Here is a 137587-nt window from a genome sequence, read left to right on the forward strand (position 1 = left end):
AAACGCAAGAGTTGGCCAACTTTTTGGAGTTGGCAAACACATGTTGGCCTACAAAAATTTGTCTTGTGAAGGCCCCTTTAGACAAACAAAGGAATTCCAAGAAAAGACACGTGGAAGCGACTCTTTAGCCTGCGTAGCTGGCGGTTTTTATGGGTAGCCGGGCACGAGAGCCAAAACGAGTGGCGAAGCCGCGGGGAAATGGGGCGAGGGCAACGAGAAACCGCCTGCCTGGATTCGGGGCATTTTTGAGTAGTCCGTACGCTGGCGTACGGACCATTTTCATTGGATGAGATTCTACAAACGTCAATCAAATGTTTTATTAATCTCCCATGGGAAAGTTCTGTTTATACGGCTCTGAGGATTTTATCGCGAAAAGCAAAATGACAGAAGAAGCATTATTTAAGCTTTATCGAACCTTAATATTCGACGACAAACCCTCATTCTTGCAGCATTGAAAGAAGACAGCGAACTTCATCGAGCAGAATATTTGATCCGAAACGTGGGTATAAATTTCGAAAAAAGAGCGCGTATTCTGAGAGGATACGGAGAGCTCTATCATTTCGAAAGAATCGGCACCTGAAGAGATCAATCCACAAGATTTGGATCGAAACCGCGGTCTTGCCTGACCATAGCCTAAAATGCCACAGAATCAAAGAACAGCCAAAGGACTCGTAGCAGCCCCTGGCCATAGCAACACAGAAGAATTGCCTAATAATTCTATAGCGTAATCAAAGCGGCACAGGAGGAATATACTAAGCTCCCCCGCCCGCAACACAAACCTCACAGTTACAGAGCGGAGCGGAGCGATAACAAAAACACAGCCATGACTACAGCGGCCTTTAGCCCTCAATTTACGCATTGCATAGCTTTCAAAGAAGCTACTTTACTAGAGAAAGGATCAAGAGAAAAACAACCGTGACAATTAAGAAACGCAACATCTTGCCACGAAAGCAAATAGCCGGGCCCGGCAATACAAAGGATGATTACTACACGGTTAAAATCCTATCCCTACAATTATAAAATGAGAGGCTATACTGTCACCGCTGGCAAGAGCACAATCTACAGTTATCATTGACACTTGTTGTAGAACTGGAAAGCTTTTCGCCCCTTGACAGGCTTTTTTCGGAATGTCGGTCTTTGCCGGCATCGAAAAAGACACATCGAATTTCCAGGATATGTTTTGATAGCCAGCCGAGAAGGTTTCATTTTACCATCTGCCATCTGATTGGTTGGGTTAATTGGATATCGACAGGCTGTCAAATATGTAAATTTTGGGGGCGGCAAACGAAAATGACTGGAATCCGGGCAGGCGGTTCCTCGCGGCAAAGCCGCTCGTTGACGCGGCTTCGCCGCGACTGTCGCGGTTCTCTCCCCATTTCACCCGCAGCTGCACCACTCGTTTTGGCCCGGCTTTCCCGCCCACCAAAACCGCCAGCTACGCAGGCTAGCGACTCTTGATCGGACTGCGATCGTATAATTACTTCTCAACATGATACTTTTTCTCATCTAAAACACTACCGGTAAAACACTTACCGTTATATCACACGAAGAATTGATTCGGACGAACAGAGGAGTCCTCTGGCCTTCAAATAACGCATCCACGGGCTGATTCTCAACTACATCGGGGAGGAGGCATCTACGTCGCTCGCTCATGTTTTCGATGTAACTCACATGAGCTTCTCTACATATTAGCGAAGCACAGGGAAAGTCTTTCAAAGTATAGCCCCCGGGGAGGGTACCTGGGTTAAGTTTTGCTGGGTATGTGCCGTTGGCCTCTCAGAGCCCTTGCCCCATTATAGTCTATTTTGTGGCCAGTTATAGACCCCATCTTAGTCACTTTTTGGGAAAATGTAATTTTGGCGATCCCAACGAAGTCACTTTCTATTTATGCATTTACTTTCAAGAACGGAATGTAATGCGAGGTGATTGTTACATTTAATAAACAACAACTTTCTGAACTTTTTAACCGAGACCATTTTGAATCCCTACTTAATAGAATTTTCTCACCCCAAAAATCCGAAAATGTGCGACCCCATTCTAGTAACTCTATTGAAAATGCGACCCCATTCTAGTCAATCCAGTCGTGAAAATGCGACCCCATCCAGCGGCACATCCCCATTAGCCTCTTATAAGGAAGTAACCCCCCCGGGGTATAGCCGAACTTCTCTTTGGATACGCAGTGAATAAAAACTGACTCCGCTTTCTTGAAAGCCGAAGCCATGACACCGTGAGCGGCTTGCCAACACGACATGGCGGATAGCGGCGGGAAGACACTGATGATGCAACGATTCACATAGCCTGTTCCAGGCTCCTAGAGAGACGCGCGAAGGAGAGGGCGAGGGGACGAAAACGACGGGGGTGGGGCCTTTTTGAAGCGTTTTCAGCGAGTTAGCGCCGGTGGTGGATCACCACCACCGGCTTCAAAAAGGCCTCAAACGCAGGGAAACAACAAAGAGTACAACACGGATACAAGGTAAGGCAGTTTTATTCACAGAACATTAAATTTTAGGTATTTAAATCAAACCCGTAAATTTCCCATACAAACCTTTGTAAATCGAATCTTTGTAACACAACACCCCTCGAAGGCAAGAGTCACGTTCGCGTTCGCGTACGTGTCATTTATTCCACTTATTTCGCGCTTGGGCTGCCTGTGCTGAAATGCAGTTCTCGATTCTTACAGGCAGCCGCTCTTAATGTATCAGTCAATTCCAAGCGCGATCATCCCCCCCCCCGGGCAACCCCCGGGCATTTGACCCCTGTTCGGCTCCACATAGTGGGGCATTTGACGCGAATAGAAAGCCGACCCATCGGGCATTTGACGCGTCGAAAAAATGCTGGTCAGCGGTCGCATAAATTGTCGGAATGCTTTATTCACAGCCAGAATTTACTCGTATATTTTGCGTCAAACAGTTTTTAATGTAGTAAGCCATTTAATACTACCATAGAGAAGCGTTCCAACAAATATATCTGAGCTTGTTTTTGGCATGGCGGGGTTACATATTGCCCTTCGCTTCTCATTTTCAGTGGTATGTCCAAGTTCCCTCAAGCTTCGTTCTCCCTTTGCTCTCGACTTGTTGGCATGTCTAGGTTTCATAACATAGTGATTTTTATCATTGTTCATGTTATCACACGTATTAGCAAACTTCATGTACATATTTTAATATAAAAGAAAAGCGAGTATCGGTACATATATCGTTAAACTCTCTGTTACTTGAGTTTCATATGTGATGTTATGCATTATCTTTAACAATAAATTGTTTTTAAATTTATTAATGTATGAATTTCGTTGATTTTTATATAAACAGAGCTAGCGAATACAAAAAAAAAAAACCCAACACGATGACTTTTCAGCCCCAACCAGTGGGGCATTTTGACCTAGAAATCGGCCCATATAGAGGGGACTTTGATCAGGCATTTTTAAAAAAGTCAAATGCCCGGGGGTTTGCCCGGGGGGGGGATGATCGCTTTTGGAATTGACCCAGACATAACAACCAAAGCAAGGATAGGGATGCACCAATCATCATCAACTGATGGTGCTACTTATATTGATAGACAGTCAGTTGACACCATCGCCTGATGAGGACCAGCAGGATTGAAGACCAGCAGGATAACGGTCGAAACATCGCGATCAACACCTGTGCTACACAATCACGAAGGAAACCATTAATTTTGAGCTATCAACAATTTATTTGTACCATTCAGTTTTTACCGGCCATTTCCGTACTAATTTTATGCCTATGATATAGGTAATGGGTCTTCCAAAAATAACTTTAAAGCTTAAAAAACAAATTGGATGACCGACATTAAAGCGATATTTGGGCCAGAAAGAGGACGATCGACACTATTGCTATAAATAAATTAAATAAAACTGAGAACAACAAGATAAAATATATAATTAAAAAGCCTATGGTTACTTGGTCTACCAATCCTCAACATGTTGCAGAAAATGTCAGTCACATGGAGGGTTTTTTTTAATTGGACCCCATCCCCCAGTCCGTGTAAATCCAATGTAGCCTCATATGTTCCTTTGAAAAATCTGGATTTTGACATACCCCCCCCCCCCCCCCCTCGCCCTTCAGAATGTCCATTGAAATTGCTGGGAGCAGTTGAGGAGATGGATATTTTCAGTAGCCGCACATTACTTACCATGTCACTAAAAATTGAGATAATTCATGTAAACGATGCAACCTAAACAAACTAAATCAGAACCCTACATCAATCATTGTGCTACTATAAAGTACTACAGTCAAACCTGTATTAAGCGGTCACCCTCGGGGAATGGCTAAGTGACCGCTAAATACAGGTTGACCGCTTAACACAGGTTGCCCAGAATACATATCAAACACAATAAAAACGACATTTTATATAACATTTGATAACTTAGTGTACAGTTTAGGCACCAAAGCGCTCAAAAAATCACTTACTTGGTTAAGAAAGGTCGGCAATAAAATGGTATGGCAAAGGAGATCATGGTATAGAAACGGACTAACAAAACGTTAATGCCACGATTGTGCAGCTCATTAGAAACTTGATTACCTGGCTCGCTATTTGTTACCATATTTAAGTGGTTTACTTTTACAAAGTGACCGTTTAAAACAGGTCAAGACAATAGAAACAGCTCGTTGGGACCTAGTTTAGGGTGACCACGACCGCTTAATAGAGGTGACCGTTTAATAGAGGTCAGGATTACAGTAATTAAGTGAAATAATTTTCGGGACTTTGACAACTGACCGCTTAATATGGTGCCGCTTAACACAGGTTCGACTGTACAATGAAAAACACTCACAAAATAAAAGCCATAGTACAATAATAATTATTTTATTGTTGCTGTCTTAATGTTATCACCGGGCTCAATAAGATTAAAACGTTTAATGAACAGATTTAAAGTACATTAATCTAAGCCCAAATCTGGCGTAAACTTTTTCGGTCTAATCGGCTTTCAGACAAGTCTGGCAGGAAGTCACTGTTTTTTTTTTGTTTTGTTATTTTATTTTTTCTTAAAAACACCTGTTTTAAAAGTCAGCGTGCAACATTGCTATAAAAATGATGGAAATAAAATGTTGCAATATTAATTCTTCTTGTGCTACTTGTTCATTTTTATTTATTCATTTATTTATTCATATATTTATTTATTTAATTCACGCTCTATGATCAATGCTCGTTTAAATTTGTCTTCTCCCAATTTTTGCTGCTCTACCAACATAAAGCTCAAACATGTCTAACGTGACACGCTGCAAGCAAACCCCGCGGCGTTGACCCAGGTAGACGAACCAAACTACTTAAAAAAAAAAACAAAAAAAAAAAAAAAAACGGGACAGTTGGTCACCCTCTCTTTGAATAAGATTTCCCACCTGGCCTGGCCAACGTGGACGTTCTCGCGTTGCAGGAAACAATTCTTTAAAATGACAATTGAGGGAAAAAAATTCACATACCTAAAAAAATACGCAGAAGTAGAAATCCACCGTGATAGATTTTAACAATGAAAACCACACAAGGAAAGCCAATCTAAATACAACCGATAATGAGCTTTCAGTGTAATTTAATTAACAACAATTAGATTGTATATTAGGTTGTACATGTTATAGAATAATTTTAGTATCTCTAGCATTTTAAAGCTTTTTTCCCCCTTAGTATATACAGTTATTGTACGTCATTTAGCCAATGGTTACCATGTACATGCTAATAAAGTACAGTATCTATCTATCTTCATATAAGCTTAACGCCAATCCGGAATCTCTTCTATTCAAGCAATTTTTAGCGATCAGTTTGTACTGAAAATTTTCTGGCGCGTTTCAAAGCTATTTCTTTTCCTCTAATTGCCGAGTTTACATTTTGTTGAATGCATAACCATACAAGAAAAAGTGTCTTCTACGAAAAAGCAAGGGAGCTGATATTTTGAGTCCGCATTGAGAACAAAATCCTTCCACTGGCGACGAGATCTTTCAACAAAAAAATCTTACGTCGCCTGTAAGTTTCACCTGTATCTGCCTTTAAACGGTCGATGTTTAAAAGGCTCCTTTGAGATTACCCAACGAGACAAATACCTTGAATCTCGGTGATGGGATGTCAACTAACGGCAGAAAGCATTTCCAGACAACACACCCGTGCATTTAGATTGTGCAATAACTCGTTTTTGGTCCGGGACCAAACCTGACGAAAGCACAAGCTGGTTTTGGAGAGGAGCCGAGATCTGTTACAGCACAAAAATCTTTCACAAGAACTTGGTTCCAACGTAGACTTTATTTAATACGATATCAAATAATATTTTACAATACAACTCTATTTAAGACTACCACTAAGAAACTTGAAGACAGCACAGGACTAGACGCGGTATTACAGCATAACTTAAAAAACTATTCCAGGATTCTACTGGACAAAACGACAGCTACACTCTGCAAAATTAATGACTTTCAAAGCTAAACAGGTAGAAAATTGCTTAAAAAGGAATAGTAGTGACTGAAAATTACAATTCAACGCTATTAATCTGTGATTTCAATAAAACAATTTACCGCTTAGCTATTACATGAGGTAACAGTCATGGTTTACTAATCTGAAATAATGAATCAGTCATTTTCAGCAGTGCCCCTCCCCAAACTAGCAAATGCCCCACTGCGGGGAAAAACAAGCTGTTCAAATGTCCCACGGTACAGATAAAAGATAGATTTATTTCTTAGGTTCTGGGTACACAAAAAGCTAATTCAGGGCAAACTAACTCTCGTTCGAGTCTTTCTTCTCTGTATTGCTCCAGTGACTGTTCGTTCTGTGGATTTCGTCCTCCTCAGAGAAAGTTAATCACAAATTTATCGCGTCTTAGCCGATAAACTTGTCATTGAAAAAAGTGACAGGGCTCTGAAGTGAAACTTCCCCGGGATAGACTAATGACCGGTTCCAGGGACTGACAATGAGGAAAATTACCACACTGGTGCCGAGGGAAGGGTGGGGAGGGGGGGAAGTGGGCACCGCTGCAATTGACTGATGCGTAACTTCTACGTTGGCTTTTTTATTTTCTCCGCGAAATTGTTTTTTGTTGTTGTTGTTGTTGTTGTTGTTTTTAATTATCATTTTCTTCCTTCACAATTACACGAATTTTAGTTTAGTTTGTTAAATTATTGACTAAAGTAGCCATATCATAAGCAAACATAAACTACCTTGTACAGGTGTAAAAACTTTAAAACTTAACAATAAATAAGGACTGGACATTTGATGCCACTTCCTTCTTAATAGACCCACGACAACTGTTCGAGAAATATATTATAAAATACAGTTGAATCTCTACCCCCGCAGGACACTCTCACTTGGCTTTATTGTTTCTTGACGATGGCTTCAACGTTTCTAAAGTTGCCTTTAAATTTATGCCTAGTCAAACAGTATTGACTGGATTCATTTGAGAAGTGCTTTCCTGAGGTGTCTCTTTTCTCACATTTTTACAAATCGAAAATGAAAATTAGTTTTTGCTTTGGCAATCTCTTGAAGTTGACCATTATGACATTGCACTTAAATCAATTCTGAGTCAAACTTAAAGCAATTCTGAGTCAAACACAGCATTTGGAAACTCCAACTTTAAGAACGGGCCTACTCTGTTCTCAATGGTGATCACTGACAGGAGTCGATTCAACTGCATTTTCATACTTGGTTTGAATAAACAAAGTTACCTAGAAAACACGACTCAAAGTACCACACACATTCTGATTTGGAAATAACTACAATAACCTTAAAACACCTAAATCAGACGATACAAGGATCGACAAGGAAGATAAACGCAATAAAAAGCTTTATAAAAATAAGACATCTTAACAGATTTTATAAAATATACACTAGCTGAAGGAAGGGAGAAGAATTTTTTTAAACTTTGCTTACTTTCAATTTCAATTTATACTATGTTCTCTTATCAATTATTTGTACCAGTTTCCTTGAATACGGTCCTAGATAATAATCTTGTTGTCAATAATTCTATATTAAATTTTCGTTTACTCTTCATCGACATCTACATTTTGTTCTTATAAATTGCAAAAATTTTGATGTTCAAATTGTATTGTATTATTATTATTATTATTATTATTATTATTATTATTATTATTATTATTATTATTATACAGTTTTTTCTTTGCACTTTGACTATACTAATGACTATAAATGAGCAAAACCCAAATTCTTTACTAACAGTATTTGCTACAAACAATTTATTATTCTGCCTTCAATATTAATTAAAGGTCACATTGCTTCTAAAAGTTTAAACCGGGTTGTGATACATAAAAATTAATAATAATAATAATAATAATAATAATAATAATAATAATTATTATTATTATTATTATTACAGTTAACTGTATTTCTAAATTTAATCTTGTTATACACAAATCTCTCAAAATCAACCACTGAAGACGCTAACTAAATGAGGCAAAGCCTAGTTTAGGATCATAGGCATCAACTCCAGACCTGCTTCTTATTTCTGCGCAAAATCTTTCAGCCACACCTGGTGTCTCAAGGTATAGCTCAGGGATGGGACTTGGAGAACCACGTCATTTTCGTTCCCTTTCTCTATCACAGCCTTGATCACCTCGGTGAGCATGTCCAAAAGATGGTTTTGGTTGCGGAATCTTTGGATCACCTCAACCAACACCTAAGGAAAGACCAGAACCAAAAGATTCAGCCATAAGAGTTACTATGCGCAATTGAATAAACGTGATGGAATATTTTAAGCCTGGTGAATAAATGAGAATGGCATTAAACTAGGTTCATGGGACAAACATCCTGCATACTGCTAGGATTGGAACCTAGCTAGTTTAATGGCCTTAGCTCCCACAATTCCCTGTAGCTCAGTAGTATCTAGAGCATCCAAACTAGTAATCGGAAGGTCTTAGGTTCGACTCAGCACTCAGATTTTTTTCGCAGTATGCCTGTGTCACTCACTGAATAATACATTGTTCTCAAGAGTTACTATATTAACAACAACTGTGGTAACACCATACACTTTGCCCTGGAGAAACTCAAATTTGCAAGTATAACCAATTTTGCCCTAGGAAAAGCTTGAAACAACAGGAGAGCAATAGAATTTCCATGAACAGTTATCCCAGTGGTAAGTGAAAGAAGGAAGAAATTGAAATCCCAAAGTGGTTGAACAATAGATTTTCATGAGCACATGAGTTGTTGGCAGATCTAAAATGTAATGTGTGACATTGTACCTACAAAACACAATGGCCATGTATAATAGAACTAAATTAGCAGTAAACAAAAAGATTATCCTCCTTAACTCTGATAAGTTTTGGTCAAACGAGCCATTGCTTTTTGTACACCAAAAAATAGTGGTTTAATAAAACCAAAAAATGCACAAATTCTGTTCACAACCTTTATCGACATTGCTTTCCCTCAAAACAAAAGAATGAAAACTGCCCTTCCATCACTTTGCCACCACTTGCTTGATTGATTTCAACAGCCCTGGGCAAAATTTCATCACTGTGGATTTTTCACCTGGGGAAAGTAGGACCCAAGTTGAACTCGCTTAAGGTAAATCTCGTAAAGTTGCCCTGGATAAAAATGTTTTTCCTTTAGGGTGAAGTGTTTAGTGCGACCACAGCTAATACAAACAGTACAAGGAATTAAAATGTGATCCATTTGTTGTTTTAGGGTACATGTATCAACCATTTGTTTTTAGCCAAACACTGTATGATATACATGTACAGTATAGAGGTGGAAAATTAAATAATATTTTGTTTTATGTAAAGTTATTCCTATGGGTTCAAAACTGACTCTCTCTGAAATCAATTCCTGACAGAGTGGTACTGAGAAGTTTCCTTGAAGGTATAGTTAAAATTTTTGAGGCTCTTGTCATTGGCTTTTGAAGAGTTATTTCTGAAAAGCCTTCTTATTTTCACGTTTTCAGTTTTTAGTTCAAAGTTTAAGTTGTACCAATGGAAGATTCAGCACGCACAAAACACGGCAGCGCGTATAATTTTCAGACTGCCAAAGTTCTGCTGTATCACTCCGTCACTTTTTAGTCTGCACTGGCTGCCTGTGCGACACTGAATTGACTTTAAGATCTGCCTCTTGACCTTCAAAGCAATTCATGGGTCTGCACCCAGCTACCTTAGTAGGGAGTTAGTAGTGGTCAAAGAGAATCGCTACCGCTTAAGATCTTCAAATCAACTTCTGCTGTGTATGCCGAAAGGAATCACAAAAAAGACCCAAGGTGACAGGGCATTCGCAGTCCCAGCTCATCCTGGAACTCCCTCCCAGAGGAGCTGCGAAGCAAGAGGGATAGTGACGTTTTTAAACGTCACCTTAAAGCGCATTTTTTTACCAAGGCATTTATAACTCCTTAGTCGGGTTAAACTAATCTTAGCTTGCTTTTGCTTTTGTTTTGCTCTTACTGTTTTAAAACAATTGTATTTGTAATGCATGTATTATATTAGTCTTTATTATTATTATTATTATTATTGATATTATTAAATATTATCTCATTCTTATTTCAGATTTATTCATATTGTAATGCACATTTGATCAAATTATTTGTTAATCCACGCAATAGAAGTATTAAATTATTATTATCATTATTATTATTATTATTATTATTATTATTATTATTATTATGTGTGACGAGGTGCTGGAAATAAAGGGGTAAAATCTTCATGTTAACTAATTTACCTGTCACAGGATGTCAACAACTGACAGACATAAGCTTGTGCGATTTGGTTTTTAATAATGCTCAGGCTCAAAGTGAAAAGTATCACAAAAATCCTAATGAGATAATTATACCATATTTATTCAAATAATAGAGAGACGGGTTGGAGGTTTGAGCATTCAAAAGAGGTGAAGGGAGGCCATGGGGGCAATTATTCAAGGGAAGTGACTATTTCAAATATTTTCATCAAACGGTTGCGAAAAATCAAGGGGTTGCTATTGAGGGGTTGTTTGAATAAATACATGGTTACTAAGATAACTGTATACAGTTACTAGCCACAATAACAAGCACCACAATATATAAACATGTTTATGCTTGTGTTAAGATGTCATATTACTATTTACACCCATCTTAGATCAGTGTTGTTACCCTCGCTATAAAATAATTATGCAGAATGTTACAGGATTGATAGGAAGAGTAGGTGGTGGGGGGGGGGGGGGGGAGGGAATAAACATTCACAATGCTTTTTAAAATATCCAAAGAAAAGCCACCAAACTTTGAGAAGAAATCACTTTAGTTAAAATTTATCTGCCAGTGGGGAGATGATTTGGCAATACCAACAATAAGCTTTTCTCACATTTAAGCAAGGAATGGATCACAAAGTACATGTAACAAGAAGGTCCAGCAAGATTTTGAATGAACAAACAAACAAATGACAGAGACTCAGTGACTGGAAAATTTATCCATTTAAACGATAAACATCTTCAGAATTCATATAACTCACTTGAATAAATAATGACCCATACTCTTGAAACCTGTAAGACTGGTAACCTGGGGCTGCTGAGAAAGCCAACAGGAAATCTGTTTCCTGTGGGCAGGTACTTCTGGGAAGGGTGGAGTCACCTAAGATGCATTTGTCAGTGCAAGCACCTCTTCGGTACGTGGAGGAGGACTGTGACTCTTCCAAAGATCCTCTACACGCATTTATAAAAAACAACTTTGGTTTCCCTTCTAGGGTAGGGCAATTCAGAGCTTTAAACTCTGTTATTATGTCTTCGACACCAATGGTTCTCAGATGAACGCCAAAAATCTTGTCGAGGTTATCACCGTGAGACATTAAGATCATTACAAATGCTGCAAAGTGGCTGTGATCGATCTTCGCATACTCCACCGCCACATTTCGCATTTGATCCCACTTGAGATCATTTTTGACCTCCACTTCAAATTGAAGTTCCTTAAACAGCTTTACCAGCTCTCTCTCATCGTGTTCTGCACCTACACGATTGTAACTCTTGTCCTGAAAGTTCACGTTATTTATTATAACGCACTTTCCACGTGGACCTCTGTCCATGTCGTATCTTCCAAGTAGTTCAGGGGCTCCTGTGAAGTAAAATAATATTAATATTATTGATATGACTCTAGACATCTGAAACAGAGGTTGCACAATCTGCGAGCCAGCGAGACATGCGTCAGGCAGACGTGCGAGGCGCACAGGTTAGCCTGAAAAACACTTTGGTTAGCCTAAAAAGCACTCCGGTTAGCCAAAAAAGCACTCACGTTAGCTTAAATAGCTCCCTGGTTAGCTTAACAGTTAGCATTTATGTTTGGGGTTGTTCATGCCTCGCATGTCTGCTTCGCATGCCTCGCTGGCTCGCATATTGTATACACTCAAACAGAGAGGGCCTTGTTAGGGACAGGCAGAAATCACAGTTGAATGTATTGAGCAACCTGTGTTGCATGAAAGCCGCAGGATTTTATAATTGATGTCATTAACATTCCACAAGAGTGTTGCATAGGCACTTGTGCTAACTTGACTAGTATTCTTGGGAGCAAGCATTAGCAAGTGGTTCAAATGTTCTTTTGCAAACATGAATAGGCTTTTAGTTTCTCTCCCGCAATATATAGGCTTATTCTACTTTGCGAAACGAAACGAAACAAAATATATGCTGCAATACGTGACAATCTGCATGAATCCTTTATAACAAATTTTTTGGCAAAATTACTATTTTGCGAAACGGCTCTTAAATTACCTTCTAAAATATCAATAGTCTCTTTTGCCATTAATCTCGCCATCTTGAAGATGAAGAAGTTCCTTTTGCAGTAAAACATATTATGATAATTGTTAATAATTATTTATTGTTAGTATGCATTTTGTGTCGGGTTCCCATCCTAAAGCTCGTGTCTGTTATCGTTAATATCACTTCAAAATTGACCTTTATTTCCTATAAATTTATTTACTAAATATGCATTCACTACATATACCACTAAAACATAAAAATTGTACAAGATTTTTAACTGACGTAATTAAAATGCGTAGCCCCTTGAATCAGCATCCCCTCTAAAATAAACAGCTAGCGTGATTGTATTTAGAACCATTTTGTCATTATTGCCCATATATTTATCTAAGCATTCTTTGTTTACATGCAGGCAGAAAGTAAAATACTTTTCTATCATTAGTGCTTTCATCAATGAACCATACTTATGCCGTGTTTTCACGATAGGGGCAAACTTGGGTTTTCTTTTTTTACTGAAATGAAGTATTTCAAGTTAACATTATGGAGGCAAGATCAGAAGAAACCCAGCCCAAGGTTTGTCAGAACGTGACTGTCCATCACGCCTAGTGCAGGTAGCGCTCTGCCGTTCGCTCAAAAAGTAAAAGGGAAACAATTTTTAGCCAAGCGAACAGCCGAATTGATAACCACAGTTAGGTATGGTAACATTACTAAACCAAACCGTGGTTGCCGGTAACTGTAGTAATTCGTTCTTGTGAAAACACAGCATTAATCGTTACAATTACAGTCAAGCTTGTATTCACTTTTAGAAATTAATTTCGACCTAGTTATATGCACTGGTACGACTGTGGCTAGCAACCCGTTAAAACATACGATAGGAATTTTTGTATTATTTCTTGTAAATAAAACAAAAGAAATGAACAAGAGAAAGATAATAAAAACCACCTCCCTCTGAGTGATCAAGCTGACACCTTGAATAGAACTTGCGCGTATGCTAGCTAAACTTTGAAATATTATTGGCCAACATTTTTTTGTTGAATATTGTGATGTTTAGCCCTTCGTTCACCGAACTGCATCTTATAACAAATGTCGGTAAACAATACTATATTATAATGACTGTATCCAGAGTCAGAGTATGTGAAAATAATTTTTTGATACATCGGGTTTTCATCAACGTTTTCCCTAGTTAATGACTTGTTCTGTGTTTCCTACTAGTTTTCCGCAATACAGGGGCGGATCTAGGAGGATGAGTTAAAAACAAACGGTAGTAATCGACATCCCCGAGACATAAACACACCATTTAATTGTTGCTATGCGGTGTAATATCATAATGATCAATTTTCAACAATCACAATCGGAGAACATATAGTGCCGGATCCGCTCACTTTTGGTAAAGTAGGCATGTGGTATAGGCGACATCAATTGGAAAATGTTAACCAGGATACCAAGGTTGATATTTTAGTCACATAGAATTCAAATGGCCATTTTCAAGCCGTTTCGCAAAAAAATTAGAAATAGTTTTTTGCAAAATGAGCTCCTTTATCGCTAGGACAATGTTTAACAGCAAAAGGAAAATGTATAACACTGACTAGTAAGGTAATAGTCGACTCCCAATAACTCGAGCCTTCAAGGGAAATTGAAAATTACTACTCTGCCAAATGTATATATTAAATAAATATATGGGCAATAATGACAAAATGGTTCTAAATACAATCACGCGAGCTGTTTATTTTAGAGGGGATGCTTATCCAAGGGGCTACGCATTTTAATTAAGTCAGTTAAAAATCATGTACAATATTTATGTTTTAGAGGTAATGTAGTGAATGCATATTTAGTAAATAAATTTATAGGAAATAAAGGTCAATTTTGAAGTGATATTAACGATAACGGACGCGAGCTTATAGGATGGGAACCCGGCACAAAATGCATACTAACAATTAACAATTATCATAATATATTTTACTGCAAAAGGAACTTCTTCGTCTTCAAGATGCCGAGATTAATGGCAAAAGAGACTATTGATATTTTACAAGGTAATTTAGAAGCGGCGTTTCGCAAAATAGCAATTTTGCCAAAAATTACTATTTTGTGAAATGAGCTAATCGTTATTGCAAGGACAAGGTTTAAGAGATTATGAGCTAATCGTTATCGCAAGGACAAGGTTTAAGAGCGAAAAAAAAAAAGATGGAAAATGTATAATAGACAACTTAGGTTGATATCTTAAACGCATAGTTGGTTAACTTGTGTTTAAAAGGTAATTTAGAAGCCGTTTCACAAAATGGTAATTTTTAGCAAAATTACTATTTTGCGAAACGAGCTTCTTTGTCGCCAGGACAAGGTTTAAGAGCAAAAAGAGAAATGTAAAATGCATAACAGACAACTTAGGTTGATATTTTAAGCGCATAGATGGTTAACTTGGGTTTAAAAGGTAATTTAGAAGCCGTTTCGCAAAATAGTACTATTGTAAAACTACTATTTTGCGAAATGGCGTTAATTGTCATCAAATAAGCTTGCAATTAGGCAATTAGGCATTCATGCCGATTGTCACGCATTGCAGCATATTTTGTTTCATTTCGTTTTGTTTCGCATTAAATAGAATAAGCCCAATATATATGCAGTTCTGGATTTGTGTATTGTATTATTCATTTTCTTGCATGGGATGTAGTTCACTGTATTCTCATATAGTGTTGATTGTAATGGTTTAACTGAATGTGCGTATTTTAAATAAACTGCCAAGCTGGTCCCAACATGAGTATCAGTGTCTGTAAACTGAACAAGAATATTAAAAACTGAGAGACAAAAACTTAATTAAGGGCACTGTTGCAAAAAGTGGAGGTATTGTGGTAAACTATAGAGTAGAGGTTAGCATTACAGTCAACCCAAGCACTGGAGTAACTGGCCTCACATGTCATGTAAAGAGGTGTTTGGGATTTTAAGCCATTTTTCAATGCATTTAGACGAATTGCAAAGTAACCTAGCATACCATAGATTGTATGTGCATGCAGGTATATTATTATTATTAGTTTCACAATAATAACAATAATCGAATACTTACACAGGATAAATATTTAACACAGTATAAACAAGGACTGAAACGATTTGATTGATATCATAAGCAGCTGCAGAAAACATCCAGGCTTTAATAGGAAGTCCCACAAGATGAAAATTCTCACCTTTAACGTTTCAATATCGTAATGTCAATTAAGTTCTATCAAGAAGTATTACCCTGGTTCAATGCATCAGAAAATACACGAATAAATGTGTCGATTGAAAGATTCCTATTTCAAAATTACACACTCTCTCTCACTGTGCACTGAAGCCTACGCCGCCAACTTGATTTGTTGCTTCTTTTCACAAAGAAATATTTATATGCTTGCAAAATGACACCCTAGCTGTTTGCAGTTTTTAACTAAACTAAAATTGCAATGGAAAAGTGAGAATTTAATATAACTTTTGTCTATATATACCGGTATATGCTACAAAGACCTCCTCTTTAGCTTTTTAACTTCCCTCTACATTTTTTTCTTTCATTTAGTATATTTTGCTATTTATTTATTTCTTATAATTTACATGTAATCATCTATCTTTTGGCTTCTTTTCCTCTATTAATTAAAGTTTTACAACATAATTGTAAAACACAGTTAATGGAGTGTGATCGACGTGCTTGAGCTCTCAGTTCTTACTGTGTCAGCAGTAATAGCATAATACGTAACCCAAATTGGACATGGATGAACTTTTACTCTCCTTGTACAATAATTATTCTTCTAGCATGTTGCAATACTGTCTGTTACATTTATATCCTTCATTTTGTATGGCTACAAGGTATTCATGTCTCGTTTAGCACTACATGAATCTCTTGTGTTCGATTAAGTACTTTACTTGCCATTGGCTTAGTCCAAGACATATGTCTAACTATAGAAGGTCTAGTAAAAGTCCGAGTATCACTCTCTTGCTGTATTACCTACTGTAAGGTCTACCTTTAGTGTCTCTATTTTGTAATTCCCACTCTTCCCTCCCTTTGGAGGTTTTGTTGTTGTTTTCCAATAAATTTGGGTTCACCTTTCAGGTTCAGGTTCGGTTAAGTCTCACAGCGACTTCCCCAAGCTTTGTGTTTTTTAGGCTTAATTTTTAGCTCTATAACCTTGAAGCGTGTTATACGCTTTTACCCAGCGTGTGCCAGTAGAGTCGGCTCATAGCGCTACTGAATAATTAGGCTTGAGCTGGTTTTAAAAAATGCCAAATACTCTTTGCACTATGCTGGCCGGAGGTTTCAGTTGGTAGTGCCGTGGGGAGTTAGGCTATTAGATTGTTTAAGTTTTGGACCTGCCTACAACTTGTCTGATCCAGCGCTGGTCATTAATACAGTTAATAGTGCTGGGGAGATAAGTAAGGCTTTATGGTCACGCTATGGGAGTTGTCTGTCACGCCGATCACGGAGCGGTGTTCCGCCTTTATGCCAAACATCACGTTGTTATTATTTTACTGTTGAGATCTCTAGTTAACTTCATGGTGATTATTAGGAAATGCAACATTTACTAAATGTATGTGTAATAATTTGTAAGCACTGTATAATAATTATTATTAGTAAAGTGACAAATTGTAAGTATTGTGAGCACTGTAAGTATTATTAGTATTGTAAGTATAGCATGTGTGCAGTTTTTATAGTAAGTATTGTAACTTTTTAGTATTGTAAGCAGTGTATAGTATTGTAAATATTGTATTGTGTGTTTAAGGTTAACAAAAATCTTTAAAAAAAATCTTAATGTTCATTACTCTACGCTTCTTCAAATAATCCATCAAAGTGGCAAGAAATGAGGGAACTACATTCAACCTCTAGTGGGTCTATTCCCAATCAAGGTTACACAAGAGATCAGGTCTAGGATATTATAATAATCATGATACAACAGTCCTTTGGTATTCAATTAAATTGTGTTGCCATTTGAAATTTACACACTGGCAACCAACCATTTGAAGAGCTTTATGAATTAAGGGAAAGTTGTTTCATGACTTAATTAACATCCTAGTTGAGCTCTGGTGGGTCATAGTTACCAAGAATAAAAACTATCAGAATGTTAACATGTAGATCCCTCATTTATCCCCAGGGTTCATACATTATTTGGTGCCATGGACATTCCAGACTGATATCACAGTCTAAGGCCTTGCAACAAAGAAACCCTCAATTAATTTGCTCAGGCCAGCATTAGCAACTGAAGGTCTTTACAATAGCGGAAAAATCCAAAATTTGTTGGATGTAAGATCAGAAGCAACTGCGCAGTTGGTTGGTTTTTTAATTATCCCGGATGTCCATGCCTGTGACGACGTCACTTAAAAGTGCACGTGGAAAGAGACAGAGTGCCAGAGTTCTATTGTTTACATTATTCTTTGCCTGTAGCTCTAGGCAGATCATTCACAGTATTCTTCACCTGTTGAGGCAATGAATTTGACCGTTGAGTCAAACCTCTGCCTGTTGAGGTGAATAATTCGACCTTTGAGTCATATTATTCTTTGGGGACTATAACTTTTCTGCCTTGAAATTGGATCTACATGTATTTTGGCACACTTAGACTACACTGTAAATACAATGTACCATGCGAGAAACTTATAGCTCTGTATTTAAGTTTTTGAACAAAAAACTAAAAAAGGAAATAATTAGCTTGAGCATACTTTTCTACAAGCTTATAAAAGAGAAACTGCTTCTTGACTGATTTCTTTTGACTCCCTCCAGTAATACTTTGCTTACATGTAATTTGGCTTAATTAAATAAACATAACCACAGTTTTTCTCTGTAAATGTTTTTCTATGGCAAATCACACAGAATGCCGTCAAATGTCAATGTTAACGTTGTCAAAGTAGCTAGTGATTCATTGTGAAACAAAGTTGCTGTGAATGTTATGCATACTGCATGACACTGTTGTTGCACAAAACAGCCATTAACACAATAAAATGTTTCTTACTGATTAAGACACCTTCACAGACACCCTGGCCACTGGCTGTCGACTCTTCCACCTTGATAAGAATAACATCTCCAACATCCTCTTCAGATGACGGCGCACGTACTGGCAAAGGTACCATGTCAATTGTGCACCGCTTGTGCTCTCTGCAATTTAGTTTTAAATTGCATTCTTCATCTAACTGTGTCCTGAACACAATCCTTTCATCGCAAGTATAGGCTGATTTGATGCCAACCAGGGCAATTTCAGGAGCTGTGCAGCCATCTCGCTGCTTAACTCTACCATGATCCAAAACCACTGCATTGGGGAATGCTCCACTGATACCACGGTATGCTACTCCTCCATAAATATGTTTATAATGCAGCTGGGATAACACTTTATTCATTTCCTTGGAACAAAGAAAGAAGCTGTCAAACCAAGAGAAGCAAGCATAAGGACAATAAAAAAATTATGACAAAGCTACTGAACCATCTAAACTTTTCAAAGAAGGTCCCAGTAACTAGACACTACGTCAATCTTACTGGTAAGCAGACTTAGCCAAAGTCAACCTTAGTCAGCCTAAGTAATAGCTTAGTCATTCAGATGGAAAAAAAATCTTCTTATGCCAACCTGTTAGGTGATATTATGATTACTGATAAAAAATATTTGTGTTTTGTTTTTCTGTCACACACGTCTTGGTTTCTAATTGCGAACAAGACTGCTCTCTAACCAATTTTCTTTGATTTGCCTCAAGACACAGAAATTCTGTAGAAAATGAGACCAAGAGGTTTTTAAGATCATTGTTATTATGTGCAGTGACACTTTTGCCAAATTTGCAAAAGCTAGTTAGTGAAATGACACTGATAAAAATGTGATAGAAAAGCCTTGACAAATAAGTGAAACTATGGGCGCAACAAAAGAGCTCAACTAACATGAACTAATGTTGTTTATTAAAAACTGCATCATTGTATAATGCAATTCCAGGGATTTGATTGGCTTAGCAGCCATGGTATATGAGCCATTATACCATGCCGGAGGAATAGCGGCCATTAAATTGTCTTCTGTGGTTTTCTGAAAGCAAAATCAACAAGATCTAGCAATATTTCTTTATTGTTTTTAATAAAACAATTATTCCACTTGCCCTTGTTGGATATAAGATGATTATAGCCAACTGCGCCTCGTTGGCTATCTATCATCTCATATCCAACGTGCGCTTGTGGAATAATTGTTAAATATGAAGAGAAATCCCTGGAAGTCACAGTGGAGAATCATATACAGTGGTTCTCCATGAGCTGATACATGTTTGCTCTAAAAGCGCAAAAACCCATGCAGGGTCTTGACCCTGATAAACTTCCTGTGGTTTTGATGGATTTTGTGTATCATAGGCTTATCGTGTTCCCTAAGCAAGCGTTAAGTCGCATTTGCAAGAGACTTAAGAATGACTTAGTCCCTTTGAGTTTGCCATTAATTAAATTTCCTAAGTCAGAAATCATGCATTTTGGACTACGCAGTTCACACATATAATTTTTACTAAGTTGACTTAAGAGATTGCTAAGACAGACTTAGTGGTCTAGTATGAACCCACATATCATCCTAAAGAAATGTCAGGGAAAGCTTGATTGCTTTATCTTTGAAATGCTGTGGATCCGCAAGAAGAAACCGAGTCTAAACACCCAGTCAGACTCCATCCTCATAAAATTATTTGTCTAACCCAGTGAATGGACACAACTCTCACTTTATAACACCTCACTGAATGAACATAATTTATTCTATTTCACACCTTTACTTTCTGTATAAATTATCTTTTTGGTCACTATGTTTACTTGCTAATGGTGCCAAGATGACACGTTGTTCCGTTTTTTCGCTTATTTTTAGAGTTAAAGTTAGAGATAACAAATAACTAGCAAATCCCATCTTACAACTTTTTGGCAAAATTTCATCCAAGGTGGTCAAGGGGTTTTCTACTTGGAACTCATATCAAATGCACCGGCAAGTTGTGGAAATCAACCGTTTTTTCAAGTGACAGCTGGCAAAGTTTATGCTATTGTGAGTTAATATTCACTCGGTTACAGAAATATTAACATGTTTCTGAGATAAATACTATTTCAGGGTTGGTACTCTCTTGGGCTTTTAAAATTCCATAACTTTCCATGACCTTTTCAAGTATTTCCATGACAGAGCATTTGCAGTTTATTTCTACTGATTGAAAATCTGTTTCTTGGTCCCTTTTTTTAACTCCTGAAAGCGCGCATACGCAATGAACGAGTTATAGCGCGATAGCTGACTGTGCGCTTGGTTGGTCATTCGGTTCTGTCGTTAACTTTCGGGCGTGCGCAGTCAATGAGTTTTAAATTCAATTAGTGGAAAAAACACGCGAACATTTTTTGTTCACGGCGCATCATGTAATTTGACGATCATTTAGTGCAAGAATGGAGATTTTTCGTTAAATCTGAGCAAAGTTACATGTTTTTTCAGTTTTTTCAGAAAGGTCGGGGTCGTCAACTCAATTAGTGAAAAAAAAAAAGTGAAAATTTTTTTCACGACGCATCAGAATTCTCTAATCCATTCTGTAGAGAATAATTTAACAATCATTTTAGTGTAAGAATGGAGATTTTTCCCTGAATCTGAGCAAAGTTATAGGTTTTTCATTTTTTTCCACGAAATGCGGTGTCTTTCAAGAATTGAAAATAATTTAATTTCCAAATAATTGAATTAAAAATAATTTAATTCAAAAGTAATTGTCGGCATGGACTTTGAATAAACAAAACGCTTTTTAGAGCTTTTACCTTTAGCACTGGGTGGCCTTATTTATTGTTGGCCTCACCGATTTTTTAACCTATCCTCCCTTCGCGATTGAACTAACTGAATCGTTTAATTCAGAAAGAATGCGTGCGAAAGCGGAAAGTGCCATGTCACGCATCAGTGACGTCGTAAACAAAATTATGCAAATTTCTGGTGAAATCAACACTTTAAGATGTTGTCAGCTTTCATAGAGGTTTCAAAGGGAAAAAATGTTTCATTTTCGCAATTTCCAACTGGTAATTTATGGGAAAGCAAAAAGGACACGGTCGATAACTAATTCTTATTTAGCAAGAGCTTGTCATATTTCATTATTTTTACTTGAGGATTGCGTGGACTAAACTCCAAAGGAAAAATTTCAGGCATTTATGTCGGGCATGAAATGTAATGCGATACTTTGTTGAACAGATTTCCCTTTGTGAGATCGGCTTGAAAAACACAAATCTACCTGGAAGTTAAAAAAGTATGCCCTACAGTAATTTTGTAATTTTAATTCCCAAAAAAACTTCACTTGCCCATCGGGCAAGGGATGGTCAGAATCCACTAGCCCGATCGAAAAATCCAGTGGCCCCCGACTATCGGACACGAATTTCCATGACGTAGCTGCACATGGTATGGAGGGGGAATTGGGACAAAAATGCAATTGAATCGAGTTTCATGCCATTGGACCATTAACGCCATGCCACCGAATCATACATCATTCTATCGGACAATATGCTTCATGTCATTGGATCGGACTTCATTTTATTGGATCATACATCATTCTGTCGGATTATACACTTCATGTCATTGGATCGGACTTCATTTCATTGGATCATACGTCATCAATCTATTGGATTATACACTTCATGTCATTGGATCGGACTTCATGTCATTGGATCAGAAACGTCATTCCATCGGGCCAGCGGCTTATCGAAAAAAGTTTGTTTCCCAGAGTGCTTTTCCAGATACGTAACAGCAAATATGGCGGCTCACCTGCAGGGTCAACATCGAACAGCACAAGAACTTATAGAAAGCAACATAAAAACCGTACTTCTTGATGTTATGAATCAACTGGCTTGCAATGCAGATCTTGATTATGGCTTGTATAAGGTGGAGTGGTTATGCTCGCTGGTTTTGAGGCTTGGGGGAACGTTTGAAGCAGCTCTCCTTCCAAAGTTATGTCAAGCCCATAATCTCATTTCACTTATGATTAGGATAATAATAGAAATGACAGGCCTGCACGGCTCACTGCGTTATGTGGTGTACATTTCTATGAACGCTGCGTTTATATTTTTGCCCTAACGAGCATGTCCTTAAGAGATTGTCTTTTGTGGACAAATTACCTCAGCCAGTATTTCCAAATTGTCGCGAAAGGTACAAGCTCGAGAGATTTTGATCGTAATTTCCAAAGTGTCGATACCAAAAATTCGGAAATTTTGCCGCAATCGGCCGCGGCCCTAAAATCCACTTGAGACGAACAATAATTTATTGTTACCACGAATAAGACAGGAAAGCAAACACATCCAGTGAATTGAGGTATGACCGAACAAAAAAGGCAAGAAGCAAACCATCAGAAATCGACGAGCAAGAAAACACGCCAAATTTCTACTTAGAGATTTATTAAACTCACCATCTTCACTGTTGTATTATTGCAAAACCGCATTTCTGGGCGTCTCCTGCCGTGTTTGAACGAAATTACCGATCCCATACGGAGATTCTTTTTTCTTAACTTATGATTACACCAAATGTATAACCCTTGGTCGTCGTGTAGCCGGAACGGCTTCCCAATCACTTGTAATGATTCTCCCCTGTGTAAATCGCCTATTACTTCCAAGCAATAAACGACTGAGGTATGACCTTTGTCGTTGGCTTTTCCGATCGCAATTATGACCGCACGTTCGTTTCCAGAGGAATAAAACGTACTACTCGGAGAAGACGAAACCATCGACATGTTTGCTGTCTCGAGACATGTAGATCGAAAAATGGCGGGAAAATCCATATTTGCATTTTACCTGCGTAATAAACTCACTTGGGATGTTGGGAGAACACGAGAAAAGCTTGTAAATCACTCGCCTGCGGCTCGTGATTTACAAGCTTTTCTCGCTTTCTCCCACCTCCCAAGTGGGTTTATGAAGCCAGGAAACCCATAGAAAATGCGGTCTATTGCTTTTATAAAATAAACATAAGAAAAACAACGAGGTTCAGGCGAAAATATGGTTTTTGATACGATGATCAACTGATGTCTTCTCTTTATATTCATCATGTGACGCCTGATGACCAATCACAGCAGCAAAATGGTCTCCCTTTCCATCTTCGCCGAAGACAAAAGTGCTTTAGACTTCGTTTGCCCTCAAAGCCATGAGGACACAGGGGCTGGGAAAGTGAAATTATTACACTTTTTTTTTTTCGGAGAGTTTCGAAATCAGTCCAGCGCGATAGCCGGTTTGTGCTTAGTGTGTTGACTGTTTTGTTCGCCGTCTTTTGTCACAATCTCGTCAAGTTCTTGCATTTCCATCTCAGCAAATCTTCTCTTCTTGTCGTCGGTCCTGGTAAGACGCCTTGCGCGTTTTCTTCGCTAGACGACCCCTGTTCATCAAGTGAAACTGGCAAACCAAACTTAAAGTTGGGAAGCTCCTCCATATCCGCCATTTTCTCGACAACAAAAGCGTTTCAGTTTCTCCTTGGTAGTTTTCTCGGTTTTCTCTATGAGTTTACCACAGACTTGCATGTAATGCTACTTCTAATAAGCTTACTACTACTAATACCGAAGTATTTTTGCGCAGTTTATGACTATGCGGGAAAAGCAGATCTTATCAAAGCCTATTGAAATCCAAAAAGATAACTGGGGGTAACCACGCATTTTTAAGAGGTAATTAAGAAACAATTCTAAAAAGTGCTAAAATACAAAGCAATGTATGGCATTTCTTTTTTCATCAAATTGAAGCTTTATTATCTCTGAGAAATGTGTGGTTACCCCACAGGTAGCCCAAGCTCGAAATACAGTCGACTCCCGATAACCCTAATATAATTGGTTCGAGTTATCGCCAGGTTAGAGTTAGCGAGGATTCGAGTTATCAGGAGTCGACTGTATGAGCGCTAGTTACGCAACGGTTGAAAACTATAAGGATTTGTATGGGAGAAAAACGGTTGATTTTAGAGGCTAAAAATATGAACGAATTTTTAAATAAAAATCACCCACCTTACTTCTCTTGTGTATTTCTTGCCTCCTATGTGGTTTTTGGGGCGATTTAGCGCGATTCCAGTGAGATTAGTTCCAGCGCTCTCTCTATATATCTATATATATAGAGAGAGAGCGATGGAACTAAAACCAAGACCACCTCTCATTAAGCGACCACTTTTAGAGATGATTGTTTAAAATTTTCAATTGTTTTTAACCTCCCGTAGGCGACCACTTGACACACAATCTGCTGTATCTCTCACGGGCAGAAATTGAAAAATGTGTCACTGTAACATATTGGCCACATTGTTACAGCGGACGCCGTAAATCTCACAATCAGAGCCACCGGAAGTGTCTCCTGAGTCAGTGCACGTTTTAAGGGTTAACTAAACTGACACGTGCGGCGTCTTAGAGAATAAGGTACGTTGAACTGTCCTGCAGTTTATTGTTATCACCAAACTTATCGACGCACAAGTGTGGGATTGTTCTGCAACCTACAGGCCTGTTGGTGTTTTTAATGCTTGTAACCACGTACATTGCAGGTTTTACAAGAGTTGTTAACTTTTTGTTTATGTTCTGTTCCATAAAAAATTTAGACAGCGCCACCTGCAGTAATAAAAGAGTCAGTTTCTTTCACAAGAATTGTCTCAATCGCTGTATTAGGTAATTTGTGAGATGCAAGCAATAATCACCATAGACCCTAAGATTTTTGTCCAGAAGAATTTTGGACCAGTCTTAATATACTTGCAGCTAAGAAATCTGAAAAGTTATTACTATGGGTTTTGATAAGCACTTGCAAAAGGGTTAGGTCTCCGCAATTACCATATGTACATTACCCTAAATTTAGACCACCTGTGGTCTGCCCTCTAGTAAGCGACCACATATCCTTGACATTATGGGTGGTCGCTTACGGGAGGTTCGAATGTAATAAACTTTGTTGGGTACTGGACATAGCAGACCATTCTGCTGATTAATAAAAAAAAAAATTCAAAATAATTGTCTGAAAAGGAACCGCAGTCAGTATGTGACATGTTAAATTATTTACTAGAGTATCTATACCATTTGTTTATAAACATAAACTATCGAATATAAGTGCAAAAAAATTAAAAAGTTACAACAAATGAGGACTGGACATTTGATATCACTTTGCTCTAATTCCCTAAGACTTTTTGGTAAACATACTACTGGTAAGCTGCAATTGAATCTCTGTCACTGTTGGACCACTCACAGAAGCAATCATCTACATGTTCATCTCATCTTTATTCAGTCAGTAATATCTGGCTTAAGCAATCCCGTTTTAGAAAATGTATTTGAATTGATAAGTGTTGACTGGGTTCACTTGAAAAGTACAGTCCTTTGCTGTTTTCTTTGTTTGTTTTTTGTTGTTGTTTTTTCTTCCAAAAGTGTGATTTTACGATTTTTTTAATAGGACAATTTCTATAGGCACCACTCTGATGCTCCATTTGAATCAATTCTTAGACAAACACCGCACTTGGAATCTCTTGTATCCAAGAACCCCCAAAAAGAGACCTCCTTACTGATATCATTGGTGATCGATCACAATCACAAGAGAGTCAACTATAACTTTTGATTGTTTCAACGCAAAAAACACTAATTATAATTTCTTAAGTCACTTACATTATATGGTACTTATACAAGTGACAATACGATACTTGGACTACTTACAATTGGGTACTTACACTGCTTACCATACAATACTTACAAAGGCAGCGTATAATACAACACTGTAATTATCTACTATTATTAATTATTATGGTGCAAAAGTATAGGTGGTTTGCAACCAATCCCTAGAGGTCCAAAAGACAACAGAACCTTTTGTTTTGTCATCCAACATGGCCACCATGCCATTGTCTTTTCAGATCTCCAGGGATAGGTTTGCAAACCATCTATAGGTAGAATGGGCATCTACAGATTACAAATGCATGTGACAAATACGGTTCAAAATTCATACTATACAAACAAGTGGGTTAATCAAGTGCACTGATTCAACCATAACTCCAATTCCGTGTTCGATTTACTGATAAAAAGTTACATGGGGAGCTGTAACAAATGCAATCTAACTGGGAATTACTAATGGCTGCCAATGGCAACCTCTACATGCATAAACAGCTTTCATAAAAAATAAAAATAAGTGAGATAAACAAATTTCAACTTTGTTTCCCTTCAACATTATTCAATATCTCTTAAGGGACCGTTCATTTTTTATAGCATGGGGGGGCTGGTGTAGTAATATGATAGTGCATGATTATGCAATACATGATACGTATCACATGATTACTGTAAGCAGAAAGCACATGGTATAATACAGTGAGTTAAACGGATGTCTGTGTCTTCACTCGTGTCTTCAATTATATAAAGAACCCTTCGGTTACTACATTGGCGACGAGGATCCCACAAAGAAGAAAGGAGTAGAAGAACATCAGCCAATGGCTCCACCAGAAGAAACCGATAATCCTGGTCCGAGCACAAATCCGCAACAAAACATCACAGTCGTGAATCGTCAATTAAACATCCGTCCGTTCACCATCTCAAATGATGCTAACGACACAGCCGTGCGAAGGGCGAAATGGAAAAAGGATATAGAGAGACAATTCAGGTTCTTCGGATTAACAGATCCAGAAGTTAAGAAAGATGGCTTAATTATCTATGGTGGATCGCAGATTGCCGATTTAGAAGATTCCCTCCCGGATCTACCCGCACAACACGAGGGCGAAGATGTCTACTCGCGCTTTATTCGGAAACTAGATAAGAATTTCCTACCAAGAAAAAACAAGGACTATGCACGATTCCAGTTTGGAAACCTTTCTCAGCAGATCGATGAGAGCATGGCGAAATATTACGCTAGACTACGAGAGATAGCAAAGAAATGCGAATTCACCGACGAAGATGATGCAATCCGAGACCATCTTATCAAGACGATGACAAACAGCCGCTTACGAGTAAAAACAATTCGCCATAACTGGACGTTGTCCCAGATCTTGGATGAAGCCGCCATAGAAGAAGAGTCCACTACTCAAGCAAACGAAATCGACCAGAAACTCCAGGACACAACGGAATCACACAAAGTTAAACAAGTCAAAAGTTACAAGCGTGACAACAATGGTATGTGTCCCCGCTGTGGTTCAAAACATGGAAAAGGAAATTGCCCAGCATACGGAGCTAAATGCTACAAATGTGGTAAACGTAACCACTACACCAAAATGTGCCGTAACACGGATCAAAGATACCGCTCAGATGATAAACAAGGTGGCAGATCGGGTCGCCGAAATGACAAGAAAGAAGATTTTCAGCACGCGCCGCGACAGCCAAGACCGCCGACAGATCATCAACACCGCCGAAGACGAGTTCGACACGTTGAACAAGATGCACAAGATGCACGCGACATTTCAGAAAGCGAAGACTCTTTCGATGAGGACATCGCCAGACTCGTACAGCACATGCACGTACACCGTACAGCACAGGACACCATCGAGAAAAACAAATGCGAGATTTGGATCAATGGAACCAAAATAGAAGTTGAACCGGATACAGGCGCCGATGCAAACGTCATGGACGAACACCAGTTCAATGAATTGCTACGAGTAACGCCGGAGGTTAAATTACGCAACACGAAGATCAAGCTGAAAACACTCACCGAAGATCTACCAGTTATTGGAGAATGCGACGTCACCTTAGAAAACAAAACGCGAAAAACACAAGCGACAATCGCCGTTATTCAAGGAACAATCGATTCCCTACCGTTACTCGGAAGACAAACATTGGAAGAGCTGGGAATGATCCAATTTGACGCGACAGGAGGACTGAAAGAACCAAATCGAGAAGAATTACAGAAGATCCACAAGATCCAAACCGGAAATGAAGATCTTAACAAGATTCTCTTTCAGCACGAAGAGAGATTTAGAGGCATTGGCAAAGCAAGAAGAGATGGACAAGACATTGAAATCCATTTACCACTTAAAGAAGATGCGAAACCGATCGCACAAAAGCCCCGCCGAGTACCATACCACCTGATGGAACCTCTACGTCACCGAATGGAAGAATTTGTCGAGAGAGACATCATGGAAAAGGTGCCAGAACATGACTCCATCACATGGTGCTCACCACTGGTTGTCCAACCGAAACCGAAAAAACCCAACGACATCCGTGTCAGCCTTGACTTAAGAGTACTGAATAAGTCCATGGAGCGCACAAGACAAGTACAAGCGCCTATCACAGAGGACTTCATCACCACTTTCAAAGATTGCAAAGTCTTCAGTAAACTTGACATGAACCACGGATACCACCAGTTCTCACTAGACGAAGAATCAAGAAAACTCATGACATTCTCAAGTCCATGGGGTAACTATCGTTACAAGCGACTCGCGTTTGGAGGTGTCAACAGCCAAGATTTATTTGATGCTGAAATGAGCAAGATTATCTCGGGAATACCAAGAGTCCTTAACAACCGAGACGATATCATGATTGGCGGAACCAACTGGGATGACCACAATGCCAACTTAGCAGCTTTACTTCAACGACTGAAGCTCCACAACCTTACCCTACGTAAGGAGAAGTGTGAATTTGGAAAATCAACCATCGACTTTCATGGGCACCTGTTCACTGCCGAAGGATTGAAGCCCAGTCCCAGTAAAGTCAAAGCTGTCAGCGAATGCAACCCACCGAAATCTAAAGAAGAGCTTGTGTCATTCTTGCAAATGATGGCCTATCTATCACGTTACATCAGCAACTTTTCCAGCCGCTGCGAACCGTTGAGAAGACTCACAAAGAAGGAACACAGTTTTGAATGGACCGAAGCTCAGCAAACTGCTTTCGAAGATCTGAAGACTGCAATTACTTCAGCACCAGTTCTCATCCCATACAAGCCAGGTCGAGAAACCATGGTCATATGCGATGGCAGCCCAACTGGCCTTGGAGGTGGCTTGTTCCAAAAGACTGAACATGGTTACCAACCAGTCCACTTTGTTAGCAGATCATTAACAGACACCGAGAAACGGTACTCTCAAATAGAACGAGAAGCACTGGCTGCAGAGTTTACCACCACCAGGCTACACATGTATCTACTTGGAGCACAGCACTTTCAGTTAGCAACTGACCACAAACCGCTCCTCCCACTCTTCAATAATCCAACTGCAAAGCTACCACCAAGAATAGAGCGAATAGTGATGAAGATGCAGAACCTAGACTTCACTGCAGTACATATACCGGGGAAATCCAATATGACTGACTACCTTTCCCGACACCCATTACCAGAGGTCCAGCAAACAAAACATGAAGGCTACGTCAAAGCAGTCATTGACGCAGACCACGCGATAGTCATGGACACTATCCGATCAGCAAGTAAAGAAGACAAAGTGCTGCAGAAGTTGAAGATAGCACTTGAAACAGGGAAATGGAATAGAAACGATCCAGACCTGATACCATACTACGACGTAAGAGCAGACATTTACGAATCCGAAGGAGTCCTGCTGAGGCTCAACAGGATTATCCCACCAGAATCACTGCGAGACAAGATTGTCAGCATTGCTCACAAACAGGGACACTTAGGCATTTCAAAAACAAAAGAACTTCTCAGACGGAAGTATTGGTTTCCCAGCATGAACAAACGCATCGACGATATTGTTAGCACATGCTTCAGCTGCCAAGTGACCACCAACACTCAGCACACTGAACCCGCCAAGATGACGGAACTGCCAGAACGACCGTGGAACACCGTCGAGGCAGACTTCTGTGGCCCATTTCCTAATGGCGAATATGTACTCGTTGTAACCGACCAGTACTCAAGATACCCAGAAGCAGAGTTCATCAGCTCAACATCTATCAAACCAGTCCGAAGAAAACTGAAGAAGATGTTCGCCACACATGGGGTACCACAGACAGTGCAAACCGATAATGGACCGCCATTTAACTCAAAAGAGTTCCAGACACTTGCAACAGAAATGGGATTCAGTCACAAGAAGATCACACCCAAACATCCGAAAGCTCAAGGCCAAGTCGAAGGTTTTAACAAGCTCGTAAACAAGATAGCGACAATCGCAAAACAGGAAGGGATAGATGTACGCGAAGCAACCTACGACATGCTCCAAACATACAGGGATACACCACACCCAGCAACCAGGAAGACACCCTATGAGCTAATGATGAACAGAGAGATCCGGACGAAACTTGAACACTTCCCATCATCCATACCAACACAGGATCAAGAAGTCAGAGTCAACGACCGAAACTACAAAGAACGAATCAAGCAATACCACGACAAGCGATACCGAGCGACGGAACTGCACCTAGACATCGGGCAAGCAGTCATCGTAAAGCGAGACAAGAAACGAAAAGCTGAGACGCCGTACGAACCGCACATATATGTCGTGACCCAGGTGAAGGGATCAACCATCATCGCCAAGAGGTTAACTGATGGCAAAAGTATTTGCCGAGACAAATCAAAATTCAGACGCCTCAAAAGCAATACCAGCAACACCGATTCCAACGAAAGGGAAACAGGAACGCAACCTCAAACACAGATACCACCTGCATATCTCCCACAACCACCAGCAATAGCAGCACAGAGGGTGGATGCAGCTAGCAACGATGCAGAACATAACCAGGCCGCACCGGAACCACTCAGGCGATCCAACAGAAGGCCTAGATCAGTCTTCGAAGGACACTTAAGAGATTTTGAACAATGACAATTAGAATTTGAGAAACACGTGAGAGAATAGCTAAGAATTAGGACACCGATCGGACATTGGACATAAACTGTTACTGTTATGTAATCGCACGAATCATTTATGATTATATTTTAGTAATAAGAGATCTTGGTCGATTATTTTTACATTCACGATTTGTACAGGAATGTACTGAAAAGGGAGGAATGTAGTAATATGATAGTGCATGATTATGCAATACATGATACGTATCACATGATTACTGTAAGCAGAAAGCACATGGTATAATACAGTGAGTTAAACGGATGTCTGTGTCTTCACTCGTGTCTTCAATTATATAAAGAACCCTTCGGTTACTACAGCTGGTGGGATTTGGTTAATTGCCACTACGAAACTGTATGACCCCCCCCCCCCCTAGCATGCAATTTTTTTCCACATGGCCCCCCCCAAGCAGAAAGTATTTTTTTCTGATGACCCCCCCCCCCCCCCTCCCGCCCAACCAGAAACAAATCATACTCCTAACTTGAACAAAACGCTTAAGTTTGTTTATATCAAAAATAAACGCAATTGTTACTATGATTTCTTTACGGTATTATTAAAGTTACCGTTCTCTGCTTAGGTAAAGATTTCTCTTGTTTAAGAAAACGTTTTATAGATAGCGGCACGTTTACGGCAACGGCAAACTCTAAATTTCCATTTAGAATCTCAAAGGAACTATAAAAATTAATCAAGCAAATGGTTAACGTGAAATTACTCCTCTTCGAGTAGAAACAATTAACACACGTACAGATCTGACTAACAAAATACGGATCGAAGCATACCAATCAACGATTACGAGTCATATTAAACAGAGAAAAACAGCGGACACACAGATATCAGGCACGTAGGTAAGAGTTAGATAGGGGTGTTCGTTGAACACCAAATCTTGCCGAGCGCTGGAGGCGCTCTTACTAGGGGGGTCCGGGGGCATGCTCTCCTGGAAATTTTTGAAAATCTAGGTTCCCAGAAACCTCATTTCCTGCATTTTGAGACCCATTTTAGGCAAATCACAAATTTGTTTAACAGCAGCTTTTTACAACAACAGGCATACTACTGAGTCTAGTGATACTCCTGGGTTCAAATAATTTACTAATCAACAGTCTTTATAAAAGTGAGTACTATTAAACAGAACATTAAACAATCTATTGATATAGTTTTGAGTACAACCACTTTGTAGAAAGCTACTCCCCCACGGATGATTCGATAGTGAGACTGTTACGTTTTTATATTAATTTGAACTTGTACAAACATAGGTGTCTACTTCAGTTTATATTCATTATTGCTTTTCCAACAGGTATGCTTCATTTCCTCAGTTGTTGTTAATATAAAATGCAGATTTCGACCTCAGTATGTAAAACAAATTAAAAGTGGTTAGGAAAATCGTATTAAATACTATTCAATTTCTTCATCTGTCTCTGTGTTGAGCCACTTTTAATTTTCCCCTACTAGCCAATTATTGCTGGTGACCCCCTCTCTTTCACTCAAATTTTTTTGGTAGCCCCCCCCCTTAAGTACCATTTTTTTTCTCGTGGCCCCCCCCCCCCCCAAATCCCACCAGCCCCCCCATGCTCATAAAAAATGAACGGTCCCTAACAAACAACTGTTTCAGTTGCCAATTGAATGCCCCCATACGTAATGTCCTTGTTGATAATTTCTAAAATATCTCTTCATAGTGGATTTACTATGTATATACACATTTTATCCTTAAAAATTGTAAAATTTTGAACACTCAAACTATACTGTATATATTCCACAGACCATAAGAAAGGGACCTCTGATAATAACATTAGTATGATTACTTATATAATAAATATACTTTAAGTATTGTTTGACAATACTGTTGCAAAATTTCCATATTTCAATCTCATTATCAGATGCAATTCAATATGTTTTAAAATAACTTTAAACATGCAAACTTAAATACTGTTACTTGTAATCATCCACTTTTGAAGCAGGTGGCAATTCCTTGATGGATAGTGTAATGTTTGAGAGAGTTGCCATTTGAAGGGGTGCCTGGAAAAAGCCTTAAGTGACTTCTGATAAATTGCTAGATTCTCCTTCCAAATTTCCTTGTATTCGCTTTTGAAACAAAGGGAGAATTTGATCTTACATCAAAAGTCACTTACGGCCTTATTTCGCACACCCCTTCATTTTTTTAATTGATCAAAAACATTTAGTAGGACATAACATCCCAAAATTGATGACCTTTACAGTGCGATGCGCCTTACCGAAGCCACTCAACAAACCTTTTTTACAAGTTAGCCGATCAGAATACGCGGATTTGATTAACAGTCACGCCTCCCTGCAAAGTCCAACAGGCAAGTCATGACCCAACAACGAATTATTGAAAACATGTTTTGTATTTAAATTTATGAACAAGGAGGAAGATATCCTGATTGGCAAACTTGTAAAAAAAAAGTTTGTTGGGTGGCCACGATAAGGTGCATCGCGCTGTAACATTTTCACTTTATCTATGAATGAAAAACTACTGGTATTCAATTATATTAAAAATTAATTGTCATGTCAAGATAACAATGTTCTGCAGTGTTATTCAACTAACAGAAGCTAGTTATTGGTAATAAGAGTTTACCACATTTTGGATTTTGTCAGAAATTGGCCAGCCATCGTTTAATGACCAACTATTATTTGCATTAAGGTTGTTAAATAAAACAAGGCATGTACACTGACAAACTTGCTTATTCACCTAGTGTGTATCTTAAATCAAGCAGAGGATTGATGACATCTGCACCAATTAAAAGATCAGTGTTAGGTGCTGTAGCACCAACGAGGGCATTTAATTTAAATATTTGTCCCCGCACATTAATTTCAATTTCAACTGTACCACAATGAAACTCTTTCCCACCGACGGTAACAACTTTTCTCAGTTTACTTCTCTCTGGATGTAAATCCAGCTTGTCCACAAGGTCCTCAGAAATGCCTGTTGCCAGTTCATTACCAGAGTCAAATAACACTTCTCCTGGAACCAAAATCCATGATTTGTTCCCATCCTTTATTTGAACTGGCTCTTCATTTATTGAAATCACTCTTGGCCTAAATCCTGTTTTTAAGGGAAAAGAGAACAGTAGTCATCAAAAGAACAACACTTATACGGGTGGAGTTTTTTTTGGGAACTAACGGGTGAATTAATTTTAGTATTGTCTCAAAGAGAAGGAGAGGATGGAGTGGTCATGGGACTGTTCACACAAGACTCATATTAATTAGACTTGAACAACTGTGCACTTTAAACTTCACCAAGGGCATGTATGTGTCATTGACCTTCCAGAAAATGTTCATGTTAATATAACAGGGCACTCAGGTTTTAAAAATAACTGGTAAATGTTTAATTTAAGGATTTTTAAGCTCAGCACTGGAAGTGAAATTCTAATGAAAAACATACATTTTTAAACTGCAGATAAAAGAACTTGAAAAAACTCATTAATAAATCGTCCATTGATCTATCAAATGGTCGATAAAACATCACGCGCACAGGCTTCAAAACCCAATAAAACCTCCTCCTTATTAGTATGTCATGAACTCTCTTGAAACACGCTTTTCCAGGAATGTTTTTGAAGCTGTTCAAAAAACTCACAGCACATGTTTTATCGGGTCTAAAACCACTCGGCTGCGCCCCGTGGTTTTAAATTCCAATAAAACACTGCTGCTTGTGTTTTAAACATTACATAATAAATGCAGAGATGCAATTAATCACAGTTTCATCCAAAGCAGCTGCAAAAAGAAACCTTGAATTTGTTCAGGCTTTCTTTTTGCAGCCTCTTTAGTTGTGTTCATAACTGCATGGTGTCTCAATCATAACTTTGCTCAGCATTGTTATCATTCACTAGTATGGCCACTTTTTAATATTTTATTAATTTAAGTTTTTCTAGATTTTTAGCCCAGCATTGTAATTAGCCCATAAAGCACTTTAGTATTGGTAAGTTCCTTATGTTAAATTATCATTTTTGTTGTTGTTTCTAGGCCTGCCGCACACTTGAGGAAAGAGCTGAGCAAACTGCCTCGCGAGGCAATCAGCTCAGCTGTTTCATCAAGTGTGCGGTTCAGTTTTCGTGAGTTTTTTGCCTCGCGAGGCCGTGAGGAAAATATCTGTCGTGTTTGATATTTGAGATTTTGCCTCGCGAGGCGAAATTCTCACGAAAACTCAACCGCACACTTGAGGAAATAGCTCAGCTAATTGCCTCACGATGTCTCACAAGGGAGTTTGCTCAGTTCTTTCCTCAAGTGTGCGGCAGGCTTTCCAATAATCATCATCATTATCATTACTTTTGTCATTGTTACTATTGTCATAATCATCATCATCCTAGGGCTGATATTCAGAGCAGAAAGTTACAAGTCGAGTACTAGCTACTAGTGAGGATTAATTAGCTTAGTTTTCAGTTTTCATGTTCTTTCTATTTCAATGTCCATGCATGTTCTCTCTATTATTATTATTATTATTGTTATTATTATTATTATTATTATAGCTGATGAGCATGACAACTTATTGTACACCTTATATAATTAATGCTCTAGAAAATATCATATTGATAAAACTGCGAGTCAACATTGAATAAAATATGTGCCTTTAATAAAATTTAAAAACTTCGCAATTTCAAAGTTTCAAAGGTTAACTATTAAAAACAACTCTATTATTATTATTATTATTATTATTATTATTATTATTATTATTATTATTATTATTATTATTATTTAATCATTTTTTTATGTGAATTTTCCCACTTACTGAGCAGAAGGCCAATGCAAACAGCAGAAAAGGTGGGATGTCTTGTGGTGTGTTGATTTTCAAAGAATTTTACCAGTGCTACATCTTGCAGCTTGTCACTGGTATCTCGCAATTGGAGATTGATAACAGATGTCGATGATTGTAAATGTTCCCGACACAGCAGTTTCAGGTTAACCACTTCATCTAGGCATGTGGTGAAATGAATTCTCTCATTTTTTATAAAACCATTCCTCATGCCAATGGCAGCTATCCTTTGCTCAGGCATTTCTTCAATGCTAAGACCTTTTCAGTGAATTCTGGCTGCTGGAAAGGCACTTCTTATTCCAAGATGCAAACATTCTGTAGCATCCAAGTCCATTTGGATCTTAGTAACATCCTGGAACGAAAATAGCAATTAAATTCAAGCATTTGTCGGATTACGAGCAGTTATCTATTTTTCTTAACGTTGATAGTTCACTGGCAATCATGATTAAAATGTTACTGAAGCCAAGTCCTGTCCAAGTTTGAATCAATGTCACCTAATACTTATTAACATACAATTTCATACAAGACTTCAGCACGACAGAGCTTGTCATGGCACAGCAGTTCATTCAGCGAACTTAATATACCTGCCAACTCCTTCCTGACTGAAAGGCATGAGATTTTTGTCCTGGGACTACCAGGATTTTCAAAGACAACACAACTTTATCTGAAGATTTTCAAAGATGCCCGAAGATTTCCAAAGACATTCTAAATAATTCTGAAGTTCTCAAGAAGATGTTTATGTTCCATATGGACCTTAAAAAATCAGAGATTTTGGGAGAAAATATTGTTTATGTTTACATATAAGATATTTCTGGAAAGTGTGTCAGTTAGGACTGTAACAGCTCACAATTTTCAACCAGGTGTGAGAAAGTGCTCTGTAAGCATGAGATCAAAGTTTCAACGACTCACACCTAAGGTGTGAGAATTGGTAAGTATAACTTAAGATGAATTAAGCCCAGCGCAATGATAGCATGACATTTGAAGGGGGACTATTGACAGCAAGGGTATTTTGCAGAATAGGGACTTTAAGCAACCATGATGACAACGCCAACAAAAACGTAAACATCATAAAATATAAGTTCACGTTACTTCCACTTCTTTGGGGTTATTCCAATTTGTTCAACTAGCTTGTACAATGTAGCCGAACCTTCCTGGAATAGAATTGGCAGGAATGGCATTAAAGGTGAGACAGAATGAAAAATTTGCCGTCATGTGCACACATTCTACACAAAACCTTAAATTTAGCCATTTCCCACTGCTGTTTTGCTGAGGGCGACAAAGAAATAAACCACATGCAGGACATTGTTTTGCTAAAAAAGGTGATTCCTGCAAAATAAAAGTTGTTGTGAAAATTTTCTCAAACTTTTTTGATTGTTCACTACTACATATTATTTCGAAGAATGAAATAAAAAAGATTAGACTGCAAGCAGTCTCTCTTTTGCTCGAAAATCTACGTTGTTGTGAAAATTTTCTCAAACTTCTTTGATTGTTCACTACTACATATTATTTCGAAGAATGAAATAAAAAAGATTAGACTGCAAGCAGTCTCTCTTTTGCTCGAAAATCTACGGGAACAACTGAGCAAGCAGGAAAGCTAGTCGCACACACGAGCGGCAAAGTTGCGAGTAGCGCGGGTGCCAGAAGGCAAGCGAAAAGAGAGACTGCTCTGCTTTCATACACCAATTGTGAAGCCCGGCACTCTGGTGAGGGAGTAATTCTATTGGTTGGTGATGACACACACCTGTCAGAAACCTTTTTTAGTGACATATTGCTCTTCTTGAAATAAAATAAGGATGTTTTTGCTGTAGGTTTTGGTAAAAGCCTATACTAAAGCTATTCTGTGGCAAAAAGTGTGATCGACTCTGTTGCTCCAGCTGTGATTGTTGTTGTCCTGCTTTGAAGTATAGCCAAGGTACAAGTCAGAAACAATGAGTCTGATCTTGAAGTTGGCTGTGGTAAACAGAAGTTCAAGAGATCATGAAATTTTGTTCTATCTCAGAAGTATCAAAATGCACGGGCAGTTCACAGAAGATTTGACTACTGAGGCGACAGCAGTGGATTTCACTGATAAGTAGGGAAAGGCTGATGTTATTTTTACTGTATTGACATAGATGATTTCGCCATTTCCAGAGGATTAATATTCGTCAACAAGACAAGAAATAATTTTTGAACTCTTTGTTCTGTTTGTTTACTAGCAGCAAAGGGTCTCATGCAGTGACAAACATGCAATCAATTTCAGCGTTCAAATATTCCTCGGAGCGATAAAATATTGAACTCTTCCCAATCTTTATTTTGAGACCAACATTATTTCTGCAGGAAAAATTAAAATTACTTTTTTATGCCTGTGAGTGGTGGAAAGCTCACAATAACTCATTTTTCTGTCGTCAATCACATAAAGAGGATAATTATTGCTGTGCTTGTTTAGGGGGAAATAGCCTTTTAGTTATTGACTGGGCTTAAAATCAAGGAAAATGTGCAGTATGTTTTAATGCCGAACGCCGAACATCGAATTATATTACGTCATCTATAACAGTTTAGGGTTAAGTAACGAATGTTATCAATTGGGTCTAAGCAGACGGCTAGGTTGTAGTTGTTGTTATGGCAGACATCATTATAGGACTTCTATGGATTCGGCAATCGGCATTCAGCGTTCCCCTCGGCCATTTTCAAATTAGAATAGTTCTTACCTGTGTTTTGACGTCCAGCTTTTTCACGTAAACACATCTATTTCCGCTATCAGTTCTGTATGTTACAAGAGATCCAAGAGTAAGTTTCTGCCTTTCTACCTCATCGTTGTCCCAGAGCTGGTTATCGAGACTGTGTACCAACTGGAAAATAGGTCCGAAAGCATTAAATTCTCTGTCCGCATCTCTAGCACATATTGTGCTTGAAGATTCTTCGTGCTTTGCAACACCCACAACAACTGCTGTGTTTAATATATTAACTTCCAAATCGTTCTCAAAAGCTCGGAAAGGCTCACCACCACCAATCATCTTAGCCTTTTCCAGAAGAAGACTTTCTTTATAGTGAAGAACCTCTTTAAATCCCGTCTTGGCCAAGTAGCAAAGTTGCCACCAAAACTTTTCGTGTCATTATTATTACTATTATATATTTATTTTTTTGTTATTTTTATTTTATTTTTTTTTTTGTGTGTGTGTGTGTGTGTGTGTGTGTGTGTGTGTGTGTTTGTAGCTGTAATTAGTGTACTGTAAAAGATTATGTAATGTTGTACGGTTTGTTGATTTGTCAAATAAAGTTTATTAAAAAAAAAAAAAACTTTTCGTGTCTACTAGGTCCCAATGAATGTTCCTAGACCAGTGATTTGCTTCAGCACAAATTTTCCACGATCTGGACCTGAAAGAAAATGAGCTGGCTTTAGGCCATGATACACGAGGCAATTTTCCTTGCAACTTTGCAACGCAATGATGATGACTGAAAAACATTGCAAGTTGCAGAGATGTTACACGCAAGCAACTTGTCTCGCAACGTTGCAAAAAGTAGAGGATAGTTCAACTTCTCTTGCAACTCGCAACGCAACAATTGCAGTTGCAAAATGGGGTGTTACATGTCAAGTTTTTCTTGCAACTTGTAACGCAACGTTTGTTGCGTTGCAAGTTGAAAGAAAAATTTTGCCTCGCGTAACATGGCCTTTACGGCTAACAGTTGTACCTCGCTCGAACGCAGGACAGGCTACTACTACTACTACTAGTACTACTACTACTGCACAAGTGTTAACATTAGTGGGCCATTATTTTAACATTTCCATCAATACAAATGCGTTTCTTCGCTATTCAAAGGCACACTGAATATGGGTGACACTGCCCCTTATCCAGTTATGCTTAAATTTCAGCACTGCTGAACAATATCAATCGAACTGACTTCTGTACTGTTCGAGTAATGATGCAGTTGAAACTTACCATTTTCTTCCCGGCATTTTTCATGTAAGTACGTATAAAACGCTCGCCTATTTCAACAATCGATCCAACTTTAAGGTTCCACTTTTGCCAAATGAACTTACCGCGTCGTCGCCGTACAAGGCAAATGGCGTCCCGTAGATGCGAAAACGTTCTTCGTTCCTATCGCTCAAAGAATCGCAGATTTTCAAACAACTGTTGACGTGTGTCCTTGATCGTGTGCCTTCGCAATACCAATTACAATGGCGTAACGTTTTTCATCGAAACTACCAAGATCTACCTAGCATCTTCGACATCGCACACTTACGTATTTAAAAACCTCCTCACCGTAAAAGACAACGGTCATAACGGTGGCAGAAAAAAATTGAAAGTGGTGCCAAGCGCATGCTGTGCCATACAAGGGTACCTTGTAGTAAAATCAACCAATTGCGTTTGGAGTCACTGAGACACGCATGAATAACTTAAAGGGTATAAAGGTGACTATATGGAGGGTTGGGTTAGGGTTAGGGTTATGTGGGTGGCTATATGGTACCTTAACATGAATTGCTTGCCGCATGAAGAGAAAATCTTGTAATAAGGGACTGGTCATAAAGTACCGGGGGGGGTGGGCTGGAAAAATTCATTTTTACGAAGGCTAGTTTTGTGTGACCCACCCTCATATTTTTGCAGAATAATGCATGGCCCACCCATATTTTTCAGGTAAAAAATGAAATGACCCACCCCTAGTAAATAAAGGTAAGACTATACATAAAACTAGACAAATTAGAGGACAAGTATGATAGAGGAAGGAGCACACATGCACTTATTAGTCACTATGGTATTTTATAAGGTGATAACATAAGGCATTGGCAATGATATAATGAGATCTATTTTTGTTGAAATACCTGAAATGATTTTGAGAAGATAATGTGCATCTAATATGTATCATTAATAACCACATGGAATCATAGTTGTTCATTTTAATGGATGCGAGTGAACTTGCCCTTTTCTTGATAGAATGTGTAGTTCCAGAAAATATCCTTACCCCACCCATGGAGGGAATTCAAGATTCTGGAGGGGATGGTGGTAAGAGAAAGAACAAAATTACAGAGATTGTATGAAAGAAACTTGGAAGTTCCTGGCGGTAGGGCGTCCTTTTATAAATTCCCTCTGTGATGGGGGATGGATATTTTCTGAAACTACACAATTATAATTTGTGCTTTTACTGTTAATACATTTCACAGTTTTACTGGCAAAAGGCACCATTTGATGCAAAACATGTGCAAAAATATTATGTGCCCCACCCCTTTAATGATGCATGGTTTTTGCTAGCCCACCCCTTTTTACATGCATGAAAACAGTGACCCACCCCCCCTTTTTTTCCAGCCCACCCCCCCCTGTACTTTATGACCAGTCCCTAACTCTGATAACTGAAACAAACAAAACCTAACCGTACAGCTGAAGCAGACCATGAGGGAAGTTCCACTATTTATCAAATTTTTGTCTTGAGGGAAGTTCCACTATTTATCAAATTTTTGTCAGCACTAAAATCAAAGTATGTGATTTTTTTGTTGGTGCCTTTGAAAAATTAATCCGGAGGATCCAAATTTTGGCGGCTCCTTTGAACGGAAAAACCTATGTAAATATCCCCTCGGCAAAAACTTGCCAATCATCATTGGGGTAGTATTTGACTTTTGCACAACTACTTACTAGCCATAGAGCTCCGTGCTTCACTCTAGACAGATTAGATGTGAAATGTCAATTAAATTGCCATAAATTTTAGAGTGGTTGCTCAATGCATTGGAATCAGGAGATTTGTCAACTGTGTTGTTTCCTTCTTGGAATACAACTTTCGTTTCATCCAGGATCGACTTAATCGATGGGTTTTTTCTTTGAACACAACAGCGTACAAGAGTGGAGTGTAGCTCTCTATTTGGTCAGCCGCGAGAGGATTGGGACGCTCCCGCCCCAATCCTCTCGCCGCTCGCGCCACATCCTCGACCTCAGTTGCTGATGATATGCTATCGTCCGTAAAATCTGGTGAGCTTTACATTTATGCAGACAACACTGTAGTTCACTGTATAGACGAGAACTGTTTGATAAGGCAGTACCTCATCTTCCGTTTTATCATACTATCATATACCACTGATGGTAGACTAATTTTGTTGGAGACCACACATGACAGGGCAAGAGAAGAGTTTTGCCCGCAAGCTATAAAACTTACTAAGGGGTGGTGTCTCTTTTGTTACTGTTCAAACGGGCTGCACGTCTGGAATTGGTCCGAGAAACTCGCATTTCTTGAGGATGGGGCATCCTTTTACAGAAATGTGTTTGCGCGATTATGTGTGAAAAGTAGATCTTAGAAGAGGCTATTAGAATCCAAAAAGAAACAGGGAGGACCATGCATTTTCAGATAAAAGCATCAACAATTTTAAAAAGCTTTAAAATACAAAAAGAGAAGAGCACGGTCGGTTAACTGTAATAACAACAACAATTTATTTTCATGGTTTTCGTGGTTTTAAATGACAGCTAAGGGCCTGTTCACATGAAGGTGGGGGACCCCGGGAAGGTGAGGTACCCCGCCTTCGCGGGGTTACCAATCTCTCCATACAATCTCTCTTTATTTCTTGATCGCGTTCACATGTGAAGTGGGGTACCTCACCGAGGCGGGTAACCCGCTTAGCTGGGGTGAGTTTTCTCCTTGTAAATGCTGGAGGTGGGGTGGGGTGATGATCATCCGGGCAATTTTCTCTGAATTCTTTGTCGATATATGTACTTAGCGACCACGCGATAGCTTTTTAAACCTCACCCCAGCGCCCCGGGGTTGCATGTGAAGGCTTGTTTTTCTGACCTCGGGTAGATGGGGTACCTCGCCTTCCCAGAGTCCTTCACCACCATGTGAGCAGGCCCTAAAAATAAATCGTTTGTCTCACGATTGTGTCACATAGGTGTGGTATTCTCAAAAGACTTCACCCTGCCTTAACAACAATAATAGAGGTAATGAAATTGAAATTTGAGAAGCAAGTATACCCATGATCCACAGGAAGCACGTAAGGGAATAGCGTGTAATCTGAAAAACGAGGAACGAAATCCTCCAATCATTAACAACCAAAGCAAGGATAGGAATGCACCAATCATCATCAACTGATGGTGCTACTTATATTGATGTACAGTCAGTGGACACCATCGCCTGATGAAGACCAGCAGGATAGCGGTAGGAACGCCGCGATCAACACCTGTGCTACACAATCGTGAAGGGAACCATTAATTTTGAGCTATCAACAATTTATTTGTACCATTCAGTTTTTACCGGCCATTTCCAGTGTACTTACAAATTTTATGCTTAAATAATACTATGGTATAGGTAATGGGTCATCCAAAACAACCGACATTAAAGCGATATTTGGGCGGGAAAGAGGACGATTGACACTATTGCTATAAATAAATTAAATAAAACTGAGAACAACAAGGCAGTAACTACATACATATACAACTCAAAACGTACTAAAAAAATCGAGATTGGCTTATAAGTGTTCATTGATTTTTCAGATATCTCTCTTTTGAAGTGCTGGGTCGTGAGGGCCTTAAATTTCATGTCTATGATTTCATTTCAGAGATTTGGTCTAAAGATGTTACAAAGTGGTTTGCCATAATAAGAGTGAATGTTTGGAAGATAAAAAGGAGTACATCTAGACGCAAAGACATTTTATGCAAAGCTATTGTTAAAGTTATGCTTACTAGAAGTATTTACAAAGAAGGAGTTGAAGTTGTTTGGTAATCTAGCAGTTGAAAACTGATACATAAAAACAAAGGGTTTGAACTTGAAGCTTTATAATTTAAGCTGGGAGAAAGAGGACTAGAATTAACATTATGTAGATAGTTTTCTTCTTCAAAAATTTTGAGAGCTCTCATGTTGTTTCGGTTCCAACTATACAACTGTGTGTGTAAGAGAGAAACAAATTGGTTAAAAAATAGCATAACACAGCTAAAAGTACAATTCTTTTCAGTTTACAGCTAAAAGTACAGTTATTTTTGCTCGTTACTCGTGTTTAAGATCCTTAATGCATTTCTGACACGTGCAGTCGTAGATAATCTCCACAAGTTTGTCCACCTGAGAGTGTTTTGAGCCGGGACAATTGAGACTAACTTTGGTCCAACTTTTCAGCGAAGGTTTGCACATATCACAATACTTCATTCTCTTATCCGACAAGTCCTTCCTGGGGTGTGTACCTGGTGCGTAATATGAGAAACACTGGCCAATGCACGCTTTATTCTGGATCACTTTAGTCTCGCATCCTGTCTCTTGAATTGATTGCTGTATTACAATTGGCTTACACCAGCTTTTGACCCCTGAGTAGAGGGGAAGGGAGCTATGCCGAGGACTTTTTGCCCGAGCGTTGCTGGTCTTCAGTGATACAAACAGGAACATTAGGAGGAGAACAAGTCGTTTGGTGTTCATGACTGGCTCAAAGTATCTGTAACAAGAGTCATCAAATATCAGTTCTTGACCAAAGAGGCCACTATAATACCTCAGCTTGCACTTAATTGTTTTTGTAAATTGTTTCAGTAAAGGCCAGGAAAAATTGTTATTTGTCTCTTAGAGAGTCACGTCTTAAAAATGTCAACTTGCGAGGCGCGAAGCTCCGAAAACGTGGACTCTCGCACCCGAGCCTATCGATTCACAGCCCCACGCAGCAGCAGCACTCCCTTATCACGGTTTTCTTAGGGATAGTAAAGCTAGCAAGCTACGCGAGCGAGCGCGTCGCGTTTCCTCGCGGGAAGCAATTTTCGCGCGCGGTCGCGAGGTTCGCTCGCTTTAGTAATCCCTAAGAAAAGAATGAAGTGCGCTCTATCCTGCCACGAACTTGTGCACAAAAATTAAGGACTGCGATCAAGCTGTATTTTCGTTCGCGTGGGAAAAGTGACCACAGATGAGGAAATAAGGACGGTGCTAAGACTGGGCATGACCTCGGGTTCCATTGTCAGCATGTTTCGAAAGTGAATATTGGCCTGGATTGACTTCCAGATTATTCTATATTCTCCATGCGGATCAGTAGGGTGAAAATACTGACAAATCAAAAACCAAGAGACGCACCTTATGTGATCGCACGTTTTGGTAAAACCAAATTTCTTCTCAAACCAGAAGCGACTTAGGTTGTTGTTCAAGCTGTGTAGCTAACTAAAGAACACACTGATTTAACGGAATGAGTTAAAAGATTTGGTTGTTAGGATTCAGGGCTTCTGAAAACTTGAAAGACGGTGTGGTCAACCGCAGAACCTAAGAAAGTGATATCCAATATCATTTGATTAAGCGTCACAGGACTAAAATCATTAAACATACTAGCAAGAGCTTATGACTTGGAGCCTTAATCTGTACAAGAAACTTGACCTAATAAAGCTTGAAATATCCCTTTCCCAAGTGAACTTTAAGACTGCTTTTCCCGGGAAAAGATATAACGTATGACAATTCAGTTGTTATTGCTCTTCTTTGATTAGCTATTTGAGCTGTGAGAGTTTCAAAGGTCCCCTGAGGTCCGTTCTTGGTCTAAATCTACTCGGAAAAGGGCTGACTCCAAGGCTAAGTGTAAGGGATAGAGGCTCCCGGCAAGAGAGAATATTATCCCCCACCCATCCACCCCACCCCCCCCCCCCCTCCCTCATTTTCTCTGAACTCCTGATACTGGCTACTAGCAATTAATTTAATGGGTTATTTCAGTTCTACAACTAGTCGTGGTAAAGCTCATTTAAGTTCGCCCTCGTTCACCTATTCTGCAGTAAAGATAACCGCACAGCTATGTTCTGGCTTTGATCTTGATTCCCTGATCCCAAAAAGTGCGTTTAGGTTGCAATATCCCACATCATGAAAACAGTTTGCAAAATTGACAAGTTTAGTTTATTTTAGTCGCTTTGGAATGTTCACTGCCGGGGTTATGCAATAAAAGGCCCCAGAATGTTTTTTTTTTAAACACTTGAGGACCGGAAAGGTTGGCGGGCCACTGAGTTGTTTGTTTAGAGTAATTATCTTAGAGCAGTACTCAGTGGAGATAAATGGCGACTCAAATGGACGAAGGACCGTTTAACTACAAGTGTTCTGACAAACAGAAAGGAACCGCCTTTTTAATTGCACACGCTAAGCAACAAGCCGGACTCCAGGCTACCTCTTATATATTTCTGCCAGTTTTCACAGGCAACGAGGCATTTTTGTAAACGTTGCCGAGAAAATCATTGTGCACAGTCCATACAAAAACTGGAAAAATCGCCAAAATATGTCGAAACAAATTCAAATATTTGTTGTGATGTGTACGTCATTGCGGTCTATTTACACTTCAGTTGTATAGGGTTGGCAACGAATACATGTGTTTTAAATAGATGAGCTGTCCGCAAGCAAAATATCTTTCGTTTTCAATAGGAAGTCCAATTTACAAGCCATCCTTGAACAAATTCCTCGAAATTAACAGTAATGTGAGTGTAAATATCAAACAAAAGGAACTCGGAAATTTTCTTGCCACCAAAAGCAAATTTTCAGTAACCGTTACCCAAGAGGGGCTTGCCAGGTTCAAATTGAGATGAGCAAAGTTTTACTTTGACCTCCTACAACTAAAACTCACTCAAGCCTTGCACTCCCAGAGATGACTCACTGTATGCGGTTTTAGCTTTCGAATCTGTGGCCGGAATAAATTCTAAAGTGAGCATTCAAATGAGTTGAGCAGTTTTTTGCTGTAGTTTTGTTTATTTGCTCTGTACAAAGTCCTTCTAGCTTTGGAGTCTGATTAAGAAATCGTAAGGTGTAACCATGCAGATGTGAGCCGCTGAAGTGAGTAAGTCAGAAATAGAAATGTAAACATTTTTAATAAGAAATTGCGCTAAGCTTTTATAATTTTAAGCAAGACAAATTCATCTCAATCGCATTACCGATTACATAAAACAAGATCTTTTTCAACAATTTTTTCCAGACTGAGTAAACAACCCATAAATTTGTGTCTTGAAATATTGCCGGTGCGGTTTCCAAATTATATTCGGCGAAAGGCAGTTTTTCAATTTCTTGATTGGTGTTTTACAAACACCAATTGATTGGGCTATTACAAACTAATTTTTCAATCAGCAATTTCTTTTCAAAAGGAAGCGGGATTATGCGTGATGGCAGAATATTTCGTTCTGAATGAGGCATGCATTACGGTTGGATTTTTATGAAAACAAATATGCAATTTAGGAAAGAACTAAGAGAGGGATTAAAATTCTGTACGTGAGTAGACTGTTTTGGTGTCCATTTCCTCAAATCGAATCACCTTAAAATCTAAACTTCTTTTCAGTTTTCCAAACTGTGGTACTCGTGAATACGCCAAAATAGTCGAGAAATTTTTGGCAATACACTTACTACTAAATGGACTAAGAAATGTTACAATTTGCAACTTTTAAAAGCCTTCTAATTATAAATGTCTCCGATTGCATGCGTAAATTTACATTTTCCGGTCCTTATAAGTGTTTTGCCTTGGGGGTCATTTTAATATGGCAATCACTAAAACCTCAAGAACATGACTTAATTTTCTTTTTAAGAAACAAAAAAGTCATTCCTGTTGAAGATCATTAATTCCTTTTTTAAACGACATTATTTTAAAGTGCGCAAAGCAAACCTAAAAGTTTTATGTTAAAATTTCAGTTGATGTCTGGAAAGGTTTCACAACAGTGACTCGCCCTTCACCTTACATCACTAACATAAGTTTGTTTACTTGATAGTTAACAGCCTTGAAATTTTCAGTATTTACGCTTTATAAACCTAGCTTGGGTCAGTAGAAAAACCTTTGACACTATTGCAAACTGACAACACCTTAAACTTTAGATTCTTTGACCTTTCTTTACCTTTAGAGAGTAACGGCTCTTGGACTGATTTTGTACAGGTAGTAAAAAGTTTTTAATTACTTGCATACTAGATATTAACGTCTGCAAAACAAGTGAGTGAAATCTGTTGACAGACATCATGCTTAATTTTTACTTCTTTTGTAAAACTAGACAACTGAACGAGAGGTGCTGTTTCTATTCCGACAATAATTTGTCTATGCTTTGCTTCGGCGGAATGAATTTGATTGAAGATTTAGACAAACAGATAGACAGTCGATATAAATCAGTACAGGATAAGACGCTAAACAGTTCCACGTACCTGTGGGAAAAACCTGATGGATCTTCAGTTACCAAACGCAAAAAGGTTTCTTGACTTTTGTTTCCGCCGTTAACGCGTCCACCGCACACAAAAAAGTGACTTTCCGTTAGGAGTGTACTTTATTTATACCAAGGGGTCGCTTTCCTGTATTGGCTTCTGAGAATGTGCTGTTGTTTAATGAGGCTTAAGAATTCTAAAATAAAAGCATTCGATTTCCGTTTCAGAAGCGAAGAAAGCGTTGACGAAAGCAATTAAAAAATGATGAACTTAATGTGTCAACTGATCTCATGAACTCTTGAACGCCAAAGAGGTCAGTTCTCATCAAACCTCGGTACCCTTCACACAGTACACGCCTCGCCGCGGCCTTCAAATTTAAGCTCAATGTTGTTTTTCCTCAAAGTTAAAATATTAGTAGTTGATTTTATAACTTCCAAGCTAACTGGGGTTGTAATTGAGTTCGCTACACAAAGTTGTGACGATTATTGTTGCAAGACAGAATATACTCAATTGCAAGAAACGGTTCGCTGACATTCTTTACATTCCACTCATTCTTTGTATATGATATTGAAGCAGAAAAAACAGGATATTGTCCGTGTCTATATTTGACACGGTGTTCCATTTAGCTGCGTGACGTATTAGCGCCGAACGTGGATAGAAATGAGAGATTTTAACGCTAAGCTAGCCGTAAGGGAGGGGGAAAGAGTTCCCCTTTCTTTTCCTCGTTTGTGCGTCTTCACCAAATCCTTCTTCTTGTGTTAATTCCGCGCTTGTTACAAAAGTCAGTGACAAGTTTTTCTTAGTGCCAAATATGCTCTGTTCAACTGAAAGGTCCTATTGTCATATTCCATTTTTTGAATTTGCAGACTAAAACAAAGAATTGAGTCTGTCTGTTTAGTGATATGGGACAGCCCCTAAAGGTTGTTTGTATACTCTTACTGGCAAAGAATTCTCTCAATCTCAGTAATGCAACTCGATCAAAAATAGTATCTGTTTATCAAGGGTGTGAAAAAGTTCAAGGTAATTTACAGAGTTAATGCGTCCCATGATTACTACATCAACGAATCAAATTCTTGGAAGTAGTAAAGGTACTCCAAATAATCGCGTTTTAAAACCTCCATTTAGTGCAAACAAAAATAGGACTTTAAGAACATCAAATACAGATCTAACATGTCTCTGAAACGAAATATCTGATGACAAATAGCCACTAAAATGCCGCCCGTTTTAAACGTACTTTATCCGCCCTCGTACGGACAGGAGCGGGAAGACGCCTCAAAAAAAATTCACCGAAATTGTAGTCTAATTGAATGATCATGGTTGTCTTCTAAATGGTTGTTTTTCCAGTTGTTCTGGGAATGAGATGGGCTTTAATATTATCAGTTGAAAGATGAACATACTATATAGTCCCTGGTCTTCACCTGATTTATTGCTTTCTCGATTCTTCGCCGATTTTGTTGTGTGTTTTTTCACATGACCTCTTGACAGTTTTTAAATAACATTTTGACTTTTTCTTTTCTAAACCATCTGGCAGGTCTTGTACTAAGTCCATCAGGCAGACCAAAAACTGCTTTGAAACACTGTTACGTAACTACGTAGTTGCTTGTTTGACTGTAATATGACTTCTGCATCAGTGATTTCCACTGAGGCAAGGTAAAATCTCAAGATAACCCCTTGAGCTTGTCGCATTATACATTATGAACGAAAATGTATTGGGCGCAGCGCACAGGAGGTAAGGGACCCTAGAGGACCTGAGGTAATTTTTTGTCTTTGGCGCGTCACGGCAAAGGTAAACCACGACTTTTAAAACTGGAAGAGAGATATTTTGTTTTTTTGTTTTTAGGTTTTAGCTTGACCAAATATAACTAGTTTAAAGCCAATCTTGTTTCACTGCACGGGGCACGAACAAGCGTGCAAAGCCAATAACAACACGCGCCTTTTAATTTGTGTGTTGAGTGCCTCACCCTTGGGGCCGCCGTTTCTTTGTGCCTACCAATATCAAGAAGAGAACGATGAATTCTTGAAAACGCAAAAACAAATCTACACAAATTTACAACATCAAAATAAAATATATATATCTTTAAATTTTAAAATTAAACAATACACCCTAACAGGAAAAGATCTAATACTCTTTTGGTGCTGTTTAAAAACAAATGAGGAAATTGTCTTGAATCTGGAATTTCTTTATTACAATTTACCACAAGAAAAAACTACACAGTATGCTAATAACGAAAGACAGAAAAAGGAGATCCTTAATGAAGATTGAGCAGCTTTTTCAAGACAAGGGGAAAGCATTCGATCAGGTGACAGCTCTAAGGAAAAAGGAAAAATATAAATTAGTTTTCAAACCGTCTAATTGTAATGTCTAAAGGCAAAAGAATCCATAACTGATGTAAAACAACAGAACAGGAACGTGGCCAAAGATTGCTGAACTTGGAGTAATTTAAGGAATCAGAGGCTTTCTACCAAGGTTATTATGATGTTTAAAACCTTACGTGGAAACATTCCGGATTATCTTGAACAGTAAAATAAAGTTGGCGCTTACCAACCTTGCACCGATTGTTTTCCAAAAAGGTCTCAGTCTCTTACAGCGGTGCTGCATTGTGCTGCCTTGCCTTCCTCAGTACTGATGGAAGATTATCCAAGACTTCAGATAGGCGAATTTAAATAAGGCTTCGTCATTACAGTTTTGGGAAGAGGTGAAATTACACGGCGTCTCTGAAAACTGAGCAGGAAGTTTTTGTTTTCAATTCATTTGTATCTGTACACTCGGTAGTTGGTGCTGCCTAGATCTTCCATGTATTGTAATTCCTTTCACTATGTATACGATACAAGACAAGGCTGATTTCACGGTCAGGGAAAAATACTGTTTAAATCCAATATTTCGAAAGGCAAAACCTTTCTCCTTTACGGTGTTAGAGAAAATGTTCTGCACTTTCTCTTATACCCTGATGAAGAAAGGAAGTGCTTTTCGAAATATTGGATTCACACAATATATTTACTTAACCGTGAAATCAGCCTTGTTCTTTTTTGCATTATTTGTTCTATAATTTGTTGCTAATCAGATCCATTACTTCAGGATGCGGTGATTTTAGTTTGTTATCTGTGAAGATCCTTACAAACACAGTTATTGGATTTTATTTTATGTCAGTATAGATCTATATTTTGCACCCTAAGTGGAAATATTGTCTGCATAAATAAAATTGTCTTGTCTTGTTAGTATCTTATCTTATCTTATCTTATCTTATCTTATCTTATCTTATCTTATCTTAGCTTAGCTTAGCTTAGCTTAGCTTAGCTTAGCTTAGCTTAGCTTAGCTTATCTTATCTTATCTTATCTTATCTTATCTTATCAGTCTTATCTTATCTTATCTTATCTTATCTTGTTCAGTATACTGTAATTGCTATGCTGAGGCAAACTGTGTCATGGTACAGCATGGCACAGCATTGAGCATATGCCACACATCGACATTCAAATCAACACTCCAGTTCTAGCAGCATGCAGGATGTTTGTCACACAAACCTAGCCTACAGTAGCTTCCCCTCAATAGTAAAGCATCCGAACTATAGTGATGTTTCAAAATCGGAAGGTCTTAGGTTCGATCGACTCCTGTTGAGAGAACTCGGAGTTTCTTTTTCCGAACATGTCTGTGTCACTGACATCTATCACAGAACTACATCAGTTAATAGAATTTATTTCCAATTTACCCGTTAAGGGTAACATGTGCGCTTACATGAATGTTGTCCCCTTGTAGATCATGTTGGCTCGCATTAGTAGTGCTGTCCGCCATATTGTGTGTTCGTTTGTAGTCCTGTCCTTTGGCGACAATTATTAAACATGAACCAATTCGCTTGCGGACTTGGCATTGTTCTAAGTTATACGTTTCTCGCTCCAATCAGCCGTTAAGTTCGACGAAATTGGATTCGATGTCTTAAAAAAAGTCGTGCTATACATTCGTGTTACAACCAGCCGCTAGCCGGCTTTGACCAGCTTGGTGAGGCAAGAGCGACAGACGAAGACTCGAGAGTTTGTCACTTACGCAGACCTTTATCGGTTAGAGGGAAGCGTGATACGAAACGATGGGACATCCATACTTCACTTGGTCGATCAATCGATAGGTAACTAATCAATGTTCTGAATTCCGCGACGTTAACAATTGGTAGGAACACAACAAAAAATAATCACGACACAAACCATTGAGACGTGTGGCTTTACAATGCTCAACAACTTGAAAAATAGAATTAAGATCATGTACGGTTAACAGCTTAAATCAGAATCCATAATTTAGCAAAATCTAAAGAACGCAAAATCGGAAAAAGGCGGTAAATTAAAAGAACTGAAAAAGGTATCTCTGACTGAGAAATAGTCGTTTAAACCGCTCTGTATTCGTCCTTGGGAGTATAAATTCATGTCCACCGGAGACCTTCAAGAGCGCGCCCTCTCTTCATCATTTTATCGAGTAATGGTGCGAGCAAAATTTATTACATGCTATTGGCAAAAAATGCCAACTTCTACTTGTTGGTTGCGTGCCAAAGCATAAAGGCAGTTTAATTAACGTTCAATGTGGGAATGAAGTCACTTATCACCCTTCAAGATCAAGCAATTGAAACTAATGCAAGGCGGTATGTTAGAATACTCGATGGCCTACTAAATTTCTTGGAATGCATTAGCCAAATCAATGTGCAGAAAAGCAAGCTAACAAGTTGCGGTATTGATGCGGTGAAGAATCGTTCACCATAAGATATCAATTTAGTAATTTAAAAGTCTTCTATCCTCCCACACTTGAAATTTTAACTTGCGTGTATGCAGTGTTCCACTTTATACGAACGCCTCGGAAAAGATTAGAACGCGAACAGGAAAAAACGGTTATGAATTTGCTGTTTGTCGTTATACATGTGAACAGATATGTGAACAGCTGTTGTTTTAAAAAAGCAAACCTAACAACTTTGAACAACACAAGACCTAATTATCAGTACTGATCTCTTATACGGTATAAAGTTTAAAATGGTTTTGCCTTCAGCTATCTAATGAATCTATTCACTTAACAGATTGAATGATAATAAGTAACAATCATAACATGAGAAATTCTGATTTTGAGTTACCTAGGTTTTAAACAGTTTGGTAAGGAAAACATTCTGATTGGTACTTACCATTTTGTATACGATGGCCAAACAGAACGCCGGATTCTTGAACACAAGGAATGCAGAGCACAAGAAGGCTTCCTTAAGATCGACCATAACTTTAAAGTTGCAAGACATATCCCCGTAAACAACCATCAGATGAACTTAAGTTACGTCAGAGATATTGGGCCTAAAGCAAGCTTTCATGAGAGACTGTTCTTTGGAACAAGGGTGTCAGCAAAAAGATTTGAACGCTTGAAACGATCAAGCTTGAAACGATCAAGCCAACAAATCTCTAATCCATGCACTTCACGCGCGCGAGTCTCGCGCATGTTTTGAAAATTTACGGCCAACACGTTTCTAGCACGCGCGTGGACACGCTGTCTATTATTTACGTAAACAACATTCAGTTTTCTGGTTGAAACGTCTTGAAAAAAAACTAGTCTTTCCTAACTGACTATGTCAACTCCTGACTACAATTACTCAACTTCTCTATTTTTAAACACTTGTGACCTCTACTGTGGTATAACTACTAAACAAAGCAAATCTATCTTCGCCTGAGGATTTTGCTTTGGCAGTGTTAATTTTAGCTTTTTAATGCACGTGAAGTATATTTTTAAATTCATAATTGTACCATCAAGAGTCCCAATTAGTGAAAATTTCGCTCATGCTGAGAAGTACTCGACAGGTTAATAAAGTTTCCTGCTTCTTGTAGCATGACTGAAAAAAAATGTTGGAACTGATAACATTGTAACGATCTTGCAGTGAGTTGCATTGATTAACACCAAGCATTGCATGTTTGGTAATTCGCAGAGTAAATCTTTTCAGATTTTCACCGACAACTTTATTTACTTAATTAGATAAACATTCACGAGGAAAACACTTGAGAACTCACACGTAATTTTTGAGGCAAGCTCAACGAAGAAAACGATATCAGGATTGAAATCAAAAGAACGAAATAAAACCTGGTTAACTCTAGAAGCAGGTCTGAGTTTGATTGTTGCAATCTTGTTGAGGCACAAAACAAAAATAAAACATTGCCAGTTAAATTTAAACTTCAAGGTGTATGATTCAATCTGGGAGATTCCATTATAGTCATCAATAAAATGACTATCATAAATCTAATCCAAAAAAATTCAAGATCATCAATATATAACCACAAGGTCATGTAGTTTTTTTCCTTCTCTCTTTCTCTCTGTTTTCTCCTTTCTTCTGTCTTTTGCATCATTCTAAACCTTCCCAAGGGCTAAAATCCTGTTTCGGTGTCATTTCACGAGAACTGCTCGAGTTTTCATCTGTCACCATTTCATAAATTCAGCTGGAACTATTAACAGAATGTAAAGGACTTACCTTGGTTGCGAAGAAAATCAGCAAATCCTATGATCGTATCATGGTAGAAAAACAACTTCTTATCGATTCTTGTTAACTGAAAACTCGTAGTTGAACTGCAACTTAGTACGTGAATATTCTTTGGGTGAGGCCGAAACACGAAGAGTGGCCTAAGCTAAAGCTAGCCCTCGGCAGCAAACTTGTCGAGCCTAAAATAAACATGAAACTGCGACATGATTTCTTGCTCGAACTAGGACAATAAATATTTTCACAAGAATCACGATATTTCCAAGTTTTGAACTTAACAAATCGACGGCAGTTTTCTATGGTCTATACTCTTATAGACCATAAAATGACGTCAAAAAATGTTCAAAACTCAAGTGGAACCACGAGCCGCAGGCGAGTGGTTTCACTGCCAAGTTTTGGACATTTTATGGCGTCATTTTATGGTCTATAAGAGTATAGACCATAGAAAACTGCCGTCGGTTTGTTTTTTACAATAACATGGAAAAAGTACGAGCGGAATTGACTATTTTTTTCGTTGAGAAAGCGCGCGCGTTACATCTGACGTCATTTTTATTGTCTGTACTCTTATAGACAATAGCTACGAGCCAATCAGCGCGCGAGAATTTGGGCAGTTATTGTAAAAATTTGAATTGATCCTATGTATATGTTTACTAGAATGTGTTAAGACAATATCAATAATGAAAACGAATAGAATTGAAACAAAAGCGTACAAAATGAAAGTGCTAAGAAATGAAGGAGATTTATCTCTTTCTTTTTAGCACTTTTGTATAAAGCTTTGTTGTCCGACGTTGGTTGGTAATTGTAACTTCCTGTCTTGTTGTTTTATCTGTCAACCATATTGTCATTAGTAATATCAGTTGTCTTACACCTGTAATTCACTCTAATGTACACTGCATCTATTCAAATGTATGGTTATTATATAGAAATGATGTCTCCATTTCTCCATTTCTCCATGTCCTTTTCGTCGAGATTTGGAAAGAATAGACATCTGTTAATCGCTAGAAAATTCCAAAGCAACAAAAAAATTAAAAGTGAAAAAAAAAATGTTTACATACTAATGCTTGACAGTATGAGACGCGTACAATATCATCGAAGTGAGTTGCGACGAGCGACGGAAACGATTACTAACTCTGGGTCTTTGACACCAATATTTACAAATGTTTTATTTTGATCTTATCTTGTAATATGTTTCGTTTCAGCCTGTAACATTCTCACCTAACAGAATCCCACCTAGTCTTATATATCTAGCGAAATAACTTCAAAATTATGAATCGGCAGCCACTGGTGAGGGACAAAGTTAGACGAGGTAGTTCTCTTTCAAGCTGCTGAATTCGGATCAGGTAGCTGAATTAACTTCATTTGCAATGTCGAAATTTGATTTACAGCCAGTCCGTAAAAAGCCAAGTTCTTTCCTTCGACTTAGGTACGATTCAAATAGTATGTTCCACAGCTACTCATGAACGAAGAAATCTTGTAACCCCAGTTTTCGCCTCGCTTCTTCGTTTCACTATCGTTTCAGTCGTTGATATTTGACCAGTGGCATTTAAGTCATCTAAGTCGTCGAAACTACGGTTAAAAGAAGACCGAGAATTTTAAAGAATTTGTAACTACCAACTTGGAACGTTCCGGGTTTGGGCAGATTTAGCTTCCATTGAGTCTCCTCCAACTTGCATGCCCGTGTAACATTTTTATATCTTTGGGCAATTTCACAAGTCTTCACGGATTTTATGATCGCCATCAGGATGTTCCAGTTTTTCTCGCAGTGAACGTGCAATGGCTAATGACTGGAATTCTGTTCCTCGTGAATAAATCTGTTACTAAAAGTAGTTTTCATCGGCAGTGAAAACCGTGATTGTCCATAGTTAACAGCCGTAAGGTAAGTACTTAGCGTTTCAATTTCAACCGTGAAATTTAAAAGTGATTTTGAGGACAGTAACCAAAATTTCGTGGAAGGAGATGAGTTTGAATTTTTGAGAAAGACTAATTATTTTCTCGTGCAGAAACTCCCCTTTTTCTCAGCTATCTTTTAGTACCTTTCCTTCAATCTTTTCCATAACACTCGGTAACACTACCAAAAACACGGATCATGTTTTCACGCTGAATATCTTCGCTACCACGTCATTTAATCTGCACGAATTGTTTCCTACGCATGAAAGTGGGTGCATGGTACTTACAGGTATTTCGTGTCAACTTCTCCTGTGATCACAGTTTTTGTTTAACTCCCCAATTATGTCTTGTTGATTGCGAAAGATTTTCTGCTTTTCATCGTTTCTCTCCATGTTGTTTCTACGTGAATTTCAATAATATTCACGTAGTGCTAGAAATCTTGGGTTACATGCTGACAACTGCAAAATCAAAGAAAACTGAAAATTTCCCGTCGAGTTGTTTCTAAACATGATTTAAAACACTTAACTGCCTATTCTTCAAACAGACCGCCAGAGTTATGGCTGAAAGCTCAAGTGTTTACAAAAAGTTCCATTGATTAAAACTGCTGATAGCAGCGTTAAATTCTGCGAAATAGACTGAATTCGTTGCTGCACACGCTTGCGGCTGTTGGTATCAACACTGTTTTATTAATTTCCGTACTTGATTAAAAGAGGAGATATTTTCTGGGTTGAAAGGGTCCCTCTATCGGCTGATGAGTAAATAAATATTTTGCAAATAGCTGCGACAAAACCTTACCCAATGTGTAAAACCAACATTAGTGTAACATGGCATAAGATCATGAAATAACGAAGATGTTGCTCAATTTCAGTACAAAAATATATTTTTATCAAACAGTGATATACGCCTATATATTGCAGCTGTAACGAGAAAAATAACACACAATATTCATTCAGACGCATGAATGGACAAAATTGCATTGTATTTTGAACGTGTGGGGGAAACATTTAATCATTTATTTGATTTCAACCCCATGGTAAGAGTATTTTTGGAATTAATAAGTAAGTGAAATGTCCTGAAAAAATTATCATCGTGATAAAGGATTTCCTAAATTCAACCCATACTAAACATATCGGAAGACTTCTACGAACTGATACGAATAATTAAATTCGTTTCATCAAGGAATTTGTTGCGTTTAAGTTGATAAAGCGACTTTCAATATTTCAATTCCCTTGTTTCAGAGGTCCTTTCTGCTTCGGTTTTGCAGCTCAACTGCGTTTGAGAACGCTGAGAAAAAAGAATCAAACCCCTGGAATCAGGTTAATAATATTTCACTGAACGCTTTTCCTAAACATTCTATAGTCAGTACAAAAATGTTTTTAAAGTTATCCTCGCGAGTACTAAAATAGATCGGTTAACGTCTTTTTAATTTGAAAAAGGTTCATTTGATCGATCTTAATACTTGTCGTAAGGTATTTTTCTTCTTCATTTCTTTGGCCATTTGGGTGGCAGAGAAGCGAGAATAATGGAAAATAATAGATGGATTTACCACCTAGATGCGTTTTATTTTTTGAGTAAAGCATAATTCATTCACGACGGATACAATTTTAATAAATGAGAGACCATCCCAGCTAGTATGCACGCAACTTAAATAAGAAGCTGCGAAAATTGAGCTCAAGTTCAAGTTCAAGTTCATTTATTCAAACTTCAAAATTATAATAAAAACAATAATAGTAAGTGAGAAAAGAATAGAAATAGAGCTTTTTTAAAAATATTAGTCTGTCTACTGCTTCGATTAGCTTGCTTTTTCTAAGTGGTTGTGCCCTCTTCTTTAGTAATTTTCTTTCTTGTATTAATGTAACACTGTATAATTTCTGGGCACGAATAAAGATTGTCGTTGTTGTTGTTGTTGTTGTTGTTGTTGTTGTTGTTGAAAACTAATTCATATGAAAAGCGTTGCACTTAGCCTTGCTTTAATAACGAGGTTTAAAACAATTCGGAAATGGCCTTTTCACTTTGACAGGACTGAAATACGACTTATAAATTGATGAGCATCTCAGTTCTCCTTACGTTATCACTGCTCAATCATGCAATCATGTCTTGAGAATAAACAAAACTATTACCAAAGGATCAAATGCCTTGATGATTAGACACATTCTCTCGACAAGTACCATACCAAATGTCTGGCATCCGTGAGGAGAATATGTGTTAATATTGGCGACTTTTTGTATCAGTAATAAAGGAACAGAATAATCGACCAAATTTGGGATTAATTTCATACAATCCTACCTCACGGTCAGGCATTGCGCAAACAGGTCTGGCGCTTTTATCCCGCGCGCTTTGCTTTTCTACTAGTTCGCTTTGTGTATTTCTAGCAAATATTAAAAACTGCACAAAACACTTAAAGAACAACAACAACTCACTGCAACACGGCGGGTTGAAAATTTTGCTGTATTCAATGCAAGTTGTTCAACTTTATTAAGACCGCTGTGGTTTGCCGAGAAATAAAAGCACGTTCGTTAATTCAAGCTGTTTTAATTCTGGTTACCATCGTGGAGGTGCAAGTTAAATAATAGTTCCCGCAAAGGAGGGAATATTTGTTTCCTAAATCTTTCTCCTTTTGTGTACACTCTCCACAATTATTGCGGAAACAGGAAAATGCTTCCAAGAGAAGCCAAAAAACAAAGTCGAGAAAATGTTTCTCAATTCGTTCAGGAAACGGTTTTGCTTCCAAAGCAAATATTGCGCGCGCATACGTATATGCAGGGGAAATATTTTGGGGGCTTTCGCCCTGAGCTTAATGCAGCATTTGACTTTGTGAGTCGAGTCACAGATTCTCGTTTTCCGGTGGAAAAAAGTAAAGGGTTTACCAAATGAAACAAAAATACTAGCTCCTTTAGCCACAGGTTAAAGAAATTGTTAACCACTCGCGTCAAATACTGAAACGGAAAGTAAACGTAAGTTGTCCCACAATATTATACTGTAGACAAGTTTTCTTTACTCTATTTAAGTGGCATTGTGTCGGTAGTCAGTTTCGTGCTAACTAAAGAAAGAAAATAGGTTGTTAATCTGCTAGCTTTTGTAACTGAAACTTTTTAAAGAGCCTGCATGTAGCTCTATTAATTTTGAAGATATTACTTTATATTTAACTGAAGTTAGATGGTTATGTAAATTTAAACACCAACAATTTGTCATTTCAGTTTGAGCTGAAAAATCGAAAGCGTAAGCACACTTCGTTTCCTTCTCGAGAAAGTTTTTCTCGCTGTTACGCAGTTTTGCCAGAACCGTTTTAAACAGCAAGACGATTGTCGTTTTTTTAATGCCTCCGATAATGTCTTTTCAGGCTAACATGACAAGAACGTTAACAAGTCTAAAAATATCTCCATTTAGTTGGATAAAATGAGTACAGTTTTCTCATATCAAAATTGCAAGCTTAATATTTATTCATTGATTCATTCATTTATTCATTCGTTCGTTGATTCATTTATTTGTTCATTTATCTATTTATTTACTTAAATTTGTCACTTATTCATCCATTCATCCCTCCGTCCAGCTCGAGCAAAGCGCACAGACAATTTGCGGCCGTAATTACTCAAAAATTTAATGGCAATCAGCATGGACGAGGGATACCTCCAAATCACTCAAAGAATCTTTAAATTAAATCTTTATATATTCAAAAGGCATTACTCACTTTCTTATCATAACATTTTTAATGTACCTTCCTTTTCGGTAGCTGGTATCGCAAATGTTAGTTGTAAACAGAGCACAGAGCCGGATACAGAGCGCGCGATTTTTGCTCAAATTTTAAACGCAGCCTCGCGAATGAGGAGAAAAGGCCTTGGAGCACACTATCAGTACAATTGTGAATATTCTAAATAATATTTTTACACGTATATACACTATAGTATTTTCTTTTTTAACACCGAACAAAAAGGATTATTCATGCAGACTTTCGGTTTCGCATCTTTGTGTATAAGTATTAAATTTTTTGTTTGATTTCTGCATTTTCTCACCAAGGCTACAATTTCCGTGATATTTTGTCAGGCTGGATATTTCAGAAATTTAATTTTACGATTTAGCATGGATATCCAAATAAGAACATATTAGGATTTCATTCCAAAATTTTCAATTTTTGTCAGGTTTTTTTTATAGTGATATGATTTGACGGACGTTTGCCGCAACATTAATCATCCTTCCGTCCTCTATCGCACAGAATGTTCCGTTTTGTGATTTTAATCAAACACATCTGCAGCACTACACCAAAATATATCCTAGATACTAACGATGAACAGTAGGGTTTGGGAAAGGCAAAGATTCAATGGACGAAACTGGTTAGGGTGCGGGCGAAACTGTACAAGATGGGTAGAATGCCCTCTCTTTTGGCGCGCCGGGCCGTTATTGAACTTTGTATCGAACTATTTCGCCCGGGTGATAACCTCGTCCCGTCCCGAGAATTCGTCCCCAAGTCTCCGAGGACCATTATCAATAAGATATGGAAAACACAGCAAATTTAGCCTGCAAAAACACCGATTTTCAGTTGATAGAAAAGAATAATTTGCACCTCAAAGCTGTCAAACTGATGTAATGCCTCTCATCGAAGAGTTCTCGCTTTTTGTTCAAAGTAATTGACTGTTCAAATATGGAACAAAAGGCTACACCATTGAAACCAATATTTTGGATTTGCTTTTACTTCACTGATTATTCCGATTAACAAGCAATAAATGTGGACAAAATTAAATTTTTTTTCAATGAATCGCACGCGGTAGACGGCTGGCAGACGTTTCAATTTAATCGTGTTTATTACTTTGTCGCAAGCCTCAAGAAATTTAATTACCAACAAAAGACAAAATTTTCGCTCTGTTTAATTTGCAGAAATTGTCGCAAGAGTTTAACTGCCTATGTTTTGCGTCATTGCTTACTAAATGTAATTCCTAGCAAAACAAAACATACAGTTATTTTAAATGTGTATAACGCGAGGAGATAGACGCGAGAAGAAGTGACCAGGATGTGCTCTGGAATAAAGAAACTCCGCGAATTACGCATACTGAACTAAAGGTAAAAAATATACTGCTTTAATTTTTTTCTCCCACATGTATTTGAAAAGCTTTTTAGCTCTTAGATTTAAGTGGCAATTGAGTTTAAAAGTCTGCTGTCTGCCAGCTGCCCACTCGACAAAACAAGTTGAATAGCTTTTATACTCGAATTGCTCGCCGACACGTGAAAAAAATTGATGTATATTTTTTAAACAAAATTCCACTTATTATTTGGTATTCACAACGGCGTTCACGTTACACCATAGAAAAAGCTCAGTTTTGTTATAAAAAGTGGTTCCTTAAGCGAAAAAGTTCCACGTACCGTAATTTTTCAAATAAAAGCCAGGTTTGACCCAGTGAAAGATAAAAAGAAAAAATATTAAGAACAAAATCGAGTTATCTAAGGCCAGGTAAGTAGCGTACTAAATAAATGCTCTCGGCGTTTTGATGAAGTTTTAACATTAAATTTAATTCCACACGATTGTCCTGCTCTCAGTGCGTCAGTTACAACACGTACTTATCCAAGAGAGAATCTCTGTTGCCGTGTAATTTTTAGTCATTTTTAGAGATTTAGCATTGCTCAAAAATAGTGCCCAAATATTTACAATCCTATATAATGTCAACAATTCTATGTCGCAGTGATATTTAATGCTCCCCAAGGAAATGCAATGTCTGAGCAAAGCTCTAGAAAACAATCGGATAAGCTTTTAAAGTAAAAGAGAGTAAAGTGTCCTTTCTAAGGAAACAACACAAAAAAGCAAAGAACAACCTAGCAACGACCCTTTGATCTTCTGACCGTAAGTCTCAAGTGAATCTTTTATCAATTGAAGTAATCCAAAACCCTTCAAACCATGGACAAAGAGCGGATAACTCAGTTCATCCAGCTGATAAAATGTATTGGTTGGAGTACACTTTATCCGCTGGATAGAGTATTAAACCATGGCTTCCATAAATATTGAGCGGAAGCAAAACAGCTGTAATTTGTGCATTCTTTGCTCCTTCACAACACACCGCCTGAAGTCATAGAGCTTTCCTTCAAGCATTTATATTAGACAAAATAATAGTAACAGCTGGCCATGGCTATGCACGGATAATGGGCTGTGCGCATTCGTGAAGGACCCCTAGTGCGTGCACACCAGAGTTTAGATCGCTACCGTACTTTGTCGGTTAACAACTCTTGAAAAGCCTTTTAAAAAATACTATATAATGATTTCCCTTAGATTTTCTCGTTGGCGTCTTCCAATGAGTTTAAAGTACTCATTCACCCACTGCTTTGATGATACCCTAAGTAAAAAAAAATATGTGGAACTTAAACTCCTTGAAATCGATTCGTACCTAAAACGACACAGGATACAAATAAAACACAAAGGAGAGCAAGCTCGGGTGAACATTTTTTTTCCATTGGAATATCGTCCGTAATTTTGTCTTTAAATGCGAAAAGTGTTTATCCCATACAAATCCTACCCGGCTTTACAGTACGCATTTTGGCAAGGGCTATCCAATCTTTCCTTTTCTTCCATTGTTTCTTCTTCTTCTTCTTCCTTTTTTTAATTTTTTTTGGTTTGTTTGTTTTATATTGTATCATTTTTTTTTGTTTTTCTCTTGTCTAAAGCAAAATAATATTAACAGCTTCTCTCTACGCGCCAAACATTGAAATTTCAACTAATTGCCTAAAGTTTGAGAATTTTGACAAGAAGTTGTGGGTTTACCTGTACAATAAAAGAGCTTTTTGTTTTATCCGGATCAACGACGCTATTCAGTTGTACTGCATCTTCCCCAAAATAGAAAGTTTCGTCTCCGTTTCTGAATTGTCCGGGGAAAAAATATAAAATTGAGTATTTCTCCGGGAAAAAAATGAACAACGAAACTACAGAATTTTTATTTTTTTCTTTTAAAAGGTGATTATACGTATGCTAGTATCTCGTGGACGCTTAGCCTTAAAGAATTAACAAAATGACGAAATTTTTCAGTTTTGAAAACTTTCAGAGACAACGGCATACATTTTTAATGCGTCAGATGTATTTACTTTGTCTCTTACATTGTCTTTCTCATTTTGTTTTATTCTTAGCTTCAAAGGAAACAGGAAAGCATACGGTCTGCAGGTGATTTGCTAATAATTGGCATTTTTAAGAAGCTCCTTTTTTTTCGAGAAGGACTTAGAAACCTTTTTTTTTTTTTTGCCGAGTTCTAAATAGGATTTCAAGTGCGCAAACTGGCGTGCGGGTGCGTTCCTAATTTGCATATATATTAGTGTATTTAATGCAATGTTTTTAACCTGCAAATTCTTTCTGCTGACAGGTTTTGTGCGCAGAGACACGTGCGTCTCTATTTGTTTATACAAAATGGTGAAATGGATGTTTCTAACGGTGTGGTGCTCGCTGTTTTTAAGCGCCGTTCTCGGGGATTTATTTACTTCTCTGGTGCAACTCAAAGGCTTGGTTCGCTTGGAAGGGGCACTGTCTAACTCTCTCGATAGTTATCTGCAAGAACGCTCGGAAGCTCCGGAAATCCTCCGAAAATTTGCCGATCATGTTAGAAAGGAAAGTGAGATCGCTAGAGGTGATATCGACAAATATGTGTTCCATCCTATCAATTCCTTCCAACTCGTAAGAAGGTTTATAAGGCACTGGCGTGAACTGGAGTCATACCTCGCTAAAGGAGCTCCAAACGGTGAGCACTAATGAGCAAATTAACATATTTATCCTCTTTTACCTCCAGATTATTTGAAATTGATTTAGTACAAATGTGTCAAATTTTATCTTACTTAACGTTGGCCAAAAGTGGAAGTGGAAAAGGCCGATCCAAAAGAAGATACTCCTCAGTAGTTTTCATTAGATTTAAATAGACCAAACTTTCAGTGTTTTATCTCCGACGGGCAGGATACTTGTGACCATCTTGCTTAAGAAAATGGACTGTGCTTAAACTACGAGTGTTTCATTCATTTTTTTTTCAGCCAATTTCAGTCAATTTAATAAAAGGTGCACGTCAATTTAATCTTTACTTGCTAAATGTCAGTTTTATTGAATGTATAAAATGCAACAATGAGAATTCGCTCGCTGGACATGTCAATACGCCAAGATTGCTGAGCACTAAATGTGCAAAATGCAACAATAAATATCGTGAACAGCCCCACACAGGCTTGGAATACCGCTTCAGTTGATCTATCATCGTTGACAAGGAGAGAAAGAAATGTTAATATATATATATACTCCAGGAATAATGCAATATAACCCATAAGAGGCCCATAGAAATTTTCGTTTTGTTTCTCTGATTCTGCGTGTCTTTACGGAAACACCAGTTCCTATATCACCACAAACATCTTCCCTTTATTTCCGAAAAGAATCTGTCACAGGTGCTTTAATCATTGTCAACCATACCGTTTCGTTAATGTTTCATGTTATGGAGCTTGTAAGAATAGAAATGACGTGGATATGCAATGACTGCCGGCTTTTAAAGGGATTTATATACCATCCGTCTTTAGATCTTCAATGGGAACTCCACGTCAATCTGCCAGCATTTCCCACCAAACAAGATTTCCTGGGAAGCATTTCCGCGCTTCTGCGCATTCAAGACGTGTACAACCTTAGCGCACGCGCAATCGCTGATGGTGAACTGCACGATGGGATATCCAGTGGGGGACTAGGCGCGGATGAGTGCTATGAGCTAGGAGTGGTCAGCCATGATCTGGAATATTACGAAGATGTCATTGACTGGATGAAAGAAGCGCTAAAACGGATGAGCCCGCCCTACAGCGGTGCACTGATGAAAAACGATGTGCTGGAATACTTGTCTTGGGCCGAGTATCAGGTGCGTTGACAGAAAAGTTACTGTTGTTCAACGTATCGCTGATTGGCTTTATAAATATGTCAGTTGAGAGTGCACCCGGTCAACTTTCGTACAAATGAATTCATTACCCCTTCCTGCTTATTGCTCAACCAGAGCAGCTGACTCAGGTGGAAGTGAAAGGGGAAAGCCTGCAGCTGAACAAAAAAAAAATCAGTTGTACTGGTCGAAGTATTTGCCCAGTTATAATTGCTGTTTACCGTATTGTCGATTTGGTTTATTTGCATGTAAAGTTACGTCTGCCACAAGAGATCCAGCAGAACAGTTTATTTGTGCGTTGTGCGCACGTGGTCCTCTTTCAATAAAACGTTTCATAAAAGGGATAGCATTTAGTAAAGAAATACATTAAAGATTTAAAGTTCCGGAAATAACCTTCAGCGGGTGCATTTACCACATAAACAACATACTCTGCACTCTATGCCTAGCCATGGGCACAAATCATAAGTTCATGTAATTCTGCCAATTAAGAATGTCATTTTTCACCTTATGTTTCTACAGGTTGGCCTTCTCGATGAAGCTATTATGCACACTCAAGATATTCTAGACAAAGGTAAACTGATGGAAACTGTGGCGCGGTAGTTAGTTCAGTAGTTTATGGTGCTTGCTTTTCTCGGTATTTGGTGAAAGATAGGAATCTTGGTGAAAGATAGGAATAGAACGGTGTAAAATGGTGAAAACCAGAGGTGAATTTTTCTGTTGTTTTACGTAGATCCCAAGAATGAACAAGCGAAAACCAATCTTGATCACTTTAGATCAGAACAGGTCAAGCGCGACACAAACAGTGACCCTCAGCTGAAGAAGACGGTGAATAATAAGAAAAAAGTAAACTTTATGCTTACCTACGAAAGGTTATGCCGCGGGGAATCTAGAAAGGTTGGTACAATAATACTCAATTTTCTTACTCCTCCTTGATATCAGGACGCCTCTAGTTTTCTGAGTTGTGAGAGAAAGCATCGCTAGAGAGAAAATAAATATTTCAAAGTTCTAGCTCCACAATTCGATTGATTGGTTCTGTTCATTTTTATAATGAAAAATTACCTTTCTACTGCATAACGATTCAGGATTCTAATGTGAAGTATGGGTCTTATGGGTCTTAGGGAGTGGATTTTTTTTGTTTATATGTTAGAGTCCAAAAGAAAGAGACATGCTCACTTGCTATTACAACAAAAATCTGCCCACAATGCTGCTGAAGCCTGTCAAAGTGGAGATGTTGAACTTGGATCCAGATCTCTACCTGTTTCATGACGTCATCACGGACAAGGAAATGGAGCACGTGAAAAAACTAGCAAGACCGCAGGTCAGTAAATCGATCGCAACGCGCACGCTTCAATCTCGCACCCAGAGTCCTCAGGCTCTTTGGCCAGCGGTTGTTCGCAAGGAGAGACAGTCTTTCCTGGCGACCAACCGCTGGTCAGAGAGCCTGAGGACGCTGGCATGGGTGCGAGACTACACGCCTTCGGTGCGAGCCGAAGATCTGGAAGATGCACTCATTCGTGCACGAGCACTTTTCTCAACATCATTTGAACTGGAGGGAGTCCCATGATGCAAACTGTGATGGAACACATTCATTCGTTATACTTCGGTTGCATCGAATTTGAAATAAACTAAAAAAACTGGTGAAAATCGCGGTAAATTAACTCAATAACCACAGAAACAACAATTGATACACGTAGCCGATAGACGAATCTTCACCTCCATCTCACACTCACTAAACTCGGGAAAACAGCAGTTTGTTCTTTTCACGCAGTATGTGATTGGAACAACTTCGTTATCACGGTAGGAAGGTCACTCAGTTGGAACGTTTTTAGGGCTCTTTGATGCCAATAGATATATTTAATTATATATTTGTAAGTTGTTAAAATACATGTTTGATATTATATCTGTAGCTTTCTCAGTCTATATACTTAATGATTTTATATTTATACGTTTTTGCATTACATTTTAAGTTTAATTTTCATTTATTTTTAGTTTTGGTAGGACCTCCTTGTAAATTCTTAAATATTGTTATTTGGAACGTCCAGGTCGGAGGACGAGCACGACTTTCAAATTTCAAATCAGTCACGTCTCCAGAACTCTCGCTCTTTCCCGTTGCTTACCAGCTGATAAGGAGACTCTAGAAACAAGATTTGTACATATGACAAGTGATTACACTCAAACTAAATTGTACTCTTGTACTTGTAGTCAATTCTGATGGTCGATATTTTAAAGATGAGTGGCTAAAAGGTCAAAAAGAGAGCAGATTTCATTCTTATATTTGTAACTTGAACATAACGGTTATCGACGTTTAATTTAGGTTTTACCCAAAGGAAGAAGAGAAACTCCTAGCTGTGGTCGCTATATGCTGCGGAAGCTGGAGATATAAAGAACCATCATCTCTTTGGGAATAATTAATTCATAGAGTAGTTTTCGATTAGGCGTTGTAAAATTAAAACCAAAGTATTTAGTCTGACCAATCACAACAGACGTAAACGGCAAAACGAACCAATCAGAACTCAAGGCAAATACATGGAACCGGGTCAAGCGCGGGAAAACGCGTGCGAGCAAGTCACGATTGGTTTTGGTTTGGCTTCCCATTGGTTGAGAAAATGGCGGGAACTTTGGCAACCAAACACAGTGTGCGGTAAAGTAATAAAGCAAAACTAAAGGAATCGCGGAATTTATTTCGACACTCGAGTAAACACGTCTCTATATTTTGTCTTATTTCTATTTTGTTCTTTGTACACAGCTCAGGAGAGCAGTTGTTACTAATACAAGCACCGGGAATCAATTAGCAGCGGAATATAGAATCAGTCAGAGGTGAGACGCTTAACGGCGGGGGGATAACTAGAGAATTGATTCTGTTGTGATCAACTACTGTTGGTGTCAATAATCAAGAAGATGGTCACTTAGCCTCGCTTGCACGCGTGACGCACGCGCAGGTTTAAACCTAATGATGTTTGCGATGAACGCAGGCAAATGAAGCGCAAGGATTATCTTACATTTGTGCGCATTTGAAGTGCATTTCCAAGGCGAAGTTATGCAGACTCTACCGATGTGGTTGTGTCAGGGAAATAAGAGTTAATGACAAAGTCTACTCAGGGAATGGATAAAATACAATCAATGTTTGTTTCTCAATTTAAATCAACTAAGGTTAAAACTTTTAAATCCGCGCTTTCTCGCATATATACTTTGTTTATTGTTAGGTGTAATTGATTGTTTTCTCTGTTTATCTAATGTCAGTGCATGGTTGGAAGACAGTGCTTCTCCAATAATCAACAGAATAAGTCGAAGGCTTCAAACCATCACTGGTTTGTCCCTTGATCCACAGCATGCCGAGCCGCTACAAGTAAGCTCTTAAGCATACATATCCCAAGGGCTTATCAATACCCCTGAGGTACTCTCTCTTTCGTTTCCTGTATAGGTATGCCCTTTAATTTTAAACAAACTAAGTCAACTACGATTGAGCAGTTAAACATGCATATCCCTGGGGCTTATCAACGCCCCTGGGGTACTTTCTTTCGTTTTCTGTATAGATATGTTCCTTCAGGGATCGATTCTCAAACACACCAAGTCAACTACAATTGAGCAGTTAAACATGCATATCCCAGGGGCTTATCAATACCCCTGGGGTATTCTCCTTTGTGTTCTGTATAGGTATGTCCTTTAATTTCAAACAAATCAAGCCAACTACAACTGAGCGGTTAAACATGCATATCCCTGGGGTATAATCTCCCTTACGGCTCGCCCCTACGCTATGTACACTAGACAGGTCTGTTCCTTGACCCCGAACACGCTTAGACCCCTAAAGGTGAATATCCCTGGGGTGTCATTACCCCCTTATGTTTAATATACAGGTATGTCCCTTGACGCCAAGCATGACGACTCATTATAAAACGTCCTAAGAAAGGGGTATTTTCTAAGTAATGCTTCATTAAGTAGAGAATCATTCTCCAATTTTTAAGGTGGCCAATTACGGCATAGGAGGACATTATGAGCCACACCACGACTATATTCAGGTGCGTTATTTTTCTACTGTCTTCATGAGCCTTTATATTTAGTTTGCGCCGTAATTACAGCTTTAAGTCATTTTCCGTGGTTATCTCAACTGTGGAATGCTCTTCCTCTGGAAATTCGATCTTGTGGTGATCTTAATAAGTTCAAACGAAAATTTAAGACTTATCTTCTTAGGAGAGCTTTTCAATAGATTAGTTTTACTTCTTAGATTACTATTACTATAAATATTGTCAATTCTTATTTATTTTTATATACTGTTTTAAATGGAATTAATTGTCTTCAGATGAAAGCTGATCTATTCTTGCAAGCTGATAATGATATGCTTTTTATGCTAAATTTTGTTGCAGAATTCCGACGGAAGTCTTCCCACCGGTGAAATTGGTGACAGGATTGCTACCGTGTTATTCTATGTAAGTTATACAACACTCCGACAACACGATTAAAAAGAATCGACTGCTGTTTAATATGGAATTGTAGACAAGGGTGATACTGTATTTTGGGGAGCAAAGAAGGTCAATTAATTATAAAAGAGCTGGAGAAGCATTGAAGATAGCCGGATTGTGTCGATTATTTAACATTAGTCTTGCTTAAGTGCTAACCGTTCCGATCGATTGGAAAATTACAACAATTAAATTGAATAAAAACTGAAAATGATGTTATTATAAAAAGTGGGATAATCTCTTGACAAAGCCATGGCGTAAACCTTGGCAAATTTTGCCTCACAAAAAACTGAAGAGCGCAAGTGCAGAAAACAGACATCAGAAAAACAATTTTGTTCATAAGAACCTTTTTATAAGAATTGAGTGTGAGATTGGCTTAAAATTGACTGAAAGGACAGATATTAACAACACGTTTAGGCTGAGATTTAGTAACAATAAGAACGTTTTTATTTTGTCAATTTTTTGAGAGGCTGACAGCGGTCTGACTCAGCCAGATTGAACGTAAAATGCTTTTTTTAAAAAATCGTTTTTGAAAGACTATTGCAATTTATTATGTGAGAAAAACAATTATTGTAAAAACTGACAACATTTGTTTTTCCATAGTTAAGTGATGTTGATGCTGGGGGTGCAACAGTGTTTCTAGACGTTGAAGAAGTTGTTTATCCTCAAAAGGTTTGTTTAGAGCAGATGTTCACGCAATTTTGGTGAAGACAAACTATCCCGGCATTCATCTGCGACAGTGCAAGGAAGGTTGGGCGGACATTCATATTTCAAATCGATCTGACACAAGTACGATTTTTAGCAATATCTGGCATTGTTTGTATATCGACATAAATATCGCGAGAGGAGTAAAATTCTTGGAGCTACAAATATGTCCATTCATTGAAGGGCCACTTCTTCCCCCAAGAGCAGTATGGGAAGTTGTAAAAGCCGGGCTCCTGGTTTCGATACCTGGTATCAGGGGAAGTCCAATATCAATGATATCGAATATTTGACATTCACCTACCATTAATGCATTCTGGTACCAAGGCGTTAAGATCCCTAGTTTCTCTGCTGCCTTGTTGTTCCCGCGAAACCTAAACCAAGTGTTGTGGTCCGCCCAAGACTAGGCTGGCACAGTAGCCCGAGAATGTTCTTTGATCGCGCGAAGAGAACGGAAACACATAGTTTTTATTTCTTTGCTTTTAATTTAATTCTTTTAACCGAATATTTTGAATTAAAACGAAAGTTTCACTTCATTAGAACAAGTTTGAGTGTAGTTCAATTCAGAAGAACATTAGAATGTTATTTACTTCTGATCATGTCAATAGTAATATATCCAATACACTCCATACATAACTGCCCACAAACTTCCTTAACTGAGCATTAAAAGTCACTGGCGTATGAAGAAGTGCACAAGGCAGCTTTGGATCTACCCTCTCGAGGGAGTGTTCCAAGTTTTCGTCCCATCATGTCGAAACGATCCTTGAAACTATTTTGTTCTCGAGAGGTGGAGTCTTAACTGTCCTATTCCTAAAATTATATACATCGGATGTGTACATACACTAGTTGTAACTCCACACCGATATATCTATCGTGGACTAGGAATTCTCGAACTGTAATTAAAGAAACGATCATGCACCAAGAGTTACGAGAATGTTAAGAAGTGACCACATACTTATTCACACCCTTTCTCCTCACAGGGTGATGCAGTATTCTGGTATAACCTTGATAAGTACGGCCGCGCTGACATTAGAACACGACACGCCGCTTGTCCTGTGATTGTGGGCTCAAAATGGGGTAAATATTTCAAGGATCGTATCAGGAGCCATGGTGATCAAGAATAGATTATGGCTCCTTTGATGCTTCCCATTCAGCAAAATTTTTGGTTTCAAATTCCGGAAACTTTCACCATCATCATCATGGTCGTCGACCTCGTCATCATCATTATTATCAACTTTAATCCTTTATTTCCAGTCGGATTAACCGCACTCTATCGTTTCGTAACATTTCCTTTGTATCTTTCTACAGTTTTACTTTTCCTTAGCTCAACTTTTTGTTCTTTCATTCGTATCGAGAGCTTCAACAATGTAGTGTTCAGATAATTCCAGTCTTATAATTTGTGAACATTTTTCTTTTGTAGTTGCTAACAAGTGGATAAATGAACGAGGACAAGAGTTTCGTCGACCATGTCCAGCCAAGACCAGCCATTAGCGTTTTATAAAATTTAATTGGAAAAGGACCTTGTACGATAGGGAGGCCGTTCGGCTCCTTACATCTTCACTATTATTCACCTTCAGTCTGAACCAGCCCCCTGCACTCTGAAGCCGACTACAGAACCCGTTTTCCAAATACCTTGTGAACTCAATAACTTGAGTTATTGAGTTATTGGGAGTGCTTGCCACACCGGAGGACAGGACCCGTTACCAGTGTCTGATTTTGGGGAGGGGCCCAGTCCCCCTCATTTTTTTAGACCAAAACCGAGGCGCCGAGATATTTATTTTCACGCAGAGAAGCAAACCGAGCGGTGGAGAGCAACAGGCCGATTATCATGGTCATCATAAAAATGCTCACTATTGGTGTTTCGTTCTTTTCTTACTGCGTTATATAAACGGCCCTGGACAAATCTCTCATGACACTTCTTTTTGTACCGAATTTAAGCCAATAAATGTCAGCTTGTGTGAACAAATCATCACCAAATTTGCGTCCAAGATCGTGTCGTCTTTTTTCCATCTACACTCTCTTCTTTCTCCTTTAAGTTCTTTCTTCTCTCTTTCGCGTTTTTGGCTCAACCTTCTCGGAGCGAAAAATCTAAACAACTGCTACAAAGTGGGTATGTTCCACTGTTAAGAAATGCCTATCGGGCAATGCCACCCACTGCGCATGCGTAAGTGTAAAATTACCACATGGATGAGAAATACATATGACGTCCAATTTTTGAATGGGGCACATGAACTGGTGGCCCCTCTGCTAAAATATAAATGAGAGGTTGCGCGACTTCTCAAAACAAGGCATTCCAAAATAAGTCATTATGAAGATAAGATTTTACAAGACTAAAACTAGTTACGGTAACAATAATTGCGTTCATACACTCCCTAATCTTTGATTATTACCTGGTTTTATTAGTTTTTTGCCGTCTAATTGTTCTCAGGGTCTGATAATGGAGTTAGCCCACAAAAGCATTTCGAAATCGGGGAAAATGTAACAAACATATAATAATAAATAAAAATTCTTTCCTTGACACAAAATAGAAAGCTAAGCGATCTCAAAACGCCTCACATTTTGGATTAACAATGTAATCCGTCGTCACGCATGTCCAACGGTGAGGGAAGGTTGCGTGACTTTTGAAAAAGAAACTTCTTACTAGCGAACCTCCCAAACTTTTTTTTCGTTCGTATTTTCTTCACCGTTCCACCGAATTTTGTGTCTTAACTCAAAGACGAGAGCTTTTCACTAGTCCAAAATTGTTCTTGAAGACTGTGGTTCCCTATGATACGAAAGGGTTTGTTCGCTCCGTTTAAATACCTATACCCGTGCACAGTAGTCACAGTAGCATTCCGTTCCCACAATGATATTACACAAAGATTTAATAAATGTAACTACGTGGCTTTACAACTAAAACCTTCCCATATCCTTTGCGATATGATAAATTTTTGTGAGGGAATCTTCATAACAGGCCCCACGAAGTATTCTCTAATACAAAGGGTAATAAAGTTTTATTGAGCATTCTACTCTTCCCGGTAACGAATGCGATATTTTCATTTGTACTTTTTCGTTCCTCGCTTTCTTTTGGGAGACTTGAGACAAAAAAGTTTCAATAGCCCGTTTCCAAGATATGGCCACATTTCTTAGTGTACTCTATGCAATAAGTTACGCATGCATAATGTTCAATTTTCTCCCACAATGATTGGAGACAATGTTTCAATTAAGCCAAATATGGTACCTTTCTTCCAACACTACTAGAAATACGTGACTCGCACAGCCACGAATTTTTGAAAGTGGTTCTCCGAAACGGGCCTGCGCCTGGACACCCCTCAAAACATGAGGACAAATGATATTACATTACGGTGTACGGACGGACCGATACCACTTTTTAAATTTATACGAGTACGATACGATATTTGGCATTTTCTTCAATATTGTGACGTCATTAACCCAAGTGTCAGCTACACTTGACTCCAAAAAGCTCTAAATGGTACGTATGCCAAGTGTTCATGTCATCGCCAGGGTAGTGTGGCTGTCCGGACTACAAACGAGCCACAGAGAACACGTAAGTTAGGGGTGTGATCCTTCCTTCGAGTTAGTAGAGTGCAAAAGCACATACACAAACGACAAAATATTGGGTTTCGGCCCTAAATTAAAAGAGCCAATATTAAAGTGAGAGGTCACGTGAACAGTATCGAAAGGGATTGAATAAAACGATATTTCTCGTATTGATATTTTTAGGAAACACAAGTATCGATGAGTATGGCAACGCCAACATTATCCAACCAGTTTTAACTGATTTCCAAGGTGTACCCTCTGTGAATTAAACGTCATCGTCGTCATCATCATCATCATCATCACCATCCAATGTTTCCTTTAAAGCAAGTTTAAAAGTAGAACAATTCTGCTGTTTCCTGGTATACATATTCAAATGGCTCATATTTCAAAGAATATTAAAATATTCTTTTGTTCGCATTCAAATTAGCCCTTCCTGTCTCGCTCAACGTAAAAGATTCTTTTGATTTTGAGTTTAAGACCAGTAAGATCGAGGTAAGGAGGGATAATTTGAATACAAACAATAAAATATTAAAATGAGGAATGCCATTGAATGAGATTTAATTATTCAAACCCAACTCTTTTATCAACTTTGACATTAAACGTTCTCTCCATTCTTGAAAATGATATTGGATACATCAAAACGTCGAATAACGTTACTTTTAATTTTTCTTGTTAAGTGCTTTAACAAGCAACTGACCATCCGATCTTGTTTTTTTTTTTTTGTTGTTGTTTGTTTTTCCTTCCTAGGCCTGTCTGTCTGTTCGTCTAGGATGTCAATGAAACAAATTGACCGCAAGGACCTGGGAGAAAGCCATACAGTGACCAGGCAACATGATGGCCACTAATAGGGATGAAGGAAAAAAAATCTGGAAAGTACATTAAATTTCTCAGGAGTTATTTTATAACACAAACAGAAAAAACTTTGCCTGTTCCCATAGCTATGGAAAGCAACACCTGGAGAAGTTCAAGGGGAACTCGGCGGAAAGTCAAGCCATGTTCACCTCATACATGGTCATTCTAAATCTGTGTATACCCCTTTGTGACTGACAAGGAAATGTGCCATATCTGGAGAACCAGTGAATAGAATTTCATGAAATTTAGCAGAGGAACACTTCAAAAAACAAGGAAGTTATCCATTGCCAAAAGTTTCAATTTTAACCCTTTGAATGCGAAGGGCGCATATATGTTTATACATCCTGGCTCCTGTCGTAAATTATGAGCCTCAGATACAGAGGACGCACATATACCTCCTCAAAGAAACGATCTTTTATTATTTTAATTAATTAATTTTTTTTTGTTGCTCACCATTTTTGTACATGGTTGTATCTTGGAAACGTTAACTGTTTGGACCATCTTTTTCTAGTTAAAAAGTTTTCAAAATTTTCAAGTCACAACCATATTTGGAACATCATGTGAAAATTGAAAATAATGCTGATGGTAAAAGATCGCCAAGGTGCATGACATGACAAATTGATTTTTGAAATTCAAATTTTTATAGAAGTTATGAAGTCATAAGCACATATATTTATCCATATTCTTCAGTAGCATTTCTATTATTTACAAAAACAGTAAATGCTTACATCTGGTTGTAAAGAATACTGGAATATCTCTGATTCAAGAAAAAATGGCAACTCTACCCATTTTTCTTCTGCATTTTAGGGATTTTTCTCTCTGCCACATAATTGAGGACTGGCACTAGTGACATAAAAATGGGGGGGGGGGGGGGTAAAACATGCAGGTATGCATGATGCATAAATTTAAAATGAGAGTGAAAGGGCAAGAGGGTGTTTAATAAAAAATCACAAGTTTTTATCATGTTTACTAACAACGACAGCTGAATCACCACTGACAGAGGAGTTTTATTTTTTCTCTTCCTAAGGAAAACTTTAAATTTTAAAGTTTCTTTTCATCCACAAAAACATTGTGCTTTGCTTAACGCAAAAATGTGTCTCTTTCAGAAGCCACCCTGCATACACCCAGACAAGGAATGACAATTGCGGGTTAGCTAGACAATAACTTCGGGGTTTTAATTTTGATATATAATTGGCCGCTAGAGTCCCTTGCATTGCAAACAGTTTTATCCTAACAACACAAAAATTGCTCAGATACTACCTAATGCTTATAACGTGCTACAAGCTTAATTAGAAAAATGCTTATAGCGAGCTATAAGCTCAATATTTTAGAGAAGAGAAATCACAAACTATTATGAATCCAAGAGTCTTTAGCAAGAAGAAAAGAAACAGCAAATATTATTTTGTTGCCTTCTCAAAAATGGTCTTCTTTCACTATTTGTTGCTCTGCAATGGCTTTTGTGCTATGACGGCTTCTTCACCCATTGCTTTGAGGACTGTCAACAGCAGCTGCTCGTCATTTTCAAACTTGGTCTGGATTTCTTTACCCAGGTCGCCTTCTGGCAATTTTAAGTCTTCACGTTCGTTGCCAGCGTCATCCATAAGAGTCAAATAGCCATCGTCAATGTTGTTTAGCTGTACGAAATTGCAACAAATAGGAATTAAAAGTAAAATTCAGTATTCAGTGTCTCTTTACTGGACCTTTTGTTTTATGATGTCATACAGGAGGAATTTCTGGAGGCTGTAGTGAACCCAACGATGCTGGTCATAGTGAACTTAAGCAACATGGCTTCCTTATAAAAAAGATTTACTTTATTGTGTGCCAGATTACTTTAACATTTCAAGGCAATGTTGCAGTTCCAGAAAATATCCGTACTCCCCCCCCCCCCCCCACTGATAGTTTTTTCTGTTTCACACCACCCATCCCCTAAGAAATTCCAGTTTAGCTTCTTTCTTTGCTTCTAAAATTTTGGCTTTTAAGATCCCCCTCCCCCTAGGAATTTTGGATGACCTTCCATGGAGTGGGTATGGATTTTTTCTGGAACAGCCCAGTGCAAGGGAAAAGTAGTTATAAAATAGCGTGAAGGTAGGAAATGGCCCGAACATGGAAATATATACAGAAAAAGTGTGAAAAAACTTAAAAGAATAAAAACGTAAAATAAGAAGGCTTAGGGGAATGCTTATTAGCAAAGCTGGCATCAATACAATGAATGCCACTTGATCCATGACATAATGTCTTGGCCAAAGAAGTGGATGATAATTCTAAGCTACCACCCAAGGCAATGATTGTCTCGCAACAACGACTGTACTGGTTCTATTAGCATTTTTAATTTTTCTACATATTTCCCCCTACACTGCTAATTAACGGTATTTTCACCTTTAAGATTGGCACCGTTGAATTTAGACAAGCAAACTCCTACCTGGAAGTCCTTACGGGTGACATTTGGCACAGACATATTGTGAGTGGAGGGGCAGATGTCTTCATACTTCTTCTGTGTAAAAATATCTATTCCTACCAAGTGAACCTTACAAAAGGGAGAAAAATTAATGGAGCGCACATACCTGGCTAATAAATAAAATACTAATTAAAGAAATAAAAATACAAGGTGAACAACAGAGTATTTTTTTGATGTTTCACTGCACAAGAAGTTAATTCCCCCAAGCCCCTGGCTTGAAATTCAGGCTTCCCCGTCACCAAATCTACCTTTTGTGTATAGTGTGAAATAGTTATGTGTGATGAAACAAAATAGTCTTTTGACTTTGAACCAAAATTCAGTAAAAACTATACAGTGTCAGCAAGATTAGGGTTTGATCTAGAGTGTGCCATAGCTGTGATACCACTAATTACAACATGTTGGCATTCAAACACACCCCAACATATACCATATTTCATTTACTTCACAACTGTGAATCTCTTAAGTACATGTACAGATGGCCCTTGTCCATAAGATAGATTGAAAGGTTGTCTTTTCTCAATGTTCTCACAGCTGCACCCCCAGTTTTGAGCAAAAGGTACAGCTTATCTGTCTCTTTTTATGGTACACTGGGAAGTGTGTGAAAGGCAACCACTAAAACTATTTAAAAACTCATGGAGGTGAAGCATACGACAAATTGTTCCAGAATACTTCAATTTTAAGGCTTTTTCTGCACCATGTAAATCAAAATAGAATCTCTGATTTTACAACTGCTTACTTTTGCATGGCCATGCTTTCCAGTTTTCGAGGTACTCATCTCCACTATTTTACAGGGACGCCCTTTAATGAGAACGTGGCCATTTTTACGAAGAGCAGAGCATTGCATTGGATAATATTGGGATGCGCCAGATTCACCAGCCCCATCGAAATCCTCTTGGTCACCCATGGAAACAGACACTGAAACACAAATGTGAAATATAATAATTATTAATAAATGAAAACATGCTTGGGGACTTGGGGGTTGGAATAAAGAATTGGCCCCAAAACAAACTTGTAGAAATTTTGAAATTTGCACCGACATTTGATCCTCATCTCACATGGGAAAATTTGATCCACTCAAGGATTTAGATTTGTTTACATAAAACAGCATAGTTTCAACAATTCATGAATGAAAATACACTGACAATTAGACAAATAACTTTCCTAAATGGAAATATTATTCACACAAGTCTTTGTTTACATTTGAAAACCAAACCCATACAATTTTCACTTGAAGGAGAGCAACACGCAACAGATGCAAAAGAACTCAGAGTCAATTTTATTGACTGGAAATGAGCAAGTTTTTCAAAAATTTCATGACGCTGTTAGCAATTCAGTACAAATCCACTATCTGTGCTTCTCAGTGATTTCTTCACCACAGTTGTGTGTTCCTTAGAACTTCTTCTAACAACACACAGTTTTAAAAAGGTTTGCTTTCCTTCTGAGAATGGGAAATTACTGTCTTCAAAATTCATGCATGAGAAACTCAGCTGTCACTTTGATTGAAATGTGACGTTCCATGCGAATGACAGAAGCCTTTCTTTCTAGCACCCTATTTCCCTTCAGGAGTTGTCCCATCAACTGAACTACCCATTCTTGTCAAAATAATCTAGCCACAGGGACTCACTCCCTCTGACTTGTCCCAAAAGTTCAAACTAGTTTGAATTGAAAGGACAAGCCCCCACAACTTTATAAATAAATTTAATACTTATATAACACAAAATTCATTACATGTATATGATCTAATGCGCTTTACAATAAGTTAAAAAATATCTAAAAGAAACTGCAGGGAATATGATAGTTAAAACTACAAAATGGAACAAAATTATATTTAACAATAAATTAAAAAGCGATAAAAAAAACTCTCTATGGTACACAGTCTAAAAATTCTTACGCAATTAATAGTATACTTGTTTAAAAAGACACGTTTTCAGTTGTTTCTTAAAAATATTTACACTACTTACAGCCCTTAGGCTTTCCGGAAGAGAGTTCCATAAAAATGGGGCAGCTACTGAAAAAGCTCTGTCCCCAGTGGTCTTGGCAGATCTAATTGCCGGGCGAGGTAATAAATTACTAAAATTTGATCTTAAATTACAATTGGAGTGGCCTTTGAATGACATAATGTTGCCAAGATATGCTGGCGCTAGGTCATGGAGAGCATCAAATTTACCTTTAAAACAATCCTAAATTTGACTGGCAACCAATGGAGATTAATCATCACAGGTGTAATGGGTGAATAATGCGGTGTATTGGTCAGAAACCTGGTGGCAGCGTTTTGAACATGTTATAACCTATTAACGTGTATGGCAGGCAAACCATATAATATTGCATTACAGTAGTTGATTCTGCTTATAACAAAAAATTGCACTAATGACTTTGCAGCTTCAAAAGGCAGATATTTTCTTATACGCCTTATGTTATATAGCGAAAGAAGCTGATTGACATGTTTTGTTTATATGGCTGTGAAACTGGAAATTAGAATCGAACCAGACACCTAAATTCCTAGCTTCACCGACTGATTTTACTTGCGTGTCACCAACCATAAGGCTGTCAGTTCTAACTTTGCTAAGTTGCTGGCCAGTTCCAACTTGGATCTTAATCATACCAATTGCTTATAACTTTGTGTGAATGGTTTGTAAGAAAGTCAAATTTAAATACAGTACGACTTTGGTTATCTTGAACTCGCTTACCTCGACCTCCCCGCTATCTCAATCAAAAGTTATTTCCCTTGGATTTGGTCATATTTTTCAGTTTTTTGTAAAAATAATCCTGTCATCTCAAACTAAGTTATTTCGAGCTCCCTGCTATATAACTGCAAGAATTGAATTTGCTATTTCCCCGTAATATAATTTTAACCGAATTTAACCCTGCTATCTCAAACTGTGATAATGGTGTTGATTCACTGCCCATAGTTGATTTTAAGGAAAAAGCATTTGTTTACGCCTGACAAATGTGAAGCTTTTCCTTGTCTTACAAAATGAACTTCTGTTTTTGTTACAGTAACTTTTTGTTGTATTTGAACTTTGCAATTTTTACGCTGAATTACAACAGAGGATTTTCCCATTCAAGTGTCATTTACACTCGCTTGGGAAGGGCACGTATACTAATTATTGTTATAATATACCCAGGGGGTTTACTAGAAGCCAGGACCCAGGTAATGGTACCAATTTACTCTTAACATGGTACCAGCCTTTGGAGAGATTAGAAACCACTCTTAAACAAGAAAAAATAAAGAGTGGTATCGTTCTATTCACCAGTAAAACCCTTCCTACCGCACAAATTAATGAAAACCTTGTGTACCACCTGGGGACACCGAACATCAATTTTTGACCAGAGTAAGGTGTTGAAAAAAAAAAAAAAGAGATAGTTAGAGACTTTCATTATACTAGCTAGCTATTAATTTTGTCATACATACTTGCAAGCAAAACTTGTCAGTTAAAGAAAACAATAGCAAGACCTCACACAGGTAGACCTAAGATTGTATGCTGTTAAACTGAGTCAGCAAATTTCACCTCGTATTGTCTTTGGGTGTTTTCTTCACATTTAGTTTCGCCCTAATCGATTTTCAACTGCTATCGCATTATTCAGCTTTTACAAGTGGTACCGATATCTTAGAATAAAAGACGGCAATTTCGACATCTTTATCGGCCCAAACTAAAGTAGAACGAAGTTCACCCAGGGAACAAAACTTAGTGCAAGGTCTAAACGTTTCCACGACACCAGAATGTGTTTCGGCTCGCAAGACTCATATCACGTGTGAACAGTGGTCGCCGGATGATATTTGCCGGTAAAAAGGAACGAATTGTAAAGCTTACACGAAAACGCTTAAAAACCTAGAAATCTCTCAGAACCGTGCTTTTCCGCATCACAAAGACATTTTTTTTAAGATCGATGCGCTAAGATATGAAGCAGGTTACTTTTACATGAACGCCGCTACCAAAGACCAAGAAGTGATCTTAGCTACCTTGTTACGGATTTCTCAGACTAAAAATGGACGCTCGTCTTAGGCATTTCAGTGAAACTTTGTCGAAAAGGGTGTGAAGCAAACATTTACCCAGCTACCCAGAATAAAGGCAAAAAGCTAACGTCTAAGAAAGTATAACAATGAATGAAATACTTACGATTCTACGACAGAGATTCTCACAACGTGGTTCCGAAAAGGAAGGCAGCGAGGCCCTGTGTTGCAAGAGAGGGGGTACGAATCAATTGACTATTGTCTACCCCATGACGGAAGTAATTTTACAAATTTTATAACGTGTGTGACGGATATGACATCATCTGTGTTAAGAAGTTTTCTCAAAATTGAACGCTTTCTTCATTAATTTCCAATACCATAAAGTCATGCTGTTCTATCGACCTTTCAAATAACTTTGTCATTGCTGGATGCGTTACAGCTTACTGACAACTCAAAATGTACGCTCGGTTTGGGAATCTTTTGTTTTCGTTTCCAAATTTTCCCCGATATTGAAATTGAGCAAGCCTGGGAACAAGAAGCAGGGAGTCCTATTTACAACATTTGCAACCTAATCAGGTAACGTAGGCAAGCGTCCAATTTCAGGTAAGATCTAACTCAGTATTTCGGCAATTAATGGTGAAATCAAATCTGTTTATTGGTGTGACTAGTAAACTTATGTTGTACAGTTTATAGCTGTATATAATTGTACAATGTACCCAGATATAAAGCAAGAACAATACAAATGGCTTGCGTCTTGCACGAGCAGGCCTGCAGCTGAGCTGAATAAACTTAATATGAAGTGTACATTATAATCTATTTTCTTATTTATAATTGCATCTCAGCTAACTTAATCCTCAAGTTACAAACTTATCAATAATCAAGTTTATTACTAACGTGTGTGAAGCTTATTAATTAATGATCTGTAAATTGAACTTTAAAAATCTTTTTGATTGGAACTGCACTGAGAGAGAAGTGGATAAACATTGGAGCATTGTTTCCTGAAGGAATTCAAGGCCACATGTAAAAATCTGAGCTGAGCTAAAGCAAAAACAAAAAAAAAAACTGCGATCTAAAATGCATTTTATAACTGTCAAAATTCTCATGCACTGATTGGCTCATAGCTATTGTCTATAAGAGTTCAGAGAATAAAAATGATGTCAGATATAACAGGGTTTGTGCTACTCCTTGAAGTCCTTGAAAAGCTCTGGAATTTAATTTTAGATTTCAAGGGCGCTTGAAAAGCCCTTGAAAAGAAGAATTTTTGCCGAAAGTGCTTGAAAATAATAAAAGCTCCTTCAATTTTTGTTCGGATGGGAAATAATTTACGATTGTATCAAAGTAATTTAGGGATTGAGCACAGATTTCAAAATCGGGGACAGCTAGGTTATATCCGAGGGAGCTTTTTTAAAGTTGCTGTTGACCAATGAAAACATTTCGAAACATAGTGCAAAACAAAGTAAACTTGCCTTGAATACTCCTTGAAAACTAAGTTTTTAGTGCTTGAAAACTCCTTGAATCTTATGTCCAAAAACCAGCATGGACTATGATATAACCCACATGCTTTCTCAATGGAAAATAAATATGCCAATTTTGATCATGCTTTTTCCATGTTATTACAATAAAAATGATGTCAGATATAACCCACATGCTTTCTCAATGGAAAATAATGCCAATTTTGATCATACTTTTTCCATGTTATGACAATAAAAATGACGTCAGATATAACCCAGGTGCTTTCTCAATGGAAAATAATGCCAATTTTGATCATACTTTTTCCATGTTATGACAATAAAAATGACGTCAGATATAACCCAGGTGCTTTCTCAATGGAAAATAATGCCAATTTTGGTCATACTTTTTCCATGTTATTGACGGCAGTCAAGTTGTTTTTTACAATAACATGTAAAAAGGATGACTTTAAGCTTTATTTTCCGTTGAGAAAAAGTATACGTTACATCTGACATCATTTTTATTGTCTGTACTCTTATAGGCACTAGCTACTAGCCAATCAGTGTGTGCAAATTTTGACAGTTATTGTAAAATTAACTAAGGACGTGTCCCTGTTTCCAGGAGTATGACATCAAGAGGACAGAGTGAGACTCAGAAACTGAAACAAAATCTTGAGGAGCAGCTTGATCGACTTGTTGCACAGCTAGCTGACTTAGAAGAGTGCAAGTAAGGCAGTTTAAATTCAGAACAAATTCTCCTATCTTGTCCCCATACTTTTCTTGTATAAGTACTGAGGAGAAGTTATTAAAATATCAAGAAAATTCAACTTCTTACTTGGGTGATCATATCCTTAATTCTCATGACCTCAGGGGTTGAATGAGCATTGATATTATGTACAAGGAGAAATTTGATACTGATCGCTGTTAGGACTCAAAGGGTTAAACATGCAGAGGGAGGCAGGATGGGGTTGCTGATGCCGACATCTCAAAATATGAAATTAATAAATGAATAATAGAAATTTGGGAAGTAATACAATGCTGCAAATGCATGGAAGCTTAAAAACGTGAACAGCAATTAAACCCAGTCTTTTAGAGAATTCTCTTGATAAATTATATTTCTTAAACTAGTCTTTTTCATAGAGAATTCTCTTGACAAATTATATTTCCTAAATCATAGAAAATTCTCTTGACTAATTATATTTCTTAAATCAGTCTTTTCCATAGAGAATTCTCTTGACAAATTATATTTCCTAAATCATAGAAAATTCTCTTGACTAATTATATTTCTTAAATCAGTCTTTTTCATAGAGAATTCTCTTGACAAATTATATTTCTTAAATCATTGCAATATTAGCTACCCCCTGCAACCTGTGTGTTGTGCACAGGAGGACTACTATATCACAGGATACCCATTCTAAATCAGGAGTCCACAATTACAACCCTGTTGAGCATCACATACCCGTATAAATCTTTTGAGGGAATGCCCCCACACCACCCACACCTACCCTCGCCTTTGGGAGTTTTATATTTAACCTTTGAAAGCTTGTTACTTTGGTGTACTGAGGTGATCAAAAAATGGTACTACTGCACCTTTATTGATGTTGCCACTTTTCAGGGAAGACTTAGACGATGATGAATATGAAGAAACAAAGAAGGAAACAGTGGAACAACTCAAAGAATTCAAGGATACGCTGGATAAATTTGCCGCTGGAAATGTGACTCTGGTTGATGAAATAAGCAGCATGCAACTGGTAATTTCCACATTATTATTTCCAATTTATTAGAAAAAGATGCATATTTTGGTTACGAACTGAGAATGGAAATCTGGGAGGTTCAATAAAAGAATTGGGAGATTCTGTAAAAAAATTGGTGTCGTTGGTGAAACTTCTCAGTTTTGCAGATGTGGGCTGCCTTTTCATACTTTTAAGATAAGTTCAAATTTCAACTTCTTTGATTTCTAAAAGATCCACACTTTACTACAGACATCTTCATATTCTTTCATGATCTCTCTGTTTCCCAGGGGCTGGGTGAATTAAGCCAAAAAAAATAAACAGAGGAAAAAATGAACTGACTTTACATCCTTTAATTTGCACATTCAAATTGGCAGCACCAATGGCATAACATTTCTTTTCAGGCAAGGTGTGCCATTTTACAGAGGTAGACAAGGGTGTAGTTTACTGAGTATGAAGTTTAGAGAGCATGAAATTTCATGTATATAAATGTTGTTCTGTGCAAATTATTTAGCTTTATGTACCTGAGCCAGGTTTAAACGAACTGTACAGTTGTTGGAAGTGTTGTGTAGCATGTAATTCACATATTTGAATAGGCCATTTCTGAGGTGCTGTGAACCTCACTATGAAAGTGTGGTTGAGTGCAAAACTTTTCATATGAAAATCAGTTTTGTTTACATATGAATGAAAAATAATTTTCAATTAACAAAAACTTTGCACTTAGCCTCGCTTTCATAATGAGGTTCAAAACAACTTGGAAATGGTCAAGTGTAGATGAAAGAATTAATAAATGAGAGACCATCGTGGTTTACATTGGTGTATGGGTATAGCACTTAGCCCTGGTATCACAGAAGTCATGGCTTCAAATCCCATTCAAGCTGAATTTTATTCAGGCTTTCTTATCGCAACTGCTTATAATTTTTCATGCATTACTGCCATAGCCACATTTGTTTTAAATTTTTTGTATGGTTGTCATTGACAGGCAATCCAAGCAGCTATAAGTGAAGCTTTTAAAACTCCAGAAGTGATTCGTTTGTTTGCGAAGAAACAACCGGGGCAACTAAGGCAAAGACTTGCAGAGGTATACAGGAACCACTTGATTATAGTGGATGAATTATAGATACACAAGCCAAAACCACCAATAATTGTTAACCAACTATGCATTGTGCACAGTTATAAAATTAAATGTGATCTGTGCGATATTGGTTATGTTGGCTGTATGCACCAACACCTCTGCGTTGAAAAGCATGAGAGATCAACAGCTGGAACAGAGGCACAACCTGGAAGCCAACATCCTTGATATGAAGCACCTTTCGATCCTGAGGAAATGGCAAAGCAAACTGGACTGCCTCATTGATGAGATTTTTTTATTAGAGAACTTTTTCATATAGAAAATGCTCTCCAAATCTTTACACTTTAATAATTATTATATTCATAATACGTCACTGCATTTTCTTTCGTATTTGTTCATAAATTCTTCACTACATTTTGACACGGACATTTTAACTTGACAATGCTGTCATGAAGACAGCGAAATGTTGTTGTTTTCTTATATCGCTAGTTTTTTTTTTGCTTTGAAATGTTTCTCAAAAACTTTTTTAATTATTCTGTATATATTATAACAGATGTTATTATTATTAACCCATTTTATTCCCTGCAGATGCAAAGAGATCTTAAGACTGGCCACTTAAGTCAAACAGCATACACACAGCAGGCAGTTGAGATTTTAACAGCCTTAAAGAAACTTGGAGAACAGGTAAATTATCTGCTACAAACAATAAGTAGCATATTAAAGCTCTAATTTCATTTCAAGCCTTGTGAAGGCAGCTTACTTGTGATTATGGAATAGAAAGTAAAACTTGGTTCTCATGTGCTGCCAGCAAAAGCTGCAACAGTCTGTGTTAGTACCAAGTGGGATACTGTTGACATTGACATTGTTGTCAGTGGCATATGAGAACATCAGCTGCCTGTATTAGAAGATATCCTGTGTCTTTATTGCCGAGGTGCCTGTGAAGGTCACTTGAGTCCAACTTCACAACTTCGCAGGCATGTCAGCATTATTCTTCTGGCATGCTAGCCATGAAATTATGTAATGAGCATTTATTCAGCGTTACCACAGCGGTAAAATCCATCACGGAATTCATTAATTTTTAAAAGGAGAGCATAAAGTAAATAATTTGCCAACAATTACTACAGGTGTGGCAGTGGCATATGAGAACCAGGCTTGAAACTGAAAATACTCTTTTCCAAAATTCTATATTTTTCAAATATTTAAAATACTTACTGACCATTGTGGGCATAATTTAAGAAATCATATGAGACTACAAGACTTGCCCGCTCAGCTCAATTCATTCCTGTTCAGCAAAGTGGCAGAGGTATACAACAGCACCAGCACACCGTGGCATGATGGTGACCAAATCAGAGGAAATACAAAGCCTATATAGTGCTTACCACAAAGTCTCTTAAGTGCTTTACAATTATAATTATTTTTCTAAAAACCTAAGTTACAAAAAATAGTACCAGCTAAATATTTACAATCCCGGATTGTGTCAAAATGTGCAGTGATGATAGCTGATAGTAAAAAAATAATAACACTTTAAATAAATAAGTCTTCAGGTTACATTTAAACTTCTTTACAGTTACTGAGGAAGTGATGCTTGGGGAGAGAGTTCCATAATGAGGGAACGGCTGTACAGCTATTTCAATTAACGTTGTCGGATATTAAAGCCTGAAGCTTACCTGACAACGCCAAAGGTAGTATAGGTAACTTTATACCTTCACAATTCGGTTGTAATCTCATGACAACCGTGAAATTACAACCGAATTGTGAAGGTTTAAAGCTTCCTATACTACCTTTTGGTGTTGTCGGGTAAGCTTCAGGCTTTAATATCCGACAACGTTAATTGAAATAGCTATATACTGAATGCTCTGTCTCCATATGTTGTTGTATTTGATTATGCTACAAGCCCCACAGGTTTGGGGGTTTTAAAAATTCCCCCCCCCCCCCCCCCGACCCTTTTGTAAAGGTTGCACATGGATCAGTATCCAAGGTTGAAACATATAGTGGAAGTTCATTTTGTTAACACTTGCTAATTAGACTTGGTCTGGCTAAAAAAATTCTTTTTATCAATGAATCTATTATTTCAGCTCAAACCTCAAGAAGCAGAATTCCTGGCAGTGAACACTAACGCAGCTTTGAGTACCTTTGAAAAAGTTTCAGAGAGTATGGGTAAGAACATGTGTATTCAAGGAAGCATTCTACAGTAAAAACCCGCATACAAGAACAACCATTTTTGGGGTTCATGCTGATTGGGTTCTTATATATCGGGTATTTTAGGTGAAATCAGCCTGAAAGTGTTCTTAAGTGTTCTTAATTTTTTACTTCTAATAAAATGTAAGGGATTTACTAGCTATTGATGAAATACATAACTTTGAGAGAAAATACAGAGATCTTAGTACAATACCACAGTAAAGCTACAGACACTGTTTGTTCTATTAAACTGAAAAGGGAAGAGCTTTTATATATAAGAACAATTGTCAATTTTCAGGCTGAATGTGTTCTTATATATATGCTCCTTTTTTACCAAATTTCAGCCTGGGTGTTCTTAATCCACATGCTCTTGTATGCAGGTTTTTACTGTATTCCATATGTTGATAAAGATGGAGCTGTGATACGTGCAGGAAGTTTGAAGAAGTCAAGTTAATTCCAAGCCAGTTTAATTCAACTCACACGAATGTGTAATTACACAAATGTTAAAAATGTTTTTTCAGTTTAGCGCAAGAGAAGTGCAAGAGTTGCTCAAGGCACTGTATATGTATGAGATCAACTCTAGCTTCTTGAGTGCTCTCCAAACATCCCAAGTGCGTCACAACTCGAAAATGTAGCAGAGAATTCCGTACCTCTTACTAACCGAGTTTGAGGTCCATACTGTAAGTTATTGAACGGACCAAGTTTTTACCCGTTGATTTATGGCCCAAGCACAAGCGTGCGAGCATAAATCAAAGGGAAAAACGAGGATCCGTAACGTACAGTACGGACCAAGAAAACAAGGCTAGTAAGATATTTTATTATATCTGTGAGGTTTATTGGGTGCGCGGGAAAGGAAACTATAGTGGAAGTTTAGCAGGCTGTACAGTGAAATACTGCCTGCAAAATTAACCAACCACACTGGCATACTAACTGAGAGATATAATAAACATCTTCGTCATCATTTATTTATTTGCCTTACTAAAAAAAAAAAAAGAAATGATAGAATTTACAGTGGCAAGGAGACCTCAAGAAACCACCAGGCTTATAAGAGAGGCCACCTCAGCTGTCATTAATAAATAGAAAATATGTACAGTTACTGCATAGGTGCTTTTGATGGAAAATGTTACAGGTAGTACGTAGTAAGGCTAATTTTTTTTTGTTAATTTCCAGGGAGTGGTGATAAACTTCTTAAAGTGGCCGGGTCACAAGTAGAAGATGCACAAAAGTGAACTGACACAGATGCTGTAATTTTAAAGTCACTCAGTTTACCTACAGTAGTGATTTGTTTATTTTATTACAGGAGGAAACTTTTTGCAGCGATCCTATAAGGTGATTGTGAATTGAAGTTTATAAATAACATTGTTGTGGCAACAATCTTACAGCATGCCGTTTGGAGCAAATTTAGCTCTCACAACGGTACATGTGGGGTTGTGGCAAAAAACAATATAATAATTATTTACCTGCAGCAAATTTTAAATTTAAGAGTGCTTTCCGTTCTCCGGAACTGGCCGGTCTGGTGGGCCAATCTGTAAATCGAATGCGTCATTTTGAAGAGATGGCGCCGCGAAATCTTGAAAAATCTTCACTCCGAAAATGATACGCGCTATTTTGAAGAAATTCGAAGGACCAGGATAAAACTTATCCTTCAAATTGGTACATTCCGTTTTCAAATTGACCAGTCTGGGTGGCCAGTTTAGACAAATGGAAAACGCCTTAAATGTCACAGTTTTGTGTTTTAAGTCGTTCATTGAAAAATTCCTCCTTGTTTGCCGGACGATGTACCTGACGTGCTGTTCTTAGAAACCTAAACTGGGAGAACATGTTTATGATGTAGAAATGAGTTTGTCAAACGGTGATTAATGAGGAAAAATAATGAACTAGTTCGAAAATATTTTCGTTGTTAAAAATGTTTCACGATCATATGGATAATTCATATTGACCTGTTACAATATATATATTTCCAAAAATGCAAGGCGCCAACGGAGGGGTAAAGACAAAGGATCTTCCTCATCCGTCATAGCCCTCCTTTTTCTGCACCAATTTGCAAAATGAGTTTGATTTATAGATACGTAGTTATGCGATACTTTCAAGTGTTTTGCTAGGAAATATCCGATGAATTACACCAGGCTTGTCCTTACAGTCAAGCCTGTATTAAGCGAGCACTCCTGAGAATGATATACACTCTTTTTCTTCTTATATTCAGTTATATTAGAACATCATATTTTTGGCCCGAGGCTGAACGTACAAATTTATTTTTTGGCAAAGGGGAGGGGAGGGGCAGCGATGGCGCAGTGGTGAGTGCACTCCCACCACGTCACCCCTGACATGTTTGCGCCACTTACTCTGCTGCTGTGCACAAGATATTGTGCCAGCCACCTCCTTAAGAGGACTGCAAAAACTAATTGTTTTACACTTGTTAATACTGCTCGTTTTTCGTTTTTAGCAAGTGCTCTTGGTATTTAAGAAGAAAATTGGGGGTAACCATGCATTTTTCAGAGACAACAAAGCTTCAATTTGATAAAAAAAAAAAGCCGTACATTGCTTTGTTTTTTTTAGCAGTTTTTAGAATTATGGTTATTTCTAAAAAATGCGTGGTTACCCCCAATTTTCTTTTTGGACTCCAATGACCCTTGCTAAGATCTGCTTTTCCCGCACAGTAATAAGAAGGCACCGTCAGTTAAAACTTAAAAAATCGTCACTTGGACAGTTTGCAAGTTTCAAGGTGAATGCAATAAAATAGATGTAAATACAGGAATGTGTGCTGTGCTAACTAAGAAAAGAAAAAATAAAGTTCAAGAAAGTAGGTGAGCATTCACTGCCGACCTGAAGCACTCCGTTAATTCCAAATCTATGTCCACGAAACTCCACTACGTGCAGGATTTGTATTTATTGTTCGTCAAACTCCACTTCGAATATACCAAAAAACCATCTCGTACAACTCGAGAAAAACAACAAGTTCTGTTCCGACTAAAAAAATATGAAATTTATAGCGAATACGTGACAGAATTATTTTGCATGTCCCTCAGACAAAACAAAACAACTTGATTCCTAATGAAAAAAGTCTTGGCATTCTTTCTTTTGTCCAATCTATACTTGTGATGAATTGTTCCACTTTACTATTGTCCTCACCTACTCTATTTATGTGGGCCAATATTTCAATTAGTCTTCTTCGGGCCGGAGTTACAACTCTGATTGTAACTCTGGCCCTGAAGAAGACTAGTTGTACTAGTTGAAATATTGGCCCAAATAAATAAGCCCTTTGCCGTAGTGTCAGCCCTGCAATCAGTGTGGTTTATTTACACGTAAAGTGACGTCCGGCACGTGCATTTCTACTACAAGAGATCCGGCAACGGAACGTATTCAGAACAGTTTATTTTGCGTCTTGTGGTTTCTTGCATCCAAAAGTTTCATACACGTTATAGCTTGCAGAGGGGTAAAAATTTTCTTTGAAAATTATTGTGAGGGAATAATTTCTGTGCACTAGAGGTTTCAGAAACCCACCGCTTCCTCCTTGACCAAGATAAACGATCGGTCCCCTGACCTCTCTTAGATCTATAAAAAGCACCATGCAAGATAACTTCAGCTCCATTCACGCGAGTCTGCCCCACCCAATTCTTGGAAAAACCGGAACGTCTTTTGATTGGTTATTTGACAGCTCACCTGATGCAGATTCCAGCCGTCCATGTGAAGTTAGAGTAGGAACAATTTAGGTGTGTTGTTTAGAGACTGAGTTAGACCACTTTTAATTCACACCGATAAAAATGCCTCTCTTAAATTCCTACGTGATCTGGAACAACAAAGGAGGAGTCGGCAAAACCACGCTAACTTTCCACATGGCCACACAGTACGCAAAAAGACATCCAGAACTAAAAGTTTTGGTGATAGATCTTTGTCCTCAAGCAAACGTGACCATGGCGTTGCTGTCCTCTCCACTTGCATCTGGAACTCAAAACCTATCCTGTTTGGTTTCTGAAGGGAAAACTATAAGCTCTTACCTTCAACAAGTTACCTCGGGGGTTACCTCGCCTCTACCAATGGTCCCAGTGGTATTTAATTCAAGAAATTTCCTGACTCGCGTGTGCGATTATAACCATCAAATACCTCCAAACCTTGGATTGCTCTGTGGTGACATGCTGCTTGAATATGTTGGTCGTTCTCTCGACCACATGAGAGAGGGATGTGCTACTCCCACTTACAACCCTTGGGTCTACATCACTTCTTGCGTCCGCTATTTTATTGAGGGCTACGAGGGCTGCGTTCCATCGGGCGCTCCACCGGGCGTTCCACCAGGCGTTCCACCAATGCAAAGTTTTGTAATACCAGGAGTAACAACAGATAACAATTCGTGGGTCGTTTTCATCGACACTAACCCTTCGTTCGCAGTCTACACCGAAATGGCTCTTGCCGCAGCGCAGAAGCTAATCATTCCCGTCAACGCCGACGACTTCTCCCGGGAAGCCATAATAACCATGCTTGATTTGGTGTACGGCATAGCTCGTTTTACCGTTCCAGCCATTTTCGAAGTTTACAGGGCAAGAATGTTCAGCTTTAGAGCTCAACAGTTTAACGTTAGACGACCCCTAATAGATCTTGTAATCAACAACCGAGCCACGAGTTATAAGCTGCGCTCAGCCTCAGCCTTTGGAGCTTTGTATCAAAGCGGCGTGGCAGTTCTTCAAGAGGCTTACCAGAAGAACAGGGGCATTTTTGTACCAAAGCTACAAAAGAATCCTTTCAGTCGAAATATTTTTGTGGAACTATATTTTGAGGACATCCAAGATTTTCACACTGCTGGGATCGTCGCCCTTCACAAAGGATGTCCACTTGAAGGTCTGCAAAGCAAAATGCTAGTTTTTTTGGATCAAATCCCAATCAACCGTGTTCAATTGCAAATTTACAAAGGTCGTCTAAACAGACTTGTTGATAAACTCTTTAAAACTTCGAAAGGACAGATGTTCTGATCCATCAGAGCTCGATCATTTAGTTATAGTTAAAGCCACTGAGACGTAAGTCCTTCATCAGAAGTATCCCCGGTTTTATTGATAGTAAAATTTCTTGGTGAAACGAATAAGACGTTGCACCGGAGAACACGATAACACCGAAACGAGAAATAAACTGAAAGCTGAACCTGACCGACACTCGATACACTGTACTAAGACAGAAAACTATTGTGTACTGCTTTAGGTGCGTGACATGTTCATGTTTTACCGGGTTGGACCGCTCAGTCCGGCACGCATGTTACAGTTTCCCGCCGTTCTTATATCAACCCGTTTAGTGACGATTTATATACCTGTAGTCAACAATAACTCTAAAGGTTTTATAACTAGAAATATTGTAGATAATTACGCTTTTTACCCTACATACATTTGGCAATAAAAAAACCCGGGCACTATTTGTTCGCTCCATAGCCTAAATTTTCTTCAGCATTGTATTTTCTTAGAAAAATTTTCCTTTAAAATGATTACGTTCTGCGTAATTTTTTTTTTACATCGGTAACAGATAGTATGATGAATAAAAAAAACTAACAGACATTAGATTTAAGGAAGCTGCTACCGGTTTCAAGCACTTTCTAGCACTTAAAATGGATTCAGTACTACAACTCCTTATGGTAGTGATACAACAATAATGGTATCAGACAAATGCATAATTATCGGTAAACAAGTTATAGGTGTTTCCTTGACTTTATAGGTAACTAGCAATTATATAACCTGGCCAGTAAAAACGGCTTTACTTTTAGTTTAATTTTAAGCGATTAAAACTAAAATACGAGCTCCATTTTTTACCGTATCGAATTGCAATCAGCATGTCAAGATACAACGTTCAGCAAAGTTCAAAAAGAAATGTACGGAAGGGATTCAGAGCCGCCCGAATCCAGTTTCAAGTCTATAAAAATTACTCAAACGTTTCAGTTCGTCTTGTCTTTTGTTTTTGTGTTACTTAGTTAGTTGCACGTTATACGCCAGTTAGCTGCATGTGGCAGTGACCAACTCGAAAGCCTAAGCTCCTTTGGTCACTGCGCGCATTTTACCTTTGATGATTTATGTAATTTAATGTTTCCTTTTGAAGTAAACTATTGAAATAGTGCATAAATAAAAAAAATCTGAAATCTGATATCAAAGATTGTGTGTCCCAACCCAAAGAAGTGTGACGAGCAGTAACTGCTTGTTTTCTTGTTAAGAAGAAATTTGAAATAAAGAAAATTAGAACTAAACTTTGTCTTAAAAGTTTGAACCGATTGTCTCTAAAGCGCAGGAGTCACGTCTTATCCTATCTCAGTCACGCGCGCTTGCGTGTTTTGCTTTATCCCTTGTCTAGAACAACCAAAACTCGTTCAATAATTGAAAATACACTAACCCTGTACAATACATGACTCTATTTTTCAAATGAACCTGCAAACTGGAATCAGCTGTCCTATTCAGTGTCTGAAATTTTGCCAAACAAATACGTGATTTCAAAAGAAATGTTTGCCATGTTGCAGGCGATATAGCAACAAATTTGTCAGTGTCTAGTTTTCCTTGTATCAAAGACTGAAACCGTCCAGCCAGAAAATAATATTAATGAATGCAAATCCCATTTTTAGCTCTTTTCAACTCAAAAAACTCCCATGCGGGTGTGAGAACACGTGATCAGTGACGTCACGCTCCCTTTGGCGTGAAGGAAGACAAATCGACGAGTATTGGATTACACATTTAGGACGAAATTTTTTCACGGGTCTTTCTTCTCCGATTTCAAGTGGTGGGCTTCTAAAAACATTACTGATGTCGCCGGGAACGACTCTTGTATGCTTTCTTAGCATTCTGGTTGCCTTGTGCTCGGGTTTGGACTTCGAGGAAGATAGTAAGTGCAAAATCAGCTTGTATGTTTGTGGGCTTCAAAACGCGGGTTTTTGATGACAGTGCGTTTAGAGCAAGAACGGCCTTGTGTTTTCCTAACACGCCAAAAATCATACCCTCTTTATCACTGTATACTCGTGTTAAGCAGAAGCACTGTTTTGGAAGTAACTAAACCTATTTACATCGTACGGTTAGTGATTTTTTTCGCTTTAATCAACGGGGAATCGTTCTAGATAACATAGTTGCTCTCGGATATTCACTGACGTTGGGTTGTGTGATTATACACATTCCTCGTGTTCTTCCGTCGCTTATGAAAGTGCAAGTTGGTTGAAAGATGGTAATTTTGTCTTTTCCTGGCATTTTCCAAGCTTGAAGTGCCGAAAGTTTTTTGGTTAGCGGCTTTTCAGGCAACGACAAACCCGCACGCCATATTGCATAAAAATTACAACAACCAATTATAGTCAAACTTGCATTGCTTTCTCTGAATGTTTTATATTTTCATTACAAGTTTTCTACCTCTTGTTTGTTGTTATTCGTCCTTCATTTCCTTAACTAGAAATCTGTGAACTGGATTTCGATCCTGTTTGACTCAGGAAAGGACGATGATGGTGAATGCTTCCGCGGGTATCTTCGATAGTCATGTTCAACGAAGCATTCTTTCCTCCTCGAACAATACTTTCACCAATCTGGTTCCATTGTTTTTGTGGACATTTAGATTTTGAAAGAGTAGAGTAGGTTCCGTTCGTTAGCTTAATTTTTTGGCTTGTATATGTAGAAGGTAGATCTAAAAACTTAGAAATAATAACAACTGTTCGAGACATGTCTTCGTTATTTGCCTATGCGACGGTAAATTAATTACGCTTGCATTGTAGAACTCCTTGTCATGGCCGATTAAGTTTAGCTAATTTACACTCTATCTAGTCTAAAATTTCGCCCATGGCAACTTCTTAGATGGCAGCGATTCATTTTCTAAGCTGTTTAATTCTCTTTCTTACTCCTAAAATCTCGGTAGATGTCAGATTGTTGACCGCACATGGCTGTAATATATTCAAAAGTTTGCTTCGTCAATTTTCATCTCTTTGTGTGGTCATACTTCTGTACAAACTAAGAATTTTCTCGTTTTAGGTGTTGTATGTATCAAACTTGCAAAAACATGACCAATTCGTAATCAGATCAGGAAACGAAAACCATTTTTACGTTGAAATGAAAGAGGAAACGTGATGCTTTGACAGAGATAGAAGTCCCTTTAACCAATATTTTGAATTTTTAATTAGCATGAAGCGGTTGCGTTTTTTCGGGGAATTTTAATAGACCAAACCCTGAGCAAATAAATATCCTAGTTTTTGAAAAGTAAGGATAAATATCTAGGGGTCATGGTTACTCTAAAAGCACTTGCGTACTGTCGGGTATGTACTCTAAATATTTTAATCTTTCTTGATATGGTTATGTAGGGTTGTCACATTTAATGGAACTTTATTTACACTTTGTTATTTGTAACAGTGCCAAGAAAATTTGCATGTTGTATTCTATTCATGGCAGACTAACATGTACAATCAGAGATGGAACTGGAAATGTGTATCACAAATGTCTCATGAAAAAACCTATGGGTAACTTGGCAAGTTTATGGGGGAGCCAATTTTACATATTTAGCCAACTGTGGGTTACCTTGTTTATTATGCAAAAATGCTTACATTATTGTGATGATTAAGTGTTTTTCTGAAAGTATTTTTCCGCTGAGGATTCCCAAGAATTTTTTATTTCCGTCTATAGTTTTTTATTTGCATAATTTTAACTTGGGCAGTTTTAGTTTCATTTTGCAGTGTTAATGGCTTTTAATGTTATCATGTACAAATAATTTTTAGCTATTTTAGTTCTTAGATAGTTCCTGGCTTTTAATTAGACAGGACCACATCAGCGGTGTGGTAATTTATATCATGTACTGTATAAATAAATATTATTATTATTATTATTTTTTTATTATTATTATTATTATTATTATTATTATTATTATTATTATAATTATTATCAAAGAAGGACTGCCTAAAGTTCATAAAAGCAGCTGTAAAATGGGAGCAGACGTGCAACAAATTTCAAAACAAAAACTGAGAACTTTTGCTCATTAAATGTGTTCAAGATTCCTGGTAGTTTGTAGCGGGGAAGCAGCTGGTTAAAGGTTGTCAAAGTAGTGGAAATCTTATGGTGAAAGAGGTTTGTTGGCACTAAAAAGACCAAAAAAATAGGTTTCGTTGTTAAACAATTTTCTCCAAAGACTACATGTCTCAAATTTTGGGATGTAGCCATTTTGGGGAATGTGCACTGCCAAATTTTGGGATGTAGCCATTTTGGGGAATGTGCACTGCCAAAAAAGGTCTACCTCCATCTCCTCCCCGCAGAAGCAAGCTTTTCCTAAGCCCCCACCCCTCTGGAAATTACTACTTCACTTAAAAGTTGTCGGCCTTTCAAGCTCCTCCCCCTGCCCCCGAATTTCCAATCCTTTCTGTCTCTCTCTGGGGCGTTGGATATTTTCTGAAACTATACAATGATTAGTATAGTTAGCAGCAAGCATATCTGCAAACATCTACCCCCCCCCCCCTCCGATATTAACCACATTTCCTCAATGGGCATGGTCATATTTTGTCATTTTGCAACAATAGAGACCTGCCTATAATGACCACTTCTCTTCCATGACCAGCAAATTGTTTTCAAGTAGGCTTAGCTGTATATAGTTAAAGACTAATGTATTTTTTTTTTCTTTTTCAGGGTTTGATTTCATACAAGAAGAGTATGCTCGTGCTATTACAGAATACCATGAAGTTAACAAATCTGTGATGCACATACGAGCCACTGGTTGTGCCAATCAGCCTGTGAAGTACACAATCACTGAACCAGGCACACCCTTCAGAATTGATGACAAGGGTCACATTTTGCTTGTTAAGTCACTAAACTATGAAGAAGCACAATCCTATGTTCTTCATGTGAAAGCTGAAAGTGGAAATGGTGAATGTGTTGCACATACCACTGTGCGCTTTGATATCCTGAACAAGAACAAGCATGCACCACAATTTGAGTTTGAAAAATACAGCTGTGATATAGTTGAGAACACACGAGAGCTCCGTTTCAACCCTCCACTGAAGGTTGTTGACAGTGACCATGGAGATGCTGGTAAAGTGAAGAAGGTAACCATCGTTGAATCGGGTCTTCCCTTTGTCTTCACTGTTGACGATGATGGAACTGTTAAAGGCACAGCAACTCAGGATATGAATGCTGAAGACATCACTGATTACTTCTTTGACATCATTGCTCAGGATGGTGGTAGACCACCCAAGTCATCATACCCTTTGAGCTTAGAATGCGAAGTGGACGACGTGAACGAGTTTCCGCCACAGTTTGTGCAAGAGCACTACAGAGCAACTATTAACCGTGGGATGAACTATGAAAATATCACACAGGTATGGTTTATTGCAAGTTGTATGTTGTTAATACAGTATGGAGTTTTAGCAACAATGACGGCAGCAAAAACGTCACTATTAAAATTAATTCCCTTTTTTTTAGACATCCTCGCGATTGTTCCAATTCACTTTAAATATCAAATGTAGGTTAAATTTCCTGGAGTTGAATTCTTGGAGACCAAACCCAAGTTTAGAAAGAGTAAGAAAAATTTGCCATCGTGAGTTTACATTCTCCATAAAACGTCTCGTCAGGAAATTTCATGTCCTAGTTGTGCAGTGACGGCAAAAAAATGTACCAAAAAGTGTAATGCACGTGTAGAGTTGTTGTTTTGGTCATTAAGCCTATTGTTTTTTTTATGTTCTCACTGCCGTCACTATCGTCATTGCTAAAACTCCGTAGTTTATTGCTGGAAAGTCCTGATGTTTAGTTTTGGCAGTTTTAGTGAAGGAAAAAGGGTGGTTTCTGTACAAACTAACTAAAAAACTTCTTACCCACGACTATTCATCCCATCCAATTTGAATGTGTTTGTTTTTTTTTTTTATCATCAGCCCTGTGTTGGAAGTTTCTTCTTTTTTATTGATGCAGAATGGTACCTCATGGAATTTCTTTTCTGATTTGATTTGGCAGGTTTTTGCTACAGACAAAGACGTTGGCATTATCAATGGCCGTGTCTGCAGGTATATCGTTGAAGGTTTTAACCTTCCGTTTACGGTCAGTGAGACAGGCATGATCAGCCTTGACTTTCCCTTGGGTCCTGAGGCTTACGACTTGTATGAGTTCCAAGTTGATGCTGTGGACTGCGGTGGAATGATGTCACTCAAAAGTACGAAAGTTTCCATCACCGTTGCAACCCCATGCCATGAAGGTAAGTTTAGTGGTGAAAAAATGCAATAGTTTTTAATTTAAGATCTAAGTTGTGGTTAACAACTTGTGGCCTTGAGGTAGACATCGATTTATGTAAATGTTTCCTTTCTGACAGCTGAATTTCTATTCTTTTGACATATTTCAATTGTGCATAATACTAGTTGTTGCTAGGGCAAAATGCGTGGAAAGTAAGTTAGTATATTTCAGTCAGTTGTTAAAGACAGCAATCCATGGATTATGTTTCTTGTTTTGACAGTTTTAGTGAGCTGGTGAAAAAAGAGACTGCTTTCAAAATCCATGTTTGTGATTTTACCCCTCACCAATAAGTTAAAAGGATAAGTCATTTCTTCCGAATAAGCAGGGAATTAATCCCTGCTAGAGCGATGTTGAAATCCCTAGTTATTTGTGAATAATTTACGACCTGCTATGTGGCATCATTCCTTTTTTGTCATTAATTATTAACAAGAAAAGGCTGGAGCATTGTCTGGTATAGTTTTTTCTGGGACTCTTTAAATCAAAGAACTGTTAGATCCTTGATTTTTACTATATATTAGCAGTATTAGGTTAAATTCAAGCACCCTTACTATAGCTTTTTTTCTCCTATTAAAGACAGTAAAAGTGTTATCTTGATTCTTAAAATGTCAAAAGGATGCTGTTTCACCTGTCTGTCATTTAAGTGAACCTTTTATCCCCTTGAAACACCGGGATGCAAATTAATAACATTTTCATTTAAAAGGAGATGAAAATGTGAGCACTTCTTTGAATATGCACCTTGTTAGCTTTCTTTTGAATGATCATACTTTGAGTTGTCTTTCTAGTAAATTTTCAGTGGCTTTCATTTAAATGGCCACACTTCAGGATTTCATCCACAGAACCATAAGTTACTAGAACCACCTTGTGAAGCTCAAGGCTCATTTCAGTGGTTACACTTCTTAATTTCATTAATGGACTCAAATGTTAGCAATTACTTCAGTGTTGCCTTTGAGGGCTTCTAAGGCCAAAAACATAGAACTGAGATTTGACTCTAAACATGAATGGGTGCTTTAGGGGAGCAGGGATGGCACAGTGGTGAGAGCACTCGCCTCTCACCAGTGTGGCCCGGGTTTGATTCCCAGACTCAGCGTCATGTGGGTTGAGTTAGTTGTTGTTGCTTGTCCTTGCTCTATGAGGTTTTTCTCTGGGTACTCTGGTTTCCCCCTCTCTTCAAAAACCAACATTTCTAAATTCCAATTTGATCTGGAAAGGGTGTCCAATGAGTGCTTTGCGCTAAATACATTGACACTAAATAAAGTGATTAATTTTATTTTTATTTTTTTCGAGCTTCTCAGCATAACCATTTCAATAATTTAAAATAACATGTAATGGAAGATTTTAACTGTTTCACTGACTGTGTTAATTTTTCTTCCAGAATTTGTTGGACCTGCCAAACATGAGCTCGTACTTCAACAGTGCACTGGGAAAGCTTATGTCACTCCTGACATCACACTGAACGAGTGTGCTAAAAAGCAACAAAAGGCTAACTTCTCCGCCATTGTTCATTTGGTGACAAAGGCAGGAATGGGCTGTGACAGAGAGACCTTTGAAGCTTCAGATTCATACACAATCTGTGGAGCGAGTGACTTTGTTGATTTGTTACCTAAACCTGGAACTGGGAGAGAGTGGACACAGAGTATTGAAACAGAGACAAAGAAGAATGGAGACAAAGGTTTGTTCTCTTCTAAAAGTGATGCACCTCGGGCTCAATATTAATGAGGAAAACAATTATTTTGTATGTGACTACTAATCCAAACTGCATGACACAAAGAATATTCTTCGAGAGTACTAAATTAAAAGGTCACAGGGATTCTTAGCGTGTTGCATTTGAATTGTCACATTAAAGGATTTCATCCACAGACTAAAAAAATAGAACCACCTTGTATAGCATAATAACAGCACCACAGGAAAGTACTGCTCAGTAGCTTTCATTTGAATGGTCCCACCTTAGGATTTCATACACAGAGTCAGAAGTTAAAACCACATAATGAACTGCACCACAGTAAAGTACATTACCGCACTGTAGCTTTCATTTGACTGGTCACACAGTGAGGTTTAGTCTTCAAAAATCCTGAAAGGTCATGTTCCAATCTTCCTCAACTCATTACTTTGGTCAATTATGGTTCAAGATAGGGCATGTTTAAGTGTTTTTATTTTTCCTTTTAATACAAGTAATAGTGAGAAATCATCCTGTATCTCAGTAATCAACACTTGTCTTTTCCAGGGGAAAATGGCTACTTCTTTGATGGCAAAACATATGTTGAAATTCCTGATGGTGTTGTGCCGGAGGATATTGGTGACAAATTCACCATAAGCACCTGGGTCAAGATGGGTCTGTCAAAAGGTCGGCAAACCATCATTGCCAACACCGACAAGGAGCGCCTTGATCGTGTGCACTTTGCTCTGTCAACATCTGGAACCAAACTTCTATTTGTACACAGACGGGAAGCCATTCATGCCAGCCGTGATCTTTACTGCAACGCAGAATTCCAGTACAAGCCATCCATCTTTGATTCCCAGTGGCATCACATTGTCGTGATTGCCAATGGATGTGCAGCCAAGCTGTTTATTGATGGAGAACACCAGCAGCCAGTGGTTGCGACACCTGATTGGACCCTTCACAAGTCAACCTTGAAGAACAGGTTGTCCATTGGGGCACGATATCTGGCCAAGGAAGGCGTTTACAGTGAAAAGTTTACAGGATATCTAGCTGGACTGGTGATCAGGCCAAATAGTACTCTACATGAACAGGTATGGGGGACATTGTGTATTTTCAAAGGGCCTACTGAAACAAAATAAGAGGGAAATGATTTGTAATACAAAAGTCAGGAAGTTGTTCTTGTTTCTCTCCAATATTGTCTGACCTTCTCACCTACCTTTACAATAATTGTAAAGGTAAATTTTTTTTGTTAACAAATTAGTTGTAAACAGTGGGGGCAATTGTAGTGTTAACTGTTTCTAGTGTAGAGTTGTCGGTTGTCTGGATTAGCGGTATTTTTTTCTTTTGTGAAAGCTAGAGTTGTGGGAATGAGAATAAACACCAAGCTTACAACGGTTGGCTTGCTATGCACAAAGATGTAACTTCCAGTGGTGTGTGCCACTGTATTTTATTCTCCTTATACAACAATACTGTTCAGTTCTACTCTGCATCAAGCACTTCTGTGATCCAACAAGACAAAAACTGGTGGAAACGTGGCTTTGTAACAACAGTCTGTTTTTGAATGTCTCAAAAATTGATGCTATTCCCTTTGGCACTTATGCCTAATGCCAGACTCGCAAGCATGGACGCTCTCAATATAGTGATCAGTGGTCATGCAATCAAGCGTACATACATACATACTTTATTTGATAAAGTGATCAGTTGAGGCAACTATAAAAGCTGATGTGGACCTACTTATGAAACAAACTAAAAACTTACTTATGTAGTGTGTCTGAATTTAAATACTAAGGCATAATTTTGATGAGCACTTATCATGAAGTGCTCATGTAAAGTATATCTTGTCTAGAGCAGGGAAAAGGATACTCTGCCAGTGAATGAAGCTTACAAACATTTTTCTGCCATTTTCCACAGGTCCTGCGCTGCGTGATCGGATGCAAGGAGCATGTGAATGTTGATGGTCCACTACCAGGGAAATTCTCTGCCGAGACCATTGATTTTGGAACCATCAGAATCTTTGGCGTGGGAGCACCTGGGGATTTCATCAAGGCACTGCAGCGTGTTGTCTACATTAACGAGCGCATGGTGCCCACACCAGGGAAACGTTCAGTGATGATCCTGTCCATGTTTAACCAGGTCCCTCTTGCTACCATCAATGTGGACATCACTGTTGCAGGAAACACTCAACCGGTGATAGTGATCCAAGGGCTGGATTCGGACATTGGCTTGAACTGGGAAAAGAGGAAGATTGTAAAAGAGAAAGGGATGCGCATCTTTGACACCCTAGAAATTGAATATGAGGGCTGTGGAAGGGAAGAGGATTCTCCAGTTGACAAAGTGCGCTTTTTGGATTCAGCTGTGGTGACTGTTGATCCTCCATTCAAGAAAGGTGAAAGCTTCAACTTTCCGCTGGGCATCAAGGGTTTGAAGGAGAAGGGATTGAGTGTGAATTTCAACAAAAAAGAGCTTGTCCTCCGAGGAGTTGCCCACTTTTCTGAATATGAGGATGTTCTCAGGCAGGTGGTCTATGTGAACCTCGATCCGGCGGCTACCTTACACCATGAATTTGCTGTAAGTATTGTTTAAATTATTATTCTTCTTTTTTTCTGATTGGAATATAGTGATGTTTTGTGATGAGGCATCAGCCATTGATTTCAAAAAAGCCCTTAAACATAATATTCTTAAAACATTGTGATAGTTTTAACGAGAATGGAAAGTTCTTATTTGGCTGTGGTATGGTGTGCAACATCAGATGTTAGTTCTTGTGGTGAAGTTTAATTAGTCAAGAACTAAATTGCACCAGCTACATCCACTGTGTCATCAAAAACATTAAAACCCTGTTGTGTGTCTTGGTGTACCCTCCCCCCCCCCCCCCCCACACACACACACACACGCACACACGCACACAACCACCAAAAAAAAAAAAAAGACTTCGTGTGAGACATACACTAACCTAGAATTTCTTTACCATGGGGCTGCATGTCCATTTACATGAATGCTGATCAAAGTTGATTACAGGACAAAAAAAATAGTTCTGGGTTTGTGTACTTAAAATGTACCCGGATTTACTTGAGGCATTTATGTCCTGGGACAATATCACTGCTCAGAAATGTGTTTTGTTAATGTGGGATGTAAAGGAAATTGGGTTTACAGTTGTGCATGGATACTTTTGTTCTGTGCGTAAGTCAGGGATTAGATCATTCCCAAGTAAATTCATTTCACCCAGTTATCATTAGAATGAAGAGCAAAAAATGAGTATGCACCTGGGCTAACCATTGGTTAAGAGGTATTAAAACCTATAGGTTGTCATGGCATTTAACCCGGGTTAGCGCCAACCATGCTTCAAGCAACTGGGCCCTGGGTGAGAAACCAACTCTCACTTCCATAAATTACCACTAAAAAAATTCACTTGGATTTTATATTGTTCCTTAACTGCTGTGCAAAGAAATTAAAAAATAGATTTTGTCTGGCTTCTTGTGTAGGTCTCGGTGTCAACACTGAATGGCAGGTGTCTGAGTGATAAGGAACGACGCCATGTCAACACTGTTCATACAAACAGAGGTTTGGAGAAGTATGAAATTAATGCCGTCAAGAGCAGCCTCAAGCAAGATGAGCTGCCTGGAATCGTGTCGATGGAGGCTGGTTTTGGTAGGGTGTCATCTCATGGTTTGTCCAGTGGAATCATGGCTTTGATCATCGTTTGCAGTGTTGCTATTTTTGCCTTGCTTGTGGTTATTGGCGTCTACAAGTACCGACAGTAAGTTGAATCTTTCCTCTGCAGCCTAATAGCTTTATCTTGAATGGTCACTTTTAAGGATTCTGTCCATATCATCAAAGCTAGTACCATCTTGTACAGCATAATAAACAGTACCACCACAAAGTCCTGCTCAATAGCTTTCAATTGAATCGGCACACGTAATCATTTCTATGACAGACTAAAAAGTTAGAACCACCTCGTGCAACATAACAGACAGTTTGGCAGCTCTCATTTGAATGTTAGGATTTTGTCAACAGACTCAAAGTTAGAACTTCCGTGTATGAATTAATAAACAGCACTGTAGTAGAGTACTTCTCATCAGCTTTCAGTTGAATGTTCACACCTTAGGATTTTGTGGACTGATACAAAGTTAGAACCACCTTGTACATTGTCAGTGGATTTCATTTGAAAAGGTCACAGAACCAGTTCTGTGCCACAGAACCAGTTTGTACAGTGTCCACATTGTAATACTTGATGAAGCTGAATAACATTGACTTAACAAAGAGCCTATTTACCTATCAACATTCGTACTCAGATGCTTGGTACTGTTGGAGCTTAAAGGATTAAAAAGTGTTTCGATTTCTTCCTTGTAGGAGGCCCGAGACTGTGAAGGTTGTTCCACCAGGAGATGAAAAAGAAGAGATGTACTGGGATGATACAGGGCTGAGTGGAGTACGCATCACACTCAATCCCATGCAGAAATTCCAGGAGCTGGACCTGAATGAAGACGGTGCCAACACAGACAAGTCGGACACCGAGGATGAGGAGGGCGGAGCCACTAAGGGTCTGCTGGAGTGGGACAACTCTGATATCTAAACAACTTGACAAGTGGCAATCAACCTAAGTTGCTGTCTACCTTGAACTATATAACGTAATCTGTTTTGTGCAAGCTTTGTTTCGAGTTAATTTGGTTAGCTTTAAGTTTTTGCTTTGTACTAATAGGACTTAGCAAGGGTGAGGGGGAAGGGGGGGGGGGGAGGGGGTTTAAAGAGTAACACAATGGAGGTAATGCTTCCAGTTGCTTCATGTTACAGTAACAAACCTACTGTTGTTATCACTTGTAAGTTATTTCCTAGTTGTTTCTTTCAGTATTATAATCAATTGGACAGGCCCCAGTAAAGCCACAAAGCGTGACTACCTGTCTCTTTTGTAGAATTTTCTTGTAGATCTTTCTTTTTCGTAGAAGTCTTTTTTTAGACAAACATATTTATACAAGGTGTGTGGTGATTGATATAGAAACGGTACTTGGGTGATGGGTGTTTTATTGTGATTTTGTAAAAGATTTTTTTGTAGTGTTTTGACAATGAATTGTGTGTCCTCTAATAAAAAAAAATTCAGCATAGGGAAAACATAAAGTAAACCTAGTAGACAGATGTTGATGTGAAGGGCTTTAAAACGTTAAATGTAGATTATTATCAACGAAAAATAGATTACGGGGTCTGTAGGCTGAAAATTATCTTATGCCTGCAGTTACTTGTATTTATTACCTAAACAAGGGTGTTTTTGAAAACGGTACTTATTGTAAGGGAAATATTGAGTTTTGCAGCACTGTTCCTTATGCTTTGATTGTTTGGAGAATAAGGGGGTGTGAAGAAAAAAAATATCATTACTTCTATGCACCCTCTCTTTCCTTTTCACCACTCAGTCTAGTTGTCTGGGACATGCTTATGTGAAAGTCAGGGTAATTTCCATAATTTTGTTATTGAATTGATTTTTTTTTATTTTTTTGAACTTTTTTTAAAACCAATGTTTATAAGTTAAATTAGACTCTATGTACCCTCATTTATCCGAAAATCAGAAGTAATTTTCATTTAGGAATTCATTTTGTAGCTTGCCTCTGAATACATTTGTTCTCTGTTTTCTAGACATTGTTAAACAAATGCCTAATTTTGTCACTTTCAAGTTTACATTCAGAGTAGGCTGGATGTGGTGGTACTACTTGTAATTTTTTTTGCTTAATTTTTCCTATATGCTAAAGTAGTGTTTCTGGGCCCAGTTGTTGAAAGCCCGATTAAGCTAATTGTGGATTAACGTGAACTTTGGTTCGAGTTTAATTACTAGTAAATTGCGATTTTAACAAAAGATTTTGGTCCCTCGGTTTTGACATGGACTTTTCTTTACCATTAGCTTAAAATTAACTTTTAAAAACACTTTGAACGAGAAAGATGAAAACGTCAGTTAACTTTTAATTGTGGATTAGCGTTAGTCGGCTTTCGAAAAACCGGGCCCCTGGTTGATAGCTGTGAATGTATATAGAAGCTAGTAATAATGTTGTAGTATGCTTTGTGATGTTCAAGCTTGTTGCCTGCCAGCTTAGTATCTTTCATTGTCCATGTAACTTGAAATGGTTTTCAAACCGCGTAAGGTACAATCCAGGCTTGAAAGATTTACAACAAAAGTTGTCTTTTTCATAGAGAAGAAATTCCGAGAACAAGATTTCACCATCACTTTCAATCATGGAAGTTTTCTCTGTGAACTCAAGCAAAATGGCGTGCGAGTTAGTCGCTAAGGAGAGAACTGGATGCTGCATATTAAATCGCAAAGTATAGTCATGTTGTAGTTATTATAGCAGTAAAAATAATGCAATATAACCTGTAAAATCCCTTTTAAGGGAAGTATAGGGTTCGCAATAAACTGTCAGTATTATTCAAGAAAGTGGTTTTCAATTTTCTTTGACTTTCATTTTCTTTCGCTTTCATAAGCACAGTTACAACAACAAACCCTTTTAAAGGCGGTCTGGCAGGCCACTCCTATGCTTTAGAAGTCGTTTTATTGATAAGGAGAGTTGCCCACCCGCGCGCAGTCACCCAGTTGGGAAATCAAAAATACCTTTCTATCCTTTAAACAAGGTTGACATTTTTCCCGCGCCTAATCAGTGTTGCCGCTTGGTATGACTTCTTTATTTTTCTTGTTGTTGAGATGTGGTCGCTTAAAATAAAGAGAGTTGTTTGCAAGCGTGGTACGGGAATAACATTACGGTCTGTTCCCCAAATCGTAACCCGTTCAGTTGTTGGCTGTTCCTGAAGTGAAGTTTTCCGCGCGCTCATGTGACTACGCCCAGTTTAACTTTGCGGTGCTGAGTATTGGTACTCACCCGGCGTGCCGAAAAGTAGCACATGGCCTCCGAGTGTCTCGCTATTTGGAGGTGAATCCAAGTTCCGTGCACAGTGGACTCCCTCAAAGCGGCGGCGACTGTGAGGGACGCCTCCAGGTCATCCTCGGAGAACCAGGGGCAGTTAGTCAGGTGGAAGGGATTTTAGTAAACTTTCGCCCACGAAATTCCCTTCCACCCGACTAACTGCCGCTGCCGCTGAGGATGCCTCCAGGTTGGCTTGCTTCAAAGAAGAATTTTTAACTCTCCCTCCCAAGGTGGACGCCTCTCTTGTCTCAAGTGTGGACAGATCGATAGGCATCGAGGTTGTCCATCCTAGAGAGCTGACTGTAGTAGTCAGAACTATTGTACCCAGACAGGATCCCAAAAAAAGGTGGTGGTCTTTGTTTTTACCCCCAATCCTCCATCTTTAAAATTGTGATCCTCTACTGCATAGACAAGTTTATCACAAGTAAAAAGTGAGACAACAATTCAGATCTCTCTGCTCTTGTTGGCGTAACCATACATTCTTCCTTTTAACACAATGTAAATGTCTCACCTCAAATTTTACGGGCAATAAATTTTGTCGGTTTGACTAGAGTCCGTTAGATGTGTGGTGTTCAGCGTAACCCCCTACCCCTAAACAAGGGGACGGGGTTTCTCACCAAGTGCGCTTGTTGTCAATGTTGTGAGCACCTCCCTGAAGAGTTGGAGGTATCTGATGTGGCTTTGAACCCAAGCTTAGCAGCGTGGTCTGCAGCACACCCTTCTCTGGGTGATTCCAGGTGAAAAAAGATATGAAACACGGAGGAGGGGGAGGGAGAGATTGACGAAGAACCGACGCCCACCTACTGACTTACCTTTACCGACTTCACCTTCTTCGTCTTCTTCTTCTTCTTCTTCTTCTTCTTCTTCTTCTTCTTCTTCTTCTTCTTCTTCTTCTTCTTCTTCTTCTTCTTCTTCTTCTTCTTCTTCTTTTTCTTCTTCTTCTGGCTTGGCTGTTCTGGAGCCCTTCTCCCTCTCCCCAATCCCCCTCTCGCTGGAAACAAGAAACTCGCGTTGTTCTGGGCACTAGTAAGTACAATACTGCATTGGCTACGTTCTGTGAAGGCTTACACCAAGTACCAGCCAATGTGATCTTGTAAAAAGGCAATGATTCCTGTTACGTTGATCAAGTTGAAAAGAAGAATGCACTTCTTGAAATATAAATTCCAGAGGCTCGATCACATATGGAGGTTTATTATTCTTGCACTTCTGGCTCTTTTTCTTTGGATTTGGGGTAAGTTTAAACATTTGTGTCAAAGTCCATTAAGTTGGAGAGGAAACGAACCCACGAGTTGATCAAAAGGGTATCGAGACCTACGAAAATAATGTTATTTCGAGCCATCTAAAAGCAATTCACAACTCTTTCGCTGAGATGTATATTTAAAATTCTGGTATGATTTAATTATTCGGACATTACACCCATTGTAAATTAGCTCCAGTGTTTTGTCGGCTTATTATAACACTGCCATTTAACACTTATTTGCATATCATTGGATAACAAAAGGATGGATTTGCACAGTATTCGGATAATAAAGTTGAAATGATAGAGTTAAAGTTGAACTCATGGCTCTTTATATGCCATAAAATTTAAGAATGTATAGGCTGAAATTTTGGCCCGGTTGTTGGGTTGAGATTTCTTTGCGATTATATGAAGAATTTCAGTCAGGGCACAACTGGAATTAAGAAAGGAAACGTGATGAACAAATGAGAATGATGTATTATTCAGTAATGACACAGGCAAACTCAGAAAAAGAAATTCTGAGTGCTCTTATCAGGAGTCGAACCCAAGACCTTCCGGCTCAGTGGTAGAGCATCCGAACTACATGTAGTAATCACACTGGAGACTTGTGGGAGCTAAGGCCATTAAAAAGTAGGTTCATAGACCCTTTGCATAAATGGCGCCCAAATTTGAATAACAATACTTGATACATCCTAAGCCTCGTGTTTATGTTTCCAGACAAAGGATTTTTCACATGAATATGAGGCTTAGGATGTATAAAGTATTGTTATTCAAATTTGGGCGCCATTTATGCAAAGGGTCTATGGGACAAACATCCTGCATACTGCTAGGATTGGAATGTCAATGAGTGGCATATGTGCAAAATATGAAAGGAAATGTGATGTAATATTTTAAGCCTGGTGAACAAATGAGAATGATGCATTATTCAGTAATGACACAGGCAAACTGACGGAAAAAGAAATTCCAAGTGCTCCTATCAGGAGTTGAACCTAAGACCTTCCGATTACTAGTTTGGATGCTCTACCACTGAGCTACAGGAGACTCGTGGGAGCTAAGGCCATTAAACTAGGTTCTTGGGACTGAATAATACATCATTCTCAACTGGAATCAAGTTGGGTACAATAAAATCAAGATAAAGCATTTTTAGTGAAATCAGGTTGATTTTTGCATGCCCGAGTTCACGTTTTTAGCCTGGGCTGAAATATGACTCACAGCATTTCCATGAGATTTCTCGGCCCATTTGGCCAGACTGAAAGTTCCATCCTGGTATGAGCTAACTGGGCTGGAACTTTCACCACAGGCAAAAACTTTCTCCATGTAATTACAAACTCTTTTCTAAGAGGATTTGTTAACAAAGCCAGGTTGAAATCTCACCCCCCCCCCCCTCCCCCTCAAGCAGGCTGACATTTCAGCCCAGGTTGAAATTCACCATATTATCAGGCCGTTAGTATAATGAGATCTGAAATGAAGTTAGCAATCAAAGTTCTGAACCCCGTGCACAATTTGGTCAAGGGGTAACCCCTCCCCCCCCCCCCCACTCCTGAGAGAGTATTGTGACTGAACCTAATGGGTTTTTTTATGTTTATAGTATGGAATTCATCCAGCATTGAGGATGCAACACCTTATGTTATTCCTAAATCAGTGCAACAGCATGTGACACATTACTGCAACTTTCCAATGCGTACATCAGGCTTAGAGGGATCATTAACCTTCGAAGAACAGCTAAATAAGAAACGTTTTAATTTAGAGATGGTCCAGATGGTGATTCGACATGGAGATAGATCTCCAGCCATGTTTGTACCTAACATAGACCAGAGGAAGTATGATTATGATTGCTCTTTCAATACTGGAGATCCCAACCATAAGCAACTGTTTGAGGATTTCAAAGAGGTGTCTGATTTTTTCATTCAGCATGAGTTTGTAAAGGGTGTGATAACTTCTCAGTATCTCATCCCTTCAGGGAAAAAATGTCAGTTTGGGCAACTGTCTCAGATAGGCTTTCTACAACACCTTGAGCTTGGAAAACGTATGCGAGAAGCATACAGTGACTTGATAGATGACAAGATCACATCAAGCAATTTCCATGTGCGATCAACTGAGAGGTCAAGATGCATTCAGAGTGGAGCAGCATTTTTGTTTGGTCTTTTAACAAAGGATACTATCAAGAGAGGTAAGATGTAGTGTTTGAAATGTTTGAACCATTTAGAATATTTATTCATTTTATTTTTTATTTATTTATTAACTTCACCAAGACTAAAATAAGCAAGAAATACAAAAATTGAACCAGAATGAAACATTCAAAGGTAAAAAGTAAGAAAAAAAAATACATTATATCACAATAGTTCATAAATACGCACAAGTACAGGTGGGGACACTGCAACAGCAAACACTAATTACTGTGGGCCCAAAACAAAGAACACTAAAATGAAAAGAAAACTACAACTGTCTGAAAACAACAAGTAATGTTCTTCCCTAAATATGGGCCACATTACACTGGTCAAGCATATTGATTTAAACAAGCTATTAATTTTTCTCACTCTTTCATCTTATAGAGGGAATAACTATAAACATAACTTCAGATATTTGGTTCAAAGAGGACGACCATGGCACACGATACAAGTGTCCTTCACTGATGAAGCGCTGGGCTCAATATAAAAAAAGACGAGAATACGTTGCAGAAGCAGCAGAAATGGAGCCATTCATGCAGAAGTATGCCCAGTTACTGGAAACTTCAAGGTCATCCCTGCCAACTGTTGTTTTGTAAGTTATCTCTAATGATGTAGTTAAATTAACCTTCTACTACATGTATTAAGGTTTGATTCAGTATGTCTCATTCTTGCTCTCAGAGGTTTTTCTCCGGGTACTCCGGTTAACGTTCTCCTTTCAGTCCTCAAAAACCAACACTTCTAAATTCTAATTTGATCTGGAAAGTGTCCCCAATTGGTATTCTGTGTTAAATAGATTGAGACTTAAATAAAGTGATTATTATAATTATTATTATTATTATTATTATTATTATTATTATTATTATTATTATTATTATTATTATTATTATTATTATTATTATTTTATTTTATTTTTTTATTTATTTATTTTTTTTTAATAGAGAACTAACCGTTTAATTTTTCAAGCTGCCCATGCCCAATATAAAGTACCCTGTTCTAATGGAATCAAACTGTTCCTACTAGCTTAACTTAAATTTTAAGTTGCACAGTCAGGTTTTTAAAAGACAGTTAATACATTTAGAATCTAAAATCCTAGAAAAAATGTTTAAAAAGTTTGCAGTTTTCATTTTGAAAAACCCTTAGTAGATCAATCTGTCAAACCATATTTTGTCTTATGAAATGGCAATTTGAAATAGTGTGATTGCCTTGTATTGCTAGATGTTACGCGTAAAAAGTGGCCAATTTATTGTTCTTTTCCATGTGTTAATTAGCCTTTCAAACCTCATTTTAGAGTAAAAGTTCTATTGAATTTTGTACATGCTAGAGAGGCTTTCATGAAAATAAAAGAATAAATTATCAACTGCCATTTATGAATAAGGTCTATCGTTCCTTTTTTTTTACTGGTATTTCTTAATTTATAAACTCAATTTTGAGAGGGGTGGGGTGATGGGCATTTTACCAGACAGCACATTTTGACCTTAGCTGCAAAGAAATCTTGCAATGCAGGCATGTGAAATACATTGACAAACTCAGATTAAAATAATTATCACTTGTTAATTTGTGGTTCCAGCTTGACAGATGTGATTTTGACCCGTTACTGCCACAAACACCCCCTCCCTTGTGGACCAGGAGGCTGTGTCTCACACGAAATGGCTGCAGAAGGCATAGACTTTGCAAGCTGGGCAATGGCTGAGAATTTCACTGGAATAGCTGACATGGCTATGCATCCCATGTTGATACAGATGTCAAAGAGAATGATTGATAAGTCACATAGCAAATCCATGCTCAAGTTTGTACTTTATAGTGGACACGACAGCACTGTCGTACCACTGATGGCTTACCTCGGTGTTCATGATCGGAAAAGATGGACTCCTTACGCTACGAGGGTTGGGATTGAACTCTGGAAGGATACACGTACGGGGTCATCAAAAGCCAATTCTATCGATCGGTATTATTTTCGAGTTCTTGTCAACGGGAAAGTTGTTACAAGTAAAATGAAATTTTGCAGGGATGTTCTGTTCAAAGGTGAACTTTGTCCTGTTAAAGAATTGATATCATGGCTGTCTTCAGGCACAGGTATCAAAGGAATGGATGAGAAATATAGGTCACTTTGCTCATAAAAGTTAACTGAAGGTGAATTTTTGAATTCCCAAGATTTCCAGGGTACAAAAATGGCAACTTTTCTCAAATGCCCGTTTCCAGAAGATTAAAACTGAGGCAGCACAAAAGAAAAGTAATCTTTCATTTGAATGAAGATTGGTATTTCATCCACAGGCTCGGCAGTTAGAACCACCTTGTTGAGCATAATAAACAGCACCACAGGAAAATACTGCACAGCAGCTTCATTTGAATGGTCACACTTTAGGATTTTATCCAAAGACTCAAAAGTAAGGACCACCTTGAACAGTATAATAAACAGCACCACAGGCAAGTACTGCTTAATACAGCGTAGCTTTCATTTGAATGGTCACACTGTAGGGTTTTGTCCATATCCAGGGACACAAAAGGTGAAGAACCAAATTTACTCCACTCGTGGTTTGAGAAAAGAATTTGTTTAAGAAATATGCAGATGTGATGGTTAGCATGTTGGAATTTCAAAAGTGTACTCTACGTTGTAGCCTGCGAACAGCAGACGTATTTCCGGTCGTACCTCTGGAGGTACGACCGGAAATACGTGTGCTGTTCGCAGGCTATCTACATTGTTGCTCTTTGCCCAGTTACTGGGTAAACGGATACTGGCAACATACTACTGGTGTTACTGGCAATGGATTAACCTCCCTTCACATCCGTTCCAGGAAGGAATATGTACAGTCAAACCTCTACAACCAGCCACCTCCCTACAATGGACAAATCTCTGTAACCTTTTGCAGTGAAAATCGGTTTGACTTTCACAATTATTTATACATTGAAAAACGTATAATTTTTAGTTATTTTATACGGTAAAAAAAACTGTTTGACAGGTATTCAAGTATATTTATCTCTGCTCATGGTCATATGATCGCGAGTTCGTAAAACATCAGGCACCACTCAACAACATCAACTGTGCGCATGAGAGCTTTAGTCACACAATTCAATTTGAAAACTCAATTCTCCAATAGCACAATTTCGATGTGTTAAAATTCAGCCCGAAACAATATCACTTCGAGGCTCTGAAGAATAAATCATAGAGTTTATATGGGTTTATTACCCGGAGCTTCACAGTGGTGTTTATTGTTTCAGGCAGAATATTAAATAAATATGTCGAAATTGGGCCATTACAGAACGCATAACGACTGTGAAATATGACTCAAGCTATAAACCCTCTTTGTTCCTAATGCGAAACCTAAAAAGTCCAAACTAACTAATTAAATGCAGGTGCACCAAATGAAGTGAACAGGAAAATGCCATAATAAAATAAAAGTTGAAAATTTGGGGACCTAAGATGGATAAATGGACTATGACTATCTGGTTTATAACTTGTAAAGACTCCATTTACTCCATACCGAGTCCTGTGGGGTAAATTATTAAAGGTCTGTCATTGCCATTACATTTTAGTTCTGCCAAGACAAAATACATTTATTATTTATTATTTATACCATACGTTTACAAGCAGTGGTAGCCCACGAGCAGTCACCATTTTTTTTTACCCAAAGTTCCTACAAACAAACCGAAATGTAGTAATTGTGCAACTCGGGAAAAAAAGGAGGAGAGATTTGAGCAATCTCCCACTACCCAGTTTCTTGAGGCTCGTGGTCTCACCACTCCCTCCCAAATCCAGCTCATTCTGAGACCAGTGAAGTTATTTTAATGAACGATACCAAAACATTATTTTTAAAGAACTTTCACTAGTTATTATAACGGATGATGAAGGCAGTATGTCAGGTTATATTAAACATGAAACTTATATTCTCCCCGAGTCTGTTTTATATTGCATATTTAAATTGTTTCATACAATAAAAATTTTCACGAAAGGTTTTAGTACTAGCAATTTTGTTGATTTTTTAGCTCCAGATTCAGCTAATACTTCAGTATAAATTAAAGCCTCAAAATCACTGCTAGAATTCTTTAAAACTGAATTTGAACGATGACCACTGTTTCTTCCATAATGTTTGTAAGCAATTCAGGGAACTCAGTATGAGACCAAAGAACACTGTGCTGACAGCTATCTAAACCTAGCAACACTACCTTCATACCATGACAACTAATAAACCCTAATTCTAACCCTGAATCCTGACCTAATTCCTAGCCCTAACCCTAAATTAAGTCCAAGATTTTGTGTCAAAAATGACAAAATTGTTAAGTCGCCATTTTTCACTCCTTTAAGTCGCTGGGATCTCAGCGTGTCGTAAAACTACCTTGGTAATCATTTTTTTTAAAGTGTAAATAACGCCCTGACAAAGGATTTTGTTTAATTCTCAACCTGACTTCATCTTTTGTTGCTTATTTCTTTGAACCTGGTCCCTTGGGAGGCTTAAAAGGTTTCTCATGGGACATTTCTGGACACACAGTTTCGATTAGAAACTTTCAAAAGGATGTTTGTGTTTTGTCCAAAAATCCACTTTTTGACCAACTTTTCATGTCGGCATTATTCACTTGTTTATTTCCCTAGGGGAAATTTTTCAGGGGACATTTTCGGACACAATGATTCGATTGGAAGCTTTCCAAAGAGTATTTGTATTTCGTCCAAGAATCGACTTTTTTTAAGGGGTTAGTCCACCGTTTTTGGCTAAAAATGACCATAACGCCCTGACAAAGAATTTTCATTTTTCTCTCACCCTGACTTCATCTTTTGTGGGCTATTTCTTTGCCCCTAGTCAATAGCCCTTTTCACGGTTAACTCTGCTCATTTGAATTGCAATGAAATCTAGCATGTATGTGAGGCAATTTCGGGCTATTTTGTCGTTTTAGCCCGAAATTGCCTCGCATCCACGTTGGATAACATTGTAATGCAAATGAGAAACATTAACCGTGAAAAGGGCTATTGGGAGGCCTAAAAATTTTCTCAAGGGAGATTTTCGGACAGACTTATTAGATTGGAAGCTTTTAAAAGAATGTTTGTATTTCGTCCAAAAATCAACTTTTTTCTCAGGGGTAAGTCCAAGGTTTTTGGCAAGAGATGACCAAATCTTCAGGTCCTCATTTTTCTCTTGTTCATGTCCCTAGGAATCTCGGCGTGTCGAAAAACTCCTTTGGGAATATATTTTAAATGCAAATAACGCCCTGACAAAGACTCTTCTGTTAAACTCTCACCCTGACTTCATCTTCTGTGGGCTATTTCTTCTTCTATGTACCCTTCGGAGGACTACAAAGTGTCTCAGGGCTACATTTCCGGACATACTCATCCGATTGGAAGCTTTCAAAAGAATATTTGTGTTTCGTCCAAAAACTCGTTTTTTTCGTCCAAATTTTCAAGCCGACATTTTTCACTTGTTTATGTCCCTAGGGATCTAAGCATGCCCAGAAACTCCCATGGAAATCATAATAAGTGCAAAAAACGCCCTGACAAAGTATTTTCTGTTCAACTCCCGTTATTTGCACTTAAAAATAATTCCCTAAGGCGTTTTGCGACGCTCTGAGATTCCTAGGGACATAAACAAGTGAAAAATGTAGACTTCGAACTTTGGCCATTTTTGACCAAAAAACGCTGGACTAACCCCTTAGAAAAAAGTCGATTTTGAGACGAAATACAAATAATTTTTTAAACGCTTCCAATCGAATCAGTGTGTCCAAAAACGTCCCCTGAGACACTTTTTAGGCCTCCCAAGAGACCAGGGACAAAGAAAGAGCCCACAAAACATGAAGTCAGGGTAAGAGTTGAACAAAAAATTATTTGTCGGGGCGTTATTTGCACTTAACAATGATTCACAAGGGCGTTCAGTGACACTATGAGATCCATAAGGACGTAAACAAGTGAAAAATGCAGACTTCACAATTTGGCCATTTTTGACCAGAAACCCTGGACTAACCCCTTACAAAAAAGTCGATTTTTGGACGAAATACAAATATTCTTTTAAAAGCTTCCAATCGAATCACTGTGTCCAAAAACGTCCCCTAAGACACTTTTTAGGCTTCCCAAGAAACCGGGGACAAAGAAATAGCCCACAAAAGATGAAGTCAGGGTACGAGTTAAACAGAACATTCTTTGTCGATGCGTTATTTGCACTTAAAAATGATTCCCAAAAGCGTTTAGTGACACTCTGAGATCCATAAGGACGTAAACAAGTGAAAAATGCAGACTTTAAAATTTGGCCATTTTTGACCAAAAACCCTGGACTAGCCCCTTACAAAAACGTAGATTTTTGAACGAAATACTAATATTCTTTTACAAGCTTCCAATTGAATCAGTGTGTCAAAAAACGTCATCTAAGACACTTTTTGGGCTTCCCAAGGGACAAGGGACAAAGAGATAGCCCACAAAAGATGAAGTGAGGGTGAGAGTTGAACAGAAAATTCTTTGTCAGGGCGTTATTTGCCCTTAAAAATGATATCCCAGGGCGTTTAGCGACACTCTGAGATCCCGGGGGACATAAACAAGTGAAAAATGCAGACTTCAAACTTTGGCCATTTTTGACCAAAAACCCTGGACTAACCCCTTACAAAAAAGTCGATTTTTGGACGAAAGATAGTATATTCTTTTAAAAGGTTTTAACCGAATCAGTGTCCAAAAACGTCCCCTGAGACACTTTTTAGGTCTCCCAAGATAGCAAAGACAAAGAAATAGCCCACAAAAGATGAACTCAGGGTGAGAGTTAAACAGAAAATTCTTTGTCAGGGCGTTATTTGCACTTAAAAATGATTCCCAAGGGCGTCTTGCGACACTCTGAGATCCCTAGGGGCATAAACAAGTAAAAAATGAAGACTTCAAAATTTGGCTATTTTTAACCAAAAAAGCTTGGACTAACCCCTTAGAAAAAAAGTCGATTTTTGGACTAAATAAAAATATTCTTTTAAAAGCTTCCAATCGAATTATTGTATTAAAAAACGTCCCCTGAGACACGTTTTAGGCTTCCCAAGAAACCAGGGACAAAGAAATAGCCCACAAAAGATGAAGTCAGGATGAGAGTTAAACAGAACATTCTTTGTCAGGGCGTTATTTGTTCTTAAAAATGATTTCAAAGGGCGTTTTCGCTCTGAGATCCCTAGGGACAGAAACAAGTGAAAAATGCAGACTTCAAAATTTGGCCATTTTTGACCAAAAACCCTGGACTAACCCTTTACAAAAAGGTGGATTTTTAAACGAAATACAAATATTCTTTTAAAAGCTTCAAATCGAATCAGTGTGTTGAAAAACGTCCCCTGAGACACTTGTTGGGCCTCCCAAGGCACCAGGAACAAAAAAATAGCCCACAAAAGTCAGGGTAAGAGTTTAACAGAAATTTTTTTGTCAGGGCGTTATTGGCACTTAAAAATTATTCCCAAGGGCGTTTTGCGACACACTCTGAGATCTCTCGAGATATAAACAAGTGAAAAATGTAGACCTCGAACTTTGGCCATTTTTGACCAAAACACGCTAGACTAACCCCTTAGAAAAAAGGCGATTTTGAGACGAAATACAAATAATTTTTTAAACGCTTCCAATCGAATCAGTGTGTCCAAAAACGTCCCCTGAGACACTTTTTACGCCTCCCAAGAGACCAGGGACAAAGAAAGAGCCCACAAAACATGAAGTCAGGGTAAGAGTTGAACAAAAAATTATTTGTCGGGGCGTTATTTGCACTTAACAATGATTCACAAGGGCGTTCAGTGACACTATGAGATCCCTAAGGACGTAAACAAGTGAAAAATGCAGACTTTAAAATTTGGCCATTTTTGACCAAAAACCCTGGACTAACCCCTTGGAAAAAAGTCGATTTTTGGACGAAATACAAATATTCATTTAAAAGCTTCCAATCGAAGAAGTGTGTCCTAAAACGTCCCCCAAGAAACTTTTTAGGCCTCCCAAGGGACCAGGGACAAAGAAATAGGCCACAAAAGATGAAGTTAGGGTGAGAGTTGAACAAAACATTTTTTGTCAGGGCGTTATTTGCACTTAAAAATGATTCCCAAGGGCGTTTTGCGACACTCTGAGATCCCTAAAGACCTAAACAAGTGAAAAATGCAGACTTCAAAGTTTGGCCATTTTTGACCAAAAACCCTGCACCCCTTACAAAAAAAGTCCATTTTTTAACAAAATACAAATATTCTTTTAAAAGCTTCCAATCGAATCAGTGTGTCCAAAACGTCCCCTGAGATACTTTTTAGGCCAGGGACAAAGAACTAGCCCAGAAAAGATGAAGTCAGGGTGAGATTTAAAAAGAAAATTCTTTGTCAGGGCGTTATTTGCCCTTAAAAATAATACCCCAGGGCGTTTAGCGACACTCTGATATCCCAGGGGACATAAACAAGTGAAAAATGCAGACTTCAAAATTTGGCCATTTTTGATTCAAAACCCTGGACTAACCCCTTAGAAAAAAGTCCATTTTTTGGCGAAATACAAATATTCTTTTAAAGCTTCCAATCGAATCAGTGTGTCCAAAAACGTCCCCTGAGACGCTTTCCAGGCCTACCAAGAGACCAGGGACAAAGAAATAGCCCACAAAAGATACAGTCAGGGTGAGAGTTAAACAGAAATTTCTTTTCAGGGCGTTGTTTGTACTTAAAAAGGATATTACGGGCGCTTTGCGACACTCTGAGATCCCTAAGGACATAAACAAGTGAAAAATGCAGACTTCAAAATTTGGCCATTTTTTATCAAAATCCCTGGACTAACCCTTTGGAAAAAGTCGATTTTGGGACAAAATACAAATATTCTTTTAAAAGCTTCAAATCGAATAAGTGTGTCCTAAAACGTCCCCTGAGACACTTTTTAGTAATCGAAATGGACCAGGGACAAAGAAATAACCCACAAAAGATGAAGTCAGGGTGAGAGTTAAACAGAAAATTCTTTGTCAGGGCGTTATTTGCCCCTAAAAATGATACCCCAGGGCGTTTAGCGACACTCTGAGATCCCGGGGGACATAAACAAGGGAAAAATGCAGACTTCAAAATTTGGCCATTTTTGACCAAAAACCCTGGACTAACCCCTTACAAAAAAGTCGATTTTTGGACGAAATACAAATATTCTTTTAAAAGGTTTTAATCGAATAAGTGTGTCCAAAAACGTCCCCTGAAACCCTTTCTAGGTCTCTCAAAATAGCGGGGACAAAGAAATAACCAACAAAAGATGAAGTCAGGGTAAGAGTTAAACAGAAAATTATTTGTCAGGGCGTTATTTGCACTTAAAAATGATTCCCAAGGGCGTTTTGCGACACTCTGAGATCCCTAGGGACATAAACAAGTAAAAAATGCAGACTTCACAATTTGGCCATTTTTGACCAGAAACCCTGGACTAACCCCTTACAAAAAAGTCGATTTTTGGACGAAATACAAATATTCTTTTAAAAGCTTCCAATCGAATCACTGTGTCCAAAAACGTCCCCTAAGACACTTTTTAGGCTTCCCAAGAAACCGGGGACAAAGAAATAGCCCACAAAAGATGAGGTCAGGGTACGAGTTAAACAGAAAATTCTTCGTCGATGCGTTATTTGCACTTAAAAATGATTCCCAAAAGCGTTTAGTGACACTCTGAGATCCATAAGGACGTAAACAAGTGAAAAATGCAGACTTCACAATTTGGCCATTTTTGACCAGAAACCCTGGACTAACCCCTTACAAAAAAGTCGATTTTTGGACGAAATACAAATATTCTTTTAAAAGCTTCCAATCGAATCACTGTGTCCTAAAACGTCCCCTGAGACACTTTTTAGTAATCGAAATGGACCAGGGACAAAGAAATAACCCACAAAAGATGAAGTCAGGGTGAGAGTTAAACAGAAAATTCTTTGTCAGGGCGTTATTTGCCCCTAAAAATGATACCCCAGGGCGTTTAGCGACACTCTGAGATCCCGGGAGACATAAACAAGGGAAAAATGCAGACTTCAAAATTTGGCCATTTTTGACCAAAAACCCTGGACTAACCCCTTACAAAAAAGTCGATTTTTGGACGAAATACAAATATTCTTTTAAAAGGTTTTAATCGAATCAGTGTGTCCAAAAACGTCCCCTGAAACCCTTTCTAGGTCTCTCAAAATAGCGGGGACAAAGAAATAACCCACAAAAGATGAAGTCAGGGTAAGAGTTAAAGAAAAAATTATTTGTCAGGGCGTTATTTGCACTTAAGAATGATTCACAAGGGCGTTCAGTGACACTATGAGATCCCTAAGGACGTAAACAAGTGAAAAATGCAGACTTTAAAATTTGGCCATTTTTGACCAAAAACCCTGGACTAACCCCTTGGAAAAAAGTCGATTTTTGGACGAAGTACAAATATTCATTTAAAAGCTTCCAATCGAAGAAGTGTGTCCTAAAACGTCCCCCAAGAAACTTTTTAGGCCTCCCAAGGGACCAGGGACAAAGAAATAGGCCACAAAAGATGAAGTTAGGGTGAGAGTTGAACAAAACATTTTTTGTCAGGGCGTTATTTGCACTTAAAAATGATTCCCAAGGGCGTTTTGCGACACTCTGAGATCCCTAAAGACCTAAACAAGTGAAAAATGCAGACTTCAAAGTTTGGCCATTTTTGACCAAAAACCCTGCACCCCTTACAAAAAAAGTCCATTTTTTAACAAAATACAAATATTCTTTTAAAAGCTTCCAATCGAATCAGTGTGTCCAAAACGTCCCCTGAGATACTTTTTAGGCCAGGGACAAAGAACTAGCCCAGAAAAGATGAAGTCAGGGTGAGATTTAAAAAGAAAATTCTTTGTCAGGGCGTTATTTGCCCTTAAAAATAATACCCCAGGGCGTTTAGCGACACTCTGATATCCCAGGGGACATAAACAAGTGAAAAATGCAGACTTCAAAATTTGGCCATTTTTGATTCAAAACCCTGGACTAACCCCTTAGAAAAAAGTCCATTTTTTGGCGAAATACAAATATTCTTTTAAAGCTTCCAATCGAATCAGTGTGTCCAAAAACGTCCCCTGAGACGCTTTCCAGGCCTACCAAGAGACCAGGGACAAAGAAATAGCCCACAAAAGATACAGTCAGGGTGAGAGTTAAACAGAAATTTCTTTTCAGGGCGTTGTTTGTACTTAAAAAGGATATTACGGGCGCTTTGCGACACTCTGAGATCCCTAAGGACATAAACAAGTGAAAAATGCAGACTTCAAAATTTGGCCATTTTTTATCAAAATCCCTGGACTAACCCTTTGGAAAAAGTCGATTTTGGGACAAAATACAAATATTCTTTTAAAAGCTTCAAATCGAATAAGTGTGTCCTAAAACGTCCCCTGAGACACTTTTTAGTAATCGAAATGGACCAGGGACAAAGAAATAACCCACAAAAGATGAAGTCAGGGTGAGAGTTAAACAGAAAATTCTTTGTCAGGGCGTTATTTGCCCCTAAAAATGATACCCCAGGGCGTTTAGCGACACTCTGAGATCCCGGGGGACATAAACAAGGGAAAAATGCAGACTTCAAAATTTGGCCATTTTTGACCAAAAACCCTGGACTAATCCCTTAGGAAAAAGTCGATTTTTGGACGAAATACAGATGTTTTTTTAAAAGCTTCCAATCGTATCAGTGTGTCCAAAAACGTCCCTTGAGACACTTCTTAGGCCTCCCAAGGAACCAGAGACAAAGAAATAGGCCACAAAAGATGAAGTCAGGGTTAGAGTTGAACAGAAAATTCTTTTTCATGGCGTTTTTTGTACTTAAAAATGATTCTCAAGGTCGTTTTGCGACACTCTGAGATCCCTAGGAACATAAACAAGTGAAAAATGCAGACTTCATTTTTGACCATTTTTGGAGGAAATACAAATATTCTTTTAAAAGCTTTCAATCGAATCAGGGTGTCCAAAAACGTCCTCTGGAACAGTTTTTAGGCCTGACTTGATCTTTTCTTGGCTTTTTCTTTGTCCGTAGTCCTCTTAGGGGACATTTTCGGACACACTGATTGGATTGGAAGTTTTAAAAGGAATATTTCTATTCTAATAAGATTAAATTTCGAAATACAGTTGACTATAAAAATATGCGAAAAAACGGAACAACGTTTCGGTGTCATCTTAGCACCATTATCAAGTAAAGAATGCAACAGAAAAGATAATTTATACATAAAGTAAAGGTGTGAAATAGAATAAGTTAAATTAAGAGTAAAAGTAGCTGTCCTATGTTCATTTAGAGAGGTGTTATAAAATGAGAGTTATGTCCGTTAGACAAATAGTTTCACCCAGTCAGGCTCCATTCGCGAGAAACTATTTGAACACCGGACAGTTACTTTTAGTCTTACTTTAATTTATTCTATTTCACACCTTTACTTTATGCACAAATTATCTTTTCTGTTGCATTCTTTACCTTATAATGGTGCCAAGGTGACACCGAAACGTCGTTCCGTTTTTTCGCCTATTTTATAGTCAACAATATTTGTATTTCGTCCAAAAATCGACTTTTTTCCAAGAGGTGAGTCTATGGTTTTTGGCTAAAAATGCCGACCAAATTTTCAAGTCGGCATTTTTGACTTGTTTATGTCCCTAGGGATCTAGGCGTGTCGTAAAACTCCATTAGGTATCATTTTTAAGTGCAAATAACACCCCGACAAAGAATTTTCTGTATAACTCTCACCCTGACTTTCTGCTCGTTCAGTGTGTTTAGTCAGTGCTACGTTTAAATTTCTAACGGACTCGCCAATATAAGTGACCTGGCAGTCGCAGCATTTGATCTTGTAAACTGCTCCCTGTCTGCGAGTCGGTTCGTCTTTTTCCTTTACTTTGGTCAGTAGTTGTCGTAAAGTGGTAATAAGTTTGTGAGCTACACGGATGTTGTAGGGTTGTAGAATCCGTGCGATAATCTCAGAAGTGCCCTTTACGTAAGGTATACTTAACAGTAGTTACGGGAGTCGTGTCGTTGTTTGTGACGTTAGGTTCAGTGTCCTTGTAAGTTTTATGTCTAACAAATTCCTATAACAAAGTCTTATAACTATAACTATAACTACCTGCACCATACAAACGACTTATTGACATATATACCACCTTCTGACGTTCCACAATTCACTTGACTCTGAAGATGACTTCCGCTCAGGTTGTCGAAAGTCAAAGTCACCTCAAACAGTCCTTCTCAGGACTACACTCACCCGGATGATCATAATTTACTTACTTAAAAAAAAAGGAAAGCTCGCTTTGCGAATATTTCAAATTTTCTAACACCTAAAACCTCTCCTGGATTTGTTTACTGTTGCTTTGTTAAGGTTATTTGGTCATTTTAGTATCAGCTCAGATCAAAAGCAAATTAAGAGGAATTTAGCTGTCCCAAGGTCACTAAACATCTATCCAAAACTGCATTTCACTCGTACTTCAAATCAGAATTTGAGTTTCAATTTAAAGGCGGAAAAAACCCGAAGACTGCGAGGTTTCGAAAGTCTTTTTCTATGAGTAGATCTAGTCAGTAACAAGTAAAGAAAGCTTAGTTTAGAAATGCACTATTTTTATACAACTGTTTCGACACAGGTTGTCTAAAAAGAGCGTAAAAGCGTACGCGATGATGAAGAAAGGTAGTCTGGGAAATACCCAATAAATTTCACTAAAAGCTCAGAATCCATAATACCTCGACCGTGCAGCGAAGACGTGAGATGGCGGGCAACAGGTATTTCTCAGACTACCTTTCGGCATTGTCGCGTACGCTTTTACGCTCTTTTTGGCCCGGTAGGCAGGACGAATTTTGTCTTCTGTTCATATGGGAAATTTAATCCCGGTTACGAGATGAAAAATGTCCTAAAGGCCCAAAATACCCGTGGACCCGCGTTCCGACTTCACATAACATTTATTCAGGAGGCTTCAACACAAATACAAAAACATTCTGAATAGGGAAATCGGGAGGTTAACCCTGTATAAAAACAATTTCCCTGACTTGTCAGCGACCTTACAAGCCATGCTCAGTTAAAATTGTTTCGTCCCGGTCAGTCCTGGTATCCAGGCTGGAGTGTTCTTATGGGAAAAATTTCCAGCTCGGTTACCGAGATCACAGGGCCAGCCCGCCTTCTAATATGAACACATCGAAATTTTTGTAAAGAAAAGAGTGGCGAGGCGTGATCTCGGAAACCGAGCCAGCCCGGTCGATCGGGCTCATATGAAGTGGCCCTTAGACAACCTGTGTCGAAACATCTGTATACACGAATGTTCCCTTCCTCTCTGATGAGAATTTAATAAGCCAAAAACATATTGCCTTCAACATACCTTGGTCTTCATCATGGAAACAATAAAAAAAAATTTAATACGTGACAAGAAATCCATACAGCGAACACCATTACCTATTTCTGGTCATAAAACAATGTCAACAATCATCTCTAAAGGCTGGTTTCCATATGATCGCGGATCGCAGATCGCAGATCGCAATAAGGTCTGCGATCGTCTGCGATCATATGGAAACCAGCCTTTAGATAGAACATGGTTCTATCTTCTGCGATCGTCTGCGATCGCGATCGCAGGATCGCAGACGATCGCAGAAGTAGTTTCCATATGATCGCAGACGATCGCAGACCTTATTGCGATCTGCGATCTGCGATCCGCGATCATATGGAAACCAGCCTTAACACGACGCTTTGTTCTAGTAATTTTATTGTTTGAAAGAGTAAAGGCTGGTTTCCATATGATCGCGGATCGCAGATCGCAATAATCGTATTGTCAAGATTGGATAAACGAAATAAGCCATGCTACATCATGGGTGATTTCAATATTGATCTTCTAAAATATGATCAATGTAATTTCTCAAATTTATTTTTTAATCAATTTTCATCATCGGGTTATATACCACTAATTACAAGACCAACACGGATAACTAAATCTACTGCAACACTAATAGATAACATTTTCACTAACAATTTAAGTCACACTGAACACCTAAGTGGTATCATGGTTAATGATATATCTGATCATCTACCTATTTTCACCATTACGGAGCATGAGATGCACATTAATACTGTGAGCTCTGAATCAGGTAGTTATGTAACTAGAATAATAGATAAGAAATCTCTAGATTCGTTCTCTAGTTGTCTTAAAACCTGTGATTGGCTAACTACGTTATCTAAGAATGACCCGGCAGAGTCTTTTAAAGCATTTCTCGCTGAATTCTCTGACCATTATAATAAACATTTTCCAGTTAAAATGACTAAACGTATAGGTACACGAAGGTATAACAATTTATGGATAACGAAAGGTTTAAGAAAATCTTCAAAAACCAAGGAATTACTCTATAATAAATTTTTAAAGAGTCCGACATTAAAAAATGAACATGATTATAAATTATATCGAAATAAATTGAATCATCTAATCAGAATTGCTAAAAAGAATTATTATTGTAAAAAATTCAGTCAAGGACAAAATAGTACTTTATTCTCAACGTTCTCTCTCTCACGCTATGTTGAGATTGGGCACCGACAGTCTCGTCCTGTTGATGAATGTTCTGAAGAGGAAAGGGGAGGGTTTGGGTAGGGAAAATCAAACGCAGGACGAAACTTGATGGCTGGTGAAAGAGAGAACGTCAGGGCAAGGGATACCGTGTGCTGCATTTTATACTACAACACTTCGCTTGATCGACAGAATGGCATTGTTCACTTTGTCTCATCTCCTTTTATACGTGAGAGGTGAGACCGCTGAGAATAGTACTTTATTCTCAACGTTCTCTCTCTCACGCTATGTTGAGATTGGGCACCGACAGTCTCTATGTTACAGAGTGTCCTAAAGTCCCAAACCACTGGACCATAAGGAAATCCCGTTCTCAGAATCCCAAACTCAAGGTGCCCCATCCTAAAAATTCGTAAAGTGTTTTAAACGAGATGTAACAAGGTTAAGAATTAAACGTGCGGAAAAGCGGATATAAAGTTTTTTAGACGGTTAAGCTCCATGTAGTTCTCTGTTAGGGCGGCTGTCGCGGAAGAGTCCGCGGATAGCAAATGAGAGGGACTATCCAAACGAAGCACCTCCGCTAGTTTCATGTAGTAGAGAGCAGTTTCTTTGTTATTCCATCCTACATGAGACATTATGTCCGCCAACTGGGAGCCAGATAACGCTAACGTTATGGCTGAGCCCGAACGGAAGCTGTGCAGCGTTTCTCCCTCATCGATCTTAGCTTCTTTCAAATACAGCTTTAAACGAGCTTCTGCTGAAGAACTTGAAAATGGTTTGTTCACAATATGACCTTGGGGATTAGTTGGTCGAAACAAGTCACCATTTGTCACAGAAACGCGTAACTCGGAAGCCACGGCTACATATGTCTCAATAGCTTTAACTGGACACAACTCAGGGTTAGGGTGTCTCCGAATCCCGAAGACGTTAGAGACGCCATCCCTCAGGGTTTTTCCCCATACGTGGTTGAACAACAGCCCATTGTCCTGGGGGAAACGCAGGATCTCTTCTGTTTTCACCATGCCAAGATCTGAACCACGATCACCGCTAAAGAATAACGTTTTGAAAAACGCTTGGTCCCGCGTCAATACAAACAGACCAGAAGGACTAACCGAGCGCTCCGCAATTTTCCGATTTAAAAAACGAGCCAGAAGCAACAATTTGGACAAAAATAGGGGAACTGCTTGCTTTGGCGTGATGCGGGCTCGTAATTGTTCCTCAGTTGACGCCTTAAGATATTTTTGCACTTCGAGTGAAGCGGCGGGGTTACCCAGACCTAGCAGGGAGTTCCACTCTCCACAGCGCCCGGTTTCCTTAAAAATGGCTCGCAGTTTTCCAATGTAGGAGTCGATTGTCTTGAATGCCAGGCGTTTAGGACATTTACACTTAGCTGCGTTTTGAAGGTGGGAATCGGGACACCCATTACTATGTACTATGGTTTTGCCATGTCGGTCTTTCCAGACCAAGAACCGAGAGATGTCAGTGGGGCTTGCCGAAAGGATGGTTTTACTATTCGGAAGGGACGCCAAGAAAGTTTCAAACTCCGTACGAAGTGAGCACTTCTGTTTTGAGTATGACGATTGAAGGGAGGCATTATTTAGGAGTTCCAAACGGTTATCTATCGCTTGAAGGTCGACTGAGAGTTTAGGGCTCGGGACACTTGGGGAGACTGTTTTCCTCCTGTAGCCGCACATTTGGCAGAAAAAGAACAGCTTGTCGTTGGGGTGGCTGCACGAAGGACATGACACGGCTGGTACAAACGCTCGAACGGCTGGAGGTAAGTCCTAAAGGATATGAAAGTAAAACAAACAGTTCCTTCTTTATCCTTTAGATTTGTTTTGACATAAATGTATAAATGAAGCTATAAAACAACTGTCAACAGATGTATACTGGAAAACAATGATTTATTGACAACATTGATTTCACTGAAGTAATGGATGGAGCTAAATTAATGGGAGAATTGGCAAATTTAAAGATAGCTAAGTGTTCTTTGTTTGGCTCGTGCGCTAACCAAGAGCTACTACTTGCTTATCCGATGCGGAACACCCAGAGATCCCATGGGATAGGCCAATTGTTTGAAAACCCATGTTTAGAGGGAGTGAGGAGCGCTCCAACGGTTCCGGCAACGGCCAGCAGGTATCGGGAAGAACATGTAGACGTTAACAAGGGCCACCAAAAATGCCTTGGGCACACGTCTGGTACTACGATAGTGTAGGATAATTGCAGGCTTCTCATATACTTGATAACATGAGGTATTAGGCAGATCGGGGGAAAGGCGTATGGGTTCTTGAATACAAACGGATCGTACAGATCGGGCGATTGCGCGAACACGTTCACTCCCAGGGATCCCGGCAGAGGGTTTTCAGAGAAGAAAGGTAACTTGGCACCTGACAAGTCGGATTGGGCGTTTGAAGGGCGTGCCATTAGATCGACAGAGTGCCCATTTTCGCCGCCATACCACTCTTGTACTACTATCCATAGGGATGGGCACAATTTGGCATCCTGTAGGCTAAGGCGTCGCGAGGGGAAGTCGGCTTGGTTCTGAGAACTAGGCACAAAAGTAAGGTGCAAATCGATGTTGAGTTTCGTCATTGTGTTGAATAATTTCTTCAAGGCGCTAGAAAGCGATTGAGAACGAGAGCCCTGTCGATTCCATGAACGGACTAGAGCCATGCTGTCGACGAAGGCGTCGACCCACGAGTTTTTGATGGTATCAGCGAATGATTCAAGGACATTATTGAGCGCTAAGGTCTCCTTAGTGGCGATATCGGCTTGTATTGTTGAGGCGTCCCAGTAATCATAAACGTTCGCCTCAATGGCACCCGGACTCAGTGCACCTCCCCAAGCGAAGCGAGATGAGTCGGAGAACAGCCTGACGTGTGTGTGTTTCTCAGACCGCCAGGGAAGAAAACCGTCCCAGGTCTCAAGGAATAGCCAGTGCTCAATTTCATTCTTTAGAGCGGCAGACATCTTTACAGGTCGAGCAGAACGCGTGGCGCGAGACACAGCTAGGTTTATTTCATTAACATAAAGCCTTGCGCCCGGAACTGCCAAGCTCATGGACACGCATTTACCGCTGAGCCTTTGCAAGGTTAGTAGGTCCAGGTTATCGCGAGCCAACGTTTCTTTGATGAGACGAAGAAGCTTTTCTTTTTTATGGGGTAACAAGGTAAACGCCTGTAGTTCAGAATCGATACCGAAACCAAGGTATGGCACCTGTTTTTTCGGGGTAAGGTGAGACTTCGCCAGACCGATAAAGTAGCCGAGGAAAATTAAGATGTAGCACGTGAGAAAAATACCCGCGACGGCCAGAGCAAAATTCACTTCATCCCTTGAGGCGAGGGCTTGATAGGCGGCTGGTAAAATGCCACCTGGAAATGACAGTTGGCCATTATGGCGGTCGTCAATGTACAACGAAGAGGGAATGTTCCATGAACGAAGTCTGTGTGACGCAACTAGACCAGTCGTATGATATATATAGGCCGAGGATTTCCAGCCAAAAGGAATACATTCACTCACAAAATACCAACCTCCCCACTGGAAGCCAAAGTAAGTTCGACTGCTGGGGTGAAGTTTGATGTGGTCATATCCTGACTTGTCGTCGCACACTGTTTGGTAAAATCCTTTATTGACATACTTAGGCAAGTGTTGGACGCTATCCAAGGCAAACGGACGGTCTTCGATCCACAGATTAAGAAATCTATCGTCGTAGCAGAGACGCGGCTTGCTAGGCTCGACAGTGAGGGGCATAATAAGGTGGGGTGGGGTGCATTCTCCGACTTTGCCCCACAAAGAAATAGCACCGGAACGCAAACGGTCCAGGAGCGTATCAGAAATAAACGAGGCAAAAGGTTTGCACGACAGGTGGTTGGGGAAAACGCAAGGCGGTGGACTACCACACTCGTAATTCCTTCCCTTGTAACTACCCTTAAACGGTCTAAAGAACTTCGTTACGTCTACACCGTTAGTAATCCAATCACGGACTTCAGAGAAGCGCTCATCGTTCATATCATTTAATAAAGCATTCCATTGTGGTGCATGGCGATGGAGTTCCCCTGCTAGGAAGTGATCTGGATCGCGGAAAACAAGGCGAGACATATCCGCTAATGAATTTCCCTGTAACACGAGGGCGATATCCTCATCAGAGATGTGGGAATTGTTTGCCATCCCTTGGGCCTCATCAACAACAGAACCATCGATGCTTATCCACTGTAACTTATTCATACCAACTGTGTTAGGTTTGAAACCGGGATGCTTTTCCCAATCGTGAAAGCAAGGGTCTGACAGCTAAAAGGAAAATAAAAAAGAACTTGGAAATAAATTAGGGCCCAAGGAATGGCAAACTCAGCCCCGGTAATCCGAGAGGGAAAGTGAGCTTCCCTTTGAGAATGCCACCCGAGGGGGGAAGGGTGCGATCGAAAAGAGATAATTGGTTCCCACATCTATGAACAGCGTAGCGAGTCGTAAAATATGTAAGTAATAATATGTTAATAAAACCCTGGGGGGGTGGGTATAATGTATATGAATAAACAAACATTGTGATGCAATAGTGTTCATTTGACTTTAATAGTACTAAAACGCATACAAAATGAGGATCGGGCAGATTCTGCTACTGAGAGGTCGGTCGAGGCTGGTTGTGACCTGGACCGCCTGAAGAAAAATAGCGGGTCGGCGGAGACCGCTTAAAACATTGCGTAGACTTGTGTCCGGGCGTACCACATCTGTAGCAGGTCACTCGAGGGTGTGACGAGAACCTCTGACTGCCTCTGGCCTGAGGACGCGAGTAAGGCGAGGGACGTCTAAACGACTTGTCGACCTTGGAGATTGTGTCAAAGATTCTTGTAAATTCCTTGTCCGCGAGAAGAGCCAAAAAGTAAGCTTTAAACTGCTCTTTCGGCACGTGTATTTTCTCTCTTAGGGTGGCTGCTATGATGTCAAAGCTGGCGGCCTTATCATCACCAGTTGTCTTCGCTACGGAGACGAGCTCCTCCGCGAGGCGCAAGGCCTCGTATTTGTCGAAGTCCTCCAGGCGGCGACTACCATAATGGGTAATGCGATTCTTTAAAGCCTGAATGGAGGTCCCTTGGGCATTTTCCAAAAATTTAATTCTTTCTTGCAAAGCCTGAATGAGAAAATGAAATAGACAGATGTATTGCGAAGTGTAATTTCATACCGCTTAGCGGCGATACAAAAACATTCGTAAATGAGTACAAGCATTGTGATAAGACCCGGTAAAGCGGCAGGGAATCTTTTGTTCCGACAAAGTCGGAGTGCAAATATAACAATTAACAGAACAATACGAAAATAAACAATTCAAGTAGAACAATGTGGCAAACAAGCACTCAGAAATGGCAAATTAAGACAATTAAAAAATGAAGAGTGAGAATAATCGACAAAGATCGCACAAAGATAATAACTAGTTCTCTGCTAAAGTATGTTTTGAGGTCAACAAAATTGAAAAGCTTTGAAGCTAACCGAGAATTAGAATGTACACATAATCGGCAAAAATAGCGCATATAAATAAAATTCAGAAAGTGGTAAGTCGACTTCAAGTAGCCCGCAAAACTACAAAACTATACGTGTTGAAGCAGGGCAAAAAATTAATTAGAAAGTCAATCTAAAGCCGCCCGCAAAGCTAAAAGCTACTCGTTTTGAAGCAGGGCGCAACATGAATTGTAAACACATTATCAGCAGGGCGTAACAATAATTACGAAGTCAATTTCAAATTGCCCGCAAAGCTAAAAGCTACATGTTATCAGCAGGGCGTAACAATAATTACGAAGTCAATTTCAAACTGCCCGCAAAGCTAAAAAACTACACGTTTGAAGCAGGGCGTAACAATAATTACGAAGTCAATTTCAAATTGCCCGCAAAGCTAAAAAGCTACACGTTTGAAGCAGGGCGTAACAATAATTACGAAGTCAATTTCAAATTGCCCGCAAAGCTAAAAAGCTACACGTTTGAAGCAAGGCGTAACAATAATTACGAAGTCAATTTAAAATTGCCCGCAAAGCTAAAAAGCTACACGTTTGAAGCAGGGCGCAACAATAATTACGAAGTCAGTTTCAAACGGCCCGCAAAGCTAAAAAGTTACACGTTTGAAGCAGGGCGGAACATGAATTGTAAACAGAGTTAAAACTGCCCGCAAAGCAACCAAGTACACGTTATCAGCAGGGCACAACATAATTGCGAAGTGAATTTTAAATTGCCCGCCAAGCCAGGGCGCAACATGAATTGTAAACATGCCCGCAAAGCAACGAAGGTCGCACGTTCAGAAGCAGGGCGTAAAATAAACTGGGGGGTAAAGAGAAAATTGCCCGCAGAGCTACAAAGCTACACGCTAAAAGCAGGGCATGACTTGAGCTGAAAACAGACTTAAAGCTGCCACGGGAATACGAAGTGCAAGAACACGTGTACGATACTGGAGTAAAACAAAAATTGAACAAACCTCCAAAGTGACTTGTTCTCCAGCGGCGTTTTGAGGGGGTTCTTCTGCGTTTGGTGGAGGTGGAGGCGGTGGTGGTGGTTGAACAACCGCGGCCGCTTGAGCTGCTGGAAGGTTTTCCTGTGCCGGGACTTGTACAGCAGGGTCCGCCATTTTGAACTATGCTCTTTCGCTTGATCGACAGAATGGCATTGTTCACTTTGTCTCATCTCCTTTTATACGTGAGAGGTGAGACCGCTGAGAATAATATAAAATCGACGTGGAATACTATTAATGAATTACTTGGTAATAGAAAATCATATAACTCTCTTCCCAGTTCTTTTCTGAACGATGAAAATGATGAAATCAGTGATCCTAATTTGATTGCAAATAAATTTAATGAATTCTTTGTAAATGTTGGGCCTAATCTAGCTATGAAATTTAATGACGGTTAGGATGAATTTTACAAATTTCTAAAGGGAAATTATTGTGACTCCATGTTTTTACATGACACTACATGTGCTGAAGTAAACAAAGAAATTGATAAAATGGCAAACAAATCAAGTTGTGGTATTGATGACATAAACAGCAAAGTAGTTAAACATGTCACCCCTTACATATCTCTACCCCTGTCTCACACTTTTAATCTTACTTTTTCAACTGGTAAAGTCCCAGATGAATTGAAAGTAGCTTTGGTAACACCGGTGTATAAATCATCTGATAAAAATGTATTTTCAAATTACAGACCAATCTCTGTTCTCCCCTGTTTTTCGAAAATACTAGAAAAACTGATGTACAAAAGATTAATGAACTATGTAGATAGAAATAAAATTTTATTTGACCATCAATATGGATTTCGAAGTAAAAGCACTACTAATTATGCAATAATTGAACTTGTTGATAAAATAACACAAGGGATAGAAAATAACCAGTTCACTGTTGGTATATTTCTTGATTTATCAAAGGCGTTTGACACAGTAAATCACGATATTCTTCTAAAGAAGCTCTCTTTCTATGGTGTTCGCGGAAATTGTCTTGCATGGATAAAAGATTACCTAACCAACAGAAAACAAATTGTTAAATATAACCAAATCAGATCAACAGAAATGGCAATTACGTGTGGGGTCCCACAATGATCTATTCTTGGACCATTACTTTTCCTAATTTATATTAATGACCTAAACAATTCTACCAAAAATTTATCTACTATATTATTTGCAGATGATACTAATCTGTTTTGCTCAGGTAAAGACATAAATGAACTCGAGTGTAATATAAATGCGGAATTAGTTAATGTTCAAGAATGGTTAACACTAAATCAACTTACACTCAACATAAAAAAATCCAATTACATAATATTTAGAACAGCAAAGAAACAGTTAAAAAAATCTCTGACTCTTAAGCTTGATAATAAGGAGATCCAGAGAGTAGATAAAACTAAATTCTTAGGAATTATAATTGACCAGCACTCAACATGGAAGAATCATATTGATTATATCACTAAGAAGATAATAAAAGCCACCGGTATGCTATGTAGGATTCGCTTTTATGTCAGTCAAGTGCTCTTGAAAATATTATACAATAGTTTGATTTACCCTTACCTGCATTACGGAAACACCGTTTGGGCAAATAATTACCCCACAAGGCTAATGAAATTGTTCAAATTACAAAAAAAAGCACTACGTATCATAACATTCTCTCCATATACCGCACCATCTCTTCCTCTTTTTGTAAAGATGGGTCTCTTAAATATTTACCAAATCAATGACCTACTAATCGGATCTTTCAGTTTTAGTCTTATCAGTAAATCGTTACCCACCTATTTCAGTGACCTCTGCATTGAAAACACGCAAGTCCATGGTTATAATACCAGGAATTCAAAACATCTACATAAGTGTTTTAACCGAACTAACTATGGAAAATACTCTTTAAGAAGTAAGATAGTTGATATATGGAACAAAACTCCTCTAGAAATAAAACGATCTCTTTCTGTACATGTTTTCAAAAAGAAAATGAAGCAATTCCTTCTCTTTCAATGATTATGATATAGGCGTTAACTTACATAATTTTACTTGCACCTTTTATTATTACTGCTATTTGTACACCAAACCTGATATCCTGATTAATTTAGCTTAAAAATGTAATTTGAATCAAAGGGGGACTACTTTGTAAAAGCCCGCAAGGGTTTCTTTAGTCTTCCTCCCGACTTCAATGTAAATTGCACTATGTACTTATTGTGTTACTTATAATTGTGGGAAATAAACATTCATTCATTCATTCATTCATCGTCTGCGATCATATGGAAACCAGCCTTTAGATAGAACATGGTTCTATCTTCTGCGATCGTCTGCGATCGCGATCGCAGGATCGCAGACGATCGCAGAAGTAGTTTCCATATGATCGCAAACGATCGCAGACGATCGCAGACCTTATTGCGATCTGCGATCTGCGATCCGCGATCATATGGAAACCAACCTTAAAGGAAAATATTTTCTGAGCTGTGGAAATTTTCGACGGGGTCATGTGCGTACAGGATCAGTTATTGCGATTGTTCAAAATGAGGAAATAATCAGGTTTTAAGCTAAATTTTTCGTACCTTCGGGCAGAAAATCGTGCTTTGTTTAATAATCTTTCTCGATGTTCTCTTATGATTTCTATCCGGCCTATTCTCGCCCCTTTCTGGCCTAAATGTATCTTAAACATTTTCGCTCTTTTCTTACCACAGTTATAGCCTTTTTAACACTCTCTTTGGACAAATTTATTTCCATGTCAGCTGATAACTTAACCTTTCAACTCCCGAGAGTCAAATTGAAAACCCGAAAATACATCGCAACCGCGCGAATTTCAATTTTGAAGAACTATTGCGCAAACTTAGGTTGCGTTCGATTTACCGTATTCCGGAATAAGAATAAGCAGAATAGCTGTTAGATTTCTCTTTTGAAGTAACTTTGGGAAGACATTTCTGCAACTTTTGGCTAACACAAGGTAATTTACGAGCCATTTTGTACTCCAAAAATTTAAAAGACGTCTTATGAGGGATTTCTTGACTGCACTGTATGTATTTCTATTCTGGTATAGGGTCAATCGAACGCACTCTAAATCGCTATTTAAGAAGAAATGGGCATTGACTCTGGGAGATTCAGTGTAAAACCTTTGTTAGCGACCACATCTTAATGGCAATAAAACAAATTAAAAACCGGCTGCTGGCCAAAACAATTTAGTCACAATTCGATTTAGTCCAATTTGATGTGCAAAAAATAGTCAAAAATCAAGGTAACCTATGCATCAACGAGTTCCAAGTATAAAACTATTGACTTCGCCAAATTAAATTCTACAAGTTCTCAAGCGCTTCGATTGCGAGTACCTCAAGAAAATACCAAGGGAGGAGGCTATGAACATCTTCCTGCTTTGAGCGCGATTATGAGGGACTAAAACTCATGAATTAAAAATGAGTAATGCCAGCTCGCTAGTTTTCCTGTGTTTATACAGGTTATGTGAGTGAAAGGCCGTTAGAGCAAAATGTCCTTATGAAGTACATAAACACATGAATATAATGCTGATAAGGTCTTTCTGCGCTAAGCCCTTCAGTCACAAGATCAAGAAGCCTCCCATATTTTCCTTATAGCTCAACATGTAAAAACGGTTGGTCAAATCGTTCCTATAACGATAACTGTAGAATTGTCCGACGCGTGAAAGAACGGCATCACGCATTTGATTAATTAAATCAATCCACTGGCAATATGAAGGTGAGGGATTATGACCACATGATTGTGAGAAAATGAAAATAGAATAATGATCTCACGTACATAAGCTTATGATGGAACTTGAAGGAGCAGCTAATGATGGTTAAATGACTTCAATGATCTCATGTTTAAAAAAAGTCCAGGTTATGGGTGGGGGAGGGGTAAGTAGGGTAAACCGGCATCTCCTTGAAGCACAGGCAATCTCATGCACAAATTTAAATTCTAATTTTTGAAATGACTTATAATAATTAAACACTCAATCTTTTATCTTCTTTGGCAGAAGAGACAAGCAGTGAATGCATTTGGCTATCGATCATATATCTTTTAATTTTCTAAATATTTTACATCTCCGAATAGTGGCTGGAGTACACTAATTAGGTTGTCTGTAATAATCGTGGCAAACGGATGGTCGCTAACAAACGTTGCTTATATAGAATACAAGTTCTTTTGCTTTGCTGTGCCCGAATTCCGTCTTCTTACTTTCACAATTCATTTCAAAATACAAAAATCTTCCATCACTAATAACTTGGAAATTGTTTACATCTTTACTCCCCAAAACGCCTCGTTTCAAAAGTAAGGAAACATTACCGCGCAGTTCTCTTATTGAAAAACCTTAGCAAAAAAATGCAACTCTTATTGTAGCTCATAGTAGAACGTTCACATTTTATCCGAGGACTCAAAAGCCGTTCGAGATTTAATTTAATTGTTTTGGGAAGTAAAAGGGTTATAATTAAGCTAGACAGAATTGCAATAATTATAAACCTTCAGACATCTTATTGGCCAGCAGTCCCATTCTCAGTTATCCTCGGCGATGTAACATTCTTTTTACTATCCAGTCGTGATGGTGGAAACAGCTTCTTGCTATACTGCTGCAGTCTAGTCGAGCCTGGCAGTCCTAAAAAAGCCTAACACATGAAAATAAAACTAACATAAAGGACGAGTCAGAGTATATGTAGGGTGTTTTGCCAAATTTAAACTACTTTGTTAGGAGGTGAAATGTGAAATGACTCCTTCTCTTTTTAACTCGAAGAACGTGATTTTCTATGTACCCGTAAACCGTAGCATGCTTTCTATAATTGTTAGCAGCGAAGAGGTTTCGAGTCGCTCACATTTGAAATGAAGTAAAGCACGTGCACTTTGCTATATTTTAACTAAAATCCCAAACAAAGTATTCGTTTGACACAGAGTGCAAATTTTTGTCCTTTCAGCCATTGTATTTGCAACAGGGTTAAAATATAATATTTAGGAGAC

General features: G+C 38.5%; 7 protein-coding genes and 1 long non-coding RNA gene across 10 annotated transcripts; 5 read left to right on the forward strand and 3 right to left on the reverse strand.

The window, feature by feature from the left end:
* Nucleotides 1-8124: 8124 nt before the first annotated feature.
* Nucleotides 8125-23298, reverse strand: LOC146484524 (uncharacterized). The gene is made up of 4 exons (XM_085104597.1): nt 22972-23298; nt 18585-18969; nt 11403-11998; nt 8125-8620 (listed from the first exon to the last, which is right to left on the reverse strand). The coding sequence occupies exons 1-4, from the start codon at nt 23290-23292 to the stop codon at nt 8444-8446; spliced, it is 1479 nt and encodes a 492-aa protein (XP_084960723.1). The 5' UTR covers nt 23293-23298; the 3' UTR covers nt 8125-8443.
* Nucleotides 23299-23622: 324 nt separating this feature from the next.
* Nucleotides 23623-25640, forward strand: LOC146484525 (uncharacterized). Its single transcript, XR_014863577.1, has 2 exons — nt 23623-23890; nt 24747-25640. It is a non-coding gene; the product is annotated as an uncharacterized LOC146484525 (long non-coding RNA).
* Nucleotides 25641-32834: 7194 nt separating this feature from the next.
* LOC146484526 (uncharacterized) lies at nt 32835-40276 on the reverse strand. Of its 2 annotated transcripts, none has more exons than XM_085104593.1 (4): nt 40019-40276; nt 38688-39354; nt 35977-36352; nt 32835-34296 (listed from the first exon to the last, which is right to left on the reverse strand). In XM_085104593.1, the coding sequence occupies exons 3-4, from the start codon at nt 36239-36241 to the stop codon at nt 33935-33937; spliced, it is 627 nt and encodes a 208-aa protein (XP_084960719.1). In that variant the 5' UTR covers nt 36242-36352; nt 38688-39354; nt 40019-40276; the 3' UTR covers nt 32835-33934. The 2 variants fall into 2 exon arrangements, with proteins under 2 accessions (XP_084960719.1, XP_084960718.1); XM_085104592.1 differs by having other exon boundaries at nt 39918-40276.
* Nucleotides 40277-63737: 23461 nt separating this feature from the next.
* On the forward strand, nt 63738-75700 carry LOC146484527 (prolyl 4-hydroxylase subunit alpha-1-like). Its single transcript, XM_085104602.1, has 12 exons — nt 63738-64106; nt 64918-65243; nt 65778-65829; nt 65989-66152; nt 66406-66576; nt 68005-68075; nt 68499-68604; nt 69221-69274; nt 69620-69682; nt 70316-70384; nt 71395-71491; nt 71835-75700. Exons 1-12 carry the CDS (start codon nt 63779-63781, stop codon nt 71903-71905), a joined length of 1572 nt encoding a protein of 523 aa, XP_084960728.1. The 5' UTR covers nt 63738-63778; the 3' UTR covers nt 71906-75700.
* Nucleotides 75701-75793: 93 nt separating this feature from the next.
* On the reverse strand, nt 75794-81494 carry LOC146484528 (eukaryotic translation initiation factor 5A-1-like). The gene is made up of 4 exons (XM_085104604.1): nt 81380-81494; nt 77998-78176; nt 77226-77330; nt 75794-76440 (listed from the first exon to the last, which is right to left on the reverse strand). Exons 2-4 carry the CDS (start codon nt 78163-78165, stop codon nt 76240-76242), a joined length of 474 nt encoding a protein of 157 aa, XP_084960730.1. The 5' UTR covers nt 78166-78176; nt 81380-81494; the 3' UTR covers nt 75794-76239.
* A 189-nt stretch (nt 81495-81683) lies between these two features.
* On the forward strand, nt 81684-90469 carry LOC146484529 (protein LZIC-like). The gene is made up of 7 exons (XM_085104603.1): nt 81684-81816; nt 83284-83388; nt 84277-84412; nt 85374-85472; nt 86052-86147; nt 87539-87620; nt 88812-90469. Exons 2-7 carry the CDS (start codon nt 83288-83290, stop codon nt 88868-88870), a joined length of 573 nt encoding a protein of 190 aa, XP_084960729.1. The 5' UTR covers nt 81684-81816; nt 83284-83287; the 3' UTR covers nt 88871-90469.
* Nucleotides 90470-94295: 3826 nt separating this feature from the next.
* On the forward strand, nt 94296-106890 carry LOC146484530 (calsyntenin-1-like). The gene is made up of 8 exons (XM_085104605.1): nt 94296-94478; nt 97235-97923; nt 98552-98789; nt 100197-100493; nt 101046-101572; nt 102393-103049; nt 103961-104235; nt 104829-106890. Exons 1-8 carry the CDS (start codon nt 94400-94402, stop codon nt 105049-105051), a joined length of 2985 nt encoding a protein of 994 aa, XP_084960731.1. The 5' UTR covers nt 94296-94399; the 3' UTR covers nt 105052-106890.
* A 1569-nt stretch (nt 106891-108459) lies between these two features.
* Nucleotides 108460-114342, forward strand: LOC146484531 (2-phosphoxylose phosphatase 1-like). 2 transcript variants are annotated; one of them, XM_085104606.1, is made up of 5 exons: nt 108460-108605; nt 110200-110781; nt 111164-111371; nt 112347-113378; nt 113466-114342. In XM_085104606.1, exons 1-4 carry the CDS (start codon nt 108479-108481, stop codon nt 112894-112896), a joined length of 1467 nt encoding a protein of 488 aa, XP_084960732.1. In that variant the 5' UTR covers nt 108460-108478; the 3' UTR covers nt 112897-113378; nt 113466-114342. The 2 variants fall into 2 exon arrangements, with proteins under 2 accessions (XP_084960732.1, XP_084960733.1); XM_085104607.1 differs by having other exon boundaries at nt 108544-108675.
* Nucleotides 114343-137587: the final 23245 nt, after the last annotated feature.

Source organism: Pavona decussata, unplaced genomic scaffold (assembly GCF_977016875.1).
Source record: "Pavona decussata unplaced genomic scaffold, jaPavDecu1.1 SCAFFOLD_32, whole genome shotgun sequence".
NCBI lineage: Eukaryota > Metazoa > Cnidaria > Anthozoa > Scleractinia > Agariciidae > Pavona > Pavona decussata.

What these genes read in the sequence shown, in the direction of transcription:
- LOC146484524 (XM_085104597.1), bottom strand. Translation starts at nt 23,292, where the DNA reads ATGTCGATGGTTTCGTCTTCTCCGAGTAGTACGTTTTATTCCTCTGGA. An exon ending in ATAATACAACAGTGAAGATG is followed by an intron (nt 18,970 to 22,971) that starts GTGAGTTTAATA and finishes CTTTGTTCCAAG; the next exon opens with GAAATGAATAAAGTGTTATC. An exon ending in ATGGGTCATTATTTATTCAA is followed by an intron (nt 8,621 to 11,402) that starts GTGAGTTATATG and finishes GTCTTTCCTTAG; the next exon opens with GTGTTGGTTGAGGTGATCCA.
- LOC146484526 (XM_085104593.1), bottom strand. Translation starts at nt 36,241, where the DNA reads ATGCCTGAGCAAAGGATAGCTGCCATTGGCATGAGGAATGGTTTTATA. An exon ending in TTGCATTGGCCTTCTGCTCA is followed by an intron (nt 34,297 to 35,976) that starts GTAAGTGGGAAA and finishes CCTTAAAAACAG; the next exon opens with GATTTAGGCCAAGAGTGATT.
- LOC146484527 (XM_085104602.1), top strand. Translation starts at nt 63,779, where the DNA reads ATGGTGAAATGGATGTTTCTAACGGTGTGGTGCTCGCTGTTTTTAAGC. An exon ending in TGTCTTGGGCCGAGTATCAG is followed by an intron (nt 65,244 to 65,777) that starts GTGCGTTGACAG and finishes ATGTTTCTACAG; the next exon opens with GTTGGCCTTCTCGATGAAGC. An exon ending in AAAAACTAGCAAGACCGCAG is followed by an intron (nt 66,577 to 68,004) that starts GTCAGTAAATCG and finishes CTTTGTACACAG; the next exon opens with CTCAGGAGAGCAGTTGTTAC.
- LOC146484528 (XM_085104604.1), bottom strand. Translation starts at nt 78,165, where the DNA reads ATGGGTGACCAAGAGGATTTCGATGGGGCTGGTGAATCTGGCGCATCC. An exon ending in GAAAGCATGGCCATGCAAAA is followed by an intron (nt 77,331 to 77,997) that starts GTAAGCAGTTGT and finishes CCCTTTTGTAAG; the next exon opens with GTTCACTTGGTAGGAATAGA. An exon ending in TCACCCGTAAGGACTTCCAG is followed by an intron (nt 76,441 to 77,225) that starts GTAGGAGTTTGC and finishes AATTTCGTACAG; the next exon opens with CTAAACAACATTGACGATGG.
- LOC146484529 (XM_085104603.1), top strand. Translation starts at nt 83,288, where the DNA reads ATGACATCAAGAGGACAGAGTGAGACTCAGAAACTGAAACAAAATCTT. An exon ending in AAATAAGCAGCATGCAACTG is followed by an intron (nt 84,413 to 85,373) that starts GTAATTTCCACA and finishes TGTCATTGACAG; the next exon opens with GCAATCCAAGCAGCTATAAG. An exon ending in AAAAGTTTCAGAGAGTATGG is followed by an intron (nt 87,621 to 88,811) that starts GTAAGAACATGT and finishes GTTAATTTCCAG; the next exon opens with GGAGTGGTGATAAACTTCTT.
- LOC146484530 (XM_085104605.1), top strand. Translation starts at nt 94,400, where the DNA reads ATGTCGCCGGGAACGACTCTTGTATGCTTTCTTAGCATTCTGGTTGCC. An exon ending in ACTATGAAAATATCACACAG is followed by an intron (nt 97,924 to 98,551) that starts GTATGGTTTATT and finishes TTGATTTGGCAG; the next exon opens with GTTTTTGCTACAGACAAAGA. An exon ending in TGCAACCCCATGCCATGAAG is followed by an intron (nt 98,790 to 100,196) that starts GTAAGTTTAGTG and finishes TTTTTCTTCCAG; the next exon opens with AATTTGTTGGACCTGCCAAA.
- LOC146484531 (XM_085104606.1), top strand. Translation starts at nt 108,479, where the DNA reads ATGATTCCTGTTACGTTGATCAAGTTGAAAAGAAGAATGCACTTCTTG. An exon ending in AAAGGATACTATCAAGAGAG is followed by an intron (nt 110,782 to 111,163) that starts GTAAGATGTAGT and finishes TTCATCTTATAG; the next exon opens with AGGGAATAACTATAAACATA. An exon ending in TCCCTGCCAACTGTTGTTTT is followed by an intron (nt 111,372 to 112,346) that starts GTAAGTTATCTC and finishes TTGTGGTTCCAG; the next exon opens with CTTGACAGATGTGATTTTGA.